This window comes from Eupeodes corollae, chromosome 1, assembly GCF_945859685.1.
Source record: "Eupeodes corollae chromosome 1, idEupCoro1.1, whole genome shotgun sequence".
Taxonomy (NCBI): domain Eukaryota; kingdom Metazoa; phylum Arthropoda; class Insecta; order Diptera; family Syrphidae; genus Eupeodes; species Eupeodes corollae.
The window spans coordinates 128,572,216-128,716,394 of record NC_079147.1 but is presented as its reverse complement, the minus strand read 5'-3'; the positions used below and the strand labels follow the sequence as shown (position 1 = coordinate 128,716,394).

The window sequence follows — 144,179 nt, the reverse complement described above, 5'->3', positions numbered from 1 at the left end:
ATAGTTACCAAAAAAAAGGTTGTCAGGTTGCCGGGGTTTTACAGCAATTAGTTTAACACTTCTTTCAGTAAACTTAATTTTTACTTTTATCAAATAAAGTAAAAGTCTATTCACCAAATCAGTACTTATGGCAACTCTTGAGGTTTTTTTTCATATTTTATTCACGGCTCAGGCTTATCAATTGCATGACCAAAAAAACACAAAAATCACTTTACACATGAATTGAATAAGGAATTTTAAATACAAAACAAATAATTTGATGCTAAAATAATCATCAAACCTTGTGTACTTGATTCACTTAAAATTTTGTATAAAATATTAAGAATACAATTTTTTTTTCGTTTTTGTTAAAGTACAAAATGAAAAAAATAAATAAGCATTAATTGTTAAAAACATACAACTTCAACAATCGATTTCACAATAATAAAAATAACTGAGAGCAAAAATATGATTTGTCCCATTAATCAATAATCATCTAATTTTGCCTTTTGGCCTTAAAAGGTCCAACCTCGTACGTAAGTCACGTTTAACCATTTGGTAAGCCGGTGACAAACCTGTTGTAGTATTTAGAGAAATTGCTACTGAATTCTCTCCACCCTCTAAGATTTTCTTGGCTGCCAACTTGAATGACTTCACTGCATTGTCGGCCAAACCGATGCTTTGCAGATGGCAGTGGTGGTGATGTTATTTGATTCTCTTGATGAAAGCTTAAATGCGGTCCCATTATCTGTCACCAAAGTTTGTGGCAACCAAAATCGTTCAAAAGTTTTATAAAACTTCTCAGTTGTCGATTTCGCTACGACAACATATCGGCAGCCTTATTGTCTTTACCCTTGATGTGTTCAAATTGTAGTTGATGCTCCAGATAAGTCGCCCATTGACAACAATTTTTCCCAGTCACCAAGATATCATCAACGATTGTGGTGACATTTTCAAAGTCTTAAAAAAGCCTTTTGCTGTCATCGTCCAGCTCTATCTGTTAATAAGCTTCACCTCCGGATAATTTATGCAGCAGATCTTGATGCTGGGCAGTGGTTATGTATCTACCTCAAGATATTTGTTGATTGTTGACTTATAATCGCCACGTAAAATGTGTTACCCATTTATTGTACTTTACTGCATCATTACGCTTTGAGATGTCAGACGAATAATTTCCTTCTCGTCGTTTTCTTTGAGAGCATACGGGAAATTTCTTGTTTCACAAACACTGGTGTTACTGTTTCATTTTCCATTTTCAGATTTATTTTTTCGTATTCACCCATTTTGAAAAGTCTTTTCCTAATATTGCACTTCTTCTCGACTCCGTTACGCACACACCTCCAGTTGTTTGTGCCTCGATTAATATTCACATACACATTTCATTTTGCCATATACTTTAATTTCTTTCCCGCCGTAGCCATTTACGTTTAAGTTTGATGCCATTACACATTTCGGAATTGTTCTGACTGAACAGCCCGTGTTAAGCTCCATATTAATTTAACAACCATCAATTTTTACTTGCAGAGTTTTTAGTGGATATCTATTTGAGTTAGATGCGATGTTTTTTGTTAAATCGTCATCGTCATTCTTTTGTGGCCCTTCATCATCACTTCTGTATGTGCTTAATCTGTTAATTTCGTGAATATTTGTTTTTGCACATAACTTTCAGATGCCCACGAACTTTACATGTATCACATACATAGCCTTTGTAGTAGCACTGCTCACCGTTGTGTCCAACTCTAGCACATCGATAACATATATCATTCTTGCGAGCTTTTTTATCGTACGGTTGCCTTTATTTTTCCCCGCTGCAGCTGCACCTGAATAGGTATGACCGTATGACGTATGACTTGGTGGTTCGACTTTGACTATTGTAGAATATTTGTTAAATTATTTTTATCTTCAGCAAAACTTAATGTGTTGATGTTTTGTCAGTATTCTTAAGAGCTTGAAGGTTCCATGGTGCAGAAATGCCATTTTCTTTGCTTATCTTCTTCTCCTGCACTGAGAAAATACTGTTTAAGTTTACTTCCCAGTCCACTGTTTCTTGATTGAATTGCTCAAAACTTTTACCAACAGAGATGGTCTGCACAATAGTCATGACAGAATAGAATATTTATATCGTCACCAACGCTTTACCTTTAAATAAGTGGGCCATTCCAATTCTAATTAATTTCTTAATTTTTTTTTTAATGTAATTGGTTGAATGTCGAACCAAATAAGAGTCGCCAATATACACTTACATACACAATTTATCGCCCACCCAGTTTTTTAGAATTATGGTCGGTTTTGTTCAATAATACGATTTTTTCATAGAATATATCATAAGCAATGTTTAGATAGTAAATGAAAACATTTTTAAGTTTATGAAACATCGATTTAATTATTTTTATCACTATAATCATTTTTATTTCATTTTTGATCAAATTAACAATATATTTTTCCTTAATTAATAAAATTTTTAATTCCTATTTGGTAACATTTTAATAACTAGTATTTCCACCCCGAGCTTTTTGAATACCGACTTCTTCCAGGTATTCAGTGACCGATCTTTCGACATGACAAAGGGCGCGAATACGATTACATGTTCTTGGAGAACTTCTCTACGTCTGGGCATTTACAGCTCCTCTATCGAAGATCACGAGCTCAGAGCAAGCCTCGTAACGTATAATTCCCTATACCATAACTGACCATCCCTGATACCCCACTGTTGCGGCTATGGCACATGCAGCAAACGACCATCTGGTCCCCGTAGGACAATTCTGCTCCCGTCTGAGAACGGTAAATTCTTCCACTGATCAACGGTCCAGTTAGCATATTTTGGAGCAAAGCGAAGTCTAACTCTTCGATATTGTGGGAGCAATTGCGGGGCTCGGGCTGGACAAAACGATCCTAAATCTCTTTTTGCCTGTCTTCGTCTATTTGTTTTTTATCTTACCTACTCTTACGTTTCGCATTTTGAGGAGCCAGTACGAGCTTGAGAAGCTGTGCTAAAGCGATCTCGCACCAAATTGCTTACAATGAAGCAGTCATCTCGAGCGGATGTGCATCGATGTCTGCTGGACGGTAGTTCGGGGTACACCAAGTGTTCGCGCAATCCAGCGTTGGCTATACACACCATTCGCAAAAGTAACAGCCCTCGCTACCTTAGTCGGTTCTAACAGCATTTTTTTGTGGGTTCGAATAATACATTTTACTCCTTGCAATATCCCCCAATAAAAAGTTGAGAAATAAGAACCACATTACTTCGATCTTCGAGAAAGCCAAAATGAAACTGGACAAAACAAAATGAATACAAAAGAACTGCCAATGTCTGTTAAACAGCTCACCGAGAGAAGAATCGCACATTGGTTGGGGACAAAAAGAACATCTTTCTACTAAATATATGGCTCAATTATTGCTGTAGTCTTATACTTGTTCAATTAAAATACAAATTTAACTGACTTAAAACTGATGGAGATGATGACCAACTATAAAACAGATTTGCAATTTTGACCACACTATACAACTATATTTAAGTATAGGTCTTACAATTGAAAAAAAGAAGTTTAAATGCTTATTAAAATTTAACTTGGAATCAAGAAAAGCATCTAAATCAGAAAACATAGGGACTTTACTCAAATGACATGTATCAAACGTATGTACATATGTATAATTAAAACAAAATGAAACTTTTTTGTGAAAAAAAATAATTGTTTTACAATTGTCAACATTCAAAACAAGACGATTTTTATTTCACCATTCCCTTAATATGCTGAGAATATGGAAAGATCACTTCTCCAAATTATATAGCAATGACGAACCGAATTCCGCTGTAAAGGAGATAGAACCACTCGACCTCGGCGACGCAGATCAACAATTCCGCCTTCCCGACCTTGACGAAGTGAAGATAGCTATATCTTAACTTAAGTCAAGTGTTCAAAGCACCAGGCGATGACTTAGTACGGAGCATGCACCAACTCATCTGCAAAATATGGTCGGAAGAAAGCATGCCCGATGAGTGGAATCTCAGCATAGTGTGCCCGATACATAAGAAAGGAGACCCTCTAAACTGCGCCAACTACAGAGGCATCAGTTTCCTTAACATTGCGTATAAGATCCTCTCTGCCGTATTATGTGAACGTCTGAAGCCATTCGCCAACAACCTGATTGGTACTTATCAGTGTGGCTTCAGACCAGGAAAGTCCACTATCGACCAAATATTCACACTACGGCAGATCTTGGAAAAAACCCAGGAGCTTCAAATCGATACCCACCATCTCTTTATCGATTTTAAAGCCGCGTATGACAGCATCTCTAGGGAAGAGCTCTACCGAGCAATGTCTAGTTTTATATAACGACGAACTGTACAGCGACACTGACCTAGTTAGCAGAATTAAAGTCCAACGGCTTAGATGGCTAGGTCATGCAGAGCGGATGGACATCAACGCTCCAACCCGGAAGGTCTTCGAATCCAATCCCGAGGGACGGCGCAGTAGAGGAAGACCGCGACTCAGGTGGCTCACCCAGGTGGGAGAGGACCTCAACCAACTTGGCGTGCGAAACTGGAGACAGCTAACTAGGGACCGAGCTGGCTGGCGACGCATGTTGGTTGAGACCCAGGTCCGCCCCGGACTGTTGCGCCACCTTAAGTAAGTAATTAAGTTCCCTTAATATTAACAAGTCTTCTTGATTTTAAACTAAAGCTTAATTAGCATAAATAAGGACGAACGAATTTCGTATGATTGAAACAAAGTCATTTATAAATAAAATCAATTGGACCTAAAATGTCTTCCCCATTATTATATTCCACTATAAATTATATTTTTCAAATATGATGTGATCCAATTTAAGATGGTGTTATTAAAACTTTGATTGTTTAGCATCAAAATGAGTGTATTGTGAAACAAATGCTTTTAGTTAAGCCATTGTTCATTTACCGATTTTAGTAAATCGGTAAATGAACAATCGAATTTTCCAAAACATCTAAACAAAATGAAGTGAAGTTGAATAATTAAATTATGGTGGTACATTGGAGTTACTACAAGACCTTTTAAACAATTTTTTTTTTGTTAAAATAGCTGACGAGTATATTTTAAAAAACGTTACACCTATCGTTCATATTGCAATACAAAAATTTGATTCCAGTCATCATCCAGTCCATAAAAAAATAAAAAAATCTGTAAAATTACAATTACTACAATTAAATGCAATTTGTTAATAGGGGTATGATACAGATAAGATTTGTTTAAGTAAAGCGAAATATCTAATGAGGGTGATATTGATTTTCATCTATTAGTGTAACAGCTGAGGCTAACAGTTACAAGTTTCAACGGTAACAGTATGGGAGAAGAATACTAGATCAAGTGCTCGATCTAAACGACTTTTTACAGCGTTTAATTGGCTCAATCCACATGATGCCATACCATCAAACGTGGAAGTTATCGTCATCAATTTTAACCAATTTAGGTATGGTAGGTTAAAGTCACGTACGATAAAAATTTCATCTTCTGGTTACAAAAGAATAGAGTCATTTTCTATGCAGTCATTAAATTTTTCGTAAGCGTCGTTATTAGAACTTGGAGGTATTTAAGCCGGTATAATATATAAATCTCCAGACTCCAGTTTTATCTTCATGCATATAACTTCAATATAGGTGGAATTCCACCTCTTACAGTTCTGGAGTTATCAATGTAGTAACGATTGCGTCTAATGATTTGCTAGTAGGTATCAAAAAGCTCAGTCATGAATAGATCTGATCAGCCAAGTTCCTGGCAATATAATGACGTTGTGAGGAAGATTGTTTTCAATTTTGTAGACTATCAGCGCTATTCTGCTATTCACGTGGATCATGATTGCTTTTGCATTTTGCTATCCATCGGGTAAAATACATTATCCCAAACCAATTTGACATTCACGTAATCAGCTGTTTATGTGACAATCTGGAGAATGTTAGATAAATTGTTTTGATTCATAAAAAATTAAGCTTAAATAATGCGCCCAAACAGAAATAATTGTTTAATTTTTAGAAATGGACAGTATTGGTCTTTTTATTCAATTGTAAGAAGAGAAATAATAGAATCCTCCACCGAGTTTCGGAGAAATGTTAGAAAGTTAAAAAAAAAGAATATGAAGCTGCCCGATGAAACGTAAGTTCAATTATTTTCATTTTGAAATAGATAATAAACCAATTATTTTACAACCGTAGGTTAACCGAAAAATTGTTAATAATCTTTTAACAAGTTTGTACACCAATTTGAATTTACCCATGAAAAAACACATATATATTCATTTTAATGTTAAAACGTTACAGAGCGATCGGTATATAATTCTGTATTCAATCATAGCTAGCTCGGAGCGCGCTCTATGAGTTCTAAATAAAATGCCCGAGCTAATGGAGTAAAAAGCTGAGAGTCGCTGACTTAACTTTTTTGTTTCATGTGGTATGAAACACTGTTCAATTCACATGTGTGTTTCTTAAATAAATCGGAAAGCTCTTACCAAACTCTGCTCAGAGCGTACTCGGAGTGCTCAGGCTGTGATCAGTGCTTTGCTCTGAGTTTATAGAAAAGAGGGGGAGGGTACGATAACTCAGGCGACAGAGTTTAATGACGGATTTGTATAGAACAGTTAAAAACAAGCATTCTTTACTATTAATTTTTCAAAACTTTCAGATGATTTACTTTTGTTTTTTTTTAGAATTCATGCTCTTTTTTGTTTTTGATCAAAAGCTGAAAACTAGATGATTTTATGTCTTCTAGTTCTTTAAAAAATTGAAAATTACCAAAAAAAAATATTTTAATTAAATTACTTTTCCCTTGCTTAAGTATTTTCGTAGTCTTATTTTGATAGTTATAATAAAATATGGATTAAAATATACCTAGGGTAAATTAATTTTTCTTAAATCCAGCTTATTTAAATGCAAAACAAACTTTGCATGCACTACATCTTGCACCTACTGCACAGTGCACCGCCCCCCCTAAACTTGCACCCACCCAAATCCTTGTGTTCCCAAGCGAGTGGTTGCAGGGGGGCGACATGCCCCCCCTAACACATGCTATTGTTGCATACACTCAAACTTGCACCTTCCATTATAACTATCAAAATAAGACCACTCAAGCAAAAAAAAATAATTAAACTAAAACACTTTTTTTTGGTAATTATCAATCTTCTCAAAAATTAGAAGACAAAATCATCTAGTTTTCAGTTTTTGATCAAAAACAAATAATTTCAGTAAGTTCTAAAACAAAAACAGTAGTAGATAATCTTGAAGTAATGAATAATTACACTTTAAACCTTTTTTTACTCAAATTTTGAGTTTAAAATTAATTTTTTTTTAAAAACTAGACATAGTTATGAAAAAATGTATTACACTTAATTGTAAATATTACCCTTATTTATTAACTATTTTTTTTCATTTTAAATAATATTTTTTTTTAAATTGTCACTCCCTCCTAAACAGGGGGAGAAAAAACCCCTCCCCACCAGTAGTAAAAAATGCTTGTATTTAACTGTTCTACACAAATCTGTTAAAATGTCTTGTCGCCTGAGTTATCGTACTCTTGCCGAAAAGAGGATATAGGATTTGATTTGCCTGCAAGCTTGGGTAGATCAAAGGTTTCTTTTCCATTAAATATAAAATAATTTTTATGTTCTATTAAAATAACAACAATCTTATATTTGGTTCAACATTCCTTGAAGGGCGCACGAGTTTTAACACGCGGATACTTGGTAGATTCATGACTAAAAGTAATAAATATCACAATTTTAATGCAAAGAAACTTTTTTAAGTGACGCCTAACTAATTTTTTTGGAGATTTTTTATTTTTTTAAAAGATTTTTTGAAAATTCATAACTATTTTAAAAATTTAAGATATATGTACATATTGTAGGTGTTTTTTACATAATAAAAAAAAAGTATTTTCTAGGATTAAAATGAAAAAGAATCCTTGCATATACCCAGACAATAGTGTGCCAAGCAAGCGAGTTGGATATTTCTGTGGTTTTACGTCGACATAATGCATTGAAAAACTATTTGTATGCGCGTAAATTAGTAAAATAAAACTAGTAATGATAATATTAGGGACGACTTTCAATTACCACAGCACAAGTACCCTTCTCATTTTTTTACATTTAACCCTCAATAGAACAGGTTAAAATATTAAGACGAGGGAAGACTGTTGTCATACCAGAAAAATGTTTCATTGTTCGGATTTAACCCTACATTTTTTTTATACACTACACTAATAAAACCGATTGTTGTTTTAATAATGGATAGTTCTTTAGAAAAACATTTTCCTTGAATTCAATGAATTTTACTAGCATTTTATGAATACTTCGTAAAACAAGTGTGGCATTACTGAAACAAGAAAAGCGGAGACATGTCAAAATGAGCAATTATTTTTCAATAAAAGTAAACGTTTGTTTCCCCTAAATTGCTATAATTATTATATCTTTCCACATATCTATCAAATAAAAGAAAATCGTGTGTAAAAATTCGTGCTGCGGTAAAGGAAAGTTGAGCCATATTTGAATCTCACCGCAATACTAAACCAAGTTGTACAGGTGCCTGAGCTTTTGCAATTGTCATCGTAATTCCATAGTCCTGTAATAACTTCTCATTTGCCATAGGATCTGTTCCGTAGTAAAACAAAATTTGATCAGATGGATTGACTTTTAAAATTCCTTAAGGACAAAGAAACAAATATAATTATCAAGAGATCAATAATTACTTATGGGCAATATTGATACCTCCTATCATTCTTTTCAGCTCTGTTACAGAAGTATTTTCTTTGGCATCAGTGAATATAGTTGTTTTGTTCCTTCTGATCATAAGAAAAACATCCTGTAAATTATTATATAAGATTATACAATCTTATATATTTTCTCTTTTTTTATTTACCATAATTAACGAAGGATCTTACTTCACTCAAATCATTAATTACTTTACAAAACTTAAAACACCAATTATGAACAATTACTTTATGGGCCAGAGATTTTTAAATTTATTAATAGTAGAGATAGAAAATGTTGGTTGTCAATTTTTTAGATACGACCTAGCTTATGTCAGAGAGAAATAAACTAAAAAACTAGTCTTTTCTCTCTGGCTTATGTAGTAGAAAATTATTCTCTATGGCTAAGCGAGCCCATACTACCTAGAGGCCAGAATGAAAGTGTGGCAAAAAAATAAAACGTATGAAATTGTTGTGATTTGTCAAATATGACAATTCCACAATTTCAGTTTTAAGAAAAGCGTTAGCGTTTTTTAAAGTAAGTTTTTGTAAATAATTTTATTTTATTTTGTTACAAATGCATCTCAATCAAAGAATTATAGACTTATTACGTTTTAAATCTCGCATCCAGAAGATTACAATGAGACTTTTCCACTGAGAGTTAAAGTGGCTACGTTCATAAAATTAAGATGCTTACCTTTTATGGCCGAATCACAAACACGCTTCAGCTGTTGAGCTGTCAGACAAAGCAAATGTTCAGTTAATTGAACTAGACCTTCCGTTTGGAGACACATTACGTTCTTTTCCTTACGATTGTCAAACGAAACATGAGGTCGAAGCTCATTATGATATCATGCATTGAATTCCTTTGGCTGAACTCGTAAACGTCAGGCGAAGCCGAAGCTGAAGCGTGTTTGTGTTTCAGCCATTATGATCTACAATAATCGCACGTGGTTAAATGTAGAGGAGTACATAGTTAATTCATTAAACTATGATTTCAAGATAATCCCGACCAAGGAAATCATAAAGTCTCTCATTAGCAATGCAATTGCATTATCTACCTGGAAAAGTGCTTAAAGGCATCACAGAAAACTATGTTTTGTTTATTAATTTAATGAACAAAAAACAAACATTGAACCAAACAAATCGGCAAGAACAAAAAAAAATGTATTCAGAGTTCGTAGACAAAGAGCCATCAAACAAAACGAACCTATCGCAGTTTTTTGTGTTTATGAAGAATCTAAGAAAACAATTGAAAGAGAACCAAAAGAAAAACTTGGAAACGAATGGAACAGCGATAGATTAAAAGGAGCAATGAAAAACAAAATATTGTAGATTGCTATTTTAAATGTGTAAATTTTTATAGTGTACCAAAAATTGAAAGTGATTAATTGAAGTTGATGGTAGAGCATTTCGGAAAATTATGGAAATTGGAAAAGTCCGAAGAAAGAAAGAAGTTCTGGTTCGAATACATCGTCATTCTCAATTCTCATATCGTCAGTCAATAGGAGCTACTCCAGTGAACCGTACGCTCACAACTGTTAAAATAGATAATAACGTTAAGATGTAAAAAAGAGTGAGCATATTTTAAGAGTTCTCTAAACTAAAGATATTCTTTCAGTGGAAACTGTTGAAAAACCATCATTAATTTTAATTGACTTCAAAAAACCTCACCTAGCAAATTCATCAGACAAACCACTTCAATTAATAAAACTCATATTTCGACATCACAGACAATCAATCAATTTTAAAAGATTGTTTTGTTTTAAAGTCAAACACAGTGACGTCTTTCCATGTCAAAACAGCGTTTTCATTAAGAAGTTTTTGATTCGTCCTATAATTTAAGGATTCTTCTTCATCCATTCGTTCATTTGTAGTAATACCAAATTGTTTGAGCCCTAGGAGCATATTAGAATACAGCAGGAAACACTAAACCGTTCAACTGTGGATTTTTTCTATATTCGTCCAAATCATATTGCTACTGTTAATGATTTTTGCAGTTTAACTTCGGTTAAGAAGTAAGTAATGGCTGAAACACATACACGCTTCAGCTTCGGCTTCGTCTGCGTTACGTTAGGCCCGCTTCGAGGTTGCTTTGAATGACATTTCTTTTATTTGTTGACATTTTTTTACAGCTGATGAGCTGTCAGACAAAGCAAATGTTCAGATAATTGAACTAGAGCTTCCGTTTGGAGTCACATTACGTTACATTACGTTCTTTTCCTTACGATTGTCAAACGAAACGTGAGGTCGAAGCTCCATTGTGATAGCATGCATTGAATTCCCATGGCTGAACTCGTAAACGTCAGGCGAAGCGGAAGCTGAAGCGTGTATGTGATTCAGCCATTATGTTTATGTTTAGTTTTATGTTTAGTTTATTATTATTCAATATATGCAGTTAATGATGCTGCTCGGTGCTCAATATATGTAGTCAAATTTTTTGATATACACTCACCGATGTCTCCTTCCGCTGTGGCCACTGCTTCCGGTATCGACGAAATTTACCAATGCATGCACATGCAATCACTTGTTGGTCTTACATTTACTTTGGGAGTATTCTACAGTACTCGATACAAAAAAAATCTTCGAGTTTAAACCTTAAGGCAACTTTTCATGTTTAAATCTACTTTAATTTAATTAGCAATTATTTAACCAATTATTAAAAAAAAAATTAAAAAAAGCAATAAAAAGAAATCAAAAATAAGAAAGAAAAACAAAATATAGATTAATTGGATTGTCTTTGCATGCGACTCGAACCCTGGTCGCTGAATTGAGGGGAAAAGGTCTTAGCCCCTTAACTACCGCAGTCCCTTTAATTGGGGTTATGATTTGCTAACTTAAGTTCTACCAGAGCTGCCTCGTGAATACTTTAGAAGGTCAAATGCGAATTTTTCTCTATTGAGCCAACGACGTCGTCGATTCACGCATTCACGTATGTATAATTTTAGAACTTATAATTTTTAGATGTCTTCTGCAAAACGGTGTTTGATATATAAATATGGTACATATACTACATATACATATACTTGTAATCTTACCCCAACGACTGAGAATCTTTCAGCCGGTGTTATGCAAACGCCAGCAGACTATTCCCTAATGCTTGTTATACTGGTTTCTTAACAATTGTGTTTTGTTTTCTTTGTTTTTGAAACTTTCTTAAAATAGTGTGTTATTTGGCGATCCTTTTATGATCTTTAAATATTAAGCACTATGTTGCCGTGACTTTGCTCTTGCTGTTTAACAATCGAAAAGAATTATCTTATTTCCCTTGACTGCACGTTAACTTGTCAATGGATGAAAGGTCTCCTCTCAGAGAAGAAAAGTCTTGGTTTCCTTCCTTTGGGACATAATATGGCCTTTCTTACCGTCACACATAGCTGGCGCTTTTGGTCCTCTCAAACGAACGAGTCCAGTACTTTCATTTGCAACAAAAATATCTCGTACGTACTTACTTAGTACTAAAATTTAGATCGTAAGTAGGAACATACGGCCATTCCAAATCCTTGCATTCCCCATTTACCCCATTCCTTGAAAGGGAAGAAAGATCAAAACCTACAATAGCATATGCCGTCCTTCTCATACCCAATTACTTGTAAAAAAAACAAAAACTAAAGTACACAATGCCTTTCAATTTCATTCCGACGTTCGCCGTGAATGTCGTGTAGCGAAATTTCTTTAAAAAAATTTGAATTCGGTAACAGGGCTTTGCATTTTTCAGACAAACATTGAATAGAATATGCAAATGAACCCACGTATTTTCGTGTCGATCGCGAAATTAGGCAATTTAGTGATGTGAAAGTGAATAGTGAAATCAAAAGCAAATTGCTGGATACGAATATGCCAAGCCAAATTGTGCTTTGAATTGCATATTTATGTGTAAATGCTAACGGTGCTAACCCATAGCGTAGTGTTGTCCCTTGTCTCCACCCAGTGATTGAAGTGATTTGTTTTGAAATTAACGTTCCTACATTCTTTCCAACGCTACTTACAGCTATTCTGCAATCGCTTTCAATATCGGGATGCAAAAAAAATGTAAACAAAATAAAAATATAGTGTTTTCGATTGATACCGTTTGACAAGTTTCAATGTCGTTACTATTAATGTGAATTTATAATACACCGTCGGTAAGTCGCGCTATTTTCATGTTTATAAAATATAAACAACACACAAAAAAAACTTATTTCCTTAATCGCGCACCGATTTTGCTTTACATCGTAATATTTAAAATAAAATTTTTATGTCGTTTTCTAAGCTTTGCGGTGGTGTACATGATTTTTCGTTGAATCGCATGTTTTGATTAAATATTTAAAAAAGATTTTTCCTTATTGACCGCAAAAATCGTTATAAAAAGACAAAATTTGTTGTTGTTTTTAAAATTTTAATACTTTTTATTCAATACGAATGCATTTTGGTTCTCAACTGCGGAACCATCATCAGCGGACGACAATTAAACAAAAACGCATATTTTGATTTAGATTTAAACATCTATGCCGCAACTACAATCAAATTAATGCTAACCAGAAACAATGTGGGGCGTGAACGCCTTTACTAGCCGGGCAGTTGTCAGTCAGATTTTATGTTCTTATTTTTTTATTTTAAATGGAAAACATTAGATCGATACTTTGTGATTTTTTTTTCTTTTATGTTTGTTTTCAGGAAAATCATTGGCGCATGTCTTTCGCATGGAAAATGCCCAAGGGCTTATCTGAACGCGACTCAAGCTCATACATGCAATTGCCAATCAATTTTGCGTTAATGCCACGAACAAAATTACTTTGGGCAAAGTTTCGATGAAATACCTCTTGGTCTTCTTTGTAAGTCACTTGTTTTGATCTAGAATTATACGAGTTCTTGGACTTAACGTGTGTCCTAAACAAAGTATCTGACAACTTCTGTCTAACTAGGACTGTTTTCGGTACGCTAGGCAAAACGAGCATTTCCGGGTCTCCTAGAGCATTCAGGTTTCGAAGTATTTTATAGGTACTTCCGTGACTAACCATGTTTTGAGCGAATAAAGCATAATACGGCTGAAATCGTGCATGTCCGAAATCGTGCATGTGAAATATTTCCGATTCTAGGAACTGAACGACCCTAGCCGAGGTTGCTTTCGGCATTGCTTTCAAAAAATCAAATTTGGTGTAGTGATCGACTACAATAAAGACGAATAAATTTCCTCGTTTCGTTCGAGGATACGGACCAAGAAAATCAATATAAAGTCGTTGTATTGGTCTTTCGGTTTAGTTGGTCGCATGATGGGTGGGTGCAAAATTGAATTTGGTGCTTTGACCATTTTGCAGATTTCACATATACTTACATACGTTTTAATGTCTTTCGCCATTTTCGGCCAATAATACTTGTCTCTGATACGCGCATTAGTTTTCGCAAAGCCACTATGGCAACTTAGTTTGTGTTATGAGCGAGTTTAATGCATTCGTCAATGAGTGTATCGGGCAACCAGAGACGCCACAGTGAATCCTCTTCATTTATATCACCCGTTCTACACCGTATACGCTTGTAGATGAATTTCCCTGAAACCACTAGATCTGGGAGCGAATGTTGATTTTCAAGGATGTTTTTTCTCAACTGGTCATATTGTTGCGAATCAAATTCAACTGACTCGAGGTCGATTTCACCACAGGTCCATTTCAAAGAATCCTCATCCAACCCATTAACTTCTACCGTAACTTTCGCCGAAACCTCTTAGAACTCCATGCGAGACAAGCAATCAGGCACTATGTTGAGGGCTCCTTTCCGATGTTCGATGAAAAAATTATACGGTTGAAGTTCCAGACTCCATCTGGCTAGTCTTCCTGATAAGTCCTTCATGGACATCAACCATTTAAGACTTGAAAGGTCCGTAATTACCGTAAAATGTAATCCATTAACATGGGGCCTGAATTTTCTTATACTTAGCACTGCTGCAAGGCATTCCTGTTCAGTCACGGTATAGTTCTTCTGGGCCTTGTTCAGCTTTTTTGACATGAACGCAATCGGCCTCTCGTTATCGTTTTGATCCAACTGAAACAAAACTCCTCCGACTCCATCAGAAGACGATTCGCATTTAGTAAAAAATGGTTTTTCAAAATCTGGTTCCGACAACACTGGATGCGTACTTAGAGCGACTTTTAGCTTTTTAAAACTTTCTAGAGCTTCTTGAGTCAACTCAAACTTGTGATTAGCTTTTTTTTTAAGGCAATCGGTTAGTGGCGTGGTCAAATCGGCATAAGCTCGGATAAACCTCCGATACCAGCCGGTTAGACCTAAAAATCTCCTGACTTGCTTTACGGTGTTTGGAATTGGGAAGTTGACCATTGTTTCGATTTTATCGGGATTTGTTTTAAGGATGCCTTGACCGACTATAAAACCAAGAAACTTGATCTCACTCATGCAAAACTTACTCTTTTGAATATTTATGGTAAGGTTCGCTTGTCGAAGACAAGCAGCAACCTCTTTCAGAACGCGTTAATGCATGTCAAAGTCGGAATTGCATATTAATAAATCGTCCAGGTAAACAAACACATTGTCACGAAGACGACTCGGAATTACTTGGTCTATTACCCTGCACATAGTTACTTAAACCAAATGGCATTACTTTAAATTGGTAAAGCGGTCTTCCCGGTACCGCGAAAGCCGTTTTTTCTCGAGATTTAGGGTCCAATGGGATTTGCCAATATGCATCCTTGAGGTCTATTTTCGTGATAAAGTGTGTGTCCCTGATGCGACTTAGCAATCCTTCGACGTGTGGTAAAGGATACGCGTCCTTCAGACGAACCTTACCAGGTTTTTGCACCAAAACTACTGGGCAACTCCAAGGTGAGTTGCTTACTTCGATTACATCCAGGTCTAACATTCTGTCTAATTCCTTGTAGACTTCCTGTTGCCGAACCGGAGATAACGGGTAATGATTATTAATTGGACAGGTATTTCCCGTGTCGATTGTATGGCAAGCTAAATTAGTTTTTCCTAATCCTAGGTTAACGAAATTTGGGAAAAGAGTTTTAACCTTTTCCAATTGAAAACTTTTCTCTTGAGTGAGCTGAACGAATTTTGCGTCTTCCTTGACATCTTCTTCCTCATCATTCACTTGACCATCATGTTGCAACTCACTTAACTGAAGCATAAGATTAAATTCTTTCCAAAAATGTATTCCCAGGTAAAGATTTTGGGATAAATTAGGAATAAGGTAAAATGTAATTAACTTAGTGATACCGTTGTACTGAGTGGCTAGTTTGCAATAACCTACTATGTCATGTGCATTTCCACAAGCTGTTCGGACGAAATTCTTATAAGGGTACACTGTTGCTCCAATTTTCTCAACAAACTCTTTGCAATTGTTTCCTAAGACTGATATGAATGCACCGCTATCCATTAGTCCAAAAACTGCAATGTCATTTAAAAAAACGTTTGCATACATTCGACCATCAGTTTTTGAAGAGATCATGGTTTCAACAATCAACTTTCTTATATCTCTTCTATTGCGAAATCTTTGACGACATTTTAAAACACGATTATTGACTGGTTTATTACCCGTACCGAAAATTTGTTCTCGAACTTTATAATAATTCAACTTACGATCATGGAGCGATTTAAGTTTGAATATTTCAACAGGATGGTTTTCTTCTAGATTTGTACTGGTAGAAGTTTGTCTCTCCAGGATTTTAATTGGAGCGACATTATGTTCAGCCTCTTCGAAGCTGTAAGGTTTTGATGTTGAATCTATTTCTGTGGGTGATCGAGATTGTTCCTGTAGGAACGAATTCCCCTGCTCTTCCCTTCGTCCCTCATTTGGTTTTCCGAATGTCTGCCACATTCAATCGAGGTCACCCCTTTTGCACCGCACATGAAGCAAAATAGTTTTCTTTCTCGTGAAGGGCAAAAATGGTAGGCATGGCCTTTAAGATCCCAGTTCCAGCACACATAGTTTGCTGTCGAAAAAGGTTTGCGACCTGAAAAAGCTGCGATCTCTTCACCTTGCTGATTGAATTCTGATGACTCACTTTCAACTGATAACTCATGAACGTTTCTTTGAACTGGAGCTCGCTTGATTTAAAATCTTTCGGCTTGTCTGGCTTTGATTCGCAACGCTTCAAGACTTTTAATTTCAGCTGCCAATAACATTTCACCTAATTTGTCCTTTACGTTGTTACGGATGACATCAACAAGTTTCCTATCGTCAAATGGTTCTTTGAGACGGTCGTTAAGACTTAATATTGAAACATATAATTCATCGAATGTCTCCTTAACCCCTTGTTTGCGTGTTAGTAATTTCATACATACCTCTATATCGGTTTCAACTCGACCAAATTCTTTGACCATTGCCGCTTTTAGGTCTGCGAATTTTGCTCGAGGATTTTTCTTTAAAAATGACTAATACCACTTATTCGGTCTACCAGTCAACAAAATATGGAAGATTTGTTTCATTTCCTCATCGCTATATGAGGATGAATCTTGCATCATGTCGATTTTGAAAAGAAAGTCAGGCACAATGTCACTACCATCATAGCTAATATGCCACCTATCTAATCTACAAGTCCCCGATGTACTTAAATTTGACGTATGGCTCGTTCTATATCTGCTGAATGTGAATGTCCGTCTTTCGGTTCGTTTGAATTCACAGGTGTGTCCGCAGTTGTTGTTTGTTGATCTCCTGACAAGTCAACCATTGGAGGACAAGAGTCCGGATCAATAAAAACATCATCATCACAAGTGTTGTCATGTTGTTGGTTTTGACTTGGAAAAGAAATATTATCAGAAGGTAAATTTTAAGAACTTGCCTGTCTTCACGTGCAAAATGTACGGGAACTGTTGGTGAAGCTGATGTCAAATGTTCACAACGTGTACTCACAAGTGTGTACCAGTGAGCAATGTCAAAAGTTCACTTTCTCCACTGGCGAACGTTCACTTCACGAGGAAGTATGTACTAGGCTTAATAGTGATAAAACGTTGCTAAATAAGTTGTTTTTTAATATTTAAGAGAAAACAAAATTTTACTTACGTTCTTCAGCCTGCGCTTTGAGTTTGAAAGTACGTTAATTTCGGAAAAAATCAATTATTTTAAAAATGTTAAAATATTTATTTTAGAAGTTGTTTTATTTTTTACCAGCTTAGATAACCAAGTATTTATAATAAAAATGTACATACAAATTAAATATGTACTTTAAACACTTTTTTGTATGTTAGAAGTTAATTAAAATTAACATTAAAGTCACGTTTGCTTTCAAATTTCCGCATGAATTTTCTGGACGCTATTTTTGCTTGAACTAGACCCTGTCTAGATTTGTCATCACATGCAGACATCGCAGCTTCGGTAACAATTTTGACAGAACGTTCGACTGCTTGGGTGTGACAAGGCAGCCTCAAAAACGTTAAGTTGCTTTCACCCCTTGAATTTATAATTTTCAAAATTTCATCATTAGGATCATCTTTTAAAACTGGGGATTCATAAATTTTCTGCTGCCAATCTATCATATCAGTGTATGATGAAGCATACAAATTAATTTTTGGGACTTCAAAAACTCGTGGCACGTTTCTTTTAAGAGTCGAACTTCTAGCTTTGAGAATTCTTCTGGCAGCAAGCTCCCGAACGTGTAGTGTACTATCTGTTGACATTGATAATAAAAGGTTTTCAGGGTGTGCAAAGTATGCATTTCGCTGGATTACTGGATCTATAACTTGCTTGAGTTCAGGAGAAAGATATCGAGACTCCTCAATAAGTTTCCAAAAATGTCTTGAACCGTCCTTGCAAGTTGAATGCATCTTTATCTGAAACCATACTGGTGCATAAACCTTTACAACAAACTCAGCCAAATGAATTAAATTTTGCGATGGATTTGCTGTAGATACGTAAAGACGTAGTATTCTGTTCGCTTTCGTAAGCCATCGGGCATGAGACATTTTTCCAGGCGCTTTATTTGCTAAGTCAGATGGAAAATTTCCGATGATCACTGCAGTTGTAATTTCATACAGGTACTTCTGATCTGTACTTAAATCCTTTGCTGACAAATCTGCCAGCGTACTGGGAATGGAATTATATTTTATAGTACATAGCTTTTCGCAACCCTCTAGCTTTTTTCCAATTTCACCCGTGTACGAAGAAGGTCCTGTAGTTGCACCATCAAGCTTTATGAATAGATGTCTGAGTGGAAGTTCATTTAAATGAAACAAACACACTATCCATTGCAAAGGACGCCCTATCCTTTCTTCCATTATTCTAATAACACCATTTAATTTGCCTGTATTTGTAGCTGTGCCATCACAGCCAACAGCTAGTAAGTCATCAAGTGAGATATTTTTGTCTTGAAGCAGTGAAAAAATGGATGCTTCTATACCTTTTGCAGTACCCTGCTGTGGTGTCGTGTATCCTAAAAATATAGATTCCGGCTCCTTTATGATAGAAATATGTTCCTCTGTCTAAACTTGTTTGTATCTTTTGTTACCCTTTTTAACGACACCAAGAGTTCTGTCTTTTCTCCCATCGAAATACAAAGCAGGGACATTTGAACATAAAGCTTTGGATGTTAATTCGGTCCGTACTTTGTTTCTTTCTCGGCGTATTTTAGATTTATCAATCACCTCTACATCGGACTTAAGATCATGAAGTGCGGCAGAAACGATGGCGGCTGCTGCCCTATCAGAAACTCCATACCGATCACATGTCTTGGATAACAGAGGTAGGTTTTGAATAGTGGTCTTTTTGGTCTTTGATTTTGACTTTGAGGGTTTATTTGTATTTATCTCTCCATTTTCGTTTGACGTAGATCTTATGGAAAGGTTGTCACTATCAGAATCACACGATGAAGATAAATTGTTTAATTGCTCCTTTCTTTGTTCTTTCTGTTGCTCTTTTTGTATTATTGAAGTCGAACGGCTAATTGATCTTTCTATTTTTTTTGCAATTTGGCAGAAGCTACACGATTGACACCACCTATCCTCATTTTTCTCTCAGATCTTTGATCTAATAAAAAGGTTTGATCTTCTTTATGCACTTTTGTTCTTTTGCACAGATACATTTAGAAATGTCTTTGCATTTGCATGAGCAAATGTCAAACAAAACTGTGCTTTGTTTCAAAAAAATCTGCTTCTTTTCGTCAGAACATCTTTTTAAAGATTTATTTAAGTTTTTGCACTTTGCATGGTATGATCTCAATAACTGAATTATTTGTGCATTGGTAACTATTGGCAGAGATGCTTTTTTCCAGATATTTTCTATCTTCTGAGAAACTATTTTCGCTACATCATAAAAGGACGGTTCTTTCTTTGTGTTTCTATCTAACCTAAGATGAAATCTGGTCCATTCGTAAAACTTCATAACATCTGCGTAAGTTGGTAAAATATTTTCTTTAAGTTCCTCCATTGCTCCAAAAATTGGACATTTATAACAACGCCTTGTTCTTTCCATTTCGAAATGATGCTAACTTTAAAAGAACTTACTCTGTTTTTCCAATCCTGTTTGTCTACGATAGAATATTATTATTATTTTGTATTATTATTGATATTATCACACAAACTTTCACCGTTTCGGTCACAATCACATGAATAAAAATAACTATTTGACGCTTTCAAATAAGTTAAAGAAATGAAGTTACTTACGCAGCCTACTTTGATTGTAAAAAAAAAATTTAATTTGAAAATTTAAAAATTTGAATGTGGGATTTTAATGTTTTCTATGGTAATTTTCATTGTCGATGCGCAGGCTAAAGATTAATTCGGATTTCAAAAATATTTTATTTGGTCATTATAAAGCCCATTTGGCCACGTTTTATTACTATTAGAATTCCAAATCAGCGAAATTAAAAAAATGACCCACCTTTATGGCGGATTTCAAAAATATTTTATTTGGTCATTATAAAGCCCATTTGGCCACGTTTTATTACTATTAGAATTCCAAATCAGCGAAATTAAAAAAATGACCCACCCTAAGTGCAGATCCCTTGATCTGTTTTTATTTCGTACATCCTTCTTCCAAGATTTTTTTTTACTCTGCCTGTGACCCACTTTTTTCCTTTAAGATACTGTCGAAGATATACGGATTGACCCGTACGAAACTTCGGTTGATTTGGCTCAATAGATCTTTTCTGTTCAGGAGAGTAAAGTTCGATGTGGACGACCGTGAAGTTTTTCTGCTGGAGATATTCCCATTTCGTCCGGTGTGGTTCGAAAAGTGGATAAGAATGTGGCGAGTGCATCATCGCCCGTCGTATCTCCAGTCATGATTTTCTCCTTTCGGCCAACTCTTTGGACTCGGGGTTGAATGGAGCTGAGGTCATGTGCCGAATTGAATAATCTTGACAGAACTGCTGAAACTCTTTAGAGGTAAATTGTGTGCCATTGTCGGACACGATGACTTTTGGTAAACCCTCTAAAGCGAATATGGAACGTAAAGCGTGAATGGTTGAATGGGAAGTTGTTGACGACATTCGAATGACAAATGGAAATTTCGAATTCGAATCTACCACAATTAACCACATAGACTTTTGAAAAGGGCCAGCAAAATCTATGTGAATGCGTTCCCAAACGTTCTCTGATGTCGTCCAACTGGAATACTCCTTTGGTGAGCGGTTTGCATTCGATTGACAAGCAATGCATTTTGCTACTGTTGACTCAATGATGTCATCAACCTTGGGCCACCAACAGTATCGGCGGGCCATTTGTTTCATCCGAGTTACCCCCAATGACCTTGATGTAGAAGTGTTAGTACTTTAGGTTGCAGTGCAGAAGGTATAACCACCCTTGGACTTTGGCTCTGAAAGAGAAGAATGTTAGCAGAAACACTTAGACAAAGCCTTCGACGAAAATAAGGAAGTAAACTATTTTTAGTAGCAGGCAAACGTGCTGGCCAAGCCTGTTGTATGTATTCGATGACTTTGCGAATATCGGGATCATTTTTTGAAAATTTTGCGATGACATATGAATTGATTGGAAAATCTTCCAAGGCTGAAATACTGTCATCCACTTGATGGCACGATTCTTCCGATTTATCAAATTCCTCGTCAGAGCCTGCAAGCTTTGTTGTTGGACGATAGCGAATTGTGTAGGTGTACCCCATTAGAAAAATTGCCCAGCCTTGTAGCCTTTGTATAGTCATATGCGGCAATTTTTTACTAGGGCTGAAAATAGTGACTAACGGCTGGTGATCCGTTATGAGCTCAAATTGACGACCATATAAATATTGTAGAAATTTAGTCACGCCGAATATTATCGATAGAGCCTCCTTTTCGATCTGGCTATAACCTTTTTGAGAGGCATCCAATGTTTTTGAGGCAAACGCGATTGGTTTCTCTGAATCATCCGGGTAAATGTGTGAAATGACTGCCCCAATGCCATGCGAAGAAGCATCGGTAGCCAATGTGATAGGTGGATCATCTTGAAAATGTGTTAATCGTGACACATTTGAAATTTTTTCTTTAAAAACGTTGAAAGAATTTTGTTGCTCCTTTCCCCATTTAAAATCTTCGTCTTAAGCTCTTAGCTTGTTGAGCGGTGCAGCTATTTGGGCAAAATTATCTATGAATTTGTTGTAATAGTTTATCTTACCAATAAAAGCTTCCAGGTCCTTTAGATCTTTTGGCTCAGGCAAATTGATGATAGCTTTGATTCGGGTTTCCGATGGACGAATGCCTGTTGCATCAATTATATGACCAAGGTATTCCACCTCAGTCTTCGCAAACTGACATTTTGCTAGTCGACATCGCAAACCATGATTTTCTAATCGTTCCAGAAAAATCTTGAGGTTATTTAGATGCTCTTCGTTTGTACGCCCGGACACGATAACATCGTCTAGTTACGAGACGTAGAAATCCAAATTGGCAGTTAGTTGGTCCATATATCGCTGAAAGATACCAGTTGAGCTGGAAGTACCAAAAGGTAACCTTTGATACTCAAACAATCCGAATTCGGTACTAATTACACAGACTTTCTTCGATTCTTCTTTCAGAGGTATCTGGAGATAGGCATCGGACAAATTGATTTTCGTGAAGTATCGCCCTCCTTGCAATTTCTGAAAAAGTTCTTCTATGCGTGGTACTGGATGGCGATCTATTTCTAAGTGTGGGTTGATCGTGATCTTGAAATCTCCACATATGCGTAAGGTTCCAATTGGCTTTTTTACCACAACAATGGGTGCGGCCCATTGGCTTGATTCGATGGGACGTAGAATGTCCAACTTTCGCAAACGTTCTAGCTCCTGCTGGACAGCTTTTTTTTGAGCAAACGGCACAGGACGGTATTTAAAGTATTTAGGTTGGCAATTGGATTTCATTGTTAGATGTGCTTCATAAAACTTACTGCAACCTAATTCCGATTTAAACACAGATTCATGTTGTTTGCAGAGTGACATTTCAAAATCCGTCAAAAGCTGGTCTTTAGAATCAGATCCAATTTGCAAAACTGAATCGGAATTTGCACCTTGAATATGTAAACCAAATTTTTGAAACCAATCCATACCTATTATGTTTGCGTCTTGTTTGTTATTGCAAATTAAAAGTGGTAAAGTTTTTGTTTTTGTATTCCACTGTACACTTACGTTAAGAACACCTTTAAATGGCAGAGAAATATTTCCATAAGCTTTAAGTGATCGTCACGAAGGCTTACAATGTGGGCTGGCAAGTCTGTAATATCCATCAAGACCAATGAGTGAGCAGGTGGCACCGGTGTCTAGCTGAAAAGTCAAAGGGCACTGATTAATATGAAGCGAGACGAATATTTTGTTTTTATTGACATCAGTCTCGAATTGTGCAGAGGAAACAATTTCAACTCCACCGTCATGCCTTACGTTTTGGTCTTCTATTTCGTTGATAGAGTGTGCAGATTCTATCTGCTTTTGTTGTTGGTTACTCTGATTTGATCGACTACCGTGACGTCGATTGGCACCCGTGCTTCGTGAACGTAGCTTGCGGTTTGTTGACTGATAAGAATGATAACGTGTTTTAGCTTTTGATGAGTGGGGAGCTTCTGACTGTTTTGCAGATAAACAAACACTACGTATGTGACCACGTCGTTGACAAAAATCGCAAATTGAATCAATGTGCTTGCACTGATCTCTGGGATGTTGAGCGAAACAATTTGGGCACGATTTTCTAACGCTAAAATTATTATCATGAGACTTACTTGTGGATTTATTATTATAATTATTGGAGCCTTTAATGAGATTAACTTCTGCAGTCGTTGATAGATTGGAAGTACTGCTTCCTTTTAGAATATTTGTAGCTTGTTGTGTTGATTCATGAGCTGTGGTGAGTTCCTCTATTTCTTCCAATGATGGGTTCTTCTTCTGCGGAGCAGCAATACGAACAGCGTCGTGAGGTTTATAAAAGACGATCATGTCTCTTATCATGTTATCGGCATATGAAGTGTTGCAATTATCTTTAGTACAGACAAAAGCGCAATCTCTTGCAAGACCTCTTAAATCTACAATCCATTCTGCATATGTTTGACCAGGGAGCATTTTTTGTTTCAAAAATTTATATCTCGAAGCAAGCACGTGCAGTTTGGATTCAAAATGTTTAGTTAGTTTCGCAGAAAGGTCTTCTGTTCCTACCAACTTCCTGAGCAAGTCGTTGGTTTGGGTCCCACATGTTGATAAAAAGTGTGCCTTTTTTAAGTTGTCATCTTCCAAAGAATTTGCCGTAAAGTTCTGTTGGAGTTGAAAAAGATAACTTTCCCAAGATTCTTTTTCGTGGTCAAATGCATGGAACTCGGGTATTGTGAGTTTACTACTGGATGGGCAATTATTCATCAAACGCTCTAATGAAGCAATTTGTTCCATCCACTGTTTTTGAGTGTCCATTTTAAAATCCTCGTCACCACTTGATATAATTTTAGAAGAGTTTTATATGCTTAAGAAATTCAGGAACTTTATTAAATTCAACGACTTAAACTATAATAGGAAGATTGACAATTTTAGTTTTCTTATATCTCCATTTCGCGCCAAGAATATATGACAAGTATTATACCAATGAAATGATATTTACATATTTTGACTTATTGTCATTACTTGAATTTTCATGTGCAATTATATAATGTTAATTACAGGGTGTAACAGTAATACACCTCCGTATTTCAAAAAAGTCCTTAGAAATAATGTAGCCGCAATCATTGACTGTTTCGAGGTTTTTACTGAAACCCCAGGTAAATTTAAGCAAGCTTTTAAGCGTACATAATATAATTTACTTAAAACCAAAATAATTTTAATATTTAATTTCTTCATTTTCATTATTTTAACATAATTTTATTTTGTTTGTAATGAATTTTTAAACATAGACGATTCACTGGCTCAATCAGAAGTTTTTTCGTCTAACAAGCATCATTGCTATAATTGCTATATCCCCAGCTGGTGCAATATTTTTTTGTGTCCAAAGGATATGGTGGTAGATGCAGCGATAAAACCGTGGTTGAGAAACCTTAGAGACCAAATGGATGCTGATGACCTTGAGAGGACAAGAAACCTCGCCAATATAAGGGTTCATGTTGAAAGAGTGACTGGTCTTTTCTGATTTCAACAAATCGTCAGCCAATAACAGTACGTGCGTTTTGTTCGCATTTCATATATAGTAAAGTGAGAAATTCCCAACAAAACGATCCGCAGTGGCCAGATTTTTGTATTTAAAAATTGGTACAACTGAAAGAAGATCTGTCAAAATAATAATAAAAAAAAAACACACAAATAAGAAGAAAGTTTTGTGAAAATCAAAAGTCAAAATTAACTTAACAAGAAAAACTAACTAAAACTAATAAAATGGATAATTTTCAAGAAGAAATGGTAAGAAAACATCTGGAAATTTATATTCTATAAAAAAAATTAATTTAACAATTGCAGCTTTTGCGTGAATTGATCGAGTCCAGTGCCAGCGGGAATGAGTCTGAAGAAGAAATGGTAAGAAAACATCTGAAAATTGAGATTCTATAAAATAAAGTTCATTTAACAATTGCAGCTTTTGCGTGAATTGATCGAGTTCAGTGCCAGCGGGAATGAGTTCATACTAGGAATGTTTTTTGAAGAGCATACTAGTCTCGAAGACTCAACAGAAGACAAAAAACATGCCACTGTAGATTCCTTTATAATGACCATTGAGTCTTTCAGTGAAGAAGATTTCAAATCCCACTTCAGATTGCGGCGTTCAACAATAGAGCGTCTGATAAGTAAGCTTTGCTATTCTTTATTCCATTGAGATTTAACTAAATCATTATTTTTTTTCAGCATCTTATTCTGAGCATTATTTGTCTCTTCACGCAGTAAATAGAGGAGGACGCATTAAAATAGGGTGCAGAAAAGAAGTGTTTATGTACATTTGGTACATCAGCAACACTGTGACCTTTCGACAATTAGCAAACCTTTTCGGTGTAACAAAGTCCTCCTCATGGGTTGTAGTGAATCGAGTTTGCAAGTGGCTGGTATCCAAAGGACAGGACTTCATAAAATGGCCTCAAGGAAATGCTCTTACCGAAAACTGCAGAAAATTTGAAGAAAAAAAAAGAATACCTGGTGTTCTGGGTGCAATAGACTGCACCCACATAACAATCGTAGCTCCAAAGATCGACAAAGTGTGCTACTACAACCGCAAGCATAAGTTTACAATTATCTTGCAAGCTGTCGTCGATGCAGATAAAAAATTCATTGACATCAGTTGTGGTGAGCCAGGATCTCTACACGATAGTAGAGTTCTCAGGCGTTCTCAGTTATTCAAAAAGGCTTTGAGCCACACCAACCAACTATTTCCGGCAAATTCTTTTATTTTGGGTGATTCAGCGTATGCCGCTTCAAACTGGCTAGTGCCACCATACAAAGACAATGGCAGATTAACAGAACAACAAAGAACGTTTAATTATGTTCATTCTGCTACAAGAATTGTTGTAGAACATGCCTTCGGCTTGTTGAAAGGAAGGTTTAGACGACTTCTTAAGTTCACTGAATAACGAGATATTCGTTCGGTAACAAATCTCGTTGTCAGTGCATGCATTCTGCACAATTTATGTATCGCGATGGGCGACACATACAACGACGAAGGAATTAGCCAAGAAGAAGAAACCGACACAATAGATGCAGCTGAATCAACCTCGAACCCAACAACAAATCGTCGTCAAATATTGTTCGAATACTTACGTGAACATAACATCATCTAAATAAATAAAAACATATACACATAACATTTTACTTATTTTTTTTTTTATTCAAAATTTCTTTCAACAATTCCAATTTGAGCTTTCTTGATTCTTGTTTTTGTTTTTCTACTTCCATGTATTCTGCCCACTTTCTGTTCTTGTCCTCTCTGTCCTTTTGCTTTTCTTCGATTTTCATTTTGAAATACAAAGATCGAGAAATCTTTCGCCTTTTGGATGCAGCGGCAGTGGAGGTCGATGGAACATCGTCAGTGGCAGTGGTCTCTAGCATGTCATCATAGTTTGCATCTGATGGTTGGGTAGTATGCAATTGCATGTCATCAGAGTTTTCATCTGATGGTTGGGTAGTATTGTCCTCTGAAGTTTCACTTGAGTTCTAAAAGATTTAAACAAATATGCATAAATATGTATATGGACAAAGTTAACAAAAACCAAAAGATAACTTACTCCAATTGCGGCTGCTCCATACGTGACGTTGTGGACGTTTGTCACAATGGGCTTGCTTCCAAAAAGCTCGTCCATTTTTTCCATAAACGGAGCAACACATGGTGCTGCTCCAGTGCGGTTGTTGTTATCTATGGCATATTTATACGCACGCACTAGTGTTTGGATTTTTACCTCTAAATGAGTCCTGAAGCAGAAAGTAATTTTATGTATGTAGGTAGGTATAGGTACTCCAAATACTTACAGCATAGCCAGCGGATAGCATGTCTTCTAAAAGATGTTTATATCCAGTTTTTTTTTTGCGGCTATGCTGGAACTCATCAGCTCTGGCAGCATAAAAATCCAGAAGGGCTTCTGTGGACTCCTTCGTCCAGTTCTTTTTGTTTCTAAAGAATATTTAATTATTTAATCATGTAGTTTATAAGCTAAAATTAGTTTTTTATTTACCTTTTTCCTGTTTTCTTTGTGTTTTCCATTTCACACTTGACTTGGCGGTCGATTTCAAAGTTTTAACCAAACAAATTTGACATAAAATACAAACTTCAAGAAGGGGGTTTGTTCGTAGACTACTACATTAACATGTGGTGTTGAAGCGAGCTTGAAGATCCCCTCAATTCTTTATATACCTGAATCGAGTTGAAATGAGCTTAATTTGAATCGATTCCCGTCGGAGTTCGGATTCGAGTCAAAATTTGTGGAAAAAAACCTGTGTGGAGGAGTTGGTTTTACAGATAATGCGTTATGGTCCGTTTATTTGCATGTTTGTGTACAAAAAATATAGTTTTGTTTTAATCAAATTAAAAAAAAGTGAAATTTTTGCACATGGAGTAGGTAGCATATTCTTATATGGTGCTGAAATATTCAGTTTTTCATTGTTTAACACGAATCAAATTATCTCACTTGCACTTCTTAAGAAACATCGAAACACCATTTGCATTTTAGAAAGTGTTGTCAAACTTAATCATTTTTAAATCTTCTTGTGCGGTGGAAACATCAAAAAGATTTATCTAATCTAAACTGAGATAAACCTTTGGTGGAAACATAGCAAAACTTAATTATCTTTTCTGAGAATGACGACGAGGTATACTCTTGAAACCTTGCAAAGCAATGTAAAATACAACAACAAATAAACAACATGTAAGTTTTTTTTTTAAATTAGACAAATTGTATAAAATAATAAATACAATTTTTGTTCATAATGTTAAATAAATATCTTTTCTTTTGTTTTCTCTTGCAAAATAAGCCCAGTTAGTCCATTTTCACTAACAAAACTAAATAATATCAACAGTAATAGATTGATTTTTTCCCCAATGGAAAACACACATGATTCCAACTATGCACAACTACTCTTCCAACACAGCCATCGAGATACAAATGCAATATCAATCGTACCAACATTTAAAAACGAAATCACATAAGATCCATTCGAGACTCGTATAAATGTCAAAAACCTATCCATAGTGAGATTCTACACGAACTTTTATCGGTGTTATTCTCACTATGGATATTGTTTTTGTTATTCGTGTAAAATCCTACTTCACTATGGATAGATTTCCCAACAAAACACTTGTAGTGTCATCGAAAATAAACAGCGATGAAACGTACTTTGACTACATTGTAAAAATATGTTGTGCTTTGACTTCTTTAAGTCCATCCATAATTAATATAAAACAAACAAATGAATTGAAAAGTAATTTGTTTGTATTTAATATAAATTCAAAAACTTGAACACAAAAAAGTATTAATCCAAACAAATTCATATTCATTTAAATAAATTAAAATGTAATTAATTAAAAAGGCAACACAACAAAATAAGATAGAAAAAAATCTTCATATAAAATAAACATAAACTTATCAACTTAAAATTCACAGCTTTTTTATCACATAAATATAGGTACGTATATATATATGTATATGTATAAAACTAGAGGTAGGTACATTTATCATATTTTTAGCAAATTTGTCCTGTTGGAATAATAGCGTGCTAAAAGTTCACGCAATTCCATTCCTGACAACAGTACTCGCACACAGGAATGGTTGCGAGTTGTAAGTCACTTGGCCCTGGTTCACAACGGACTGTTGCGCCACCCAATTTATTTATTTAAAAGTTCACGCACTACAATATTATTAAAATATAAGTCTATGGAATTTATATATTATAACCAAATGAAACTCACTTTCTTTAATTATGATAAAATTTATTAATTAACCTAAACTTACAAAAATATTGTTGCACGAGGCGTAAGCAGAGCAATAAAGAGTAAGATTATCGCTGAGCCACCTCTGTTTATATCATTCGTACTTTTTCATAAAAGGAAATAAAAGAAAAATTGTAAAACTTAGCGAAATTTATGACTTGACAAAATGTGTAATGTACAAGTACATTTAGAACCGAATAGACACAAGTCTGTTTTTAAGACTTCACTATCAAAAAACAATTTATCAGAAGAAACTTCAACTATCACCTTAAAAAAAGGGGAATAAATACAAAAAATGCAGTAATCAGTAATATTGGCGCTGTTTTGAAATCCTCCATTCACCGTTCTCTTTAATGATGAGGCAGCTAGATGAGAATATAAAAGTTGCAACATTACCGTCTTTGAGGCAGAAGGGACACTTGACTTCAACAGGCATTTCTCCACAGCAGTCGCATCTCCAAATACCATCGGGGGAACAAGCATAGTAGGATTTTTCCTTGTCAATTATGAACCCAGATGTTTCAATCGTGAGTTGAGTTTTCTGCTCTTCTTCCTCAAACAAAATAAAGTTCACAGCTTCAGATTCATGGCGACAACCATATTTAACGGCTGCTGAACGAATCTCGTCTTGAAAATAGCAGACAGCGTTGCCGATGTGGCACAATCGTGCCATTTTGACACGGAAATTTTCTCGTGGCACGGTGACACGAAAAGTTTAAATATGGCACGTTTTAATATGTAAATATTTTTACATAAATTTAAGCTCATAGTGTAAACGCAGTGACAATATTCATTAAAACAACAGTTTATCAAGAACCATATACTTGATTTTTTAGAAACTTATAATATTCCCATATCAAACTTAATTGGTAAAAAAAGATTAGTTCAATATTTGCTCAAGCAGTTGCACTTCACATTCGTTGCAAATATGTATTTCAAATGCGTGCTCTACAATACATGAATTAGCCAAAGATGTACCTATATAGTTTTTTAAAAACAGTCCTAAACGGCAAAGTAAAATGGCAGTTTTTCAAGAATATTTCACTATTAAACAAAACAAAATTCCAAAAATGATTTCAACACTCTGGCTTGCATTTGTGGCATTAAATGTTTGTTAAAAAATTGGATGGTTTTTTCTCAAAGAAGAAAACAGTGAAAAGTCAAAAAGACTCCTTGACCTCTAAACGATAACAGAATAAAATCATATTTCAAGTTTTTGGATTACGTTCTACCTTCTACAGACAAATTTATTGTCATTTCAAAGCGAAGCCCCAAAAATAAATTTATTAATTTCATAAATAACTATTTTTCACCAAATTTTCCTAAAAACAAAATTTTTTAAAGAAGATTATGTTAATTCTTCAAATGCAATAATGGGATTTAAATGCACAGAAAAGGTTCGAAATTTAGAGACTAACGAAAAATTTAATGTTTTAAAAGATTGTCAAATATTCTATAAAAAAACTTTCACAAGAATTTGAAAGAAAACTTAATTTATTGTTAATGTTATAAATGCGTTTAAAAAATAATTCAAACATAAAAAGTATTTTGCCAGACTTCAATATTTTGATATCAGAATTTTCTCATCTATTATAGTGCGAGAAATATGTTATAAGAAAAATTTTTGGGCTAGCTTGTTTCTTGAAGATTCAAAGACGTAAGGCTTAAGTTGTATAAATTAAAAAATAAAATTGATGAAGCAATGTTTATTTATATTTCCAAATTTATGTTTGACTCACGGAAGTGCATCAGCAAAACGAGTGTTTTTAAGGCTAAATAATATTAAAACAAATTGTCATACAAAACAATTAATGCTATAATGTCATATAATGAAATTATTAGGCCTAATAATTGTCAAAATTTTAACCTTCAGCTAATTTATTTATTTAGCTTATTATAACAAAGCTTTATTACGTCTTAATATTTTAATATTATTTATACCTAAATAATTTTTAATAATAATACCTACTCATGCACGAATAGAGGAAGTGATTTTTTTTTAATAGTAATAGTATTCAATTTATATTTATTTTTAAAGAACAACTTGAGTTTTATTTTCGTATGGCACGAAAATTTCAAAGATGACACGTTTTTTGAAAAAACGTGGCGCGAAAATTTATTTTTTGGCGGCAACGCTGAGCAGACCCTCTTCAAAAGACTCATCGACACATTTTTTAAATTTGTCCTAGCAGCCTGCTTAAATACGGATGCCGTTATTCGTCCGAGTCACATTTTGTGCCAATAGTGACATTTGGACTGCTGTTTGCCAATGGAAGCAGCGAAGTTGACTTGTTTCGTTGTTATTCTGAAAACAAGCATCTCTGAAATTTTTTCAATTTCCGTTTTGTCTAATCCCTCATATTCAATTTTGAAGACGTTGGCCATGTACATTGGAATCAATTCTCGTTCTTCTACACTCAGACACAAGTCTTGCTCTGGAACTAGCGCTTCAAAACTGCTCATTGCTGAAACCTCACATCCCTAGTCCCTCAAAAATTTCAAAAACTCTACCACTTGGGCACAAGAAGCAGTTTGAACTTGTCTTTTGCCCTTCTGTGCAGACTGACTAATTTTGTTCCATTTAATCTTTTCACATGGCACCTGGATTTTGAGCTTACATGAAGGAACTTTCCAATAAGTTTTCATATCAGTGACCGATATCTATATATATATATATAGGTATATATATATCAATTCAATAATAACAAAAAAATTTACATTGGCTAGAAAAGTTTATTTGTTTTTCAATATGTTCGTGTTCATATATTTTTTATGAGATTGTGTAGTCTTGTGTTGTTCAATAATTAATTTTCTTTAAGTACAAATTTAAAATTTAATTACTAGATTATCCTCTTCGAATTTTCTTGCTATAGACATCAAAGCAAACAAAGTTCCGCCAATGTGAGTACAGCACTCACCAAGGCCGGCAACACAAGTGCAATGTGCAGTTTTGATGAAGCTATCTTTGTCCACTGCAATCCAAAGACGCAACGCTGAAAGGTTCAGTGATTGGGTATGAAGCACCTAAACAATTTCAGTTAGTAGGAGGCATATATAACATACAGTACAAAAAAACCTTTGACAAAATGAAGAATAATTCACTGTGTTGGCATCTTCCATGGATTGAACCCATCCACTTTGGTAAAGCTTACCAGCACTAAGGTCCTTATTGGACTCGAGTTTTCCTCCTGTTACCGTGTTCCTTCCTTGTAGAAGATAATTAATTATCTTAACGTAGTATACGTTTTTCGGCAGACACTGCTCCGTGCACCTGAGGAGGCAAGGATCTTTGGCCGCAATCGCGGCGATCTTACTTACATACTCCTTCCTTCTTCATTAATCCAATCCTTTGGCGTAGTTTCAAATCTTCATTTTTTGAGAAAAAAATACTGTATTAAATATTATTTATTACAAAATATTAAAAACTTACTTTGAAATTGCAGTCAAAAGGTATAGAGTCCCATATGAAACGACATGTGTCATAAATCAATGTAAAACAAATTTTCAAATATCTTCCATTCAATAGAACATCTACATAACTACAGGGTGCGGCAAAAAAACCTCCCGTATTTTTATAGACGTTTATAGATTCAAGATTCAAATATTTTATTTATAAAAAATTTGTTCTTACAATATAAGTTTCAACGGCATAAATAAAATAAAATTATAATAAGACAATGGTGTTGCCGTCTGTCTGGTAAGTTGATTGAAATGCAAAACATGTTTTTCGAATATAAAAATAAAATAAAAAGGAAGTCTATTTTCATAAAAACTTGATTATCTTTTTTTTTAAATAAAAGGTTTTATAAAGAACTGAAAAGCAGTCTAGATATAGTCGCTATTTTGAGTTGAGTTGATCTGTCAAACACGTCATAAGCAAAAATTGAAGCTCTTGAAGAAAAACAGAAAGAACCTTGATAATAAATACTAGTTTTGATACAATTTGATAAATAACCAACTTATTCTGAAAAAAAACTGCAGTCCGTTTTAAATTAACTCGGAAAATGTATAAACAATCACAAATTTTATAACCTCGTTTGTTGTAAACTCTTTCATTAACCAATCTAAGAAAAGATCTTTATCAGAAATCTCACCAAAATTGCTTAAAACAAATTCAATACAGCAGAAATGACATCAATATCTTTTGCCGAAATAGAAAAATCACTCTCAAGAATAATATATTACAAAATCCGTGACTTGATAAGAAAAAGTGATCTATTTTCTGATGTAGGTACATAACCTCAAAGAATCAAACGAAATGCTTCATCAAGAATTCGAAAAACTTAAATCCAAAAATGAAGAACTCGAGAAGAAAATAGACTTGTTAGAAAAAAGATCAAGAGAAAATCTTATATACTCAATTCCAAAGGCTTAAGCCAATGACATCCAAAAATCTGTTATCGAAATTGACAAAACACTTCAAGGAGAAGAAAGAATTGAGATAGAAGATTTTACCGCACTACCATCCAAAGGCGAGCAGCATCTTGTTTTAGTAGAAACGAAAAGTAAACAACCATCAAATAAATTACTTAAAAACTCAAATAAACTTAATGGAGTATATGTTAATCCTGACTACACAAAAAATGAAAAGGAGACATAAACTTTTAGAAATTAGGAAGGCGTTCAGAAGTTCCGGTCATCAACACTTAGTTCAAAGTAATTGAAATATAGTTGCCGTCTGTCACGCAAGTACAAAATTAAAGAATAATAAAAAACAAAATATTGAAAAATTAGAAAGTAGAAACTATAGTATTTTATCGTATAATATTCTGGTTTAGTAAACAAATTATTTAATTTAGATTTTTTAATTTTGTAAAAGAACATGTTATCTTTTTTCTATTCGAAACTTGGCATAGTATTTTATTTAAAAGAATTAATACAATTTTTCTGTTAAATTGTTTATTTATTTGTCATTGTCTTTTAAAATATGGGAGATCTTTTTGCAAGACCCATCTTTTTGCCGGAACCTGTATAATATAAAGAAAGATCGTCAAGGATCGAATTTTTTTCACCGTAATAAAAGATTCAATCCCGCCATATGAGCATAGTATACCCCGGCTTTAAAACCGGACAATGTAAATTTATTTATATTGTAACCTTTGAAAATATAAAATAAAATAAAAAAAAAATTGAATCATCATTGTATGATGATGATATGAATTTATCCACCACACATTTGCATACATTAGGTAATTAAAAATATCAATATATAACGAAATTGATGCATACAAAAAAGTGTTTTGTTGAAATAAGAGGGCAATTGAATAACAGCACCAGAAAGAAAAAAAAATAAACGAGAGAATCCACTCCAACGAATTCTCTCTTTTTGCCTACAAGCTTTAATTGGCACACCAACTTGCATATGTATTAACTCTATATGCAAACAATGTGGGGACAAATCCTTTTGCAAAGAGATATGCATACTCACCACCTTTGCAAAATGGCAGATGTAGTCAGCTGAAAATAGATTGTGAATTACCAGCTATTTGGTACTCTCATTGTGTTTGTGTTCGTTTGGGAGGAATATCATTCGAATATGAAGTGAAATTAATTACGCATGTTAGGTGGCAGAACAATTTAGAAACAATTCTAAAAGACGCATTTAGAGATATATTATTTAGCTATTTGAAGCCGGTTTTAATCATTAAGTAATATAGTAAGTAATAGTAAGTGCAACAGTCCAATGAGAATTAGGACCTAGAACTATACAACTCTGAAAGCACTACTACCATAGATAATACATTTATACAGATGTCTCATCCCTGCAGGAAAAAATGAAAAAATTTTGTCTCTTCACAGACAAGAAGCTTTTAAAAATAAAGGCGTGAAAGCTTTTTTTGCCTTGCATATTTTTTTCTTTTTAGAAACTTTTCTTTTGTCATTTTATTTGCGAATGAATACAAAAACAAAACAAAGTTTGGTCCGGTGCAAACAAAAGTAAACACCCCTATTTTTTACAAGGAAGCATATGCAAGTTGGAGTAGGTTTAAACATTTTTAAATTTATTATCTATGCTACTACTATTATTTTTTATCATTATCTGCTAATGTGTTTAATTTACGCTCAAACTCATAGAGGAAATATATTATCTAGAATCCCGACCGGTACCCGTCCTACCTGAAACACCATCAAATTTTATTCGAGGTGAACTCTCTTAAATTTTAGGTAAACTCTCTCAAATTCGCTATCGGTGAATACATGTGAGTGGAGAAAAAAAAGCAAAATGGGGGATTGGGCTAAAAAGAAACTTGTGGAATTTTTGTGACCTGTCAAAAATGACAATCAATTTTTGCAAAACAAAACAATGGGTTTCGGATTTTAAGAGTAAGTTTTTGTTAATTGTTTTGATTTTTAATATAATTTTATATTTTTCAGACCAAAATTCTTTATAATGAAGAGGGTATAAGCAAGTTCACTTCATTGAATAAGAAGTAAGTCAAATTGCAGTGAAAGAGGTGCAACAATAATCGATTTATTTTATAGTCAGTCTTTTCATTTTAGATAGTGCCAATAATATACGCTCATGCAGGAAGCAATTTCCCTAAGAAATCTGGAAGATCAAGCACACAAAGCGCTGATTTGCAGGTTTTTTTGTATATTATATTTCTCTTAACAAAATAATATTAAAGTTTTTAACGACAGATACCCATTGTGTTTGTATATACTTCTCAACGGCCATAGCTGCCGCAGGCGTTGACGGTGGAGGTGTCACAATCTCTACCAATAGTCAAACGCATTCAATGCAACAAAACCATCAGCAACAACACCACCAAGTCAATGATGCAAGTGGAAGTTTTGCCATTCAATAGTCGACCGCTAACGCCTTTCTCCCAGCAGCTGAGTGTTGGTGTTGAAACGAAATAACAGCAGCAACTGGCAACTCAGAATATTCATCAGCTGCCAAGAAGTAAAATGCGAGTCGCTCAAAAAAAACGACGATGTGTGTGTAGGAATCAAAACATTCATATCGTGGTCAACTCGCTTAATCTTCATCTTCTAGGTGTAAAGAGTACTACCAGTCGGAAGTTCTACAAGAAAAGCAGTAAACATGAATACAATCGAAGGAAGACTCCAAAATCAACGTGACTATTTAGCGGAATTCGACGAAGGAGTTCAAGTTTAACGAAAGGAACTAAAGTAAATAACAAAAAAATAGAATTGGAAATTCGTATTCTATATTTTTTCTCTTTTTTTTTTATTGATTTACCACTTGGAGAAAGTCCAATAAAGTAACAATCAAATTGAACTTCACACCAGAAGAAGGACTGAAACCAGGCGATGATGTTACCCTTAGTTTCTTGATGAAATATACTTTTGTGAATACGTACAAACGCCCAAAAAGAAAAAAAACGTCAAAAACACGCATTATCATCAAAAGTTTTTGTAAACGTTGGTCAAATTGAAGCCTAGATTTATTTCTATGTATATCTAGAAAATAATCTTGTTTTCCAAACAACTTGTTTTTTTATTTTGAGCTATAGTATAATTTTGTATATATTGCATATTCTACTGTTTCTTTGATGACTAGGATTATTTTTATTCAAAATTATTTATGATTTACTTTACTTTAATAATAAAGAAATTTGTTTTGAATTCAAAGATGTTGGTGCTTTTTGCTTCAGGGGTTGAATTCGGTTGAATCAAGTGAATTTTGAAGAATATACAAATGGTTATGTACAAATCGATCGGATTAGCCAATATAAAACATCCCATTTTCGGTTGTTTGGGGGCAGTACAACTCGAACCTTGAACAAAATGGGACCTACATAACTAAAATGTTCGTTGGAATTTTTACCCGCGCATTTAAACGATATAAATTTTAATGTGGTAATACTCTAAACAAATTGTTTTTATTCATATACTGAACCTTGCCAACGAAAAGGAGACATACATTTTGAACTGATCGATTCCAAATTGATATGTATGCTTTATTGAAGCCACACTATAATATTTAACTTACTCCTTAGCCCGAAGTTAAGCTATTATGCTATTATGTACATATTTCTTCTTAGCTACGTGTTCTCAAAATAAGAAATACCCATTTTGAACATTATTTTTTCCAATATATTACAAGTTATAATCTTAAGACTACAAATTGGTAACAGCAAATAGTAAACATTTGTAAACGGAATATTAAAGGAAAATATTGTAGATCTGGAATACCATTACATTTTTTTTTAAACAACTTTATGAATTTAGAGAGCCACGAAAAGCCTTATATGTATATGAGTACCTTCTATTTAAAAAAAATAATATCTCGAAAAACTAAATTGATGAAGTTATTCCTGGAGTTGGGTTTGAATTAAATTGAATAAGTTGACGGCATTTAAGTTAATTTCGAAGACCTTAAGATAGTTCCTATTTTATTATTTATAAAAATATTCTTACCATCTACTTCCCTTAAGCTTCACTTCATCGTACTTTTGATTATAGTGAATTAACGATTAAATGAACGATTGCCAACATCATGACAGATGGGGACACATGACGTGCTTGTGCTATTGCTTTCAAATGCTTCAATTGATCCAGCAATCCCTTAACTTCATAGCCACATTTTCGACATGTTTATTCTTCTCAACGAATAAAACATTTCAGACCGGTTTCATCACGAAGATTTTCAGTCTTCTGCAATATCTATCCCTTCGCTTTAATCGGTTCTTCTCATTCCTACAGTTGGGTTAAAAATTGAGGACATAAGAACCTATCAGAATAGAGCGATTTGATTGCTTAGAACAACATCTTGTCATCAAGTGTAATTTCAACTAAAAAAACAACAATATTCATATAATTTGAGTTTTAAATGAATGGGACGAACGCACTTATCTTGAATTTGTACCTCTTCGTGGCTGATGATTTTTCGTTCCTGAATAGATATGTTGGTGTTTTTGGCTTCCTTCTGGGAATTCCACTTCTTCTGTTGCAACATTCTCTATGGTTTCTTATTTATCTGAGGATTAAATTAAGTACAAATTCATTATATATTTTTATTTGAATAAATTGATATTTTCCATTTTAATTGTCTTACCTTCATTTGTATTACTGGGAATGAATTTTGTTTTGTTTACAATTTGTTGAGTTGTCAAAATTCTCACCTCGTTGTTAATCTGTCAAAACTGGGCTTAATTCAAATTGGTCCACGTTTGCATTGCAGTCCTATGGTGCGTCTATACTTTCTGTATGGTTTTTTTTGTTTTCAGATAAACTTTTTATAAAAATTATAGAATTTGTTTGCCAAACTCATACAAATATTATTTTTAGCACAGTTTTCACTGAAAAGAAGTTTCAAAATTCATTTTTCTTAAAATATTGCATTATTTTTTCAATTTTTGAATTCAACGGATCTCTTTTTTGAAGGGCTGAGTTCACCTAATATTTTTTTCCCCGCAGTCGAGAAATATGGGCACAAATTCCATAACAACTACATTCATAATGGCTTGGTCCCATAAGAAATGCACGGGACAACTAACACATGCTTATCCTTATGGACAAAATCCTTTCAATTTAGCTTGTAGGCCGAAAGAGAGCAAACTTATTAAGTCGGGACTCTAGATAATATATTTCCTCTATGCTCAAACCGTTGAAAAATGCAAACAAAACTCAGATTTGTTTTAATTTTCAGAGTTTATCGACTTAATTTGTCGTTGCAAGAGTTGCAGGAACATTGAAAACGAGAGTTACGGAATGGATAATGAAAATAAAATAAAAATTTAAAATAATTAGGTTCAGGAAAAAGTTTTTACAAATCGGTTAAAGTGTTTGAACTTTTTATATACTTTGAATCACCTACCTGTTATAGATTTCTTCACCCAATTTTATCTCTTCCTTTCATTTATGATTGACCGAAAGCTCCAGGCAAAGTTAAATTTAACGTTAAAAGCCTAGAGCTCAATGTTTATCAATATCCTAAAATAAATAGATTTTCATCGGTTGCCATTGACGAAATGTCTATAAGATCTCATATAGACTAACAATAGACGAACCGATAGATTACGGTAAAGGGAAGCATCGTTCCCAGTTTCTCGCTACAAACCTATCGTATACTACTTTGTACAATCTTCTTGCAAACGTGATATGCTAAAAAAAGTTGGCAGAGCAAGCAATATCTACACTGTAAGAAAGTGGTCTGGTTCCAGTTCACTTTGTTTGTGATCAAGGCTCCTTCCCTCCGTATTTTAAAGTTAATGACCAAAAACGTTTTGCTTTCTTTGATCCCCCACATGTTTTAAAAAGTCCAAGTTACTGTCTTTTTTTATTCGATTAGCCCCCAAACTAACCAACAGGTACATTGAGCCTAACAGTTTTTACAAAATGAAAGTATGTGGTACTACAAAAGTTTTGAGCTACACAGTATATGCTATATGCAGCTCTTTTGCCAACTCCGCAACTGAAACCAAAACAGTTAATAATACAGCCGAGTTCGTCTTAATTTTTGATAAACTTTTTGACTTATTCAACACTTTAAAAGTAAGACAGCCTCAAAATATGAAGAAAGGATTTCAACAAAGCCAGGAGCAGGAAGAGTATTTAGGTCGGCTCATGTTTTTTTTTTTACATCAATTCGAGTTAAAAACTATGAAGGTATAGACATAACAAATAAGTTAAATTTTATTTACAGTTGGCTATTAAATATATCTTCACTTTTTTCTTTATGGCACCATTTTAAACAGTTTGACTTTAAGTACATTTTAACTAGACACCTTAATATGGATCGCCTTGAACTGTTATTTGGAAAGATAAGAAGTTCATTGGGCAATAACAGCAAGCCCAGAGCATCAAAATTCCAAAGCGCATTCCAAATGCTATGGGGAATACAATACATTTAAATTGTAAGGGCTGACAACTATGAGCTGATCGAAGTGGAAAAAATAACAGCTTTAGAAAATCATACTTTGGTTCAAAATGTTTCATAGCTTCCGGGACGGTCAACAGCTATTCCCTTTTTCAACGAAATCACTGCACTGAAAATTGATATATCTAGCTTTCTAAAACCGGACAGTTTCCACTATGTCTGTGGATGGCTGTATCGAAAATTTTACCAGAATCATAATTGCAACTTAGATCTTCCTACCGTATCAACAAACAATAACCCTACTTCACTTTTCACAATTGTTAAACAGTACGACAAATGGAATTTAGTTTCACCACCTCATTAATTTATAAATTACATTGAAATGCTAAAAAAAATATTTAAACCTTTGTTTCCTAAGCACTGCCACCAAAAAGGCTTAGTAAATATCCTTTTAATGAGTTGAATAAAGTGAAACACTTTCAATGTTGTGAAAATCTGGACGAGTTTTTCCTTCTACGATGTTTCCTTAGAATCCGTGCTTACTTTTTACTAAAGTTATAAAGAGCTAGAAGATAAAAGTTTTAGGAATAAAACACTGACAGTATCCCATTTTTGAGTTATCTACTTACATATCCAACATACATATATATTCACGTTGCTCGATTTTTCGCTAATTTTAATTTTACGTCAAAGCTTTTTCTGTGATATTATTGTTTGTCTTTTGTGATATTAATATTTTTTATATTTATTGTTCGTCTTTTGTGATATTATTTTTTTTATTTTTAGCATATGGTGTGCAATAGGACTACTGGGGAAACCGATCACCATTTAAGAAAAAAATTGGTTAACACGCATTTATGTTACCACAATACCAGAACAAATTGGTTTTAAAGGTGGTGTGGAAAAGCATGAAAACCTCACGTATGTATGTAAGTCTTGTTTTAAATAAAAAAAAAAAATTGTAAAAATTTGTTTGACTAGGCTCATCTAACTAGAACTGGTGATTTTTATCAATACAATTTGTGTGACTTGTGATTTAATAAAAATTACAGCTAGAACAACAGTGTGAAGTGAATACCCATACATGTGCTTCCCGCGTGAAAAAATTAAAAATAAAATTACAGAGAAAAGTAAACTTAACAAAGTAAAAAAAACACTATTGTGAAAAACTTAATTCAAAAAATTATTTTTTCTGATAAAAAAAAAGAAAGAAATTAAAATTTTGAGTGAAAATCAAAACATGACAACCCTTCGGAGGGAGATGCGGTGATAGACCTCGAGAAAAGTATAAAACACTATGAAAAAGAAATTTTACACTTAAAAAAAGGAAAATTAAAAATAATACACAAACAATAAATGATAAAAACAATGATTTTAGTGATAGCTAAAATAGTTTCGGAATTTTGTCGAGCGAAGTGCTTCTTAACCCAGAGTCGATCCAAATTGACGATCATGACCCTGAAAATAATTTGCAAACAACATCACGCGAAATAATTGATAAAATGAAAATAAAAAATCAGAATAAACGAAAACAAGCTGCAGAGATATGGAACAATGGAACTGGAACAAACAAAGCAACATCATACAGTGAAGCAAAAAAAAAAACAATCGACAATAAAAGAAAAAAAAAACCACCACCTATTAAAATATTTAAGGAAGATAGCAAGACTATCTTAAAATTGTTAAATGTAGAGATAGGAACAAATTATTTTGGGGCAACTTTCCATTACCGCAGCACGAATTTCCTTCTGATTTTTTTGTACAGTTAGGTAGGGGTCTCAATAGAAAATGTTTTAAATATTAGGTCGAGAAAACAACTTAAAGTCATAAAAAAAAAATTTTTCTTTTTCGGACTTAACCCTACTTTATGTGCATTGCATTTTTTGGGCCTAAAATAAGTTTTTTTTAATTGATAGCACGGAGTACTAACAGCTCGGTATGTATGCAACCCCCCTGCTTGGGCTCACTATAGGATTTGGGGTGGGTGCGAGTTTGGGTACTTTTTCATTTGAGCACTAAAATAAAAGAAATTACCAAGAAAAAAAAAACAAGTATGGCAACACTGAACAAAAAACAGGGAAGAAATGTCAATATCAACCATTTTTGTGTCTTTTGTATGTAAAAAAGTGAACTTTAAAAATTAATTAAAAATAGAAATAAGTGTTTCCTCGCTCTAAAATTGCTATGGTTATTATTTATTTGCACATATCTATCGGATAAAAAAAACGTGAGTCAAAATTCGTGCTGCGGTAATAGAAAGTTGAGCCAATATTTTAAGTTAAAAAATGTAAGTAATGATAAAATAACTCTTACATTAAATAATAAAAATGATTGCAACAAGGTTAAGGAATTATTTAATGAAGAAGGAACAGAATATTTTTCTTATACTAATAGTGATGACAGAATTCATTAATTTTTGTTAAAAGGACTTAGTGTCAGCTATGAACCAGAGGATGTATTAGATAAGCTCAAGGCTCTTAATGTAGAAGGTCTCAACTTTGTTGGTGCTTCCTGGTATGTAACTGTGAAATCCAAGCGGGAAAATAATATCCTACCCATTATAACGGTACAGTTATCTGCAGATAGTGTTAGCAACAACTTGAACGGTATTGCAATTTATTTCGAAAAGATCCGAAAGAGTAGTATACTCCAATGTCTACGTTGCCGAAGATTTGGTCACGTTTCCCCTCACTGTAAGATAGTATACAGGTGCGTTAAATGTCCAGACATTCACTTATCAGGTGAGTGCAAGGTACTAAAAGAAGCCCCAAAAGATGAAATTTTCTGCATTTTATGTGGAAAATATGGTCACCCTGCATCTTGGCGAGGATGTGATAGCTATAAAAAAAATTTCAGAGCCGGCTCAAGCGAAAAAAAGGTGACACAACAGCGTGTTACTCAAAAATTGGCTATTATTAATAATCATGTTATAGGAGGCATTTCTTTTGCATCTGTGCCTGGAAATGGTGTCGTTTCTAATCACAAATAGAACACAACCAATGAGGCTTCATTTGATAGTCTGCAAAGATAGATGCCTTTCTCAATATTTGTATTATTTGTAAAATAATTGCTCTTAACGTCAATTCTATAATCTCCTTAAGTAGGCGCAGTGATCTACTGCGTTTTACTGAGTAGAATAGGCCTGACGTTTTGTTTTTGAGCGAAACTAAACTAAACAAACGACATAATCTACAATTCGATAAATATGAAATTATTCGCAATGATAGGAAAGATTCAACACAGGGAGGTGGTACAGCAATTCTTGTACGAAAACCACTTTCTTTTAAGATTATTGAACACAGTGATATTAAAAACTTTGTTTGTCTGGAGACAACGGTTATCTCTTTGCTATTAAGGGATAATAATTGTCTATATTTGATATCGGCATATGCTCCCTCAGCTTCTGCAAATGAATTTTATACTGAGCTCGAGAAATTATTCGAAAAACTAAGGTTAGATAATTTATCCAACTATTATATTTTAGCGGGAGATCTTAACGCAAAACATCACGATTGGACCTCAAAGAAAACGCAAGATGTATCCTATAACGACGTTTTATTATTGAAAATCAGATTGAATTCAAAATTAATTTATATAGCCCGGTGACACCAAGTTACCCTTCTGGAAAATCGTACCTAGATCTTTGTATCGCCGGCGCACGATTGCAAATTGAAACGGTTAACGATAACAAAATGTCTGTATTACCATATGATAGTGATCATATGGCTATAGTGATACCACCAACATTTATTGGAGACTCATCGCTTAGCTTTGCAACAAGACACGTAGTGCTTAAATTAATTTTTAGACAAACTGATTGGTGTTGATTTCAACGTTGCGCCACCAGAAAGTATAGGAATTTCTCTTCGTCGTCGAACATTCCTAGTAATTGAAATATCTCTAAAGAGGAGTGCGATTCATATATAAGGAGCCTTAAGCAGGTGGTTTTGGAAGCCATAGAGTCAACAGTTCCAAAAATTAAAGAAAAAAACAATTTTCAAGATTAATCAAATTCGACGCAAATTTCAAGATAGTTCCCAGTACTTATAGCTTATAAGACTAAAATCTCTCTTGAGAAACGTGAAGACGTTGTTGAGTCAGCAGTTTCGGAATAGAGTCAACGATTACTGAAAGCAAAGGGCTGAAAATATAATTAAAGCGGATTCAATAACCATGTTCCCAAAAATAAACCAATTGTACAAGCTTCGTAACGTTGTCAAAATTCCGAAGCTGAAAATCCCAATGTCTTTTCAACTGCTTATATCACAAACTCATATTAATAGAGAACACTGCCCCATCACTAACAATCACTTTATTATTGATAATGGAATAGATAAGTTGAATCTTATTGGTTCCCATTTTGAAGCGATTCATTCTAGAGAGCTTCTAAGCAACAGAGATGAGGAAGTAAATAATGGATTATTAAGGTTTAGCAATTCGAATATACCACCTCCTTCAATGACCACATAAATACTCAATTAAAAAGGGGGCCAGAGCTGCATTTATGTCTCTCAAAAGCATCTTCTATTCCAACCGTTTGAGATCTGATGTGAAGATCATCTGTTATCAAGCATTTATTCGTCCAATTCTGACGTACGCGAGCCCAGAATGGTGGAATATTAGTCCGTCACACGAGGAAAAATATCGTATATTTGAAATAAAATATCTCAGAGCATGTTTACTGATGTACAGAAGCGAACACTCAGATTTTCGGCATTATGTCTCCAACAAAATACTCCTAGATAAATCCGGTATATCGAGAATTGATTACTTCATCTTCGACCTAGTGAGAAATCACTTTTTAAGATAAGTTAATGCTACGGATAATGGGCTCGTCTTCGGATAGTTTAATCCCAATCATCAGTATTTTAGAAATACTTTGGTAAGTGGATACATACCTCCGGAAGGGTTTCTATATCTAGATGCACATGGCTACCTATCGAATTCGACAAAACGTGCCTATAATATACCATCTTTTTAGAAGAGTGACTGACAAAAGAATATTAATGAACCTGACAATTTGGCAAAGGATAGCAGAGATCTAAGATACTGCGTAAGCATACCTGAAAAAGATACTAGTTTTTTTTTTTAAATTAATTTTTATTTATTCAATTTTAAACCTATCTTAAAGCTAGACAAAAATTCATAGAACTAGCCTAGTTATCCATAACTTACAACTAACTTAATGGTCCCATACGGACACTCTAAGTTAAACTATAACATCAATATTGAAGAATGCCTTTCGGCCTTAAGATCTATTTTACTTAAATCTAAATTTTATTTGTTTTGTTTTTATTAGAAAATTTTGAAAAAAACTAATATCAATAACCTTTTTTATTTTTACTTACAAACTACTTAAAATAAGGTCCACAGCAGCAAATCTAACTATCTAACATTTTTGTTTTTCATATTTCGTTGTCTTTTTTTTTTTTTTTTTTTTCGTGCCACCATGCCTATTCTACTTAAAACTAAACCCTAAAACTATAAACAAGTATGTAAGCCGGCCAAGGCTTAAAACCCCATCCCGACTACCCACTATCAAGTGCCGATTGAAGCCACCAAAACTGGTTTTCCTGCTTCACCCTATCAGTTCGGTCCCGTTCGGACACAGCCCTACTGAACCGAGTAAGCTCCGCTCCGCCTTGTGCCATGACGTCCCGACTGTACGGGAGTCGCCTATCCACGGTTCTTCGTCTGACTGCTAAAAAACAGCGGTTTAAAAAAAAAAAAAAAAAAAGGTACTAGTAGTACTGAACGTCTTGATAGAGACAAATATTGGTGGCTCGACTGGGTTGTAGGTAATACTTTGGCTAAGCGGGACTGGATTTAGTTCGCGGTTTTCACTTCACTGATTAATTATGATAAATCAATGAGGTGACTGTTGCGGAGTGAGTCCTGTACTGCATCAAGTTAAGTCTCCACATTTTCCTTACTGATAAAAAAAAATATCTTTTCTTTATAATAAATCATTATATAAAAACAAAAACTGTTATCGTAGATATGATTAAAAATAATACCTTACTTACGTGATCATTTACTAAAATTAAAATGTTTATGTTTAGTTTGTTTTAAGTTTAATCAAGATAAGTACCTAATTGTAATTGTTTTGAGTGGATAATAAACAAATTAAAAAAAAACAGCTCGAACAACAAGTGTGGGTAAATATTTTTGTATGAAGATCTTAATTTTGTTTTGGTTATTGTCTTGTATCAATTTCAATATCAATATTGAAGAGAAGCAAAAAAGCATCTCTTTTTTAATCCTTAAAACATGAATATTTCTATTCTACTAAATATACAGATATAGATACTTACTTACTTAAGGTGGTGCTACAGTCCGGGGTGGACCTGGGCCTCAAGCAACAAGCGTCTCCAGCCAGCTGTCTCCAGTTTTGCACGCCAAGTTGGTTGAGGTCCTCTCCCACCTGCGTGCGCCACCTGAGTCGCGGTCTTCCTCTACTGTGCCGTCCCTCGGGATTGGATTCGAAGACCTTCCGGGCTGGAGCGTTGATGTCCATCCGCTCTACATGACCTAGCCATCTAAGCCGTTGCACTTTAATTCTGCTAACTAGGTCAGTGTCTCCTCCATTCTCCATCTATGCGTACGGGACCAAAAATCACCCGAAGAATTTTTCTCTCGAAGCATCCTAAGAAGCTCTCATCTTTCCTTGACAGGGTCCAGGCCTCAGCGCCGTTAATGAGAACCGGGATAATGAGTGTCTTATAGATGGTGATTTTACATGCTCGAGAGAGGACTTTACTTCTCAATTGCCTTCTAAGTCCAAGGAAGCAGCGATTTGCAAGAGTTATTCTTCATTTGATTTCAGCGCTGGTGTCGTTGTCTGCATTAATAGCGGTGCCTAGGTAGACAAAGTACTTAACTACCTCAAAGTTATAGCTGTCCATGGTGACATTTTGACAGCATATACTTGGTCTTGCCCTCATTGACCACTAAACCCATCTTCTTCGCTTCCGTCGCGATGCTCAAAAACGCTGTACTGACATCACGCTTTGATCTTCCAATTATGTCAATATCATCTGCGTATCCGACTAATTGGATGGATCTTTGGAAGATTGTGCCTCTAGTGTTGACGGTTGAGTTTTGCACAATTCTTTCCATAACGATGTTGAAGAAGTCGCATGACAGTGCATCGCCTTGTCTAAAACATTTTTTGACATCAAATGCATCGGTAAGATCTTTTCCGACCTTGATAGAGCAGCGTGCATTCTTCATCGTCATTCTGCACAAACGGATAAGTTTGACAGGGATGCCAAAACTAGACATTGCTCGGTAGAGCTCTTCCCTATAGATGCTGCCATACGCGGCTTTAAAATCGTTTAAGAGATGGTGGGTATCGATTTGAAGCTCCTGGGTTTTTTCCAAGATCTGCCGTAGTGTGAATATTTGGTCGATAGTTTACTTTCCTGGTCTGAAGCCACACTGATAAGGACGTCTGTAGTTGGCGCAGTTTAGAGGGTCTCCTTTCTTGTGTATCGGGCACACTATGCTGAGATTCCACTCATCGGGCATGCTTTCTTCCGACCATATTTTGCAGATGAGTTGGTATATGCTCCGTACCAAGTCATCGCCTGCTGCTTTGAATAGTTCGGCAGCGATGCCGTCAGCTCCAGCAGCTTTGTTTGACTTAAGTTTAGATATAGCTATCTTCACTTCGTCAAGGTAGGGTAGGCGGAATTGTAGGTCTGCGTCGCCGACTTTGAGTGGTTCTAGCTCCCTTACAGCGGAATTCGGTTCGTCATCGCCGTTATATAATTTGGAGAAGTGATCTTTCCATATTCTCAGCATCGACTACGGTTCTACTACGATGTTCCCCTGATCGTCTTTACAGGCTTCGGTTCGTGGCTGGTACCCTTGGGAGGTTTTTTTTACCTTTTGATAAAATTTACGAACCTCATTCCTGTTGTGACATCCCTCTATCTCCTCGATTGCGCGCTTCTCATGCTCTTTTTTTTCCATCTAAGAAGCCGGTGTTCCTCTCTCCTCTTCTGCTCGTAGAGTTTGCGAGCAGTTCTAGTCCTTTTGTGCAGCGGCGTTTTGTATGCCTCTTGTTTCGCTGCATGCGCTTGCCGGCATTCGTCTTCAAACCAGGGGTTTCGTTGTGGTGGCCGTGTGAAACCTAGCACTTCAGAGGCGGCATCTCTGATGGCTGCAAGGCAATATTGCCACTAGTTTTCAATGCTTAATGCAGGAAGCATAGGACTCCTCAAGAGGCTACAACGAGGTAGTGGTCCGAGTCAATGTTGGCCTCTCGGAATGTTTAGATATCCTGGATACTGGAGAAGTGTCGTGAGTCGATCGCAATGTGGTCAATCTGGTTGACGGTTGATTGATCAGGAGATTTCCATGTCCCCTTGTGGATATTAAGATGCGTGAACTGCGTACTAGCTACCAGAACGTCTCGCCCCGCAGCAAAATCGACTAGCCTGAATCCGTTGTCGGAGGTGGTGTCGTGCAGGCTGTATCTCCCGATTATACCACCAAAGATGTCTTCTCTTCCTAGCTTGGCATTAAAATCTCCTAAGACAATTTTAATGTCATAACCAGGGCACTACTCATTGTTTTGTCCAAGAGCTCGAAGAATATGTCTTTGGTGTCTTCATCTTTTTCCTCTGTTGGGGCATGCGCGCATATTAGGCTTATGTTGGCGAATTTAGCCTTGATGCGGATTGTCGTGATGCGCTCGCTCACACTGTTGAAACTCAAGACTTTTTGCCTGAGCCTAGTTCCAACAACAAATCCACACCCAAATAGACGCTGTCTTTGTTCTCGGTAGCAGTCGCCGTAGTAGATATCGCAGTCTTTTAGTTTGCGTCTGCCCGGTCCATCCCATCGCACTTCTTGGATGGCTGTAATATCTGCCTTGCAGCAGTTTAGAGCTTCCGTTAATTGTTCGGATGCACGTGGTCTGTTAAGGGACCTAACATTCCACGTACATATCCGAAGTTCGTTATCCTTATTTCGTTTGCGTGGGTTGTCAACAGTGAATCCGTCCGTATTCGAGGCTTGTTGGTGCTTCGAAACTTATGGTATTTTTACGTGGCCAGGAAGTCACCCCGATGACACAACCCTCAACCTGGAGGGCCAGATCCTTAGTATAACTCCAAGGAAGGGGAGCCGGATAAACCGCTCCTTACTGGCCTGGGCTCCGAATATGTCGAAGAAGCCCTATAAGGTGTTCACTAAGTAGTTCAACCTTACTGGAACTTTAGACGCCACCGTTGATTCTATCTCGAGAATTCGTCCGCTGCCGCCTGGATAAGGAGAGGTGCCTTAGTGGAAACACCTCTCCCCCCTCTCTCGTTTGCTGCCCCCAACAACTTTCCACTGGGGTTGGGACCCAATCACCAGTTGAGGTACTAGGCACCCGATGTTCACCTTGGGGAGGTGAGAGTAGGAGTTGATAGTCAGAGGTGGGTTTTGAGAAAAACCTGTGGACGCTTGTGTCCTCTTGAATGCACATGTCTACCATTGAACATATAGGTACATTATTTGTTATTTGTCGACAGTGTTTCAATGTAGCCTACCTCACAGGTTTTACATTTACTCCTACTTGTCAACCTATAAAAAAACATTTTACATTATTACCAACCTTAACACCGCGAATTGTACTTATTTAATTAGAATTAATACTAGAATTATAAATGAATTAAAAAAATTAATGACTGTTATGAACATGGTGCCAAAACCAAATTAATTTTTCAATACAAATTATAAAAAAATTACCATTAATTTTTCAATAAAAATGATTTAATACAATGGTTCAAGTAGCAACGTTTAGATAGATACGCTCAATTGGATGGCGAATCCATAGACGAACTCGTGTCAAGACTTCGTTTACAAGCGCAGAAGTGTGCTTTTGAAGGGCTCAACGACAGCCTTCTCAAAGACCAACTCATACTAGGTATCAAAAGCGACGGTTTTCGCAAAAAACTGTTGTCCCAAGACATAGATCTCGAAAGAGCAATCCAACTATGTCAGGCTATAGAAATGGCTTAAAAACAATGTGCCAAAATCGTCAATTAAGGCGATAAGAAAGGGTAACATCAACAAAAGCAACAAATTTGACTGCCGGAATTGTAGTAAAAACCATGAAATCCGCAAATGTTCCGCCTACAATCATGTTTGCAGAAAGTACAATAAGAAATATTATTTTGAAAATTTTTGCAGAGGCAAAACAGTGAAAAACTACCACAAAAGTAGTGACATATTGTTCAAGGAAATTAATATCTTGGTGCAGTTTCCGAAACCGACAACTTTACTGAAAAACTATTCATAGAAGGTAAGCCATACATGATAAAACTAGACACCGGTGCCCAGGGTAACATGCTGCCCAAACGTGTAATTGAAACCACCAATTTTAACCTCAAGCCGAGTAATGTAAAGCACCTCGTATCGTTCAGTAATCACCCATTGCAGGTACTTGGCGAAGCACTAATACCGTGCTCAATAGTAGGCAAACTATGCAGTCGTAGCCGAAGACATCAAACATCTCGGAGCCAATGCTTGCGAAAAACTAAGACTTGTCACCAGATTCAACCAAGTTCAAACAGATGACAGTATTTTTAAAGGTCTAGGTTGTCTTAAAGACTACCAATACGATATTGAGCTTGTAGAAAATCCTTCATTCGTAATTACACCTCCAAGACGAATGCCATATAAAATTAGTGACGATGCATCGATGTTAAAGAGGGACTCGATAGAATAGTCAAATTAGGAGTCATCGAGCCCACACTATGGTCGTGGTTCGAAAAAACAACCAAATTAGAATTTGCATAGGTCAAACATTCATCAACAAAATTATATTGCGGCGTCATCATCCTATGCAAACAATAGAAGAAATATCAGATAAAATCAACGGTTCCAAACTATTCACCTTGCTAGACTGCAAACGTGGATTCTGGGAAATCCAAATCTCAGATAGAACCAAGAAAATACTAACGTTTTCAACACATTGGATCAGATATGCTTGCAAAAGATTACCTTTAGGTATATCTGCCGCCCTGAAATAAAGGGTGATTTTTTTGAGGTTAGGATTTTCATGCATTAGTATTTGACAGATCACGCGGGATTTCAGACATGGTGTCAAAGAGAAAGATGCTCAGTATGCTTTGACATTTCATCATGAATAGACTTACTAACGAGCAACGCTTGCAAATCATTGAATTTTATTACCAAAATCAGTGTTCGGTTCGAAATGTGTTTCGCGCTTTACGTCCGATTTATGGTCTACATAATCGACCAAGTGAGCAAACAATTAATGCGATTTGGAGTGAGGAGCAACCAGAAGCCATTCAAGAACTGCCCATGCATCCCGAAAAATGCACTGTTTGTTGTGGTTTGTACGCTGGTGGAATCATTGGACCGTATTTTTTCAAAGATGCTGTTGGACGCAACGTTACGGTGAATGGCGATCGCTATCGTTCAATGCTAACAAACTTTTTGTTGCCAAAAATGGAAGAACTGAACTTGGTTGACATGTGGTTTCAACAAGATGGCGCTACATGCCACACAGCTCGCGATTCTATGGCCATTTTGAGGGAAAACTTCGGAGAACAATTCATCTCAAGGAATGGACCGGTAAGTTGGCCACCAAGATCATGCGATTTGACGCCTTAAGACTATTTTTTGTGGGGCTAATTCAAGTCTAAAGTCTACACAAATAAGCCAGCAACTATTCCAGCTTTGGAAGACAACATTTCCGAAGAAATTCGGGCTATTCCGGCCGAAATGCTCGAAAAAGTTACCCAAAATTGGACTTTCCGAATGGACCACCTAAGACGCAGCCGGTCAACATTTAAATGAAATTATCTTCAAAAAGTAAATGTCATGGACCAATCTAACGTTTCAAATAAAGAATCGAAGAGATTTTGCAAATTTTATGCGTTTTTTTTTAAAAAGTTCTCAAGCTCTTAAAAAATCACCGTTTATTTCAAAGCATTATATAGTCCCTTTTATCACATTTACCTAATGTTAAAATTTTAATGTTGATATGTATATTAATTTATTTTAGATCTAGGGAAGACCTACGAAAAACCACAACCGACGTTATCAAAATCAAATTCACTTATCTGAGTAAGTTCATCCCAAATTTTTCTTCATTAACTACTTAATAACGGCCGCTACTAAAAAAATTGACTCCATGGGAATGGAACGATGTCCATGAGCAAGCTTACAGAAAACTTAATTCTACTATTTGTAACAATCCAGTATTAAAACTATATGACCCCAATGATGACGTAAAGCTACAAGCTGATGCTTGCTGTACCGCTTTAGGAGCAGTTCTCCTGTGTGTGTGAATATTTGGTCGATAGTTTACTTTCCTGGTCTGAAGCCACACTGATAAGGACGTCTGTAGTTGGCGCAGTTTAGAGGGTCTCCTTTCTTGTGTATCGGGCACACTATGCTGAGATTCCACTCATCGGGCATGCTTTCTTCCGACCATATTTTGCAGATGAGTTGGTATATGCTCCGTACCAAGTCATCGCCTGCTGCTTTGAATAGTTCGGCAGCGATGCCGTCAGCTCCAGCAGCTTTGTTTGACTTAAGTTTAGATATAGCTATCTTCACTTCGTCAAGGTAGGGTAGGCGGAATTGTAGGTCTGCGTCGCCGACTTTGAGTGGTTCTAGCTCCCTTACAGCGGAATTCGGTTCGTCATCGCCGTTATATAATTTGGAGAAGTGATCTTTCCATATTCTCAGCATCGACTACGGTTCTACTACGATGTTCCCCTGATCGTCTTTACAGGCTTCGGTTCGTGGCTGGTACCCTTGGGAGGTTTTTTTTACCTTTTGATAAAATTTACGAACCTCATTCCTGTTGTGACATCCCTCTATCTCCTCGATTGCGCGCTTCTCATGCTCTTTTTTTTCCATCTAAGAAGCCGGTGTTCCTCTCTCCTCTTCTGCTCGTAGAGTTTGCGAGCAGTTCTAGTCCTTTTGTGCAGCGGCGTTTTGTATGCCTCTTGTTTCGCTGCATGCGCTTGCCGGCATTCGTCTTCAAACCAGGGGTTTCGTTGTGGTGGCCGTGTGAAACCTAGCACTTCAGAGGCGGCATCTCTGATGGCTGCAAGGCAATATTGCCACTAGTTTTCAATGCTTAATGCAGGAAGCATAGGACTCCTCAAGAGGCTACAACGAGGTAGTGGTCCGAGTCAATGTTGGCCTCTCGGAATGTTTAGATATCCTGGATACTGGAGAAGTGTCGTGAGTCGATCGCAATGTGGTCAATCTGGTTGACGGTTGATTGATCAGGAGATTTCCATGTCCCCTTGTGGATATTAAGATGCGTGAACTGCGTACTAGCTACCAGAACGTCTCGCCCCGCAGCAAAATCGACTAGCCTGAATCCGTTGTCGGAGGTGGTGTCGTGCAGGCTGTATCTCCCGATTATACCACCAAAGATGTCTTCTCTTCCTAGCTTGGCATTAAAATCTCCTAAGACAATTTTAATGTCATAACCAGGGCACTACTCATTGTTTTGTCCAAGAGCTCGAAGAATATGTCTTTGGTGTCTTCATCTTTTTCCTCTGTTGGGGCATGCGCGCATATTAGGCTTATGTTGGCGAATTTAGCCTTGATGCGGATTGTCGTGATGCGCTCGCTCACACTGTTGAAACTCAAGACTTTTTGCCTGAGCCTAGTTCCAACAACAAATCCACACCCAAATAGACGCTGTCTTTGTTCTCGGTAGCAGTCGCCGTAGTAGATATCGCAGTCTTTTAGTTTGCGTCTGCCCGGTCCATCCCATCGCACTTCTTGGATGGCTGTAATATCTGCCTTGCAGCAGTTTAGAGCTTCCGTTAATTGTTCGGATGCACGTGGTCTGTTAAGGGACCTAACATTCCACGTACATATCCGAAGTTCGTTATCCTTATTTCGTTTGCGTGGGTTGTCAACAGTGAATCCGTCCGTATTCGAGGCTTGTTGGTGCTTCGAAACTTATGGTATTTTTACGTGGCCAGGAAGTCACCCCGATGACACAACCCTCAACCTGGAGGGCCAGATCCTTAGTATAACTCCAAGGAAGGGGAGCCGGATAAACCGCTCCTTACTGGCCTGGGCTCCGAATATGTCGAAGAAGCCCTATAAGGTGTTCACTAAGTAGTTCAACCTTACTGGAACTTTAGACGCCACCGTTGATTCTATCTCGAGAATTCGTCCGCTGCCGCCTGGATAAGGAGAGGTGCCTTAGTGGAAACACCTCTCCCCCCTCTCTCGTTTGCTGCCCCCAACAACTTTCCACTGGGGTTGGGACCCAATCACCAGTTGAGGTACTAGGCACCCGATGTTCACCTTGGGGAGGTGAGAGTAGGAGTTGATAGTCAGAGGTGGGTTTTGAGAAAAACCTGTGGACGCTTGTGTCCTCTTGAATGCACATGTCTACCATTGAACATATAGGTACATTATTTGTTATTTGTCGACAGTGTTTCAATGTAGCCTACCTCACAGGTTTTACATTTACTCCTACTTGTCAACCTATAAAAAAACATTTTACATTATTACCAACCTTAACACCGCGAATTGTACTTATTTAATTAGAATTAATACTAGAATTATAAATGAATTAAAAAAATTAATGACTGTTATGAACATGGTGCCAAAACCAAATTAATTTTTCAATACAAATTATAAAAAAATTACCATTAATTTTTCAATAAAAATGATTTAATACAATGGTTCAAGTAGCAACGTTTAGATAGATACGCTCAATTGGATGGCGAATCCATAGACGAACTCGTGTCAAGACTTCGTTTACAAGCGCAGAAGTGTGCTTTTGAAGGGCTCAACGACAGCCTTCTCAAAGACCAACTCATACTAGGTATCAAAAGCGACGGTTTTCGCAAAAAACTGTTGTCCCAAGACATAGATCTCGAAAGAGCAATCCAACTATGTCAGGCTATAGAAATGGCTTAAAAACAATGTGCCAAAATCGTCAATTAAGGCGATAAGAAAGGGTAACATCAACAAAAGCAACAAATTTGACTGCCGGAATTGTAGTAAAAACCATGAAATCCGCAAATGTTCCGCCTACAATCATGTTTGCAGAAAGTACAATAAGAAATATTATTTTGAAAATTTTTGCAGAGGCAAAACAGTGAAAAACTACCACAAAAGTAGTGACATATTGTTCAAGGAAATTAATATCTTGGTGCAGTTTCCGAAACCGACAACTTTACTGAAAAACTATTCATAGAAGGTAAGCCATACATGATAAAACTAGACACCGGTGCCCAGGGTAACATGCTGCCCAAACGTGTAATTGAAACCACCAATTTTAACCTCAAGCCGAGTAATGTAAAGCACCTCGTATCGTTCAGTAATCACCCATTGCAGGTACTTGGCGAAGCACTAATACCGTGCTCAATAGTAGGCAAACTATGCAGTCGTAGCCGAAGACATCAAACATCTCGGAGCCAATGCTTGCGAAAAACTAAGACTTGTCACCAGATTCAACCAAGTTCAAACAGATGACAGTATTTTTAAAGGTCTAGGTTGTCTTAAAGACTACCAATACGATATTGAGCTTGTAGAAAATCCTTCATTCGTAATTACACCTCCAAGACGAATGCCATATAAAATTAGTGACGATGCATCGATGTTAAAGAGGGACTCGATAGAATAGTCAAATTAGGAGTCATCGAGCCCACACTATGGTCGTGGTTCGAAAAAACAACCAAATTAGAATTTGCATAGGTCAAACATTCATCAACAAAATTATATTGCGGCGTCATCATCCTATGCAAACAATAGAAGAAATATCAGATAAAATCAACGGTTCCAAACTATTCACCTTGCTAGACTGCAAACGTGGATTCTGGGAAATCCAAATCTCAGATAGAACCAAGAAAATACTAACGTTTTCAACACATTGGATCAGATATGCTTGCAAAAGATTACCTTTAGGTATATCTGCCGCCCTGAAATAAAGGGTGATTTTTTTGAGGTTAGGATTTTCATGCATTAGTATTTGACAGATCACGCGGGATTTCAGACATGGTGTCAAAGAGAAAGATGCTCAGTATGCTTTGACATTTCATCATGAATAGACTTACTAACGAGCAACGCTTGCAAATCATTGAATTTTATTACCAAAATCAGTGTTCGGTTCGAAATGTGTTTCGCGCTTTACGTCCGATTTATGGTCTACATAATCGACCAAGTGAGCAAACAATTAATGCGATTTGGAGTGAGGAGCAACCAGAAGCCATTCAAGAACTGCCCATGCATCCCGAAAAATGCACTGTTTGTTGTGGTTTGTACGCTGGTGGAATCATTGGACCGTATTTTTTCAAAGATGCTGTTGGACGCAACGTTACGGTGAATGGCGATCGCTATCGTTCAATGCTAACAAACTTTTTGTTGCCAAAAATGGAAGAACTGAACTTGGTTGACATGTGGTTTCAACAAGATGGCGCTACATGCCACACAGCTCGCGATTCTATGGCCATTTTGAGGGAAAACTTCGGAGAACAATTCATCTCAAGGAATGGACCGGTAAGTTGGCCACCAAGATCATGCGATTTGACGCCTTAAGACTATTTTTTGTGGGGCTAATTCAAGTCTAAAGTCTACACAAATAAGCCAGCAACTATTCCAGCTTTGGAAGACAACATTTCCGAAGAAATTCGGGCTATTCCGGCCGAAATGCTCGAAAAAGTTACTCAAAATTGGACTTTCCGAATGGACCACCTAAGACGCAGCCGGTCAACATTTAAATGAAATTATCTTCAAAAAGTAAATGTCATGGACCAATCTAACGTTTCAAATAAAGAATCGAAGAGATTTTGCAAATTTTATGCGTTTTTTTTTTTTAAAAGTTCTCAAGCTCTTAAAAAATCACCGTTTATTTCAAAGCATTATATAGTCCCTTTTATCACATTTACCTAATGTTAAAATTTTAATGTTGATATGTATATTAATTTATTTTAGATCTAGGGAAGACCTACGAAAAACCACAACCGACGTTATCAAAATCAAATTCACTTATCTGAGTAAGTTCATCCCAAATTTTTCTTCATTAACTACTTAATAACGGCCGCTACTAAAAAAATTGACTCCATGGGAATGGAACGATGTCCATGAGCAAGCTTACAGAAAACTTAATTCTACTATTTGTAACAATCCAGTCTTAAAACTATATGACCCCAATGATGACGTAAAGCTACAAGCTGATGCTTGCTGTACCGCTTTAGGAGCAGTTCTCCTGCAAAAGGAACAACAAATCGCGTTTGCATCAAAGGCCCTCACAGATTGCCAGACATTTTTTTTTGTTTATAATAAACATACACTCAAGGAAATATAACTTACCTTATTATGCAGAAGCAAAGTGTGAGCACTAGGAAGAGGAGAGACGGTTTAAAAGGAGATGTCGATGCACATTGGTTTTGAATTCCTGAATATTGCAATGACTAGAAAAGACAGAGTCTGGTAAGGCATTATACATTCGCGTAGTACGGCGTAAGAACGAATCTCTGTATTTGACAGTACGGCTGAAGTTAGTCTCGACGGTATACTGATGAGCATTCCTAGAACCGCGAGTATTACGGTTAAACTGTTTGAGGGGAGGAATGCAACTGACTATTTCACTAGAGCATAAGCCGTTAAAATAACGGTAAAAAATGGTCAGAGAAGAGACCATACGTTGATATACAAGCGAAGTAAATGAACTTATGATGATATTATCATCTATCAATTAAAATGCTCTACATTCAATACTATACAAGAGGCTTAAGTAAGTTGCAGGAGCACCAGCCCAGAAATGGGAGTTATACTTAAGCTTTGGACGTATGTAAGATAACAGCCAGATCAGAAAAGATGACATATTTCTTGCATCGCTTAAGGAAACCCAAACACCTTGCGGAATTTTTGGCGACATCGCGTATGTGATCATTCCACAAGAGGTGGTTGATGATACACATACCGAAAATATCGAGGTGTTCAGTCAAATTGATGCAAGTGCCATCCATGGATAATGACAAAGGGGGCTTATATCGCTTTAACGATACAAGACAGCATTGCGTTTTCGAAGCATTAAATTCCACGAGGTCTTTTAATCCCCATTGAACAATGCTGTTTAGGTCGGAATTTCCTGAGCTTATCATATTATGTCGTTGTCCGAAGAAGAGAAATCTGAATTTGAAAACGAATAAGAAAAGCTAAGAGTACTATAGTCAGCGACACAATATATTGGATTAGATGTTGCAGACAGGAGATCATTAACAAAAATAAGAAAGAGTGTTGGAAATAAAACAGAGCCCTGGGGTACACCAGCATATATTATATAGTTTTGAGACTTGAATTCATCCAATACTACTTGTATTGAACGATCCGAAAGGTATTTACTTATCCAATGAAGCAGGGATTCATAAAAACCGAAAGCACGCATTTTCGATAAGAGAGCCTGATGCCAAACTCTATCAAATGCTTTTGAAATATCATGTGCCATAATCTTACTTTCTTCAAAACGATGTAAAGAATTGCTCCACTGTTCGGTGAGATAAACCATCACCAGTGGACCTATTGCTACGAAAGCCGTATTGCTGGTCATTAAAAAGCTTTCGATCTTCAAGATGACCTTGGGAAGAAGGGACGCAAGTGCAATCGTCGGTAAATAGACGGTGAGGAAGATTCGCCTTTTTTGGGAATAGGCTGAACAAATGCGGGTTTTCATCCACCCGGAACGAGACCTGAGGAGTAGGACAGATGAAAAAGGTTAGAAGAGGAAGAATTAATCATACTTTTTACAAATGACCAAACTGCTTTACTGCTGTAATTTTTGGTCATGTAAAAATTTGGTCCGTCGAATATGGGCGTTGCAGACCTTCCTGGCTTGCTTGAACTTATTCCGGTTTTCCTCAGTTGAATTTGCTTTAAAGCAACGGAAACTTACTTTCTTGACCCTAATAACCTCTTTACAGCTCGCATCGAACCATACGTTTTCGTTAGGTCTGATGCTTTTAACCCTATTCGAGATAAAATTTCTCATTCCCAGGAGACACAAACTTGTGATCATATCAGCGCTGGAGCCAACTTCATTATCGAGGAAGCATAGTGACCAGTTAAAGATCCTAAAATAATTATTGAGACCGTCCCAGTTGGTTTTCTCGTTTTGCAAACGATTCTCTTAGGAGCTCTTTCTTCAACTGGAGAGTTTTGTCACGAAAAATTTGATGATATGACTCAATGGTCAGATGTGCCTAGAGTTGATAGAACACAAATAGTGTGCTTGCCAGGGTCAGAGGTAAGAAACAAGTCAAGAGTGTTTTCTGCTCGACCTACCACGTCCGATATTCGAGTGGGCTCGTTGACCAGCTGAGTTTGGTGGTTCAACTCAGCGTAGATCTCAGCACACACTCCTTCTGGTGTTGTCTGGCCTGAATGTTGAAGCCATGAAGAATTGTGTACATTGAAATCGCATTAACAACGATTTCAGTGCGAGGATAGGACGAAACAATTCTTTGGATGGAATCAGACAAATCATCAATCTCACGAGAAGTTGACACTCTGTCTAGATTGGGGCTTTCATAAAGGAAGCAATAGTGAATGATTTGTTTATTTTAAGTTATACCCTTGAATAAAGAATTCAGTGGGATCGGAATTCTCACCCATTTGGATTTTACTAAGTGCCAATACAACTGGCCTGTTTAAAGTAGTGTGGGAGTACACAGAAAAAAAATTCGCTCTAAGCTTCAGAATAATAGTGTAACTGCTGTAAAACAACAATTTCTTGTTCATAAGTGGCCATATTATCTCAGTTTTCTTTATCATCTTAGAGTTAGTCCAACAAGGATGCTCAAATGTCTACATACATTATTTAGGAACGCAGCCAAGAGAAATAAAAAGATGTAGAATACCAGAACAAAAGCATGTTTAAAACCAATTGATACCTAGCATACCAAAATGGAATTCTAGCACACCTCATACTCATACCTGTTCGAAACACAGACATTCTCTAGAAATTTCAACATATCATCCATCCCCATACCCATAAAGGATATATATTATCTAGAGTCCCGACCGGTACCCGTCCTACCTGAAGCACCCTCAAATTTTATTCGAGGTGAACTCTCTCAAATTCCGTATCGGTGAATACATGTGATTAGTGGAAAAAAGGCAAAATGTTAGATTGAAATCTTGTCAAAAATGACAATTCCACAATTTCGATTTCAAAAACAAAACATTCAATTTGGGATTCTACAAGTCAATTTTTGAAAATTATTTTGTTTTGTCTAAACATTTAACAGAATTTATTTCTTTTCAGATCAAAAACCTTAACGATTAAGAGCTACAAGTGCATTTAATTGAAAAAAAAATAGACCAGGAACCAGAAGAAAACAATGAGACTTACTCTACTCGGAGCACAAGTAGGTACATTTTAAAAAAGAATCTCGTAAACAAAAGAATATTTATGTTGTTTGTTTCAATTATTGATTGATCCAAAAATATACTTAACTGCCAACTCAAGAAGATGTACATAACAATAAAAACTTTTAGCATCTCCTTAAAGTTTTCATTTCGGGTGTTGCCGATTACAAACCATGATACAGAAAGCAATTTCTCTAAAGAAATTTAGGAGGTTTGCTCAAAATAAGGGCTGGTTTCATAGAGTGCAACAGCACATGAGGTTCAGTTGTGTAAGTACAAATCGAAACAATCATATCGTGATTAACTTGCTTAGTCTTCAGCTTCTAGATCTAAATCGATGCTTGTAACGCCAAATATCTCACTAAAGAAGGCAAGGACACTGCTGACCGAGTCATCGGCAACTGCGGCCACTTAAGCCGACGCAAACCACGTAGATTATGAAATGAATGTTGACATTGAAGCAACTTGCTGGGAGAACACCTCCTTAATGACGGGACTCAAAAATCATTGGTAAGTCTTTTGAATAATGAAAATCTAATTATTTTCGTATGCACGTTTTAGAATTTTCTTATATAGACAGAAAAAATATAAGCCGAATTCCTAAATACACAATGCTTATTGAATCACCAAAAGAATTAACTGGAATCACATAGAAGACCATTGACACATGAACCATTCAAATGATGTTTTAAAAATTTCCCGTCACCTTCACCCGCCGAAAATTTCTAAAAATAATACAAGCGGAAATTGTGCATTCATGACATTGTCCGATTGGGATTTTGGAATTTGCCTCGCAAAAGAATGTCACAAACAACTTGCCACAATTTTTTAATCAACGAATCAAATTACCAGCGAGAGTTTTATAATTATAAACCAATCAGCTTGCTACAATTTAATTGTGCGTCCATTGACCAGAAGGTTTATGATGGCAAGACTGCTTCCAAGTAAGCTTCACATAAATCAATGAAATACTACATAATTGATGTTTTTTTTCAGCAATAAATCGATGCCGTATTGCAACAAATCCTGAAGTGAAGATAAATATAGTCATGCTAATCTCATCCGTTAAAGTTAATGATCAAGGTTCGCGGCGCAGCTAGTTTTCAAATAAATTTGTAACTTTTTTTCAAAATTTTATATAATTTAGTATAATTTAATGTTGTTTTAAATTCAACGCTAATAATGTATTTTCACTTAAAAAAACAATATCTGGATGTTAAAATGTAAATAAAAAAGATATTAAATGTACTTTTTTCAAAGAAAAATACTTCTTTCTGGTTTTCCAAAATTTGATCTGCTCAGGTCAATTAGTGGATTATACCTTTTTTATTTTTCGTTTCGTTTTTAGCAAATAATAATAAGAAAACAAATAAGCTGTTTAACAAAATTAAAAACTTAGTATTTTTAATCCTATTACTATGTTTTAGTCACCTTCGTAGGTATTGAGGATTAAGATATCCTGACTTCGAACCACACCTTCAAAATTTTCTATTACATCAGGTTTTTAAAACCAGTAATGCATAGTACCCGTGGCATGATGGTTTGTGCGTTGGACTGTCATGCAAGGGGTCTTGGGTTCAATCCCTGCCTGTGCCACCTTAATTTAAAAAAATTAATTTCGCGGGTACTGCCTCTTGCGAGGAATTGACAAATCCTTCAAGAGTAATTCTTGTCATGAAAAAGTGCTTTCTCAAACTAGCCGTTCGGATTCGGCATAAAATTGTAGGTCCCCTCCATTCCTGACAACATTACTCGCACACAGGAATGGTTGAGAGTTGTAAGTCACTAGGCCCTGGTTCACAACGGACTGTTGCGCCACCCCATTTGATTTGAATGCATAAAGCAATTGCAAGATGATTTTGCGTACATATGTTTGCTTTTAGCTCCAGTTCAAATCATTTTTTTATTTCACTTAGTTTTCGTAATTTCTTATTAGTTATGAAAGCCTCATGTCTTCATTTTACCTGAAGTTTTGAAAAAAAAACTAGATTGTAATTCTTTTGTGGTTATAAATAATAAATACTTCGTTTAATTTTTGATGCTGATTACGAATACCAACTCCAATTTTATTTTATTTTATAATATATTACAAGAACTTATATGTATTACAAGAACTTGATGTTATAATCTTTTAAGACTGCAAATTCTTTATAGGAAATAGTACAAAATTGTAAAGGATGTAAATAATGAAGGAAGATATTATAAAATTTGAAAAAAAAACTATTTCATGAAATTCATAGCTTCGAAAAGCCTTTTATGTACGTACATATATAATTCCTTCTGAATTACAAACAAAATAATATCTCAAGAGCATGATTTGATAGAGTAATTCTGGATTCGGGTTTGAATTGAATTGAAGATGTTGACGGCATCGAAAGCAATAAATCATGAATGAAGGAAGGTTTTTCAATTGAATTCCAGAGACCTACATACAATTTAAATTAGAAAAAGCAAAAATTTACATAGTTCATATTTTATTATTTATAAACACATCCTCCCCAACTACAACTGTCTTGAAAAACTGACTTTAGATGAAATAAACTATTGTTCACATCATGAGGAAGCAATTGCATACACTGCAATCTTTCGCCAATCTGGATGAAAGAAGTGCTTTGCATTGCACAGATGGTGACACATGACGTGTATGTGCTACTGCTATCAAACGCTGCAATTAATTCAACTTGTATTTGTTGAAGTTGGCTTGGCTATGAATGACCACCAAGTAAAGAGATTCCTTAACTTCATAGCATCTCTCGACTTGTATATCCATCTCGACAAATGGAGCATATCAGATATATTGCATAGCGAAGCTTAACAGTCTTCTGCGACATTGATCCCTTCGCTGTAATCGGCCTTTCTCGTTCTTATAGGGTTAAAAATGAGGATATGATCCATCAAAATATAGCGTTTTGATTGTCAGGAACAAAGTCTTGTTGAGAAGTGTAATTTTAACTAAAAAACAAAACAATATTCATATAATTAGTTTAATTTTAATGTGAACACATTTACCTTCAATTTGTTTCTCTTCACTCCAGAATATATATGTCGGCGTTCCTGACTTCCTACTCGGGGGATCCCACTTTTCGTGTTGCAACATTATCCTTGGTTTCTTCCTTCTGAGAATTAAATTAAATTAATTAAATCCAGTATATGTTTTTATTTCAATAAATTAATATTTTAGTTTTACCTTCATTTGCATTACTGATACTGAATTTCGTTTTCTTTACATTTCCGTACAATTGCCAAAATACTCACCTCGCTGTTAATCCGTCAAAACTTTACCTTAATCAAGTTGGGCCACGTTCGCATTGCAGTTCTAGGGTGCACCTATACTTTCAGCACGATTTTTTCTGTTTTTAACGAATTTTTTCATAAAAGCCATAAAATTTGTGTGCCAAAATCATCAAATATTATTTTTAGCACAGTTTTTACTAAAAAGAAGTTGTAAAATTAATTTTTCTTAAAATATTGCATTAATTTTTGAATTCAACGGATTTCTTTTTTGAATGAATATAATCTGGATTTGCCAATAAGAAATGCACGGGAGAACTAACACATGCTTATGCTAACGGGCAAAATTCTCTCAATTTAGTTTGTAGGCCGAAGGAGAGCAAACCCATTAAAGGCCCAACTATAATAGGCATAAGCAAACATAAGCTTATATCAAAAACCTAACGAAAATTCACTTAAGTTTTTGAGATTACTGCGGATAGCCATAATGCAATTTTGCTCACGTATCTACATGTCAGATTTTACTTCTGCGGCGAGCGACTGAGATCGCTCTTGCTTAAGTTTGCATAAGTTTACGAAACTGAGAAAAATTAATCCTATGGGACAAACATTTTTATTTCATCTCCACGCCGTTTATGGCGCTGCCTGTATCAAAATGCTTGGTAGGAAATCAAGAATGAGGAGAAAATTACTAAAGAAAAAATGAGAAAAGTAAATTTGTTTAGGTTTCATAAGCATTAATATGTGCGAGGGAGATAGCCAAAATACAAATTTCAAACCAAAAAGGAATAATATTTATCTACATTTTTTTTTTGCTTTCACGTGTGAATGTAGAGGAGGTGTGCATATGTATTCATATGATTGTAGCTACGTATACTTTCACGTTGTAGGTATTTTGAATTTAAAAATTGTCGATAGATTTTAAATTTTCAATTTTTGTAAAAAATGAAATATTGCCATATTTGGCATAAACAAATTCATATGTTTGTAGCTATGTATACAATAACGTTGTAAGTATTTTAAAATTAATAATTCTCATTTCATTTTAAATTTTAAATTTTTTTTTGGAAAATGTTATGTTGCCATATTTGGCATATGATGCATTGAAGAAATATATTCAGTTATTTTGTTGTTGTTATTCTTGCGTATTATTAGTTATTTGTACGCATCAAGTATAAACACAATCAAAAATTAAAATTTATTCAAAACTAGGTCGATTTTTGTTTTTTAACAGCTAAATAGGGTGTACAGAATTGAATTTTAAATTTTTATAGAAAAACATACAAATAAATAAATACAATATAATATAAAACTAATTTGAAAAATTAACCTTAGAGGTATCAATGCCTTAATTGGAAAGATATAAGCCTAATATATAAGGTATCGTGATTTTGACAGAATGCTAGTGTTTCTTGTGTGGAGATATCATTATGATAGCACTTATTGCTTCTATGGAACTCTTCGATTCATATAGTCCAGAATATTTTACTTTTTTCGGTTTTAATCTTTTAAGGTCTTTTCTTGTAAAAGATACAAACATACTTGTTAGTGCATTGTATGCCGAGTTTGCACCTTGTTTCAAGAGTTTTTTTCATCGGGCATTTTAATTAGCATGTCTAGGAATTTAGCAACAAAAACTTCTCAAAAATTGATATCTTATCAGTACAAATAGCCCATTTGACTCTAGTATATGAGATCTTACTAAAGAATTCGTAGATAGTTTGAGGTTTAACTGCAAGTACTGACGAAATCAAAATTATTACCGAAAAGCTAATCAAGAAAAAAAATCCTTTTGAAAACAAAAAAATCCCTTTTAAAGTGAAGGGAGATTTTGTACCTGTTATCTTTTTGGCAACACTGATTTAAACAGCTGACGCACGTTTTTTTGTTTTGTTTCACTGTCAAACATCTTCAGTTTGGTCTATAATTGCACCATGAATCGTCTTACAAAGGAACAAGCGAATGGACCCCTTGAGGAGCCATCAAGTTCAACATCTGAAATAATCTTCAAAAATTAAATTATATGGACCGTACTATCCATTCAAATAAAGATTTCATGTATTTTTTCGAATTGTATGTGTTTGTTTATAACTTTCATATAACTTTTAAAAATTCACCCTTTATAAATATAAAATAAATAAATACCCTTTATAATATATATATATTTCTTATAGTACTATTATGAAGAGGAACGAACGAAGCGACATCTGAGAGGCGTGGAGATGAATTAATTTGATCCCTTTTTTTCATACCCCTCAATAGTTGTGGAGAGTTGAGAATGATGGAAAATTTAACAATAATCAACGATAATTAAAGAATAAAAAATAGAGAAGAACATAATGTGTGTATGCATATAATACTTCAAGGGGAATGATTTTACGGTTTTGCTTTGGCTAGAAACAGAAAATATGTAAACAAAAATAGAAACAAAGCAAAAAAATATTAGAAGAGTACTTTTTGCGGTTGGTAGTACAAAAGTTAGTACTTTGAAATTAATTACCAAATGCTTAAATAATTCTTACAACAGGTACATGGTAGTATTTTAAAGAGAATATAAAATATGATAATAATAAATAATTAATAAAAGGTATATACATTTTTAATCTTATTAGGATATTGATTTGTGAAGGGATTATAATAATAATCCAAGGCTGAAGAATGAAAAGAAACGCTTTTAGCTTTTTATTAAAATTTTCTTTTTTGGAATATAAGATAATAGAGGAAATTCTAGAATATTCTAAATGCGAGAAGCGACAAAAAGTAAATGAACTAAATTAAAATGTAAGAAAACAAAAAAATGTGTTCCAATAAAAGAGACAAAAGTTTATTATCAAATAATAGATACAAAACTGAATCTTAAGTGTGATTTGCATTTCATAATTTCAACAATTAATGCGCTGTATTTTCTGACGTTGAGTGTTAATTTAAGTACTAGGATTTGTAGTAACCTTTGGTAAAATATTGACGTAATAATATGCGTCAAGACCATGAGTTGTGATATCTTTCGTCTTAAAGAGGTTTAACTATTCCAGAAATATTTAAATATTTTTGATACAAAGTGACTTTATTTGAAGAGGTTTATATTTATATTTTTTATATTTAATCTAAAAAATATATTTAAAAAAGCATTAAAATTTAATTTTATGATATCAATTTGTTGTTCATAAGTTTCCTACATACAATTTCGAAAAAAATCTATAATTTCCTATGAAATATGTGAGGGATACATTAAAAATTACTCAAAACTATACTTTCTTGAAGACTTTTCATTCCTTATTTGCCACAAGTTGCAATATTCGTGGTGCGAGGTACTGTAAAAGGCATAAAGAGTTACGAAGGTAGTTAGTAAAATGAAAAAAATATTTTCAATACTAACCGCAGGAAGGCACTCCTGTCTATTTCTATACTGTTTTTTAATCATGTTTTGTAAGTTACATACTTGTTCTTAACTTTTGAATTTGAATTTCTAACTGTGCGAAGCTCTTCTGTTGCATAATTGTGTGCGTTGTTTTCTTTATTAAAACTAATATTTGCCATTTAATAATAATAATTCTCATATTATATTACAATTAATATTATTAGTGTTTATTTTTTTTTAATTTTTTGAGCTATATTTAAAAGTACTGCCGTTTGTGCTGTGCAAAAAAAACCCTTTTTAAGCAGTGAGTGAGGATTTATATTGTAGGTAGTTATTATTTACTAATAATTAAAAGTTATTTTAGTATACTTGGTTTTTATATTCAAGTAAATTTTAATTGAGTGAGGATTTAAATTGTAGGTAGTTATTATTTACTAATAATTAAAAGTTATTTTAGTGTACTTGATTTTTGTATTCAAGTAAATTTTAATTTTTTCGGTGTCATTTTGGATACCTATTAAGTAGATTTTCTGCACATATTTTTTTTCTTATCAATAGGGTGTTCCTTATAATTATCTTTATTTCTAATTTTTTTTTCTTAATCTAATTTTGGACTTAAGTTTTATATAACTTTCAAATTGAAATGAATTTAATATTTTATCTTTTATAAACCAAAAATTTAGTGAAATATAATTTCTTAGCAATTTTTGTTTTATACATTATAAGATTTTTACAAAAAAGATTATTCTTTTAACTATTATAAAATTGATTTTTATTTAATAATATATATAAAATATATACATTTTATTGCTTATATACTGCTTTTATTTACAGATATTTTTCGCTTATTAATAATTGATTGCTTTGTAGTACATATTATTTTGCTTCAATGGTTGTCTGTTGCTACTTTAACTGCTCTCAGCAGAAAAGTGTGGGTATATCCTTTTTTAAGTTAATAGTCTTCAGACTATAATTTCTGAGAGACTTTTCAAGAATGGATGTTTTGGAAAAACTGGCGGAAACCTGTACACAACAAATCATGAAAGGAAGAGATAGGATTCCAACAACAAACTGTTCAACGGAACATCAAGAAACAATAACAAAATTTGTGCTGATCGGACTGATCATTTTGGACCTTAGAAGACAAAAAAAAAAACTAAAGGAAACAGTAAAAAAAGAAGAGAAATATGTTTAAGTTTAATTTTTAAGTTTTGAAATGTAAAATCAAAAATAATGTGATATGTAATAAAATAAAATAAAAATAATTAGAACAAAATGCATTGTAATTTTTAAATTAAATATTTATTTCTTATCTTTTTTAGGTGTTCCGGAATATTTGTACGATTATATGTTACATTTATTTTTAATTTTAATCTAGATGTTCCAGTTTATACTTATATAGTTATCTTAATAAATTTAGCATTTTTTTTAAATATTTGTTTTGAAAACATTGCACGGCTTAAATATTAAGTAGTTTAGATTAGCAGTAGAACGAGGAATAGGCCTATTGGGGACACCTCGAAAAAAAAGCGTCTAGTATTCTACCCCATTAGGTGATGTGGAAAAGAATACGAAATACTCTTTTTTTTTTAATTATAGGTACTATTTTTTAACAGATTTTTTTAAAATAGGTAAGTATAGTGAAATGTTCTATGTAGTACATATAAATTTTTCATTGCATGAAGTTTTTATACAAAAATTAAAAATTCAATTCAGTACATCCTGTTAAGCCGTTAAAAAAAAAAAAATCAAAAAACGGCCTAGTTTTGAATATACATATAAATGTGTGTAATTTTGATTGTGTTTATACTTGATACGTACAAATAACAAATAATTCTCAATAATAACAACAACAAAACAATTAAATATATTTAAAATCTTCAATACAACATATGCCAAATATGGCAACATTTCATTTTACACAAAAATTGAAAATTTAAAATCAAACGAGAATTTTTAAATTCAAAATACCTACAACGTTATTGTATACATAGCTACATACATACATATGTATTTGTATATGCCAAATATGGCAACATTTAATTTTTAACAAAAATTGAAAATCTAGCAAATATTATTCCTTCTTGGTTTGAAATTTGTATTTTGTGCATTTCTCTCGAACATATTAATGCTTATGAAACTAAAATAAATTTACTTTTCTCATTCTTTCTTTAGTAATTTTCTCCTCATTCTTAACTCTCCACCAAGCATTTTGATACAGGCAGCGCCATAAACGGCGTGGAGATGAAATAAAAATGTTCGTTCCATAGGAGTACTATAAGAAATATACATATATACAATGAACGGAGCTAGACTCCATTATGTTCACTCGTATTGAGATTCTTTGTATTCGCAGGTTATGTCCTAACTATAATAGGCATAAGCTAGCATATGGGCGCATAAGTAAACGTGCGAATACAAAGAATCTCAATACGAGTGAACATAATGGAGTCTAGCTCCGTTTCGTTCAATTTTTCTCAGTTTCGTTAACTTAAGGAAACTTAAGCAAGAGCGATCCCAGTCGCTCGCCGCATAAGTAAAATCTGACATGTAGATATGTGAGCAAAATTGCATTATGGCTATGTAGTAATTTCGCAAACTTAAGTGAATTTTCGTTGTGTTTTTGACATAAGCTTATGTTTGCTTATGCCTATTATAGTTGGGCCTTAAGTCAGGACTCTAGATAATATATTTTCTCTATGCCAGCGACTGGGATCGCTCTTGCTTAAGTTAACGAAACTCGTAATGAGATTCTTTGTATTCGCACGTTTGCTTATGCGCGCATATGCTAGCTTGTGCTTTAAATAGTTGGGCCTAAAGACGTCGTCGACGTGAACTCTTTGCATTTATGTATCTATGTACATATATCTATTTTCTTTATTTTAGTATTGGTTTCAGATTTCTATATTTTCTGTTTTGGGGTCGACCGTTGATTTTGTTTTCAATGCCAAGCAGTTTCGGATTGTTTTTTTTTATGAAATTAAATATTTAGTTTGGCTTAACTTTCCATTACCGAAGCACGAAATTTGACTCGCGGTTTTTTTTATTTGATTGATATGTGCAAATAAATAATCACTATAGCAATTTTAGAGCGAGACAACATTTTTTTATTTTAAATTAATTTTCAAGGATCACATTTTACATACAAAACACGTACAAATGGTTACGATATGGACTACGATCTTTACAATTAATATTTACATTTTTAGTATTTTTATTTCATTAAACTAAGATAGGATTTTCTTTCTTTACTGTTTGAAATGTTCATTGAATTTTCAAGACGTTTGTTGTGTTCTTTCTTTTCAAACTGCGTTCTCCACAGATTAGATCTTTAAACCATTCTGGGCTATAGAACTTGTTATGCATATTATTTTTATACCCTGTTATGGATGTCATGCATATTATTATTATTCCCAGACGCAAAGTCATCATAAAAATATTTATAATTAGTTTACTTGAATTTCCATGAAATATTTTATGTATTTGTCAGCACAATCTAGCTATATATAGAGGTGTAAAACAAACAAAGGTGGCTTATTAGAACTCAGAACGTTAAAGTATTATTGTCGTCGATCATTCAAGTTAATAAATAAATATATTCAAAATAAAGAAACAAATTTTTCACTTTCAATTAAATTTGTCGTTCAAGTAAAGAAAAGGGAAGTTTCTTGTTTCTAGTGTGATAGTGTTAACTACACACATCATTTAAAATATTCATCAAAGAAGATAAAAAGAAAACGTCGGACGGAAACACCAGGGGGAGTACCCAACCTAATTGAAACCTCGCCTGAAGATACATTCCTTTGAATTTGTCTGAACCTCTAAGTCAGGCATAACACTTAATTTGGTGGCAGCGGTGGGATACATAAAGGAATAATTAAATTATCATCGATGGATATTCTCAACATATTTTTATTATCATTGTGAGTAACTAATCTCTTTGTAAAGCAATTGTTTCATATTCTATATAAGTGTAAAGTGAAATATAATACATGTTTTCCAAATTCCGAGAATAGTTTAACACATTGAGTCATAAAGATTATTCTGATAGTGAAGATAGTCAAGATAAGTCAAGATAGAGACATAGGAAGTGATAGTGAAAGAAACGTAGGAAGAAATACAGAGGTTAGCAAATATAAAGATAATTTAAATAGTGTTGAAAATAGTGACAGTGAAGATTTGATTGAAACGATGGTTGAAGTTCGACTTAACGTACTGATTTCTTTTATCCCCACTTTTACTGGAACAAGTGAAGAAGTGTTTAATTTTATTGATGCATGTAACGACGCCATCGAATTGGCATCCGATGCACAAAAAGATATACTTTTTAAATATATCCAAACAAAAATTCGTGGCAATGCAACATCTATTCTTATGAATAGAGAAATTTCAGATTGGGATTCCTTAAAGAAAGAATTAACCCAAGTTTTTAGAGAACCTCATAGTGCGCTCCAATTACATAGAGAATTAATTTCAATTAAACAGAATAGAGAAGAATCAGTAGTACATTATCTGCAGCGGGTCGAAACCTTGCAGAGGCGTCTATTACAAACCAAATTATCAGATGTAAAAAGCGAGCATAAAGCAGGGCAACTAGAATATATCCAAAATGAAACCTTAACGGTCTTTATCAATGGATTGCGTGAGAGGTTATCAACGTATGTGATAACTCAGCGCCCTAAGAATCTTTCAGAAGCAAGCAAATATGCTTGTGAAGAAGAACAAAGAATTAATTTGTTCAGAACAAATACCCAGAAAGATTATACTTCAAAAAATTAAGCCAGAGTTAATTATCAAGAAAGAAATTGTTATAATTGCGGCAAGCCGGGGCATATTGCTAAATATTGCAGGCAACCAAAAAAATATCAAAACTCAAATAACAAACGATTCGATGAAACTAAAGAAAGTCCAAGTACCTCGTCCTCTGGCAATAGAGATTTTAAGCAGAAAAATTTTCAGTAAGCTGTATGGTCGATGAGGCATCCGTGCAGCTTAGGTCCTTGGATAGCTTTGAAAGTCCTTATGTATTAGTTGAAATCAATGGTGAACAAAAGAAGTTAATAATAGATACAGGTGCTGAGGTGTCTCTCTTCAAAGCTTATTGTGTTTATGAAGAAGATATAGATAAGCAAAATACAATTAAGTTCAGTGGAATAGGCGGTAAAACGCATGAAACCTTAGGGAAAACAGAAGTAGAGGTCAAATTTCTTCCTTTTAATGGAAAATCAAAACCTAAAAACATAAAGTTCCAAGTAATAGAAAATAATATATTAGGAAAGTACGATGGCTTAATTGGAAACCATTTCCTTCGAGAGGGTGGCTTTTCAATTAACTATGTAAACAATACTATCAGTGGAAAATTCGGGGAAATACCGTTAAGATATCTCAGTGAAGAAGATGTTATAAAAGGAAGGTCAGAAGTCTTTAGGACTGTTAAAGTTGATGGTAATTTAAAAAGGGTATCATAGTTCCAAATTGTGTCACTTTAAATGAAAATGGACAGTGTTTGGTCTCCATTGTAAATACTACAGATAAACTATGCTGTCTTAAAAATGTAAGAATTATTGGAGAAAATTTAAGCGAATTTGAATTTCGTGAAAATAGATCTGAGATAGTATCGGGAAATATTAGAACCGACCATTTAAATAAAGAGGAAAAAAGAAGCTTAATAGAAATAGTAAAAAAGTTTAGTGACATTTTCAGTATTGAAGATGAAAAATTGTCAATGACCTCTGCAGTAAAGCACAGGATACGTACAAATCCAGGGGCAGAACCTATATTTACTAAAAGTTATAGATACCCAAAAGTTCACGAAGAAGAAGTACGCGAACAAGTTCAAAAGTTAAAAAAAGATGGAATCATCCGTGACAGCAGTTCTCCTTGGAGTTCGCCGTTGTGGATAGTTCCGAAGAAAACCGATGCAAGCAATAAAAAGAAATGGAGAATGGTAATCGATTTCCGTAAATTAAACGATTTGACTGTTGCGGACAATTATCCATTGCCAAATATAACAGAGATACTCGATCAGTTAGGAAAAGCTAAATACTTTTCCACCTTGGACTTAACGTCCGGCTTCCACCAGATTCCAATGGAAGAAGTGGATATAGAGAAAACGGCCTTTAGCACTCCATACGGTCATTTTGAATATACAAGAATGCCGTTTGGACTGAAGAACGCTCCAGCCTGTTTCCAGAGATTAATGAATACAGTTCTGGCAGGACTCCAAGGCATAAAATGCTTCGTCTACTTAGACGATATTGTCGTATATGGACAAAACTTGGAGGAGCATAATAATAAATTAATTGAAGTTCTTGAGCAATTAAGAAAAGCTAATTTAAAACTTCAACCCGACAAATGTGAATTTCTGAGAAAAGAAGTCAATTATTTAGGGCACGTCATTACTGATACCAGATCCGAAGAAAATTCAGAGTATCGTTGAGATGCAGGCACCGGTAAATATTAAAGGTATAAAATCCTTCCTAGGGATGATAGGGTATTATAGAAAATTCATAAGGGACTTTAGTCGATTTGCCGAACCAATGACTAGACTACTTAAAAAGGATGTTGAATTCATTTGGGGTCAAGAGCAACAAAACAGTTTTCAAAAATTAAAAGAATTAATAACAAAGTATCCGATATTACAATATCCGGACTTCAGTAAACCTTTTATTATTACGACTGATGCTTCCAATCGAGGTATTGGAGCCAAGAATTCAATGGAAAAGACTTGCCAATCCATTTCGCCAGCAGGACTTTAAATAAGTCTGAAACCAGTTACAGCACTACTGAAAAAGAGTGCCTAGCTATAGTTTGGGCAACCAAACAATTTCGTCCATATATTTATGGGACAAAATTCGTCATCATGACAGATCACAGACCATTGACTTGGTTATTTCAAGTAAAGGATCCAGGCAGTAGGTTAGTGCGATGGCGTCTCAAGCTCGAAGAGTTTGACTACACTATCGTCTATAAAAAAGGTAAAGAAAACGTGGTAGCAGACGAATTGAGTAGAAATGTTCGAATAACTGAACAAGAAAAAGAAAAAACATGGCAAGATCTATTAAGTCTCTTAGAGGAAGAAAATATAGAAGTAAATAAAGAAAACGAAAAAAATCCAAATAATATAGAACTAAATGTAGATGAAGAAAACTCAGGAGAAAATAACGAAAATATTTTAGTAGATGATCCGACCACAGAAAGTGAAAAATTTTGTGAGGTAGAAGCAGGACAAACAACAGATAAAGAGGAGGTAAATGACCCAAACAGAAGACAAGAAATACTGCAGGAGTATCATAACGGTTTATTAGGAGGTCATACAGGTCAAAAAGCAACATATGCTAAAATGAGTGGGAAATTCAAGTGGAAAGGAATGCAAAAACACGTAGAGGAATTTATCAGAAATTGCCCTCAATGTCAAACTGAAAAAGTAAATAGAGCACCGACAAGAAACCCTATGAAAGTTATAACATCAGCCGACAGAGCGCTAGAAAAAATCATGATTGACATGATAGGTCCAATGAAGGAAACAGAAGAAGGTTATAGGTTTGAACTAACAATCCAAGATGACTTGTCTAAATTCATTAAATTCATTCCACTGAAATCCAAAGAAATGAAAACTGTGGCGAATACTTTATTGGAACAATGAGTAATGAATTATGGAATGCCAAAGATTATTTTATCAGATAATGGCGCCGAATTCTGCAACTCATTATTTAAAGAATTGTGTGAAATTTTGAATATGAAACACATTACAACGAGTGTCGCTTATCCACAGGCCAATGGAAGTGTAGAAAGAGCCCATTGTAGATTATTGGAATATCTAAAATCTACTGAGAAAGAATTAGAAAATTCCGCAGATTGGCATACTCGAATGCCTTATGCAGGATTTTGGTACAATAATACTAAACATGCTACAACTGGATATACACCGTATGAAATAGTATTTGGTTTTGAAGCAAATAAACCAAGTGGAGTTGACCCATATAACGAAAAGTCGATGTTTGATTATATCGATGAATTAAAAGCTAAATTGTATCAAACACAAGAAAACGTTAAAGCAAATACTAAAAGATGTAGACAGAAATCTAAAATTAGATATGACAAGAAAATAGGAAGACACATTAATTATAAAGTAGGTGAACAAGTTTTGATAAGGAATGATAGGAGAGGGAAATTTGAAAGCCAATACAGGGGACCCTTTACTATACTGGAAGTATACGATGATTATTTGATAATCAAACTACAAAATAAAAAACAGAAAGTCAATAAAGCTAATTTGAAACCTTATTTTCCAGGATATCGTTCGTGAGTCGAATCAAGCCGGAGAATATCAAAATAAGAAGCTTGCAGAATCACACTGGGTTATATTTTAATCATGTAGGAGATGGAAAGGAAATTTTGAAAAACGTATCATTAGTAATGAATTTAGATTTAGCACCATTAGAAGAATCAACTGTAACTATTAAAAATATGTTAAATTCCATAGACAACCTTTGTATAGAAACTAAGACAGGGTGTAAGGAATTCCAACAGTCAGCGAGACGGGAGGTACTAAAATTAGATCATAGAATCAGAATAATTTCAGGAATAATAGGAAATCCAAAACGGCAAAGACGAGGGTTAGCAAATGTTATAGGTACAGGTCTTAAAGTTCTCTTTGGAACCATGGACAATGAAGACGCTGAATATTATCAGAAGGTAATTCAAAGTATCTCTAAGAATGAGGATAGAATTAAAAATGGAATGGAAGAAAATATTAAAGTCTTAAGTCACCTTAATAGACAGGTGTTAGATAATATAAAAAACAGTAATGTAACAATAAACAAAATCAATGAAGCTATCAACGAAATCAATAAAGCTAATTTAAAAGAAACTAGTCTTAATAGAACAATTATTCTCAATTCATATTTTGATGAAATAGTGAGCAAAATTAACCATAAATTAATCCAGCTAGAAATAGAAGTAGAAAAGATCATTGACAGTTTATTATTCATTCAAGCAGGAATTATTCATCCAAGAATTATTGAACCAATAGATCTACTCAATGAGTTGCGCGAATTAAAGAACCAGGAAATTTTAGCTATAGAACCTAATACGGAAAATTATTCGGAAATATTAAAAATTATCGAAATAACGGCCTTTAGTAGAAATCAAAAGATCGTAATAATTATAAAAATTCCTATAGTATCAAAAGAAAATTATGACATATATGAAACGATTGCTATGCCCAAAATTGTAGAAAACGGAATTGTAATTTTAGGCTTAAGTAATAAATTTCTTATCATAAATAAAAACAGAGAAGAATATACTTTAATAAAAGATTTAACCAATTGCAAAAATATAAATGAAAAATATATTTGTAAACCTTTATTGCTAAAAAGCACTATTAGTGATGTAAATTGTGAAGTAAATATTTTTATGAGAAAAAGAGCAGATAATTGTAATGCTAAAGTTGTAAATTCTAAAGTTGAAATTTTTTATAAACTTAAATAAAATACTTATTTGTATACAATCACTGAAGAAACTAAATATAATTGTAAATGTAAAAATGAAACAGAACGTGGGAATTTAGTAGGGTCTGGAATAATAACAATTAATAGGAGTGGCGTATTAGAAACGTACGATACAACAATTAAAACATTAGATATTGATGCAGAACTACCATTAAATGACAAACACTCATATGGGGATCTCGAAGATTGTTGCATAAATATCAAGCTGCGAGAAGTAACAATATATCAAGAACCAATGTCGAAAATAACAGCAAATGATATTCATGAGTTACAGGATCTCTCATCAGAAATTCAAAATCAAAGGAGCTTTTGGGCAAAAACATTTGAAGCAATACCAGAGCGATCACAAGGAGTTCTGATGTCTATATCTGGAGTGATAATAATCTTATTAATTGGTTATACTATGTGGAAATGTGGATCGGGTGGAAGGACCACTATATCGTTATTTAATAGATGTTTTAACAAAAGGCATCGAACCAACCCAGAAATGACAGTAACAGTCCGAGATGACAGCCACATGAGTACATCAGCAGAGGCCCTGGAGCTAAGAACACCTAAAACCAATCTCAGGATAAAGTATCCTTAGATGTGTCTAAAAGGGGGACGTGTTATGGATGTCATGCATATTATTATTATTCCCAGACGCAAAGTCATCATAAAAATATTTATAATTAGGTTACTTGAATTTCCATGAAATATTTTATGTATTTGTCAGCACAATCTAGCTATATATAGAGGTGTAAAACAAACAAAGGTGGCTTATTAGAACTCAGAACGTTAAAGTATTATTGTCGTCGATCATTCAAGTTAATAAATAAATATATTCAAAATAAAGAAACAAATTTTTCACTTTCAATTAAATTTGTCGTTCAAGTAAAGAAAAGGGAAGTTTCTTGTTTCTAGTGTGATAGTGTTAACTACACACATCATTTAAAATATTCATCAAAGAAGATAAAAAGAAAACGTCGGACGGAAACACCAGGGGGAGTACCCAACCTAATAGAAACCTGGCCTGAAGATACATTCCTTTGAATTTGTCTGAACCTCTAAGTCAGGCATAACAAACTCTGTTTCTGTAATGGCTAAAGATACTTTATTAATTCTTATGTTGATAATTTGAGGATTTTTTCTGTATGTACATACATATATGTTTTCGAAAAAATGTACATATTTGAAGCTTGAAAATTTCAAAACACTCATTGGAAGGTGGAAATAATTTACCGAAGTCTGATTCTGAATTTAGGTCTTTATGATGAATAAGAAATACAGAATTTTCAGTTAGTGATTTATCTGTTTTAATTAATGTTTTAGTGCAATTATGGCATGGTTCTTTCATCAATTTGAATAGTTTATAAGAACAGTATCCTGAAAAATAACGAATGGACATGTTTTTTTTTGCAGTTGTTGAGCTAGATGGCTGAATCAAGACAACTTATCATGTCAAAGTGCGGATTAAAGTTTGCGGCTGTATCGGCTCTTCGTTTGTATTATTTACAACAACAAAGCAAAATGTAGATTGAGTGAAATAATTTTGGCAAATAATTAATAATTTTGGCAATAATTGATTGAATTTCAAATACATTAGAATCTATTTTGTTCGCGTTGCGTCAAATAGTGTAATAATTTTTTTGAAAACATTTAATGTTGATTTGGCCTTTCTTTTATCGTTTTTTGAAAAAGCAGAAGCTTCACGCATTGCAAAAATTCCCAATGAACACTGTTTGAAAAAACTTGAGTGGCCAAGCTTAAAGAAATTTTTGAAAATTTGTGGGGTCCACGTGTGCTTAGCTGATTTTTGGACATGCTCTTACAAGGTTCTGTGAGTCAATAGCGTATAGTTCCCTCACAAGTCACAACACAACGTCCCAGCTAAAAACAGCTCCATTAAGAAGCTACAAATATGAAGATATAAGGTTTCTTCGGATAAATTCCACTAGATGAGGTGCATCAAAACATTCGTGAACAAACAAATGTTTGTCGTTTTTTTTACCGCTTTTGTAAACAGGCTTGGACTTGATGAAGTCTTCCAAGTCTTCCAAGTCTTCTGCATCTAAGCATCTTACCTCTTGCTTCAATTCCAGAGCGAGACAAAGACTCACAACATAGTTCAAAACATATTTAAAATTGAAGCAAGTCCCCTAATCATACAGAAATAGTTTACCTTCAATAGACATTTCTTCAAAAGTAAGTACTACATTTCTACTGAATTCAGGTAATTGATCAAATTTGTCTTTATTTTTGATAAAACTTCTTCGTGATAACCTGTAGACAGGAAGAAGTAGGATGAGGAAGATACAAATCACTAGTTTCCCTCATAAAGTTATAAGAACAGCATTAAAAAAAAGTTTTTAAAAATCTTGCATTTTTGCTTATCAAAGGCAATGAATCCATTAAATTTGAATTGTTTTTGTGTTTTTTGCTTTATTTATTTTATTTGAGAAACTTCCTACTTTAATTTTTCTTTTGAAGCTTTTTTAATTGCTTTGTTTTCTCACGATCCTCAATTTGTGTTCAAAGAATATATTTTTTTTGAATGCTTTAATTGCAAAATTTTCTTTTTATAGTCTTGTTCATTTTTTTCTGTGGAATTCTCAACACTCACTGCAGTAGAAGTATTTCCATCCAAAATGATTAAAACTGAAGTAAGGTTCAAGTTTTTCAGATGAAATATTAGGTTTCAAATACGTTTTTGAGTCCAAAGAATTAAAAGAATTACTGCCAAGATATTAGCTAGTAATAGACTCTTTTTAAGATATTTTTTTAATATACAATTTTTTCTAAATGAATCTCACAAACATAGAGATTATTTGGAAGATCATCTTCTAATTTACAAGCATCCTTAAAAAGATCATTGTTTCCGGATCATGTGCGTCTTAGCACTACAGGAAGAAATACTGCATTTAGCACGGTACCCGTACCGTGTTCATGTTCATGTCTTAGAAAATACAAATACTAAGCTTGTTTAGTACTTATCTGAAAAAAAATAAAAATGTATGTAACATACGCTGGCAAGCAAGCAAAAATTTCAAAATTCATATTATTTGTAGGCTGAAAAAAAACAAACCAAAACCTGCTTTGCACTGAAATCAAAATCAACAATCATCTCCAAAGCTGAAAATACTGAAATCTGAAACTAAAAGAAAGAAAATAGATATAGTAGATACATATATAAATGCAAAGAGTTCTAGTCGACTGCAACTATGACGACGAGGACGACGTTTTAGGTTGTGGTTGGATGGTATGTTGAAATTTCGGGGGTATGTCAGTGTTTCAAACAGGTATGAGAATGAGGTGTGCTAGATTTCCTTTTCCATTTTGTATCCGGGTTTTAGCTTGTCGAATTTTTTCTTTAGATGAATAGTGATTTTCACACTATTTTACTTGTATGATCATACCGAATTCAAGAAATAGAATGACTAGCGTCATTTACAAATAAAAAGAGAACTAAAGTCGATGATGACCATATTCTGTATATTTCTCTTTTGCACATATTTAAAATTCCTGCCGCGTATTAAGATAAATACTGTAAAACTCTGGACAGATCCAAACAAAATATACTTTTGAGTACAATAATAGTTAGCTGGTCACCTCAGATGCTTTTGGAAGGTTATGTTTGTGTTTGAGGTATACACGACTTGATATATAAGACATCGAAAGTCCACTAACTTAAAACAACAATTTTAATGTTAACACTTGGTCTCCTGAACTTACCCTTTAACTTAATAATTCTTAAAAATCTAGTTTATTATTGTAAGCTGGGCTAGGTTTTGATCTATAGGTAAGGGTATCTTGATATGTCACTCTAAATAAGCCCAATAAATGGGGTTTTGCCCCAAACCAAAATGAATGTCTCTTATTATCGTGTTCGTTGTTTGTCATTTGACCTGCAAGCTCAAATTTAAACGCTTACACAATGCTAGATGATTTTCAGATTAAGCTATATTTTTCTTGTTTTAATAAAATTATATTACAGTTTATGAAAGATTGCTTGATGCAAGAACTAAATTAGCCCATTAAAATCTTACAAGAAATCGCAAAGTATGTAGTTCAAAACCCTTCACCATTTTAGTATTCTATTTAGCTGGTTTATATCTTTAACCAACCAAAGAGTGCAGATCGAAAGTTGCTTACTGTTCCAATATGATCATCAGTTAGAGGCTCATTTTCTCCAATACTGTTGTTAATTGATGAATTCGTTATTGAATTTTTATAACTGCTTTTGATAACACCTCCAATAAGCATGTTGACGCCAGATTGCTTCAAATATCCTTTATTTTGTTCAGTATCCATTTTAGTTTTTGTATCTCTTTTCCTTACGAGTTTTTCATTTGAATCAAAAATAAATTTTAGCCTTTTTTCCCTATCGGTTCGGATTGGAAAGGTTATAAGAGGATCTGAGTGTTTGTTTTGAATAAGTTTTTTTGTGAATTCAGCTGTTTTATCTGTTTGAATATATTCATTACTTGTGAAATTCAGTTTAGACTTCGGTGGAGTTTTTAAGTGAAAAATTTGTTTAGTTTTTGGATCCTGGTTTTTTTTTTTGGGGCTGGTATTAACATGAGTCAGCGATACTCTATTTTTAAATGTGAGCGAATCTTGTTGATTTAAATGACTGTTCTGGGTAAGTATATTCCCTTTGCTTAAGCTTAACGATTTTTGACTTTCTTTTGTTGAATGGAGTGTTTTTGAATCAAAAAGTGGTATTCTACTTGGTTTTACTCTATTAGTTACCTGGCTGTTTTTTTTACACGCGTTATAAATTTTCTGGTCATGAGCCAGAATTCCACCAATGTTTTTATCTCTGTTGATGGCTTCAACATTCTCATAGAATAAATGTTCAAAATTATTTAAGTATTCCACTGAGCAGTTATTATCGTAATCATGTTTATAGTCAGATATATTTTCAATTTGTTGCATTAAATGCTTGGATGCATTTTTTTTTATAACGGATGGTATGGTTTTTCGATCATTGTGCTCCGGATATGATCTTCTTGCCTGCAAAGAATATACAGACGTGATATTATATAAACCTGATAAACAATAAGTAATAATTCTTAAATATTTTAATTCTGACAGTAACATAGCAAACTAAAACTTAACAAAAACCTAGTTATCAAACCTCAATATTTAGGTTATTCTATGAGCAGTTGTTACTAGTCGGAAACAGAGCAGTTAGTTCGAGACTAAGCCAAACAATAGATGAAAGGAGCAAATCTAAGGATACCGATTAAAATGTAAGCTCTTCAATATTAAAAGTAGATCTTTAAAGTCGCATGATCTTATTATTTCTGGTACTTTCAGTTTATTCTCCATAGATACGTTTATGGCTCAAAATCACCAAGGTTGCAAATTTCAAAATTGGTTTTATGACAAAAAAATTGCAAGCTAAAATGATAACTTTTAGCTTATACTGTTTTGAAATTTGTATATTAACAGGGCAGCGCACAGAATTCTATAAATATTTTTTATTATTTTTCTAGGTTTGATAAAATCAACAAGAACAAAACGAAGCATATAATTTAAGCTTTGATTTATAACATGGGTGTATTATATGTCTATATTAAATTAGCAATAATGAAAACAATGCATACACAATCTTCTACAAGGAAAATACGTCAAATCATGTCCGGGAACGTTCCCGGAATGACCGTTCACGAAATGACGATTTTAAATAAGAGCGCCCTTTGACTATACGGCGGCCATCTTAAATGCGATCTAACTTTGTCAATAGGAACATATTAAAGATTTCGAGTCGTAAAAAAGATTTTCATCAATTATTAAATATATTGATGTACGCTCTACGAATAATAAATAGAAAGGTGCTTAACATTTAGATATAAGTTATTTCACGCAAAATACTCTGACAGACGGCTTTGTTATTGTTCTTTTCTCGACTGACGTTTGACACCGAATGGCTGGATTTATTTAAAATTATTTTTGACCGATTATCAATATGTTGACTGAAATGACTTGTGCAACATTGGACAAACTATTTTTGCATTTTTATAGTTAAAAATATATAATCTTTTAGTATCGTTCGTTCGAAATTATTTTCTATGCGTGTATATTGATTTCATTTAAAATTCACCTTATTAATTTTTTGTTTCAATTAAGTCAAGATTTAAGGCATTAAATTGCTAGCAAAGCCAATTCTGCACCTTTGAGCCTTATGTACCACAACTACTGTCAAAATTGTATTTGATGAAGTATATTATTATTATCATAATTATCATTATTATTGTTATTATAATAATTATAATTATTAAATAAAAAAATAAATTAGCTGGCGCAACAGTCCATGAAGAACCAGGGCCTAGTGACTTACAACTCTCAACCATTCCTGTGTGCGGGAAATGTTGTCAGGGATGGAAGGGACCTACACTTTATATACCGAATCAGAACGGTTAATTTTGGAAAGCTCTTTTCATGACAAGAATTACTCTTGGAGGATTTGTCAATTGCTCGCAAGAGGCAGTACATGTGAAAACTTTTTTAAATTAAGGTGGCATAGGCAGGGATTGAACCCAAGACCCCTTGCACGATAGTCCAATGCAGTAACCATCACGCTACGGGTATGAGCGGGTTGAGGATTTGACCCTGTGTGTCCTTTGTGGAAACCAAGGGCACCCGGCTAACTATAGGGGTTGCCCTAAGGTCCAACAAATAAAACAAAAACAGGCCAGAGTTGGAGGAATACGTTGCAAAGCACTCTTACAATTACAGTAAGATGCGCTGGACTCGTTTCACCAACGCCCTAGCGAGACAACTTCGTTCGAGTGACATAGCCCCACCAAACAACAGAAACCTGACAAATACAGAAATTGACCAACATTTACAACAGATGGACGAAATAATAAAACAAACGATGGAACGGACAATACAAAAAGTACAAAGAACGGAACCAAATGGACGCTTACAGAAACGCGACTATTGACGAACTACGTAAGCACAAGAGTGGCTTACTGACAAGACTCAAAAACTTGTACAGACGACTTACAGACCCACACGACTTGAAGGTAAGAACACTGAAGTGATCAATAAAAAATGTCAATCTGTTGATTAAGGAGAACTACAGGTTATCAATTAATAAGTACTGGGACCGCAAGATCCGGTCAGTTAATTCCAATGACCCCAGTATATTCAATAAAATCAACAAGATATTCAGTAAAAAGAACGATAATGACCATCCGTGTCTGAAACTCCAAAGAACTGAAGAGAACAGAGACGTACTCAGGACAGCGCAAATAGATCCAGAAGAAGCCATCTTTGACGATGACTTTTACATAATTGAAGATCCGAAGAAAAAAGTGGAGGCGGTGGGAGCTGCTTTCCAGCAAGTGTACAAGGTGAATGTTAGCATTCGCCCCAACCACGACCTGGAAAACAGAGCCCTACTTAATCACTTTTACCTTCGAAATGATATGGCACAATGCCGATCTGAGAACCGCGGTTTCATGCGTCAAATCTTCGGTCGATAAGTCTTCGTCAGCATCAGTAAAGTTTTCTAAAAAATCATTAATAGCGCTCTGACTAAGTGGGCTGCGGACAACAAAATGACACAATTCATGCTGCGTCTAAGCTCGTTTCTGATATCTAATTGAATAAATCAAAACAACAATGCACAGGTGCTGTTATGGTTGATTTGGAAAAAGCCTTTGACACCGTATGGTTAGAGGGTCTTTACCTAAAACTGAGCAGGATTGGCATAAGCAAGCCATTGTTGTATATACTTTATGATATGCTTATCGGTTGAAAGTTTGTTGTCAAAAGTGACAATTTAACTTCTACCACAACATTCTCAATTAAAATTGGTTTCCAAAAGGGAGCGGTGAATTCACCTTCTTCAGCATTTGCATCAGCGATCTGATGGGTAGTCTTACAAAGACAATTGCGTACGCCGACAATCTAATTGCGTACAGAACGGCCCGAAAGTTTGAGGTTATTAGAATTCTCTTGCAGCTTGATTTCGACAAGATTCAGCGATATTGCGACTACTGAAAGCTGAAAACAAATGTCCAGAAGTTGGAGACAATTCTGTTCCGGACTCCGTTGGCTGGGGCCACGAGGAATACGTGCAAGAATTGGTGCAAGATGGTCATCGTTGATCTATACGAGCAGCCATTAGCGAGCAAAAGTGTAGTGAAGTACCGCGGTATTTGGTTAGAGCAGTATTTATGTTTCGACAGACATAAATACTGCTCTGACCAGGGCCAGAGGAACCTTCGCTCTGACGAAACGGTTCAACGTTGCCTTAACAATCGAATCTTCTTATGTGCATTACTGTTACAACGGGGTCCTATACAACGGGGCTCGAATCAACAGATTTGGCAATTTCGTAATAAAACTCGTTCGGGGTCACATTGCACTCGTTCGGGGTCACATTCCGGTGCATTCTATCGGAACGACGAACATTTTGAAAGTGCACGCTTGAGCGTCTTCATTCCACCAGAGGCATTCCTCTTTCTAGATAGATGATGTCATACGACGAACCGTGGATAGAGCTCCTTCAGTTCAGTGTCCGAACGGGGCCAAACTGATAGGGTGAAGCAGGAGAGCCAGTTGTGGTGGAAATTCAATCGGCACTTGATAGTGGGTAGTCGGCACTTGATAGTGGGTAGATTGAATTAATAAAAATGAATTAAAAAAAGAAAAAAAAAACATTGCGGCGGTGTGCTAGGGATGTAAATGTTTCGATTATAGTTCTATCGCCTATCATTTTTAAAGCCCTTGTTTTAATTCTATCCCAGAGATTTAAACTTGATTTAGGGGCACATGCGAATTATTTTGAAGCTTTGGACGGATGAAGGTATGTAGAGGGTTCGCCACCTGGGCCATAATTTGTTTGCTTTTTTTGTAGGAATTCCCTTCAATTCAAAACTAATTGTCTTGCGTAAAAGGATATGACCCCCATTATATTTTGAATTATTATTTTTTTTATATGAAAACAATATTTGCATTTAACTTCCTTAAACTTTGTTGCTAAAAGTACTACTTTTAACACTGAGAACTGGATTAAGAACATAATATGAATAGGAAATTCAGTATAATTCATAAACTTTTGACCAACTGGCGATCCAGGGGGGGTCATATGAGCCATAAAGCTTATACAGTTAAATCTTATAAGTAAAGATTTCATCTATAGATTTATTAGTAATATAACGACATTCACCAAAAAGTGGTTTGATGTCCAAAACAACTAACATTTTTGTATTCACTCAATTTAGAATTTGAAAAAAGCTTTAGTAATGCTTTTAATTATTTTCATAAAAATTGTTTCTTAAGAAGAAACCTGAAATAAGAGATCATCAAATTTATATTAAGTTGCCTTTAAAATCCTTAAACTAGACTTCAATTTTATTATTATACATTTTTGACACACATAAATAGTGAGAATTGAAGTGATTTTTACTGGCGACATATAGGAACTATAAGGCAAGTTTTGCTTCAGTAAACAATTTTGAACTACGGTAGGCAAGTCGAAAAAAGTGGGTACCCCGATTCTATCAGTCTGTTTGTCTTTCCTGGCTCCTAGAGTCCAAGAGTTGATTTATATCAAGGTTTTCAGCTGATTAGCGTAAGGCGTTTTTTCATTTTATTAATTCGAAAAATAACAGCAGTCCCCATACAAATTTGTTTGTTAAAACATGTGATTTTTCTTAAACTATCTCTAAATTTTGTGTTCTTAATTTGGTTTTTTCTATAAGAAAAACATATTTTGGTATTGCTCCCGAAGGATACCCCTCAAAAACCTTTATTTTGTTTCTAAGTCTCATCAAGTACAGTTGATGAGTCACAGCTAATAGAAAATCCGAGAACTTCAATGAAAGTTCCAATCAAAATAAAATCGCTTAATCATGAAAATATTATAAAATTTGAGATCATAACTAAAGTACTAAGTTGATGAGAATACGAAATATAAATTTGTAGGAATCATAGTAAAACATACTTTGAGAATTATGACAGCGAAAAGAGAGAAATTAAAAGTATATACGAATATGAAGAAATTCAAACTCTAGAATGTTGCAACTCAACGCAAATGAGCCAATTATTAGATAAGAATTTAAAATATGAAGAAACACAGAAATTAAAAAAATTTATTGATGAAAATAAATATGTTTTTTATGAAGAAGGTGATAAACTTACTTCAACAACACAAACTATGCATAGCATTAGGACTGAGCATGATATTTAGTAAAATATATATATATACTAAAATCCACGAAAGACAAATTGAACGGCAAGTTAATGATTTATTACAACAAGTTGTAATACGGAAAAGTGTTTCCCCTTATAATGCACCTATTTGGGTAGTCCCAAATAAAATAGATAATTCAGGTGAACAAAAATGGCGAATGGTAGTCGATTATAGAAAATTAAATGAAAAAACAATCGAATTTAACCACCCTATACCCAATATCGATAAAATATTAGATAAATGAGGACGAGCTCAATATTTTTCAACACTTGACCTTGCAAAAGGTTTACATCAAATAAAAATGAATCCCCTTGATTAAAAAAAACAGCTTTTTCAACTCCTTACGGACATTTTGAATGCTTGTTGATGGAAATGACCTTTTCAAAGTGATGCAAATATTAATGACGGGCTTTAGGTCAATGAAAAAACAATTATTTATGTTGTCACGACGTTTCGTTCATGTCTATGAACATCATCAGGTGTGGCAATTAATCTATATTTTGCATTAATAAATTAGTTACAATTTTATAACATTAAAAAACAATGAAAACTTGCACTTGTTACATGAATATTGCACTTAAGAATAGAATCATTTAATTCACAACTATTTTTACAAAAATTAAAAGTTAGACATAACTACACAAAGTTCAACTGACAAGTAACAGGCATAGAAAAATTAGTTTTAAAAGATCATATTGTTAGAAGATTGTATTTCTCGTACTCTCTAATAAGTGTTTGTATTGAGGGCTTATCTCTTCCATGTCAGTTTTTTGGTTCATGGTGTTGTTGGCGTTGATGATATGCAGCGGTTTCAAAAACCAATTTCATCAGGAAGGATCATTAACTTTAACTCAAAACACCCAAAACAAACTATCATAAATACGGCTAACAATCTTATAAGAAGAGTTCTCTCTATAAGTGACATTGACTACCACGTTAATAATAAAAACACGATCAACAACATTTTACTGAACAACGGATACCCTTCTGGAAGCGCTGTCATGATAATCATGATGTCTTGATAACCTGTATTTCTCCTTATTCGACAGATTGAGATTTTTATTGACGACTTCAGAGTTCTAACCTCCAAGTCGTGTGGGTCTGTAAGTCGTCTGTACAAGTTTTTGAGTCTTGTCAGTAAGCCACTCTTGTGCTTACGTAGTGCGTCAATAGTCGCATTTCTTTAAGCGTCCATTTGGTCTCATTCTTTGTACTTTGGTATTGTTTGTTCTATCGTTCGTTTTGTTGTTTCGTCCATCAGTTGTAAATGTTGGTCAATTTCTGTATTAGTCAGGTTTCTGTTGTTTGGTGGGGCTATGTCACTCGAACGAAGTTCTCTCACTAAAGCGTTGCTGAAACGAGGCCAACGCATATTACTGTAATTGTAAGAGTGCGTTTTAACGCATTCCTCCAACTCCACGCGTTCGTTCGGAATCTGTATTACGGCAGCCAGTTCGCAGTGGAAATCAAACCCACGACCTTTCAATCTGTCTTCGGACGCCACCTCCACTGGGATATCGATTATTAGTTTTTATGGTGACAAACTGCCAACTTTACTTTTTATTTATAACTTGCACTAATTTAACTTTGAAATAAAATATAAAATACACTTCTTTACACTTTGAAGTCAAAGAACGACTGACACCGCCACAATGTTTTATGCCTTTCGTTGTTTTATCGATTTCTTACAAACAATGTTCTGCCGAATTAGCCAGTTGCATTCCACCCCTTAAACGATTTAGCTGTAATACTCGCACTTCCTCAATTTCGCACGTACTGTCAAATATGGATTCTTTCTTAAATCACACATCTATAATGTGGAATGCTTTGGCCAACTTTGTTTTTCCCTCCCATTTTGATGTTTAGAACTTTAAGACCAATGTGTACCGGTATCTTCTCTTAAATCCTTCCTTATTTTCCTAATGCTCGCACTGTGTTTAAATATAAACATATAAAGAGTACTAATAAAAAGTAATTGTTGTCTTTTTACATTAAAAAGATACCAGCGCAATAGAATGGCCAACTCATTTGGTTGAAGCTATACAAAAGAAACCTATGTAAAATTGCCAACTACTAAATAAGATTAATTGGGTTTTTTGATTGACTTGTCGTTGATTATATTTTTTTGTTATATCCATTTATTGTTGACCTTAACTTCGCTGAGTAAAGGAAAGTGACCAGTCAATGGAATATTTTATTATTTGCATGCGGTGCGGTTCTAATATGTCATCCAAATTTTAGATCAGTTTATTTTTTAGATTTTATAACCAAATAACAAATCCCATCTGTGAAAATAATTTCTAATACAACTAACAAAAATAATAAATACAAAAAAATTATTAAATTAAATTTCCTTCTACCTTTATTTAGAAGAAATAAATAAAACAAACATTACCTGATTTTCAACTGTTAGTGTGAGAAGGTGTCTTTGGAGTTCTATGGGATTTTTTTCGAGTAATATTGCTGCAACTTTATCAGAATCTATTTCTCTAGCCTTAAAAAGACATTTTGGAGAACTTAATACTCCATCAAGTTTTCCCAAATGTTGGTTGTCGCTTTTACCACTGTTATAAACAAACTCCTCGTTATATAATATTGTCCCTTTTTTCTTTGCAATAACTAAATTTTCAGAATTATTATTTACTTCTGAAAATATATTCCCGCAAGTTGAAGATTGCAACCTTCTGCCATTTTCACTTGGGATATTTTGACGTATTTTTTTTGATCTTGTTTGATCAGTTCCTTTGCCATAGTTTTTATTTAACAAATGTAAGCATTGATGTTTTACATGTATTTCAGGTTGACACCTAATATCATCAACTGGTTTTGGCCTTACATCCTTGCGGCTGTAAAGATTATTTAGAAAGACAAATTAGAAAAACAAAAACCGTTTGCAATTACCTAGTAATATCACAATTGCGTTGAAAAAATTCAAAATTGAGTTCTTTGTTCCGATTGAGAGCTGCTTTCAGTTCTTCTTCGAGGTTCTTTTTCTCCGATGATAATAACGCTAATTTTGTTTCCATCTTTGAAATTTTAATTCGATTTTTTATAACTTCAGACTCCAGTTCTGCAACATTTAAAAGTATCATATCCCGTTCTATGTTAAGCCTTAGCAAATTTTGTTTAAAGGGATGATTTTTATTAAAACGCAGAATTTTTGGATGCAAAATATTTGAAGTTCTAAAGTTTGGACTACACCCTAACGTGGTATGCCTTTCATTTTTATCACACTCAAAGTTAGACATAGAAGGACATTTTTTTCGAAATTTTAAAGTTTTTCTAAAAATTACGTCCAGTAGATTTAACAATTCATCATCTGAATCACAAAACAGACGATTAGATGCATTTACTACCTGAAAATAAAAAATGGTTTAAACAAAGATATTCTCGTTCAAATCTCCAATTACCTGCAAGCCGGTAGAAGATGTAAAAGTGCTACAGCCCTCCTTAGATGAAGTTGTCTCTGTTGAAAATCCAGAATCCTGCACAGTGGATCCACTTCCTTCACCACTCTTTGGTTCTTTTTTACAACAATTAGAATTACTCCGACTACGAGAAAAGAATGATGGTACTGCTTCGTCTATTACTTCTACTGGATATATAAATAGGTTTTTCTGTGCGTTTATAGATGTACCCGTTTTTTTTCGTATCTTCTTTTTTTTAAATTGATTCCTGTCAAACAAAAATTTTATATTTACTTACTAAATAATTTAAACAAAATTACTAAAAATCCTCAAAACCATATAAAAATTACACTTAAAACATAAATTTGTATTCAACTTCCCAAAAAATAATGGTCAACCAAACTAACCCACTAACAATATGTTAAGATTTTATACGACTTATGTATGTTTTACAATATATCTAAAGGATATGCTTAACAAAAACTATCACGTTGTTGCAGTAAATTTCACAGCAACAAAAACTTTCCTTCGTCGTTGTTTTCCCCTTTTTTTTTGTAGTAGCTGCAAAATATTGGCAAAGTTGAGTCAACCATGATTTCAAAAAAATGTTGCAGTGCAATTCCTTTTCTTTTTTAAATATTTAACGTACATAATAAACCTAATTTTAAATAACTTACATTTTAACTGTAAAATGGGTTTGAGATTATATACTAAGATTAAGTATATAAATAATTGTATTCAATTCAGGTTTAGAATTCCGCAAGATAAAAAAGTAGGAACAAATCTAATTAAAGGTCCTTCATTTTCTCGAAAGGAAATTACGTTGGGATGCCTTAACGTTTCTTTGAGTTTTGGAAATACGTACATCCAGCAAATTGTCAGAACCGTGCTTGTGTTGCTTGTAATGTTGTAAAGAAAAAACAATGGTTGCTTTCTTCGTAGGCGTTAAGCTTTCAAGCTCTAATCTCTTGACCTGCGATTGGTTGAGTTGAATGTATGTGTGAATGACTATAATGGACGGGGAAGCAATTGTAGTTGAAAAAATCGCTTAGAAGGGAAGAGATGGAAAATCTAGAGGGAAATAGAATTTTTTTCGCGTAGAAAAAAAAACAGGAGGAAATCTCAATAAGAAATCAGGATTTGAGATGTAATAGGACAGACGATAAGAGAAATGAGAGTTAACCAAACAAGGTAAGTTGCTCGTGTTTGCATTTAAATAGGAATATATATGCATAATCCTGAAGTAAATATATAGGGTAGTGAAATTTTAAAGGCCGATGTTGAATGCGAGCCACACGTAAACGTCAAGTTTTATCCTGCATTTCATTTGACATTCTTAGATTTAAGGTAAACTAGCTACCAAATCTTGACAGCGTTAAAGTGGGATATTCCACCAAACTTCTACTATGTTTATGAACAACTCATTTAAGTTTTTGGAAGTTTTTACTCCCAAACTTCTCTCAACGTCAGCCCAAAAATTTTCGATCGGATTCTGATCATTGTTTTGTGGTGGCCAGCTTTAGACATTGATGTTTTGTTCCTCAAACCAACAGTTTAGTAAACGTGAAGTGTGTTTTGGATCATTATCCTGTTGAAAAATGTATGTAACTGGAAAATGATCAAAAGCATATGGCTCCATACCATTTTCTGATGATCCATTCGGCCATCGATACGCACTATAGGACCAACGCCATACTACCAAAAGGCTTCCCAAATTATCACATTTCCACCATCATGCTTAATCGTTTTGATAGTCTTCTTAGGATCGATTTATTTGTTGACATATATGCATATAGTTTTTGCCATCAGATCAAAACAGGTTTTATTTTGATTCATCGCTCCAGAATACTTTTATTCCAAAACGCTAATGGTTTTTGTCAATGTTAATTAGCAAATGCTAATTAATGTTTTATTTTTGAAACGTGTGGTTCTTTGCGAGCAATATAACCCCGCAATCTGTTTTTATTGTCCTAGACGCTAATCCTGAGCTTAAGTGGCATGCAACAGCTGAATCAATCTCCTTGCTGGTCGCAAAACGTTTGGCCTTACTAAGTCTACAAATAACTCTGTCCTCTATGGCAGTTGTTTTTCTTGCATGGTTAGATTTACCGTTAAATAATATCAACTGTTCAATATTTGCTCATTGTTTCCAATTATTTTTCCAAGCTTAGATGTAAGCGGGTTTAATTAACAAATTAACAGGTTTATGCAACCTGCAAACCAAAAGCATGCTCCCACAATGATGAGAAAAGTACATTCGTACTTTTTTCATTGTTTCTAATTATTTTTTCATCACTGTATATACATATGCTGTAGCTATGTATGCTTCAAAGTGTTAGGTATTTTGCTTAATAAAAATCGTATTTTATTTTAAAATTTTCATTGTGAAAACTGAAAATCTAAAGCAACGTTTTCAAATTTAATTTTCAATAGTTTGCAATGTTTATAGCTGCATTGAAGATTTTAAATTTATTTTATAATATAATTTGATACATTTGTTTGTTTTTATTTTTGAAATTATGTGTAGAGTTAAGTAGGTAGCGGGTAGTTAGGTTTGTATGTACTTGAGTAGTTATACAGGTAGGAGTCAGTGGTGATTCCTGTTCATAATTTCAAGGTTAGCTACTTTCTTCTAGAAGTTAAAGATAAGTTTTCTATAATAATTATTCATTTTATTAAAATTTTCTGCAGTCCGCCCTAAGCTTACATCGATAAATGCAGCAAATGTTTCAATGTTTGTTTTTTATTAAATTAATAACAACAGATAATTGGGACTTTAAATGAATGTCAGACAGAGCGATTATCTCTGGGTGTCTGATTCTATCAGAAATGTGATCGCCTAAAACGCCAGTTTGGAATTAATCATTTTGTAGCCATTGAAAAACTCTAAAAACTGTTGCCGTTTCAAGGTTTTGTAATAAAATTGGATCATATTATTTCAGTTAATTGAGTAGTTTAATATAATTGTCCGGGCTTAAAGATAAACTCGATTAATTGTGGACTCTAAACGACAACTCAAGAAAGCATGTTATATTTAATAGATATTTTAACACCGCACGATTTTTCTTCAATTGAATGTTATGTTGCAAATTTAAAACTTCGTTTTTCTAGTCTGACCAAAGGTAGTTACTTAAATTACATATTGCAATTCGGAGGTACTTAGCTTCTATTTCCTCTGAAGTGTGGTTAGAGTGTTATTATTGTTCACATCCAAAAAACTAGATGCGAAAGATATACCGGAAAAAAACAAACAAGGCCAACAAAACAATTTCTTGTTATTCTCGCTACCAAATAGCTATTGGTAATACTGGATATTGATTTTCGCTTAAAGTTCGAGTATACTCTCTGTTTCTATACTTATGTGTTGATTTTAAATCTTTAAAAATGGATTCTCTAATAATTTTTCAAATATGGTCTTTGCTTAAGAGTTATTGTAAAACCCATTTTAATTCCTACCAAAATAAAAGTTCCTATTGTAAGACCAAGATCATGAAAATAAAGTATCTATTTTTAAACAAACAAAGAATACTCTATTTACAACGACTTATCTCATAGCCTTAAACCTTATTCTAAGCTGGTCATAGAATAATGCAATTCCATTACTTTGAAGTCATATTGAATATTTTATTGATTACAGTTTGAAAATTTTACTTTATACAACTTTTATTTTTTAGCTGGAAAAGAATTAGATGCAATGCAGATGCATAAGTCGTTTTGTTGTCTTATTTTGTTGTTTTTTCGCTCTGGTAGTTTTTAATTTAAAGTCTTATAGTTCTCAGTTTTTTTAGAATTAATAAGCATGACTAATTCTGAATGAAAAATGTATGGACTTTATAAACATTTTTAAAATTAGACTTCAAACTGATTTTTTGATAAATATTTTTTTTTTGAAAGCTATGAATTAATTTAATTTTTATTTTTTTTATTTTCTTTTTCACACACCGGCATCAAAAAATCAGTATTATCGCTCAAAGCTGCACTAACCGACGAACATGCAATGTTCATTATGTTCTTGTAGAGCAGGGTCAAGCTTAGTCATATAAGCATTTCCATATAAATAATTAACCTTGCACCGTAGTACCCACCCGTAGGATGATGGTTTATGCTTTTGGATGTCATGCCAGAGGTTTTGGGTTCCATCCCTGCCTGTGCCATCACGGGTACTGCCTCTTGCGAGGAATTGACATATTCTCCAAGAGTAATTCTTGTCATGAAAAGTGCTTTCTCAAATTAGCCGTTCTGATTCGGCTTAAAACTGTAGGTCCCCTCCATCCCTGACAACTGTGTTTGCACACAGGAATGGTTGAAAGTCACTATGCCCTAGTTCTCAACGGACTGTTGCGCCACCCTATTCATTTATTTAAATAACCACACAGTTGTCTACTTTTAAAAAAGAATATGGTGTAAATAGTTCCCGTGTTCGACGATCATGTTCGATTCGTCAGTATTGTTCTTTCTTTCATAGTCCATACGTAGTATAAAGAGAGAAGACATCAAACCCTTGGTCGCGCCTAGTTTTAGTTAATGGTTCGAAACTAATAAACAAAAATTGTATGTGTATTCCCTTTTTAAAGAATACCACAACTAATGAAAACTCCATTTTTATTTATTTAAAATTAAAGCTTCGGATCCCTTCCCGTTGGTCGGGGGAAATCTTAGTCTATACAAAGATCAAAATGACTGAACTTAACTGGTGAACGGAACGAGAGTGAGTGAACTTGACTGACTTATTGCTCAGATGAAACCGTTTTTATATTATTTAAATGTTAAGTCAGCAAATCTAAGTTTTACTGACGATCATACTTCTTTTTTCTTATTTCTGACGCAAGAAACATAAAATTTACTTTGGGATGAACTCACCCAAATTGTTTATGCTTAAATGTGCTAATATGAACTTTGAAGTGTATCTTGGGTTAGCATTACAGTTTTTTATAGTTATAATGTTATGGTAGGGTGTTCTAGGAATGTAACCCCTCCTCTGAAGTTTTGAGTTATATTCTTTAAGGTTGCTTAACCAAATAAACGGTTTGTGATCTGTTTCTATCTTAAATTTGCGTCCGTAAAGATATGGTCGAAAATATTTTACTGACCATACAATACTTAATTATTCTTTTTAAATGGTGCTATAACTACGCTCATGTTGATTGAGGGTTCGAGATGCATAGCATAGTGGTTTGATTTTGAAAGAACTGATCCGATCGCATAATTTGATGCGTCGGTTGTTGGAACGAATTCTTTGTTATAATCAGGATATTTTAAAACTGGGTGGCTAGAAATGAGTAGTTTTAATTCTTCAAAAGCTGTTATATATTTCGGGTATTAAATATTTATTCTTGTACCTTTCTTCAAGTATTTTGTCATAGACAATGCTACTTTTGAATAATCTTTGATACATTTTCTATAATAGCCCTTAAGTCCCAAAAATGATTTTATTTGTTTAGCTGTGCATGGAATAGGTATTTTATCAATAGCTTTTATTTTGTCTGGATATCGTTTTATACCATTTATGGTTGTAACATCTGCCAAGTATTCTGATGGAAACCTTTCGCCAAATCTAATGTGGTTGGGATCTTCCCAGATTGCTTAATATATCATCAATGTTCGGAATAGGAAACTTGTCTCGTACGGTTATTTCGTTAATTTTTCTATAATCTAAGACACGACCCAGATAGGAGCATTATATCGTGTACTACTTTCTTTTATTATACCTTGATCTAGCATTTCATTTATTTGCTTTTCTACTTCTTCTTTATGCACTCCTGGATATCTACTTCTTATTTATGCACTCCTGGATATCTATTTCTTTTTGTGCCACCATGCCTATTCTACTTAAAATTAAACCCTAAAACTATAAAACAAGTATGTAAGCCAGCCAAGGCTTAAAACCCCATCCCGACTACCAAACATCAAGTGCCGATTGATTGAAGCCACCAGAACTGGTTCTCCTGCTTCACCCTACCAGTCCGGACACAGTCCTACTGAACCGAATGAGCTCTGCTCCGCCTTGTGACATGAACTTACAGGAGTCGCCTATCCACCGTTCTTCGTCTGACGTGGTGGATTAGCGGAACTGCCAATTTATCGTGGACCAGAGCGCATCTATCTAAAAAGAGGAATGCCTCTGGTGGAATGAAGCTGCTCAAGCGTGCACTTTCAAAATACTCGTCGTTCGGATAGAACGCCCCGAAAATTAAATTATTGGTCGAAGACATAGCTCTTGCAACGTAACCTCTAACGAGTTTTATCACGAAATTGTCAATTTTGTTGATTTAACCTCATTGGAATAGTAATGCACATAAGAAGAAGGGCAACGTTGAACCACACAGGACAACCATAAACGATCATTGACCGTATGAGGGCCATGTAGCAAATTATCTTCACTCTTGGATCAAACCGACTGCTAAAAAAAAGCCGTTTCTTCAGAGCGAGGGCTACTCTGGCCCTGGTCAGAGCAGCATTTATATATCTTTCGAAATATAAATACTGATCTAAGATACTTCACTACACTTTTGCTCGCTAATCGCTGCCCGTGAAGATCAACGATTATCTAGCGCGGTGATCTTGCACGTATCCCACGGGGCCGTAGCCAACGAGGTCCGGAACAGAATTGTCTCCGACTTCTCGACATTTATTTGCAGTTTCAAGTCGTCGCAATATTACTGAATATGTCGAAATCATGCTGCAACCTAAATCTTTCGGGCCGTTCTGTACGCAGTAAGATCGTCGGCGTACGCAATTGCCTTTGTAAGACTACCTATCAGATCACTGGTGTAAATGCTGAAGAGAATCGGCGAATTTACCCCTTCCTATTGAAGACCATTTTTAATTGAGAATGTTGTGGTAGAAGTTACATTGCCACTTGTGAAAACAAACTTTCTACCGTTAAGCATATCATAAGGTATGTACAACAATGGCTTGCTTATGCCAAGGCTGCTTAGTTTTAGGTAAAGACCCTCTAACCCTACGGTGTCAAAGGCCTTTTCCAAACAAACCAGAACAGCACCTGTGCATTGTTGTTTTGATTTATTTCATTGGATATCAGAAACGAGTTTAGACGCAGCATGAATTGTGTCATGACCAGCCTTGTACCCGAACTGTTTATCCGGAATTATTTTGTTGTCGGCAGCCAACTTAGTCAGAGCACTATTAATGATTTTTTCGAAAACTTTGCTGATGCTCGGAAGAAGACTTATCGACCGAAGATTTGACAGGTTGGAGTTGTCCTTTCCCTTTTTCGGTAGAGGATGAACCACAGCGGTCTTCCAATGCACTGGATAATATGGATTACTCAGTGCATTATTAAAGAGCGTGGTGTAAATTTCAATACCATCGACACCTGCTGACTTCCTCTTTTTTATTGAGTTGAAGATGATCTGAAGCTCCCCTTTCGTCACTAAAAAGGGACTTGGTCTTGTTTCCTCGGCGATTATGGCGTTTGCCAAGGAATCATCATAGAACCGAATGAAACCGCGGTTCTCAGATCGCCGTTGTGTAATATCATTTCGAAGGTAAAAGTGATTAAGTAGGGCTCTGTTTTCCAGGTCAAGGTTGCCAATGGTAAAATTAACTTTGTACACTTGCTGGAAGGCAGTTCCCACCGCCTCCTTTTTTTCATTCGGATCTTCAATGATGTAAAAGTAATCGTCAAAAATGGTTTCTGTTGGATCTATTTTGACTGTCCTGAGTACGGCCCTGTTCTCTTCAGTTCTTTGGAGTTTCAGACACGGAAGGTCGTTATCATTCTTTTTCTAGAATACCTTGTTGATTTTAGGGAACATACTAGGGTCACTGGAAATAACTGACCAGATCTTGCGGTCCCAGTACTTGTTAATTGATAACCTGTAGTTCTCCTTAATCAACAGATTGACATTTTTATTGACAACTTCAGTGTCCTAACCTCCAAGTCGTGTGGGTCTCTAAGTCGTCTGTACAAGTTTTTGAGTCTTGTAAGGAATCCACTCTTGTGCCTACGTAGTGCGTCAATAGTCGCGTTTCTGTAAACGTTCATTTTGTCCCCTTCTTTCTTCGGACGCCACCTCCACTGGGCTATCGATTGTTAATTTTGATGATGGCAAACTGCCAACTTCGGAAGTCAAAGAATAACTGAGTCAATCTAATACGAAAATGAAATATAACTCTTGCATTAAAATAAAATTATAAATAAAAAACATTCAAAAACTTGTTTGCATTGACAAAAAAAAACTGTACAGAAAATTTTAATATCTATACAATTGTAAATTAATAGTGGTGCATATTTATTTTCTGAATAATTGTCCATATTTATTTACTAATTATATCTACAACTTACACGGCTTTTGAATTAATATTTTGCTGTTAACATGGTAAAAAATTACATTCGATGTTTACGTAAAACATAATGAATTGTATACATTGTTTACAAAATTTATGAATTTTGAAGATTTGGCGTTGCCGTCAGATCTTTTAGCAAATCAAAATAAATAAATTTTAGGTATAAATAATAAACAAAAATTAAAAATTAAAATTAAACAAATTCGGTTATAATTAACATCCTATATGTATAAATGGTTTTCAAAAAGGAACAGAGTGCTTTCCATTCAAAATTGTTTAACACTTCTACCGTTTCTTGCAGCGTCGGAGTTTTTTTTTGTCAAAGGTTGCATTTCTGTAGGCAGAGAAAACGGGACATATACGCATGAAGTGGAAGCAATTTTCTTTTACTTTCCAATCACATAGCGTGCAAAACTGATTAAAACTGCCGTTGTATGTTGATCCGTTTAAGCTAAGGACTTCACATCTTGTTTTAAATATAAATAATATTTGACTGTAATTCAGTGAATCATTAAAGTAGTTTGATTATAATTTTTACAATTATTCTTGTTTTTGTTTCTACTGTTTTTGATGTGTATGCATATCCAAACCCTAATTCTTATAAAGAAATTTGTTTAAAAATTGGATTACAATGAAGTTAAATTATCTATATATGTAACTATTATTACCGATATTTTAAAATATTTTTATTTTTAGAATACCCTGTACCTTTTATAAGAATACGTATTGTTTTACTATCAACCGCAAAAATTATTTACTGATGCAGTACTTTTTTGCTGGTTGTTTACATTTTTTTTATTCCTAAGAAAAGCAAAACCGTAAAATAATTTCTCTTAAAGTAGAATATGCTCATTTTGTATTCTTTAACTGTTGTTGATTATCGTTTAATTTTTCCTCATTCTCAACTCTCCCCTACAAGCGAGGTGTTTAAAGAAAAGTTATTGAGACCATGTTGTTTTAATTTTTTTTACGACGTAGAGCTATCTTCAATCTTTAATTTCTGTATCGCTGTTGACAACTGTTATAAATCCATCTTAAGCTTCAGATTTAGAAGGCTGCCAAAATTTTGTACTTACACCCTATGATTGCCGTTGTTAGAAACGATGGTATGAGAAGGAAGGCGCCAAGATTACGTATGTCTCTGTTGCTGAAATGAAATAAATAAAGAAGAAATATTACAATCCTTAAAATTGTGAGGTATTCTTTTTATAATATCTGTATGTGAATGTATTAAAGAACTAATTTTACAATGTTATTTGTTTAATTGTAGCTTACTTCAAGTATTTGTTAAAATATTCCTTTTCTCAAGATTATTTTTACCTTAGATACTAGAAATTATTTTGTCAGTCATCATTAAGCATAGTAATAGTTAATTCACGAATCTATCCGTTATAAATCTTTTCAAGCTGTTGTAAACAAAGGCAAATAAATATTTTAAAAAATGATTTGACAATTATGAATAGAGCTTTAAATATATTACTCCTAAATCAGTACATACTTTACTGTTAAAAGAGAAAACGTGGAAATTCTATGGTAATACATTTTTAAAACTTTAAATTTTTTACCACTATGCAAGACAAACTAGCGATTCTACAATATTATTATTAAAAAAAAAAATATGAAAAAATTTCCAGCCAACCTGGTAATGTTTCCACTACTCGATTCTATCATTTTGTTGTTAAAGTACACAGACCTACTTTCTGCAGAAAACAAATAGAACATATGCCCACTGTGCATTGATGTTGCGCTCTGGGGTTTCTATTAAAACATACATGCAAATGATCTTCAACCCAGCTTTATGCTTATTTTGTTTCTTTTCTCTTTTAATGAACAATTTTGGATTTCCTAAAATTGAAATTATAATTATTTATAAAACTATTGCACATGCATTGGATACAGTAAGCAATTGGTAACTTCTCAACTACAAAGCGTATAAATTGAATAATAACGGCCCAATAACGTCCAAAGGAATTTGACATAACAAATCACAAGAAATCAAAAATAACTAAAAAAGTCAAAGAACTTCAATTATTATCTGTCAGTTATCTATATTCAAAAAAAATGTCAAGTTATGGTGCAAAACATTTTCTAAGTCCAACAAATTTTCCACGTCAAGAAATTTTCTAAGTTACGGTAATGTTCTCAGTCTAAAAAATCTTTATTCGATTTCCAGCGTGTTTTACCTAAAATTGATTTTCACGGCTACTACCTTTTACCAGACATTCACAAATCCTCCAAGGGTATCCCCTGTCATAGAAAAACACCGCTCATCCCAGCCGTTCGAATTCGATAACAAACTCTGATCCCTTCCATTTCACATACTCAGGATTGATTGGAGTAGTTGGGAACTAGACTAATTGGTTATGCGCTGCTTCGCCACCAAATTTAATTACTTATTTTTAAAAAAAAATTTCTATTTTAAATTATTTTCATTTTCAATAAATTTCATAAGCAACTAATCTACTAGTCGTACGCTGCACTTTCATACTAGCAAAACGTTAAAACAATTGAACTTTTTTCTTTTTTGATATTTTTGTAATTTTAAAATATAAATCTCGGTTTTAAAAATTAAAGGACTACTGTATTGAACTTTAATTAATTTATAGGAAGATTCTTACATCTTTAATGTCTTTTGATACAATTTATCTTGAAAATTCCTGCAGTAAGTCGTTTAGTGCAAGTTTATCTCAATACTGTTTTGAGAGCTACCAACAACAGTTTTACTAATTTTAAAATTTAAATTAAAATTTTTAATTTTTTTAAAAAACTAGAATAAAAATACAAATGAATAAATTCAATAGACACTTTTGCAATTTAGAACTTTAGTTACTTAATTTTAAGAAAGAATTCTTTTATCCAAACAAAAGATAAAGTAAACGAAGCAGTAAGGTACTACACGTGCTATGTTCGCACTTTTATACTTTCATATTCAATATATAATATTCCCTAAAAATCATTAAAAGTCGTCACAATTTCATTTAAATATTTTATTTATTATCGTCTAGATAGATAATTTAAATGAAAAATATTGGAGCACTTGAGGGCAACCATGATAAACTACAGGAGTACCTTGCCGTTATTTTGCAGAAGCAACAAACGAAGGCATATGAACCGTAGAAGCCACGAAATTCTCTTATAAAATATTTAAATATTTTAAAACAAAAAACTGGAACGTGTAGACAAAATACCAGGAGGAAATTTTTCTAGTTTAGTTTCTAGTTTAGTTTTTTTAGTTTAGTTTATTCATCAAACAAAGTTACAATAGGTACTTTAGTGGTTACTAGATAATATAATACATACAATTTAAAATTTTAAACATTACCACCAGCAAAGTTATTTAGAATTAACAATAAATTTGATTTAAATAAATATCTACTAACATTGAAATCAATCATGTTGCAAACAGTATTTGTTTCTCTTAAACACCTGGATATTGGTTCATTGGAAGCATACACAGTTCTATGACATGGAACATTAAAAAATGGTTGGTTTCGAAGAAATCTCGCAGGAACATTAATCCCAATTAGAGCTAAAATTTGTGAACAATCAATATGATTTGCTACTATGTCACGAATGAACATAACATCTGTAGACTTTCTACTAATGTTAAGAGACAAAATACCGAGTAGTTTACACCTCTTTTCATAGGTAGGAAAATCTATGTCCCATTGAAGTCTTTTCACTACATTTCTCGTAAATCGTTTTTGGATCTTTTCGATTCTAAATGAATAAAGAAAATATGAAGGATTCCAGATAACACTGCAGTATTCAAGATTAGACCTTACAAACGCAAAATATAAACATTTTAAGGTGTGTGGATCGGAAAACTCCTTTGAGTTTCGCAATATGAAACCTAACATTGAACTGCCTTTAGCAACTAAAAAATCTATATGCTTTACAAAGTCAAGTTTTTTATCAAAAATCACACCAAGATCTTTTTTAAAGGTTATAACGGACAATGGCATATGATTGATTTTTTAGACAAAATTAATTGGACGATGGTTTCGAGAAAACGTTAGGCTTTGGCATTTGGAAATGTTCAAATGTAAACAGTTAGCTAAACACCAGTCCGATAAAACATTAAGATCTTATTGCAGAACAAAATACAATCAAGTTCAGATTTTATACAACGAAATACCTTAAGATCATCTGTGTACATCAAGCACTTTTAATTTAAAAACATATAAGGAATGTCGTTTATAAACAACAAAAAAAGAAGAGGACCAATATGGCTTCCTTGCGGGACACCCGACGTAACATATACCGATGCAGAAATAATGTTATTTATACGAACGTAATAAATAGGATCCCTTAAGTATGAATTTAGCCATTTTAAAAAGTTTGAGTGAAAACCTATTTTATTTATCTTCATAAGTAAAGCATCATGATTGACTCTGTCAAAAGCTTTAGAAAAGTCAGTATAGACAACATCATACTGATAACCTTTCTCAATTGCATTTAACACTAAATTACTAAAAATAGTGAGGTTAGTTGCAGTGGATCTACCAGCTACAAAACCATGTTGGTATGGTGAAATCATTGCTTTAAGAGAAGGAGTTAATTTGTCATAGACTGACTTTTCAAAAAATTTGGGAATCGTACCAATTTTACAAATTGAACGATAGTTTGAAACATCTTACCTACCACCTGATTAGTAAATAGGTGTGATTATTAAACGTTTCCAAGCATTTAGAAACTCGCCATTTGCAAGTGAACGATTAAAAATAATGTTTAAAGAACAGCCAATGCATTCGCACACATTCGTAAAATGATTGGTGAAATTCCGTCAATATCACGTCGCTTATCACTCTTAAGCTTAGACAACGCTAACTCAATCTCAGAAGTGGAAAAACTTAAACTGCCTATATTATCAGGAATATTTGAAGAGTTTATGCTTGTAGCATTAGGTAAATTAGGACAACTATCTAAATAAACCGACTGAGAATGTTTAGCAAACAAGTTACATACAACAGAGATGTCAGATAATGTAATGCCGTCATGGCACATACAGTTGGGAATGCCATTTGATTGTTTTTTATTATTCATAAACCTCCAAAAACTTTTGCCATTTGTTTTTAAATCACACTTAACGCAAAAGAGGTATTGATTGTAAAGAAATTTATTTAAAGTATCGAATTCTTTTTGTAAAATTCGATATTGTTTATATAATTCACGATCATTATTAGACTTGCGAAATTGCTTGTAAACCTTATTTTATATGTTATAAAAATGTATGATTATTTTATTGAGCCACACAGGTTTCTGGTTATTGATTTTCTTAATTTTGGGTTTATATACATAAGTCAGTATCATCCAAAAAATCATATATTGCATTCAAATAAGCTTCAGCAAAATTGTAATTAAAATTTAAGTCTGAAGTCTCAGGTGAGAAAAAATTCTAAATGTAAGCTGAGTGCAAAATGATGTATTCTATTGTTGCAAAGAGGAACAATAGAGTCATTTATGCCTACGCACAATTCAGCATCAACTAAAGCCAAATCAAGTATATTATTACAAGAATTCTGAAAATGATTGATTTGCCTCAGGGCAAATTGTGCGAAGGTATCTACAACTTCACAATCATATGTTTTTGTTTTTTTTTTTTTTTATTTTTTTTTTGACTTTATTTCAATAATGAACTCAATCACAAGAACGGCTCAGCTTTGGGGTAGCTATGAGCACATTTAAGGTATACTTATATCATAATAACGTACCTAATTAAAGTTGAAATGCGATTCACTTTCATGAAAAAAGCATTCCGTTTTTTGAGTAAATAGATTGAAATTACACCATTCGCAAACGTAATCACTTTAAATATTACAAATTTTCAAATAACTTTAATTTTATTTTGATCTATGACTTTTTATGAAAATAGATGGTTATTAAAAAATTATTTTTATCGTTTGATGTGATGATTTGTGATAAAAACACAATGTTTAAAAATTATTTCCCATCAGTAAATGTCAATTCAAGAGTTCAAGTTCTGCTCAAATGAATAAATCCCTATATAGGAGCACTTGTTTACATACTTAAAATTATTGTTATTTTCATTTGTATCTTCAATTGCGAAGTTTTGAATTTTCTTAGTTTATATATTCTTTATTTAAGTAATTATTAAATTTGTAATTTATAAAATTAATAATAATATTCTTTGTTTAAATCTTAAGAGAAGTTCTTACAGAGATACCAATTGCATCTTTCAGGCACCAACTGACATTACTGCAAATCATATGATATAACAACGTTGATAACAATAGTATTAATAATAATAATAATAATAATAATAATAATAATAATAATAATTATAATAATAAAAATAATAATAATAATAATAATAATAATAATAATAATAATAATAATAATAATAATAATAATAATAATAATAATAATAATAATAATAATAATATATAAGGTAGTACCCGTGGCATGATGGTTAGTGCGTTGGACCGTTAATCTACCACGCCAGACGAAGAACCGTGGATAGGCGACTCCCATGCAATCGGGACGTAATGGCACAAGGCGGAGCAGAGCTCCTTCGGTTCAGTAGGGCTGTGTCCGAACGGAGAACCAGTTTTGGTGGCTTTAATCGGCACTTGATATTGGGTAGTCGGAATGGGGTTTTAAGCCTTGGCCGGCTAACAAACTTGTTTTATAGTTTTAGGGTTTAGTTTTAAGAATAATAGGCATGGTGGCACAAAAAAAAATACAAAAAAAATTTAATATAATAATTTAAAAAAAAAACTAAAAAAAAAACATGGAATATAAAAAAATAAAGCTAAAAAAACATACAAAAAAGACAATAAAATATAAAAACAAATAACGTTAGATTTTCTGCTGTGGGTGTTCTAGTTTTAAGTAGTTTATAGGTAGAATAGGTAGTTTAAGTTAGTTTTAAGTTTTATATTAGGGACCTTATTTAAGTAGTTTTTAAGTAAAAATAAAAAGGATATTGATATTAGTTTTTTTAAATTTCCTAATTAATACAAAAATAAATAAAAATGAATTGAAGTTAAAATAGATCTTAGAGCCGAAAGGCATTAGTAGTTAGTGTTATACTTTAACTTAGAGTGACCATTAAGTTAGTTGTAAGTTATGGATAATTAGGTTAGTTTTATGAATTTTTGTCTAGCTTTAAGATAGGTTTAAGAATGAATTAATAAAAATGAATTTAAAAAAAGGCGTGTTGGACTACCATGCAAGGGGTCTTGGGTTCAATCCCTGCCTGTGCCACCTTAATTTAAAAAAAAAATAATTTTCGCGGGTACTGCCTCTTGCGAGGAATTGACAATTCCTTCAAGAGTAATTCTTGTCATGCTTTCTCAATTTAGCCGTTCGGATTCAGCCTAAAATTGTAGGTCCCTTCCTGACAACAGTACGCACACAGGAATGGTTGCGAATTGTAAGTCACTAGACCCTGGTTCACAACGCACTGTTGCGCCACCCAATTTAATTTTAATAATAATATTAATAATTATTATGATAACAATAATAATAATAGTAAAAATATTCATAAAATAATTTGTACCTTATTGTAATGAATGCAATTTTTTCCTTTAGTTGCAGTGTTAAAGTCTTGAAGTCCCCAAGATGTATTCTAACTCTTGTACTTTATGTAAGCCCAGCTCCTAACAATAATATATGCCAATACTAGGTATAGTAGATACTTTGCATAAATTACTTAAAAGGCAGATAGAAAAGTGGGATTAAACAAGAAATGAGATTAAAAGTCTATCTATCCAAGTTTTGTAGTCTAGGTTATTATTAAAATGCATTAAAAAGTAATTCTTTATTTAACAGACGCAACGCGATAGTAAGCCTTTGCTTTTTATGTTAACACTGCATACAATAACTAAGAAAACTCGGCAAAGAAACACAATCTTGAGATAGGCATATACATATATGTGTGTATGGACAAACATATTTTATGAAATTTAATTAAAAAATTAAAATATGCAGATACATACAATTACCTAGTTTAATTTATAATGGACTCAAAATATAACTTACCTTATTTTTTTTAAATAAAAACACAAGTATTTAAATATATAATAAATATTTCAAGCACCGCGGCACAATTAAAAACCAATACGCGCTGGCAACACATTGCAGACTGAATTGAGAACTGCACCGAGACTGCAACTTATAAGTCCGTTAAAAGACACTATGTCTGTGAGTTATTACACTCAGACGTTTTTATAAAGACGCAAATAAGTACGAAAGAGAAAGTAGGTGAAATAGAAATACTTTTAAAAGTCTCAACCCGCAGAGTTCTGGGTTCAGGATTCTTGGATGGTTTTTTACGTTTCTCTTTCTAGCCTTTCTCTGTATCTTGGCGTTGCTTTATTGTTTCTAATGTTTCCGAGTAAACAAGAAATACACCGCCGGACAAATTCAAGTGGAGCAAAGTCATTATAACCCAAGTAAATGAAGGAATGATTGAAAGAGTCAACCCTGGTAGTTTTAGCTTTGGAATGTTTCACCCGTTGAAACAAAGTGATAGCCAACTTTTCTGTCTCTCAAAACTGTATTTTTTTGAATGTCGTTTTCAATTAACTACGAAAGCAGGTTAAAAGTTTCTTCATTTATCCTTACATAATTTAAAAAAGATGGTTTATTATTTGATTTTAGTTTGTTTGTCAAGAAAATGATGGATTCTCTCCAGATTTCAATCCAATTCCCGTCTTTCTTTTGCTTGGAAATTTTCAAAGCATCCTCACAAAGGTCTAACACATTTAACAACATTGAAAATTTGTGCTTAAATCTAACAATTTTAAAATTATAACAATTGGTAGGCATGCAAAGTTTATTTCTATTATGAGCAATTCATTACTAAATAAAAATATACATGCATTTCTTGATATTTTTAAAATAAAAAGTATTTTGAATAGCTAACACGAATTTGTAACGGAACCAATAATTGGGTCGTAACTGCGAACAGAATTTTTTTCAATTCAAAATTTCTAACTGACAAAAAATATTTTATGTAGGTCGCTTTCAAAATAGTTCCTTTTTTCAAATCATTTAAGTTTCCAATTAAGTTTCAAATCCGGCATTTTGTTCTTTTTATGATTTAAATAAAGATAAATTGTTTTTGATAATATGATTTTAGATTGGAGGAAGAAGCGTTTTTGATCAAGCATTTTTTTAAAGAAATACAAGCTGCGTCTTGTTATCACCAACAACCCAAATAGTTTATAATGCGCCCAAAATTGAACGATGTAGAAACCAGACATACATTTTTCATACAGCTAAACGCATTTTTCTCCTGGTATGTGTTTACTTTTCAAAAATTGTCTGCCTCTTTTCTGGAAATAATTTTCATAAAAATGAATAAATTTCTTTGAGTTGGAAATAAAAAAAAACAGGAAACAGAAGAAAATATTTGTCGAAATTCACGGATAGGATATACCTTACATGTTTTTGACGTTTCTCTTTCTGCTTCTTCGTTGTTTTTCGAATTCGCTTTATTTCTTTTCTGTTCTTCGTTAATATATGTAATTAAACCTCAAATCTACTTAATATGACGAGTGTAAATGAAATTAAGTAAACAGATGCTCGACTATTATGGACACTGAATCCAATGTCTCTGGTTCCATGTTTGTATTTTTGTTATTTTTTTACTTAACAACACACCGAAACATTAAATAAACAACGAAAGTTGGAATGAAAGATAAAGTGTCAGAATAATGCACAATGTTCGTAACATGATTAACTTCATTCCATTTTATACGTGATAGTTTAAATCCTAATTTAATGCACGTGAAATCACATTTCAGTTCTCAAGCATATAGGTACAGATTTAATTGAATTAAAGTAAAATTTACATTATACAACAAAAATCATTATAGCATGGCGATTGCCGTCTGGCAGATTGACAACAAAACACAATGAATGTAAAAAGCCCTCGATATAATTACTTTTCATTATTAAAAACGGGATTTATAATTTTTTAACAACAAAAAGTGCATGATAGATCAAAAACAATTTTTAAAAATTGAATAGAAACACAACCAGAAATCTGCGTTTATTATAGCAGTTCTATATCTAAGCGCAGTTTTGCAAAATTCGTAAAGTTTGACAATATTCATTTTATTCAATAAACGTATCACTTGATTTACCTGAGAATGAGGTATTTTCCCAAGAAGTAGACAGTATCCTCTCTTTCTAATGGTTGCACATATTGCCCTCTAGGGGTAAGTCAGGTCTGTGTGAAATGTAATTTAAATCTATTGTTGGTCTGTACAAGGAATTAGACGTTTCAGTAATATATTCAGCTCTACATTTCTCATCAACCTTTAAAATGACTTCAATCAATATGTTTTTAGAGGTTCACAAATCCTCGATGGGTAAATTAAAATCAATTTGACATTCCTCAGCAAGATCTTGCAACTATCGATTCCAACTAATTTGATCTTGTATCTTTTGTATAACCACGTAAAACATGTTTTTCGAACTTTTTTTACACTCTGCGAAACCAGGGTTCTATTCTTATATTTCCTTTGTTTTGTCTAAGTCCTTCTTGTCCATTCTAAGTGAGAAAACTCCTCGATTTGCAGTGATTGGAGTTGCAAGTCTAGAGATCGTCGATAGTCCTGAACCTTACGGCTCATGTACACTAAAATCGAATTATCGGTCAATTTGGACGGCCGTCTCGGATTTTCGATTGCATACACTGCTTCCGACCGCGGACGATCTCGGTGTGGATTCTGAATTTGTGAAGCTTGGATGTAAAAATAATAATTTTTTTAATGGAAGATTTCAAAGAAATATTTATTTTTGAAATTCAGACCGTCAAAGTATAAGACGTCGTCGCTGTGCATGGGTTAATGAAAGATTTGTGCAACAAAGATTTGAAATTACTACATATCAAACGTTTTAATCTGAAGATATTCTTGATCGAAGTTACAATAAACTTTCTAAGTCTTTGAGAAGTAAAACGTTGCTTTTGAGTTATGGGCTATGATTTTTCTTAGAGTTTTGTATGTTGTAACTTGGGTATCTGAGGTCGAGATTCTGTTTAAGTTCCCGGCTGCCATGACGGGGGAGAAACAGGCTGTGATACAGCTGACTGAGGTTCTAAAATATCTGAAACCGGTTGCGCTTCCGTATCATCTTAATGGCTGGGACTTCTTATTTCATTTGTTTTGATAAAAGTAAAAGTAAATCGTAGATATCCCAACAAGGCTTTTTGTTTTCGCAGCACCTTATCTTTAAGCTCCATTGCACTTGGTGTATTTTTTTGGAATTGGTCCCTTAAAATACTCCATTTTCTAACTTCGACCCATAGTTGTTTAGCAATGTCTCTGTTGTTATAAGTGTTTGAAAATGTATGGAAAGGAGGTGGCCTATTGTCACTACAACTAATTAATTTTTCATGGTGTGAATTGATACGACAACTGTCGAAAAATCCAAACACATTAAAATTACGTCGGTTTGTCAATTACTACCAGGCGTCATAGGACGACCACCTAAATCATTCATCACTCCTGCATGAGTTTCAATTTTCGCATTCAAATCTCCAATTAACATCTCAAGAATACAATGCCCATAAATATTACAATTCGTTTTTAAATATAAATAAATAAGGTGGAGCAACAGTCCATGCAGAACCAGGGCCTAGTTACTTACAACTCTCAACAATTCCTGTGTGCGAGTAATGTTGTCAGAGATGGAAGGGACCTACAGTTTATATGCCGAATCCGAGCAGCTAATTTAAGAAAGCACTTTTCATTACAAAAAAAACTGTTGGAGGATTTGTAAATTCCTCGCAAGAGGCAGTACCTGTAAAAAGACTTTAGATGGCATAGGCAGGGATTGAACCCATGACCCCTTGTATGACAGTCCAACGCACTTTTTTTTTAATTCATTTTTATTAATACAATCTTAAACCTATCTTAAAGCTAGACAAACATTCATTAAACTTGCCTAATTAACCATAACTTACTGGTCCCATACGGACACTCTAAGTTAAAATATAACACTTACGAGTAATATTAATGCCTTTCGGCCCTAAGATCTATTTTATTGTAATTCATTTTATTTATTTTTGTTTATAAGAAAATTAAAATAAAACTAATATCAATATCTTTTTTTATTTTTACTTAAAAACTACTTAAAATTAGGTCCTTAAATAAAACTTAAAACTGACTTAAACTACCTCTTCTATTTATAAACTACTTAAAACTAGAACAACCACAGCAGCAAATCTAATTATCTAACGTTTTTTGTTTTTTATATTTAGTTTTTGTTTTTTATTCTATTTTAAATTTTATTTTATTTTTTATTGTGCCAACATGCCAATTCTACTTAAAATTAAACCCTAAAACTATAAAACAAAGTATGTAAGCCGACCAAGGCTTAAAACCCAATCCTGACTAACCACTATCAAGTGCCGATTAAAGCCACCAAAACTGGTTCTCCTGCTTCACCCTATCAGTTCGGTAACGTGCCGATTGTACAGGAGTCGCCTATCCATAGTTCGTCGTCTGTCGTGGTAGATTAACGGAACTGCCAATCTATCCTGCATGAGAACGCATCTATCTAAAAAGAGGAATGCCTCTGGTGGAATAAAACCGCTCAAGCGTGCACTTTCAAAATACTCTTCGTTCGGATAGAACGCCCCGAAAATTAAATTGTGACCTCGAACGAGTTTTATCACGAAATTGTCAATTCTGTTGATTCGAGCCCCGTTCTATAGGACCTCGTTGGAATAGTAATGCACGTAAGAAGACTCGGCTGTTCGATATAAGCCCGTACAGCGTCGTAAACACTGCCGCTCGAACACCCGAAACTTCTACATCTGGTAAGGAGTGACGCTGAACCACACCGGACAACCATAAATGATCATCTTCCGTATGAGGGTCATGTAGTAAATTACCTTCACTCTGGAGTCAAGCCGACTGCTGTAAAACAACCGTTTCGTCAGAGCGGGGGCTACTCTGGCCCTGGTCAGAGCAGCATTTATATGTCTGTCGAAATATAAATACTGCGCCAATTCTTGCACGTATCCCTCGTGGCCGTAGCCAACGGAGTCCGGAACAGAATTGTCTCCGACTTCTGGACATTTATTTTCAGTTTCTAGTCGTCGCGATATCGCTGAATCTTGTCGAGATCACTCCGCAAGAGAATTCTAAAAACCTCAAATGCTGAAGAAAACGGCGATTTCACCGCTCTCTGTTGAAAACCATTTTTAATTGAGAATGTTGTGGTAGAAGTTACATTGTCACTTTTGACAACAAACTTTCTACCTTAAGCATATCATAAAGTATATACAACAATATCTTTCTTATGCCAAGCCTGTTCAGTTTTAGGTAAAGACCATCTAACCATACGGTGTCAAAGGCCTTTTCCGAATCAACCAGACATGCATTGTTTTTTGATTTATTTAATTGGATATCAGAAACGAGTTTAGACGCAGCATGAATTGTGTCATGACCCGCCTTGAACCCGAACTTTATATCCGGAATTATTTTGTTGTCCGAAGCCCACTTAGTCAGAGCCCTATTGACAATCTTTTCGAAAATTTTTCTAATGGTCTGAAGATGACTTATCGACCGAAGATTTGACTGGTTGGAGTTGTCCTTTTCTTTTTTCGGAAGAGTATGAACCACAGCGGTCCTCCAATGCACTGGATAATATTCATTATTCCGCAGTTCTCAGATCGCGATTGTGTCATTTCATTTCGAAGGTAGAAGTGATTACATCCGTTTTCCAGGTCGTGGTTGGGTGAATGCTAACATTCACCTTTTACACATGCTGGAAAGCAGCAGCCAGCGCCTCCACTTTTTCCTTCGGATCTTCAATTATAAAAAAGTCATCGTCAAGATGGCTTCCTCTGGATCTATTTGCGCTGTCCTGAGTACGTCCCTGTTCTCTTCAGTTCTTTGGAGTTTCAGACACGGAAGGTCGTTATCATTCTTTTTCTTGAATATCTTGTTGATTTTAGGGAACATACTAGGGCACCGGAATTAACTGACCAGATCTTGCGGTCAAAGTACTTGTTAATTGATAACCTGTAGTTCTCTTTAATCAACAGATTGACATTTTTATTGACGACTTCAGTGTCGTAATTTATAAGTGTGTGGGTCTGTAAGTCGTCTGTACAAGTTGTTGAGTCTTGTAAGGAATCCACTCTTGTGCCTACGTAGTGCGTCAATAGTCGCGTTTCTGTAATCGTCCATTTCGTCCCTTTCTTTCTTCGGACGCCACCTCCACTGGGCTATAGATTGTTAATTTTGATGGTGGCAAACTGCCAACTTTACTTTGTATTTATTACTTGCACTATTTTAAATTTGAAATAAATATAAAATAAATTTCTTCACACTTTGGAAGTCAAAGAACTGTTAAGATATATACATATATAGGTAGTTCCCTATTTGTATATATATCCTTCTTTATAAAAACACTTGTTATATTAATTTTTATAGTTTTAATATCGAACAATATTGAAGTTCGATATTTTTCAGTTTTGATATTATTCGATCCTATATTCTTGAACAATAAATATCTTGTTTAATTTATGTTGAATTAAATTAATTCTTATTTATAAATTGGACTTCCTGGAATAGCCGTTCTAACAAGAACGACTGTCCAACTCCCTAACCATCACGCTACGTTTAATACTATTATATTATTAAAAACTTAATTTAGTCAACTACACATATGCTTTTTTGCAAAAAAAAAAACATCATGAATCTACAGAAAACCAATGTATTTTTGACATTTTTATACCAATTGCCAGTTTTTTTTTATAAAAAAAAGAGTCTGCAAAAAATACTACAAACAATTAGTAAAAACTGATGTTCTATTCGAAAATCTCGAGAATAAATGAATGCTTGACTTCAAAATTATTTTATTTTATTCAAAATTTTGTAACACAAGAAGATTTTCTTGGAAAAATCGAATCCATATTTATCAAAAAAAGAAATTACAATGGAACTTATTTTATCATACGTAAAAGATAGTTATTAACATTTTGTTAACTATTCTAGAAAAATTAAATTGAAATCATTTTTTACAAAACACTAACACTTATAAAAACAATAAAAAAAAACTGTCAAGAAATGGTTTTCTATCGAAAAAAAGAAAGATATTGACCAAACATTTTTATCTAACAAAACCCATATGAACATTTATGTCATACATAGGTAGAATTTCAGTAACTACTCGTAAAAGCACTTTGGTTGGTGGATTTGAATTGGGGTCAAGACTATTTCTATATTCTGTTAATTTGTTTAATTTATCATTTTAAAGAACTCAAAAATTATAAATAATTAAAGTCTAAGTAGATGGGTTTTAAAAAGCACCCTTTACCCACTTAACCATTTCCATTTTTTTAAATACCTACATCGACTGTATTTTTCCTCCAAATATTCAAAAAAAGGCAACGATTCGTTTATTAAAACATTGATTTGAGACGTTGATTTTAATTTTTCGGATTTTAGATCTAAATTTAAATGAATACTATTTTCCTAAAAAAAATTGTATTCGTTAACCGATCGTTGAAGGAGTTCTTCGAATGAACGTGGAGGACCATTTGAATTTAAGCATCGCATTATTTCTGAGAGTGTCGAGTTGAATATTTTCACTTTCTTTCTATGGAACAGGACTTAATTATTTTTGCTTTTGCGAATTTAGAGAGTTTATCAAGTGCTGTAAGCACAAGTATTTTTTCTGTAAAGAAAATGTTTATGTGTAAAGTATGATGTGGGGCAGGTTCGATTTCCTGGTTATTTGGGTGCTGATCATATTTATCAGCTTTGCATCATTTCAATAATTTAAACTCAAATTTAAATCTTTCTTATTTCGTTACCTCAATCAAAACTGGCGCAGTCGGTGGGAAAGCTATTAAAAATATTATTTATCCGTGAAACGAATCGCAGCATACGATTTAAAAAATAAATTTGAACGAAAATCAAAGTGAAATTAGAATTAGTGAAAGTGAATTTAAGAATTCATATCTGAACGCAGAAGAGAGTTCATACACATTACATTGTGGACAAAATTACTTAAGCTAAGACTAGACGACGTGTAAAATCTACATAATTATGTATCCGTCACGTCACAGAAAACTTCAATATATAACCTACATATATTGCAAGTTGTACATTTTTCTTTAAACACATATTGTGCTTATTACTCGAAGTGTTTATTGTCTAAAAAGAATAACATAAAAATATGTTCTCGTGACGATTGCATATAAATAATGCTACATATTATTACACACAATTTGTTCCATATATTTATGTTGATTACATTTTATGTAAAACTTATGTAGCTTTATTATGTGTATCTACAATTCAAATTTAAAATGTCACTTTTTGATGTGTGTTTAAAAAAAAATGTCTAGGAAAAAGTGGGCTGCTGTTTTGTTTTTGGCCACTCATTTAATTGAAGATTATGCATTGAAATAAAAAAGTAAAGAATTGGGTTCGACTTCGAGAAAAAGAAGGGTTTTGTGCAAAATTATTGGTGGAACTACGCAGTTGAGGTTGAGGTGAAGCTTGTAGCTCATCTAAAATCGAAGGATCGGTGACTGAGGGTGGCTGTAGTAAAAAAAAATGTTACACAAACATAATGTGTTATGAACAAAAGATCTACTTACAAATTCCATAGATGCCACAGATGCAGTTGATTGGTGCACTTTATTGACCTCCAAAAACAGCAATTGCTTCATGTACTTCCAATTCACCGTCTGTGAATCGGTTGCAACTTGTCCAAATTTTTTTTTCTCGCAATTTTGCGAAGTTAGTTTTAATGGTAGTCCGGAGGGCTAACCATTTCGTTTTTATTTCATTAACGTCGACTCCTTCAATGTTTAGTCGTCTAGAAAGGACATACAACACCGACGTCTTGGTCAAAATGTAACCATCGACAGACGTAACTTTGAGGTAGTCAAGAACTTCGTCTACCTAGGCTCCGCTGTAAACACAGGAAACAACACCAGCGCTGAGATCAAACGCAGAATAACTCTTGCTAACCGCTGTTTCTTTGGACTAAGAAAGCAATTGAGTGGTAAAGTCCTCTCTCGAGGGACCAAAGTGTTGCTATATAAGACCATTATCATCCCCGTCCTGCTATACAGTGCAAAAGCATGAACTATGACAAAAGCGGATGAAAGCACCTTGGGTCGCTTTGAGAGAAAAGTTCTTCGTGTGATCTACGATCCCGTGTTCACCGAAGGGGAGTGGAGAAGAAGATGGAACGACGAGCTGTACGGGCTGTACAGCGACGTAGACTTAGCCAGTAGGCTAAAAGTCCAACGACTAAGATGACTAGGTCACGTAGAGCGTATGGAAAACAATGCTCCAGCACGGAAAGGATTCGAATCCACACCCACAGGACAGCGCAGTAGAGGACGACCGCGGATCAGGTGGCGCACACAAGTGGAAGGTGACCTCAACCAACTTGGAGCGCAAAACTGGAGACATCTAGAAGGCTAGATAGAGAAGTTTGTTGGGTGAGGCCCATAACCTCAGCACCTAGAAGACTTTCTTATGAAGATCGGTGTATTGTCAGGGATATGATTAGCGACCTTCTGAAAATAAACAAATCCCCTATGCATTTCCAATTATTCTAGTTTCAAAAAAATGTGTCGAGAAACGAATGTGTCTTGACTATCGACTTCTGAATAAAATCATGGTAAGGGATAGTTATCTATTACCTCTTAAATGATGACAGTCTAGAGAGATTGGAAGGCAAGGCATATTTTACAAGTTTGGATGTAAAAAATGATTTTCACCAAGAAAAAGTCTCACAAAATTCAATTAAATATATAGCATTTGTAACCCCAGATGGACAATTTAAATATTTGCAAATGCCTTTTGGTTTAAAAAATGCACCTGCAATGTTTCAACGATTCATTAATAATATTTTACGTCCATTTACTAATGAAGGGACTCTTGTTGTGTATATGGATGATATAACAAAAGCTACCAAAACTATTTCGGAACATTTAGATGTACTTCAAAGAATATTACGACCTGAACTTAAATTCAAAAAGTGCCAATTCGGCTATAATGAAATAGGGTGTTCGTCCCAATAATAGACATATTGAAAATATAAAGCATCTTCCCATTCCGAAAATTTTAAATCAAGTCCAAAAATGTTTGGGTTTATTTTCATATTTCCGCCGGTTTGTCCCGTCGTTTTCACATATCGCTATGCCATTACGAAATCTTTTTATATCATACCAAACTTGGCATGAGTTTTTGGCGTAGCTTCCAGTTGTTACCCCAAACAAGTGAATTAAAAGTAGATTTTGACAAAGAAGAAGATTTTAAAGATGACACTGAATTATTGAAACCTTCATCTGAAGAGTCTTTTCACTTAGAAAGTATTAAAAGACAGTTTCCAAACTTTGTTGTCCTTGGACTAGGAAATACTCGCAGCCGTGCTAAGCGTGCTAAAATTTCGGTCTTTTGTTGACGGCTTACCTTTTTAAACCATTACGGACCATTCCAGCCCTAAATGGCTCATGTCAATGAAGGAACTATCAGGCAGACTAGCCAGATGGAGCCTAGAACTTCAAGGGTACAACTTCTCGATTAAACATCGAAAAGGATCCTTAAACGTAGTGACAGATTGCCTATCGAGGCGACAGGTGATACTGTTGTAGATAATGCGATTTGTGGAGGTTCTTCGATGATATGCGATGATATCGATTCAAATTCGGCTCAGTTTGACTCGGAACAATATACCCACTTGAGAGGGAACATTGCCTAAAACCAAGCTAATCTACCAGACCTTGACATTTTCGAGAAATATATTTACCGAACAGTGAGATTCAGAACCGCAAGTGTAGACGAAGAAGATTCTGTTTGGCGCTTATGGCTTCCCGATAATCTTACTCAAAAGTGTATCGAAATGTGTCATAATACCAAACTAAGTTGCCATAGTGGTTTTGATAAAACTTATGCTCGCGTACGATCCAAATATTATTGCCCAAAAATGATTAAAGATATTAAGATTTACGTGAAAAACTGCGAAATTTGTAAAATGTGAAACGAAATTCTTCGCCCACCGATTGTCAACCAAAGAAAAACGGAAAGGCCCATGCAACGACTCTATGTTGATTTCCTTGGCCCGTATCCGCGCACTAAGTGAGGTAACATTTACGTTTCATTGTGGTGGACCATTTCGCAAAGTTCATGTTTTTCAAAGAATTACAAAAAACTATGTCAAACCGTGTGATTCAATATCTTGAATGGATAACTATGGCATAAAGCATGTGCGAATGGCAGTGTATTCGCCTCAAGCCAACATTTCGGAGCGGGTCAATCGAAGTTTTCTTAGCAAGTTGAGAATTTTAATTTCAAAGCAGCAAAATGACTGGGACCTTAATTTGCCCAGTATAGCATGTGCATTGCGATCCGACATGCATGACTCGCTAAATTGTCAACCCTTTTTCGCCATGTTTGGACAAAACACGATAAATCACGGTTCAATTTATGCTTTACTAAGAAAACTAAACGCATTGCACGATCCCGAAATGTTGGTCCAACCACGCGCACTTAATTTGACACTCGCAAGACAGACACTGTCGGAGAATTTGGAAAGATCATACATTAAGTCAAGAAATCAGTAGAATAAGATATCTAAAAATGTCACTTACCGTGAAGGTCAAGAGGTATTCCATAGGAACTTCACCCAGAGGAATTTCGTTCAAGGAATTAATGCCAAGTTGCTCCCAACATTCCTAAAATCCCGAGTGAGAAAAGTAGTTGGAAATTGCATGTATGAACTGGAATCCAGATCTGGCAAACCTCTTGGTTTTTTCCATGCCAAAGACATTCGTCAATAACCGGACAACTGAAACGAAAAGAAAAAAACAGAACAGAAAGTATCGTTTCAAAAAAATAAATACAATTTTTTTAACTTATCTGACGTCACCCTTTTGCTTTGATAAGTGGGTTCGCGCCCCACGTTTAACCCAGCAGCTGGCACACAACAAAGCTCGAACATTTTACAAAAAATTAACCCGAACCGACTTAAAAATTAATCTTTAAAATACAAAAATTTTTACACGATTTTTATTATTAGGAAATCACGAAGAAAAATCGAATTTTAAAACCCCGTCGGCAAAACGACACGCATCACGATTAACAATAACATTTTTTTTGCCACGAATACCAACATATGTTTTAGGTGACCGACATCTGTTTTTGGGTTTAAGCATGTTATGTTTCGTTTAGTGTAGCGGATTTTTATCGGGCATCTCACTCGCGACTAATATGTTGTCCTCGTCGCACTGTATTAAAAACAATCGACATTCACTTTGTTCCTGTCTATACGTGTTGTGCCCACAACGTTGTGACGAGAGTTTGTGGACAAAAGAGGAGCTGAGTAGAGGGACGGGATGCTTATGACAGAAATTGAATTTTCTGCTTGTGCCTGTCTATACGTGTTGTGCTCACAACACCATGTGTCTACATGTGTTGTGACTACTCATGACCCCTCTTCCATTTGTGTTCGAGATTTTGAGCGGTTGATATACTACCGACATACATAGGATTTTGTCTGCTTTTTACAAGATATAGAATTATATAGATTTAAATGGATACAAATAATAAAATTATTTGTTTAACTGCAATATGCCCAGCGGTAAATGTTTTATTTCTGCTAAATGAAGAAGAGAAAAAAAAAGAAAAACACACGACCGACGACGAGCACTCAACTGTTTACTGCATTTGGTTACTTTTTTTCGCAAGTTATATCAACTACCAGCTGATAATAAGTTTTCTTTTTAGCCAGTAAAAGTTATTGCTGTCACTTAAATCACAAATTGAGTGAGTGTCAGGTTTGCCGTAATGCCGAATGTTGCGAAGGTGGAGAAACTCACCTCTTTGGCATGAAACAATTCGGATGCGATCGGTGTCATGACATTTATGAATCCGATTTGCACCCGAAAACGTTTGCAACAAGTGCGTAAATCACACTCACTAATGTTCACACGCACATAAAAAGATTAATAGCGTTTTATAACATGAATGCGGAAGCTTCGGTGTCATGACATTAAATCAACAAGATATTCAGAAAAAAAAACGATAATGGCCTTCAGTGTCTGAAACTCCAAAGAACTAAAGAGAACAGGGACGTACTCAGGACAGTGCAAATAGATCCAGAAGACGCCATCTTTGACGATGGATTTTACGTAATTGAAGATCCGAAGGAAAAAGTGGAGGCGGTGGGAGCTTTCCAGCAATTGTACCAGGTCAATGTTACCATTCGCCCCAACCACGACCTGGAAATCAGAGCCCTACTTAATAACTTTTACTTTCGAATTGATATCACACAATGGCGATCTGAGAACCGCGGTTTCATTCGGTTCAATGACGATTCCCTGGCAAATGACATAATCGCAGCAAACGGGACCAAGTCGCTTGTTAGTGACGACGGTTGAGCTTTAGCTCATCTTCAATTCAATACAAAATAAAAAGTCAGCAGGTGTCGATGGTATATCCAACGTTGTACTACGACATTTTCCGTTGGTAAATATGGTACACTTATATCGAACAGCCGAAACTTCTTTCGTGCATTACTATTCCAACGAGGTCCTATACAACGGGGATCGAATCAACAGAATTGACAATTTCGTGATAAAACTCGTTCGAGGTCACATTGCAAGAGCTATTACTTCTACCAACAATTTAATTTTCGGGTTATTCTATCCTAACGTCGTGTATTTTGAAAGTGCACGCTTGAGCGGTTTTAGTCCAACAGAAGCATTCCACTTTTTAGATAGATGCGGTATGATACAGTTTAGATTGGCAGTTCCGCTAATCTACCACGTCAGACGAAGAACCGTGGATAAGCGACTCCTGTACAATCGGGACGTCATGGCACAAGGCGGAGCAAAGCTCCTTCGGTTCAGTTGGACTGTGTCCGAGCGGGAACGAACTTTTTTTTTATAATAAGCGCACACTCAAAGGGATAACTACCCTTATTATGTAGGCACAGTGTGAGCACTAGGAAAAGGAGAGAGGGGTTGAAAGGAGGTGTCGGTGCACATTGGTTTTGAATTCCTGAATATTGTAATAGCTGGGGAAGACAGAGTGTGGCAAGGCATTCCACATTCGCATAGTACGGCTAAAGAACGAATCTCTGTAATTGACAGTACGACCTAAGTTGTGCTGGAGGGTATATTGATGAGCATTCATAGAGGAGCGATTAGTACGGTTCAACTGTTTAAGGGGAGGAATGCAGCTGGCTATTTCTCTAGAGCATAAACCATTAAAATAACGGTAAAAGAGGGTGAGACAAGAAACATTTCGAAGATGTTCAAGTGACGTAAATGATCTTATAATAATATCACCAATGAAACAAGGTTACCCCTGTGTTCTGCGTCTCCGTTGTGTCTGTACTCGTCCTTTTTTCTTTTAATTTTTTGTGTGTCGTGTCGTTGAGCATTTTTTGTCCACCAAACTTTACATACAGTTAAAAAATATAGTTTATTAGAGAAACAAAAACAAAAAAATTTACCAAAACAAAAAATAATTTCACATTGCAATAACATTCTTAAGAACAAAAAAAAAAACAAAAGTGCAATCTCAACAACAACAAAAAAACACCAATAATAAAAAAAACAAATGATAAGCCACAGCACATCACAGTGAGTACCATCCCATCCTTACTTTCCCCTTCTTCCACAGTTGCACAGCCTAGTTTATGTTATGTTTAAGTTTTCATTACAATTGAAATTAATGCATATGCTAGTTTGTGCTTCAGCAGATTATTTTAATTAAATTTACTGTTTTGCATAACAGGGTTGGATCGGTCTCGCCACTGCTAAGGCATAACACTAGCAGTGCAGGCTATGGATAATTATTCTGTGTTTCAATTCAGTGAATTGTATTTACAATTTTATGTTTTGGTTTTAATATTATTTTAATATTCGTGGGATAAGGGTGAATTTTTTGTTGGCATACCGCCATACTGTTTCATACAGGACAGCTGTTTTGGCCCTAAGTGAAATCCAAGTAGGTGAGGATTCTGATCCTGCTGAATTTTTTATTCATGGGTATAGCTTGGGCCTTTATTCTTTTCCCATCATGGCCTCGCCATAAACATTAGGAATGATGTTGCTTATCAGCTCTTACCACAATATGGTACTTGACCAATTCCTTTTTTAATTATTTATGGGTTAAATTCTCCGTTAATAAGCAAATCATTCACTACTGCTTCCTTTATCGAAGCCCTAATTTAGATAGAGTATCAACTTCTCGTGAATTTGATGCTTTGTCTGATTCCATCCAAAGAATTGTTTCGTCCTATCCTCGCACTGAAATCGTTGTTAATGCGATTTCAATGTACACAATTCTTCATGGCTTCAACATTCAGGCCAGACAACACCCGATGGAGTGTGTGCAGAAACCTTCGCTGAGTTGAACCACCTAACTCAGCTGGTCAACTAGCCCGTCCGATTATCGGACGTTGAAGGTCGAGCAGAAAACACTCTTGACTTGTTTCTTACCTCTGACCCTGATAAGTACACTGTTAGTGTTCTATCTACTCTAGGCACATCTGATCATTGTGTTTTGTGTTATATCAGCAAATTTCTCGTGTCAAAACTGTTCAGTTAAAGAAAAAGCTCCTAAGAGAACCGTTTGGCAATACGAGAAAGCCAACTTACTTCACGATCATTAACTGGTCACTTCCTCGATAGTGACGTTGCCAGCATTGATATGATAACAAGTTTAATTCTCCTGGGAATGAGAACTTTTATACCGAACAGGGTTAACAGTTTCAGACTCAAGGAAAACGCATGGTTTGATGCGAGCTGTAAAAATGTTAGTAGGGTCAAAGAGGTAAGTTTCCGTTGCTATAAAGCCAACCGTACTGAGGAAAAAGACCAAACAAGCCAGGAAGGCCTGCTACACCCATATTCGACGGAAAATTTTTACATGACCAAAAATCACGGCAAAAAATAATGCAATGTCCCAAAGGCAGTAAAAAAACATGAGAAATTCTTCCTCTTCATTGGTTCCTACGCTCGTTGTCAATGACACTCCTTTTATTAGCTCTTTAGAGAAAGCTAATCTCTTTGCTAGGCAGTTCGCCGCCAATTCTACGCTGCCAGTGAGTGTTATGACTCCTTAGAGATCTAAACACATAAATCCGCTGGTCCGGATGGTATCCCCGCTATTGTTCTGAAGAGGTGTTCTTCAACGGTGGCAAAACTACTGCGTAAGCTTTTTCATCTGTCCTACTCCTTAGGTTTCGTTCCGAGAGGATGGAAAACTGCATTTATGCAGCCCATCCCCAAAAAAGGTGAATCTTCCTCACCCTCTAATTACCGACCGATTGCACTTACCTCCTTTCTTTCCAAGGTCATGGAAACGCTGATTAATTATCAGCTCAAGAAAAATCTTGAAGAACAAAAGCTTTTTAATGATCGGCAGTACGGCTTCGAATCAATAGGTCCACTGGTGATCTCATGGTTCATCTCACCGAACAGTGAAATCTTTACATCGCTTTGGAGAAAGTAAGATTATTGCACTTGATATTTCAAAAGCATTTGATAGGGTTTGGCATCAGACTCCCTTATCGAAAATGCGTGTTTTCGGTTTGCATGAATCCCTGCTTCATTGGATTCATTAGTAATTACCTTTCGGATCGTTCAATACAAGTAGTATTTTTGCAATAAACAAGCTCTGTTCTATTTCCAACACTCTTTCTCATTTTTATTAATGATCTCCTGTCTGCAACATCGAATTCAATACATTGTTTCGCTGACGATAGTACTTTTAGATTTTCATATTCGTTTTCAGACTCACATCCCTCTTCTTCGGATGTGGAACTGCAACGATAAAATTTGATAAGCTCATTAAATTCCGACCTTAACAGCATTGTTCAATGGGGATTAAAAAACCGCGTGGGATTTAATGCTTCGAAAACGCAATGCTGTCTTGTATCGTTAAAGCGATAGCACTTGCATCAATGAGACTGAACACCTCGATATTCTCGGTATGTGTGTCACCAATCACCTCTAGTGGAATAATCACATACACGATGTCGCCAAAAATGTCGCAAGGTGTTTGGGTTTCCTTAGGCGATGCAAAAAATATGTCATCCCTTTTGATCTGGCTGTTATCTACTTATGCTCATCAGTATACCCTCGAGCCCAATTTCGTCCGTACTGTCAAACACAGAGATTCATTCTTTAGCCGTACTACGCGAAAGTGGAATGCCTTACCACACTCTGTCTTTCCTAGTCATTGCAATATTCAGGAATTCAAAACCAATGTGCACCGACATCTCCTTTTAAACCCTCTCTCCTCTTCCTAGTGCTCACCCTGCGCCTCTGCATAATAAGGGTATGAATATTCCCTTGAGTGTGTGTTTATTATAAAAAAAAAAACAAAGAAAATGTGGAATCGTTGTCGTGGCCACCTTATTCTCCTGACCTCAAAATTGTTGAAAATATCACGCGTAAGGTTTATGAAGGTAGGCAGTATGAGACCTAATTTTTGCAATAAACGAAGCCTTGAAGACGATTCCCTTAAATTATTAAAAAAAATGTGATTCACCTAAAAATAGAATTTATGATGTAAATTATAACAAAACGTGGTGGTTATACAAAATGTATTTAAAAAAATTTCAATTAAACGATTTTATTAAAGGTGTCTAATCATGTAAAGAAGAAAAACTGCACTTTTAATTACAGCATAGGCAAGAAAAAGAAAAATTTCCATTGACTCTTACTCACCTACAAATTGTTTGTTTTTTTTCTTGTTGAAAACATAATAGTCTTTCTAATAAATGCAATTGTTTGATAATAGAAGGACGCAATAAGAAACAAAAAATGGATGAAGAGCACTGAACCTAAAAGCTTTAATGTAATGAAACAACTATCTTACTTTTTTGATAGAACTGCTGCACCCATGGACATCATTTTTGATTTTAAGTCTGGAAATTTTTCAATAACTACGTTTCGAAATTCTATAAGTGCATCAACATCAATCTGCAAATCCTGAAGTGACTTAGTTCCAGTTTCATTTTTGAAAAAATCAAACTTTGATGAAGATGATGTATCAATTAGATGTAATGATTGACGATTTGATTCTTTGGTAATACACTTTTTATGATCACTATGTGTGTTTTTTTTCTTCCAACCGCAGATCATTTCCTATTAAAGAAAAGAGTGATATTAATATTATTAATACTTTATATTCTTATTTCTTTTAAATTATTATTATTATTTATTACAATATAAATAAATGTACATTATAATTTAATCAATTACTGCACTTGCCACCAGGGACTTACGGCTGGAAGTTTTAAAAATAAATTAGAAAATAAAAATACTTATTGGGACTACTACGACTAGCAGAACGTCGTAGAAGTCCCAACCCCCGACGGGTTTTAGTTCATTCTAGTTTAATTAAATGTTAGATTCTACTTTAAGTAAAATTAAAGTTTAATAGACATTTTTTATGTGTCCATTTAAATTGTCGCCAGAAGGTCAGTTATTTTTTTTGTAAAACAGTACATAAATCGTTAACTTTAACGCATTCTGTTGGTAGGTTTCTTGTGGTTAAAATACGACTGAATTGGCATAAATGGCACCTTGGACTGATTTCCTTTTTAAGAAAATAGCTAAGTGTAGTTTGTGTGTGGCCATGGCGAAGACGGAGGAAACATTTGTTCATCTTGACTATCGTTTTCGTAGGATGAATACTAATCCTATCATGCAATCTTTTATTATTATTTTATCCAGTAGGTGTTAATAGCATTCAGATGATCTTTTATCGTTGTATCAACAGCTAAAATGTCAAATTGTTCCGAGGCTCTTTTTGCTGCACAGTCAGCAAGATCATTCCCTTTGATTCTAGAGTTTTCTTGAACCCAGAATAATACCGTTTTCTCTTTGTTCGGAATTTTGGTGAAGGTTGAAGTAAAGTTTCGGATTTTGTTGATGGAGTGGGAGGACATTATATATATTAGCGGTACTATTGGCTCTGCAAAAATAGACATAACATCTATTTAAATTATTTCGAAAAATAATATTCAATCTAAAGTAATCAATATTTCCATGGACAACATGACCATCTACAAGTGCAGATAAATCTGCTGGTAAAAGACAAGACGCCCGTTTTGACATTTAGTGCATGTGGATATTTAAAAATACTAAACATTTAGCAATATTGTCGAAATTTTCTTATCGGCGATAATCTTGTGGCTGAGTCTACTGTACACACTATTTCTTGCCACTTTTAATAAAATCCTTTCTATCATTTAAATTAAATATATTGTATGGTATTTTAGGGAAAGATTTTCAGAGCAACACGAATATGTGTATGTACATACATAAAGAACAATTTTTTTAAACAGACATCGTAAACGAAATCCAATAACAAACGAAAACTCAATTTTCATTTCAAAAAACGTGAGAATATCAAAACCAACTCCTTAAATAAATGTCTGCTCCAATGAAAACTGAATTAAATTTATTTGTTATATTTTTGATTTGATAACAAAATCAAATTCATCGATCAAGCAATGTGGATAAAACTTCTATAGTGTGAACCCGTATTTTCAACGGTGCTTAAATAGGCAATACGCCACTATTTATTCAAGTGATCGGTGGACCAAAGGATTTGACTACGCCGAGTCTGCAAACCAAACAGGCAGCTATCAGCCAGTTCGAGCAAAGCCTCAATAAGCTCAAGGAGAAAATAGAGCTACTCCTCAGTGCACTAAAGCTTAAACAAGAGGCGCGCCGACAGGACAGTGACAGGCCCAATGGCTGAGGGCCCATCGACTTCGGCTAAGGTCAAACCGCAGCAAAAACAACAGCTACAACCAAGGCAGCAGGAGCAGCAGAAACAGCAGCAGTAGAAACAGCAGCAGAAGCAGAAGCAGCAGCAACACCAGAAACAACCACAGCCCAAGAAGGAGAAGGTGCCACCAATTAGGACCTACCGGGTTGACCTGCAGGACTTCAAACAGGTATGTCAGTCGGCCACTAATGGCAATTTTGTTATAAATATTCTGAATGAAAAAGAAAAGCGGTATTCGGTACAGTGCTTCTCACTGGCCGAATACAATTTACTTAAAGGCGTGCTCAAAAAGGCCACCGCTGAGTTCTTCAGCTACACGCCTAAGAGCGAAAAATTCAAAACGGTCCTTCTGAATGGCATAAGTTCCTGCAAGGAACTGGAGGTGCTCTTAGCTGAGCTCCGTCAAAAAGCCACGGACGATCTCGATTTTATCGGGGTCAAGCCTTTCACTACGGTGAAGTCCAGGCGAGGGGGTTATAGGCTGCCAATGTTCCTGGTAACATTATCGCCTCAAAGCAGTCTTAATAGTTTCAAGAAAATCAAATCCTTCGATTATCAAGCTGCACGCTGGGACACATTAAAAAGGCACGACGACATTCTACAATGTACGAAGCGCCAGAGGTTTGGCCATGCCAAAGCCAACTGCAATAATATATAATTTGACCCAGCTCAATTCTGTCCTTTGTGGAAACCAAGGGCACCCTGCTAACTATAGGGGTTGCCCAAAGGTCCAACAAATAAAACAAAAACAGGTCAGACAAAAAGCCGAAAGAAGTCAAAAAGTTCGTCAGGCTCCAACACAAAAATTCGTGGATCCCAAATTCTCTTACGACCAAATTGTGTCAGGGAATGGGAACACGAGACACGCTCCACCAACGGTTGCCCCCAAGGCCCCTGTGCCTAAGGCACTAGAGGTGCAGCCTGACATTGTAGCCTTGTTGTTGAGCATTCAAGGGCAACTAACAGGACTGACTAAGTGGGCTGCAGACAACAAAATAACTCCGGATAAACAGTTCGGGTTCAAGGCTAGTCATGACACAATTCATGCTGCGTCTAAACTCATTTCTGATATCCAATGGAATAAATCAAAACAACAATGTACAGGTGCTGTTCTGGTTGATTTGGAATAGGCCTTTGATACCGTTAGAGGGTCTTTATCTAAAACTAAGCAGGCTTGACATAAGAAAGCCATTGTTGTATATACTTTATGATATGCTTAACGGTAGAAAGTTTGTTGTCAAAAGTGGCAGTTTCACTTCTACCACAACATTCTCAATTAAAAATGGTCTTCAATAGAGAGCGGTGAATTCGCCGATTCTCTTAAGGGCATGCCTCATGCAACAAAATTGATTGGTGCTTTGCGCTTAGCTTTGTAGCATTCACATTTTTCAAATACTTAAACGAAATAAACGGGTTTTGATTGAAAATATATTGGGCTAAATATTTATAAAGGAATACAAAATTTAAAAAAAATGTTTGTTCTTTAACAGCAGCAGAATCACTAAAAAATCATTAAATTCAGGTAGTTACTTGCGAAAAGCAATTGGGCAGTGTGTTAAATACAATTTTTTATTTTTTTATATTTTTTTCCAAAAAACAATAAATTTTTATAAATAGCACCGATTTTTTTTTCAATTTATTTATTTATTCCAAGAAAAATTATAGAAAACTATGACAAATAGGGCAAATTTGCACTGTGTAATAGGTGCAATGTTTGATAAAACTTCCAAAGTATAAAAACCAGCTAAGTCAATTCAACTTTTTTCAAATTCTAAAGATATGTGCAGATATTTGGTTTTAATTTTTTTAAAATAGTTATAGTTACTTTTTTAGACAAAAAATCCAAAATGCATTCTTTTTTTTCCGATTTTTTTTTTTGCGAATTCATGGGGCGAACTGATTTTTTTTTAGTTTTAACTTTTTAAAAAAAAAGGACCATATATTACTCATACTTGCGACTTTGAAAAAAAAAATATTTGTCGCAACATAATTAAAAATGCATTTCAATATAACAACATTTGTGGTGCAATTCCAAAATATTTTTTTTTTTGACATTTTGTTTATTCTATTTAAAAAAGTAAAAAGTTCTTGCGTCCACTATTTATTTAATTTAATTTTAATAAAAGAGGTCTATTTTGCATTTTTAACAACAAATTTCTTTGTAAACGCACACAATGAAGTTTCCAGTTCCCAAGAATGCCACTGCAATATCAGCGCTTAGGAAGAGAATTCTTTGCAAAAGAATTTCGCCAGCCCATTCTCTCTCAGATTTTTTTTTTGTTGTTGTTGGTATCCATGATACATTTAGTTTTTATTTTTTGTTTTGCTTGCGGTGTCCAATAACAGAAAATATAAAAAAAAACTTTTCTTAGAAATATTTTTTATTTCTAGTATGTGGTATGATGTAAGGTCAGGCAGAATTTGATTTTGGTTCAACTTTCGGCAAGTTTTGTGGCTGCACATTGTAGTGTAGGTATAAAAAAGGGTAAATAGGTATTGTAAGTATCGTGAATTCGCTGTCATATATTTTGTTTTCTTGATTTTTTTTTGCGTACTATCACTCCTCGGTATTGATTTTTTTTTGTGATTTTGTTCATGTTCATCTGCTTTCCTTAGATAAAGGAAAAGGCAGAAGTCAAATAAAAAAGGAAGGTAGCTATGTAGATTTGTATGTCCTTTTTTTCAACGCGTATGTAATACACCTAGCTACTTGATGGAATTTCGCTGTCACTTTGCATGGTGGGATCGTTATTTAATTGAATATTGTGTAATACATCTGTATGTACGTTAAAATAACCACTTGCCACGGAAAAATTCTCAAAAAAGAGGCTGGGATGCGACCCACACTGATAACTTCCCATACCGTCGGTCGATTTGTCTTGCTTAAAAGTTTGTTTACATCGTATCTCGTATCAATTCTTACCAAATTTGCTTACTATTTTTTGTAGATTTTATTTTTTATGAAAAAACCGACTGTTGGATTTTTATATAAAAATTACTGATTATCGAAAACAATATTTTCTGTGAAATAAAATAAGTTTCAAGCCAATATTTTTAATTTTTGAAAAGCTATTTGAGTCGAAAGTAAATTTTTACCAAGTTTTAGTATTATTATTTTTTTTTAGAGTTTTATTGTTTGTAAAAAAAACTGTCAATTCGATTTTTTTCAAAATTTTATCGAATGTTGAAAATAATATTCCTTATAAGATAAAATTAGTTTGAAGCCAATATTTCAAATTTTTGAAAAGATATTTGAGTCGAAAGTAAATTTTTACCAACTTTTATTAAATTTTTTTTAGGTTTTTAATTTTTTGTACAAAAACTGTCAATTCGATTTTTTTCAAAATTTTACTAAATGTTGACAACAATATTTTTTGAAAGATAAAAGTAGATTAAAGCCAATATCTCAAAGTTTTGAAAAGATATTTGAGTCGAAAATCAATTTTTACCAACTTTTTTTCAGAATGTTGAATACAATATTTCTTATAAGATAAAATAAGTTTGAAACCTAAATTTAAAGTTTTTGAAAAGTTATTTTTCATTTTTTTTTTATTTATAAAAAAACCGTTAAATGGATATTTTTCAACAAATATACTTCTCTGATATCACGTTACAATATATTGTATGAAATTTAATTCATTTCTCTAGCGTTTTTGTTTCATGAGATATTTAGAGTTAAGCAAAATGTTCACCTTTTTTTCAAACTGCTATGGTAAAAAAACCACCCACGTAATTTCCTTGAGAGCGCTTTCTGCATCTTTCTTCCTTATTATCTGTATAACAACATTTATTTGAAATCGATATCTAGTTCTTGAGCTATGGACGACGAAAAAAACGTAGCGAAAGTACGGACGTACGAACGTATGTACATACGTACATACGTACACACGCACGCACATACATCTTTCTAAAAACCTTTTATTTCGATTCCAGGGACCTTAAAACGTCGAGAAATGTCAAAATTTTCAATTTGACAAATCGGACCCATTACAATAACTTCCTATGGGAAGTTAAAAAATATTAAAACAAAATAGGTACATATTTTCAATAATTAGAAAATGTCGTCCAACAAAAGAAATTCAAGAAAAAAACATCTACATCAAAGTCAAGGACCTCACCTTCGCTATGAATAGATCGCTAGAAATTGTTCATCCACCTATACTCATAAGAGGAAAGAGGAAACCACAATAGTGGGCCTCAGACTCGCCCAATAGAGACTCTTTAACCGAGCCAAAGCCACAAGACTAGCCTCGCACTAAGATTCTTACTAAGAATTTATAAGAAGGCACTAAGAAAATCTAAGCGATCTTCCTGGCGATCCTTTAGTGGCACGATAGAAGAAACTTCTCAGGCCCGCAGGCTAGGGAAAATTTGTCATTTAATCCAGCAATACCAAGCTCACTGAAAAATGCAAATGGCTTCTGGACAAATTCAAGTGAAAAATCGTTGAATTTGCTACTGGATACTAATTTTACTGGTAGTTCTGAGTTCATTATGGTTGCTTTCCTTGACATCACTTTAACAACGTGGACACATCTGCACTAACATCTCTAAATGGATAGAGTTCGCTTAGGGAGTTTATTCATTTAATGCTGACTAGCAGAATAATCAACTTAAAACTGGGAAATTCTTCTGTCAGACAATTCGTTAGTAGAGGGACACCACAAGGTGGTGTTCTATCCCCTCTCGTCTGGAACCTAGTGGTGAATGAAATCCTTACTATTCTGGAGGCGGAGGGCTTCAGGAAAGCATCTTAACACCTTAAAAGAACTCTTACAAAATGCCTTAGACAGACTAATACTTTGGGCTGCAATGGTACAGTACAACCCATTCTACCACGTTTGGGAAATGCTGGCATCCTATCGCTCTAGAATAAAAACGCAAGAATTACCTGGGAGAATTCTTTTATAACGATTTAAATCATATTAGCATTATCAACCTCTCATGTTTCGTAAGGGACTCAAACTGGTTTCATTGAGTTTAGAAGAAAGCCTAAAGATTCATGTGGTATCACAATAGGCTATTAAACTGGCCATTAACTGGTCCTGTTTCATCACGGACAGCCACTTTAACCTAACATAAGGCATTCAATTAAAGATTGATATTACATTATTGTTTTGACTATTAGGGTTCCGATCAATTTCAGCGTCACTACAGAGGCATATCACTATTATTTTATATATTTATTATATATTATTTTATATATTTATTATATATTATTTTATATATTTATTATATATAATTTATATATTTATTATATATTATTTTATATATTTTATCGCATAATTAATAATCTTATATGTCTATTTTTCTGGATTTTTCTCTATTTTGTTATTTTCTTTTTTGTTCTATTACAATGGCTATTAATTTTAGAGCTGATTATTGCAATATTCCTGGATTAACAGCTGCATAAATCAACTCTGTTTCTAACAGCCCAGCTGTTTTGGCTTTGAGTGAAATCTAAGTAGGTGAGGATTTCAATCCTGCTGAATTTTGTTTTCATGGGTATATCTTCGTGCTATTTGTATATGCAACGATATACATTAGCAATAGTGTTGCTCATCAGCTCTTGCCAAAATATGGAAGTTTCACCAACCTTTTCTTCAATTTAATGTAATTTCAAATAAAAGCGTCATCTTAATTTTAAAAGAAATTATTCCGTTTGAACAATTTTGACGCGTTTAGATATCAAAATATGAACGCACAACAACGACAGCGCAGCAGCAACAACAACAAATAGCAATGCAGCAACAGCAGAAACAAAAGCAACAGCAACAACAGACAACAGACAACACAATAACTAGGTAATTAAAGCCTTAATTTAAAATCCGCTTCAGTATATTGAAAGAATTCAATGCTTCGATGGACGTAAACTAGATTTGCCAATTTGTATTGCAAATGTGAATAATATTATACCTACATACAGTTATATGAATCTCGAAGAAACGCACAATATCGGGGTGACGTATCTCGGTATAAAGCTTTTATAATTATATACACAAATTTGTACAAGATGGGCAACAACAGGACATACACAGAAACATTGAAATGGCATTAAAAACTTTCATTGCCAAAGCATATGAGAATAGTAATAAACGATGAAAATACACATAACAAACAATACGATACAAAAAACAACAAAGTAACCAAAATAAAGCACACAATTCATTCAGACAAGGAAATAAATGGCAACCCAAATCATATATACAAAATGGACAGTATAACAATTATAATTAAAATCATACACCTAGACCCAGATGATTGGATTTTAGTAATGAGGAAAAAAAAAATTAGAATTTTTTCTTCATAACAATAAGGATCTCTTGTATAAGTAAGGAGACAAACTTAGTTTCACTACACAAACAATTGATAGAATATAGATACCCAAAAAGACACGAAAAAGAAATAAACAGGCAAATATCATAAATGCTTAAAGCCTAGTACGCTGCTGATGCGAAACGAAATTTCCCATACAAAAATGACATGACGAAATCATAAACGAAAAATTTCGCTGTGCTTTTCGTTTTTCAGTACGCTGCTGAACAACGAAATGTGTCATTTTAGTGGATAGCTGTACTAGATTTTTTAGTACAATTCTCCACTCTTTTCGTTCTCAATTTAATTGCCCGGTATATTAATTGCTTGCGAAATTTTGACGTTTAATTTATTTATTGGAAAAAATTGTTTACAAATCAAAATTGAAAATTGTTTACTCGTGACTTTCGGTGTTTTTGTTTTCCACAGCTGACAGAACTCTACACAAATATTTTTCCGTTGTGGTTTTCGTTTTAATTTCGCTCTACATTTGGAGACCACCGAAAAATTTCGTTTCGCATCAGCAGCGTACTAGGCTTAAAGATGAAAGTATTAGAAAAAGTATTTCACCTTATCCATCTCCTATTTGAGAAAAGGAAGATAATTCTGATTAGAAAAAAATTTGAATCGTAATAGATTATAAGAAGATCAAGAAAAAACAATTGAGTTTAAACATCCGATTTCTAATATAGATGAATTACTTGATAAGCTAGGAAGATGTCAATATTTGTCTAATTAAGAATTAGCCAAAGTGTTACATTAAATCAAAAACTATGCAAGTGATATAGAGAAAACAGAATTCTCAACACCTTCAGGACATTATGAATTCTTACGTATGCCATTTGGGCTAAAAAATTCCACATTCCAGTGCATGATGAATGGAGTGTTTTTAAAAATATATAAATAAAACGTTGTTTTGTCATATAATTCATTTCTAGAGACTATTTTGATGGAAATAAATAACTTATTGTAAGTGTGTAAGGATCAACAAACAATTTTGTTTTATTTATTAAAATTAATTCTTTAAAATTATATACATATCGCTAATTATGACTATGCTATAAAAAAAAAAACAATATCAATCTCTTTATGGAACAAAGTGAAAAATACTTTTGGTGATCCCATCTTTCGGCAATACAAACAAACTGGATGGTTTGCCCACTCGAGAACACGCCACGAATAATTGTCCGTGTGAAAAACATGAAGTGCTCAAATGTAAAACGCAGACAGTTATCGTTTGGCCATGAGACTTATCGATAGTCATTGTAAATGCCAATCTTATTGGAAATTGATGGCGCACAGAGAGGTATATGGATGCAAAACATGGCCAAAATGCATTTTTTTTTCTCAATTGGCAACCCTGATTTGTTATTTTCTGAAAAGCTTAGTAGTAAGTGCATGCAAAATCGAAACCTTTCAAGCTTTATCTAGTCACCAAGTGCAACGGGATCATTAAAAAGTCAACAATTGTTTAAACTGTCTGCTGAAGTTAGGAAAAAACGTGGATATAGAGGATTAGAAAAATCGATATACTTTTGTTTTTTTTTTTGTTTTTTCATTAAAAACGCTATGGATAATCGTAGATCAGGTATTTATTTAGTTGTTAGATATTTATTGATGTAATATTTGTGAAAATAAGGTATATCTTCGGTTTACGTGAATTGTGAGTAAATGTGTCGATCTTTTTAGTTTAAAAAGAATTTTGTTATGTTTCTAAGTGTTTCTATGTAATGAAATTTGTTTTGTTATGTGAAGTTATGTATATAAAAGTCTGTAATAAAAGAATCAGCCGCCAAAAAGAGCCATTTTATTAAATATTGTGTATTGTTTGTTGATAATTAAAATTTTTAAATTTTTTTGTTTGGTGTTAATTTGCTTTAAATTCGTAAATAGGATCATCTGGATTGAGGTTTCGAAGTGAGTTATATATTGGATTATATGCAACAAGAAATTTTGAGTCATTATAGTTAAAAAATAGTTGAAGCAAAAAAAAGTTATCTGTTATAAAACACCAGTTTAAAGAAAAATGGTTAGCTGTCCGAAAAACAAAATCATTGTTTGAGAAAAAAAATGCTGAGTGGCTTAATGGAATGGTATCGTTACCTATTGCAGGTAGGTCAATAACAAAATATATTTAAGTGATTTATAGGTACATATACAATTTTGTGCTAGCATAGGTCTCAGTCGAGGTGGTCCTCAGAAATCTTTTGGCGATTCAAGTAATAGGAGCAAAAGACGCAGAACGGAAGACCTGAGATCAAATAACGTAGAAGAGCTGACTAAAGCAACACAAATAAAGTTTCGCGAGACAGGGAATGTCAATGCTTCAAAAATCGTTAAGGACCTAATTAAAAGTCCTAGAAGAGCAAAGCAATACGTTGCGGCCAAAAATAATAACACTGCAAACCAACCATATCAATTATCACCCTAACGTGCTCTTTCTATGTTTACGGAAGCAGGACTTACTAAATCCCATTATGAAATCGTTAGAGAAACTAACAAACCATTTTTGTTTTGCTACTGTGCTTTAAAAGGTTAAAAAAGAATGCTACCCTGAAATTCACTCCATAACCGAGACATGTGCTGAAGTGAAAGTATAAAACATCTTGGGAATGCTGTAGAGCTTTTAAGTGAGGAAGATAAAAAATCATTAATTTTGATAAGTAAATGGGGTTGTGATGGGTCTCAACAGTCAATATAAAATGAAATTTGAAAACCAAGCTGACTCTGATGCCAATATTTTTCAAAGCTCTGTTGTTCCACTACAGTTGCTTTATGGTCTTGAAAAGAAAATTCTTTGACAAAATCCAACCCCATCGTCACCTTGCTATTGGTGACCAATAAGAATTCGATTCATCAAAGAAACACACGATGTTATCAACGAAGAAATAGACTACGTGAAATCACAAATTTCTGCGCTTTCCGCTACAGAAGTTGATGATATGTTTATAAAACATAACTTGTTATTCACCATGGTAGATGGTAAGGTTTGCAATGCCACAACGCATACCAAATCTTCGGCCAGGTGCTATATTTGTGAAGCCCTTTTACATGAGTTTAATGACTTAAAAAAGAAAAGACCCTGCATGAAAGAAAATTTTGACTTCGGTCTTTCCTTGCTCCATCCTCGTATACGGTTTTTTGAGACCATATTACATGTAGCTTACAGATTGCCTGTGAAAAAAAGGAATGTTAGACTTACGAGTGACGAAAAACAATTAGTAGAAAGAAGAAAGAAAGAAATTCAGTTCAGGCAACAACTCGGACACGTAGTGAATATCCCAAAATCGAATTTTGGCAATACAAATGATGGAAATACCAGCAGAAGATTTTTTGATTCATATGAAATATCAGCAGCTATAACGGGAATAGATAAACATTTATTGTATCGTCTTAAAATTGTTTTAGATATATTGTGCTCCGGATTTAAAATCAATACTGAAGCGTTTGAAAAGTATTGTCAAGAAACGGACGATACTTATATAAGTTTTACCCAATGTCTCCTACAATGCATAAGGTGCTAATTCATGGATCCGAGGTAATTAAAAAAGCTATTCTTCCAAAAGAACAGCTTTCAGAGGAAGCAACAGAAGCACGAAACAAACATATTCGCTTATACCGTATAAGCTATTCATGAAAGTTTTCTCGTGTTAATTGCAATATGGATGTTTTTAATAGGCTTCATCTAACATCTGATCCAATAATAACCGGCATGAGATATAATACAAATAAAAGGAAACCCTTATTAACTGGTGTTATTAATTTTCTATCGGAAAATAACATTTCTTTTGACAATATTGACGAAAATAGTACTGAAGAGTAAATAAAAACTTTGTTTCATTATTCAAACATTTCTTTTTTTAGTTATTATTAATGTTAAAATTGAATAATAAGAACTATTTAAGCGATAGAGAAAAAAATATGTTTGGCCAAGTTTAAGACCTATCTGTGGGTATAATAGGCATTCGCGGTAATAGTATAATGGCTTCGATAAGATTTTTCATACATTTTTAAATTACTAATCGCGTACCGTAGGACAACCGTGGTTCGTTAAAATTACGAAGCAACATTTTCGGATGTCCAACTTTCAGTTCTAAATTATGCGGTGGCTTGCTTGTTCAGTGAGAGGATCTTGTAAATCAATAATCTTGCAGAAGTCGACCGGTTTAGGAATCCAGTTTCATCTGCAGTAACGAATGTTTGTTTGCCATAGAGTATTCATCCCAGATTATAATTTTACACTGTTTCAGCACTGTGGCCATGGATAATTGTTTTTTTATGTTGCACACCGCGTCTGGGTTATTTTAAATATGCTGAATGAGCGTTTCTGCCTTCATCCAATAAAGTTGCAGCATTGCTATCGTAAGATCGTTGCACCGTGTACGATGTTGATGCAATTAAACAATAACATTATGTAGCGCATGTACAGCTGTGTTCAAAATAATAGGAGTGATTTTACAAAATTTGCTCAATTGTTTTTTTTACCATGTGTATACTGTATACTTCTCTACCGGTAAATATAACGGGACATTAAAGATGATAAAACAATGAACTGGTTTGGAATCCATAACCGTTTACATTTGTAAACAGAGATCAAATGATCTTTACTCTCAATCAGGCTATTCAAAATAATAGGAGTGTGAGTTATATTGTACGTAAAAAAAAAAATCAAAAACTTAAAAAAAATAAACAGTAAGTAACTAAATTAAAATATTAAATAGTTGGAATATCGAATATCTAAACAAGTTTGGTTATTTAGTGGGCCGAGAAAAACACTGCACCGACGAAAAACGGGAAATCATAAAAAAGTTGCGAAGTGAAGGAAAAACTTATAAGGATATAAAGTTGATGTTGGGGTGCTCTGACCAAATTATCGCAAATGCTGTAAAATATAAAAAAAGTCGAAAACCGGGGACGGAAACGAGAAACGAGTGAAAATGACGATCGACGTATTATTCGCTACAGCCGAAAGGTAACAATGAGAACGCGATTGTTAGAACACAATCTTTCCGCTCGCAGTCCACGAAAAGTGCCGATGCTTACAAAAAAACATGTAGCCGCTCGTTTGAAATTTGCAAGAAGACATGCTAATTGGCCTGCAGAGAAATGGCGAAACATTTTGTGGACTGACGAGACCAAAATTGTTTTATTCGGTGGAACTGGCTATAGGCAATACGTCCGACGTCCAGAAAATTCCGGGTTTAAGCCTCGGTGCACCATTAAAACGGTAAAACATGGAGGTGCTAAAGTGATGACATGGGGCAGTTTCTTATATGCTGGTGTTGGCCCCATACATCAAATCATTGGCACGATGGACCAGCGAGTTTATGTGGATATAATGTCCAGTGTGATGCTGCCTTATGCGAGTTAAAATATGCCGGTTAAATGGGTATTTCAACAAGACAACGACCCGAAACACACCAGTAAGTCTGCCAAGGAATGGTTTCGGGTCAATGGGGTTGAGGTCATGGACTGGCCAGCTCAGTCGCCTGACCTAAATCCCATAGAAACTTTATGGTCAGATGTGAAAAAGGGTGTTTCTCGACGAAGACCCTTGAATTTGAGGCAGTTGTGGGACGCAGTCGAGGAAACATGGAACCAAATTCCAATTGAGCGTTGTCAGGCTCTTGTGAACTCTATGCCACGCAGATGTGCAGCAATTATAAAAAACAAAGGATTTGCCACAAAATACTGACAAAAAAATCTTAATATTGAATATTTTTTTTTAGTTTTTTATACTTTATTTTGTTTACTCCTATTATTTTGAACAATTCCTTTTGGCTTTGTTTTGATAAAATTCATGTTTTCACTACCTTATTTGTTTTAAACAAATTAGTCTTTAAGCATAATAATAAAAGACTGGATTACCTATTTTGTACAAAAGAAAAAATAAATTTAAATAAATTATACAACTTTTGAGTCACGATTTAATCTAAAAAGAACAGGCACTCCTATTTTTTTGAACACAACTGTATATGCAAAATTTCATTTAAATTTTATAAGCCGTTTCGGAATATGACAACTTACACTGTGACAGAAGAATTTGATATATTAGATTTGTGTTGTCTATCTAGACGACATTTTATTTTTTTCTACTTCCCTTAAAGAACACTTACAAAACCTTCCATTAATTTTCAAAAAATTAAGACATTTGAATTTAAAAATTTAAATTGACAAATGTAACTTTTTGAAGAAGGAAATTCAATTTTAAGCGCACCATTTGATTCAGTAAAAAAATAGATATTCCGAAGACTACTAAGCAAATTAAAAGGTTTTTAAGACTTACGGGATATTAAAGACGATTTATAAAGAACTATGCGAAAATCGCTCTACCCTGATCAAACCTTTAAAAAAAATTCTAAAATTAATGCAAATGAATGTTAGCTGAGCAAGCTTACATTTTTTATTGAAAGATACTGCAGTAAGTGTATATTCGCAGTAAATAATTATTGAGTTAGGAGACGAAATTAAAATGAAAACGATGAGAGGAAAATCTCGATTGAGTATAGGAATCGATTTAGTAAACAAAAATTATTTTGAAGAAATAATGAAAACATATATAGCACATAAGTGCACTACAATTTTTACAACAATGAATGAATCACAATATAATGTTCTTTAGCAAAAATACGGTACAAGAATAAAATTGTATGAATGTTTAAGTAGAAACAGAAGAAAAAGCAGTAAAATAAATACGGCTGCATCGTGAACATGAAAATAGTCATTCAAAAATGTTAAAAATCATCTAATTACGGAAATAAATAATTTATGTAACATTTGTAGGATGTACATATATGATAAGACACACAATGAAAGAAAAGTTTTATACGAAAACTCAAGAACAAAAACACTACAAGAGAGTTGAAGACACAAGAAGTCTTTTTAATTTAAAAGGGAACATATTGAATGTTATATTTGGAACAATGGATGAAGAGGATAGATTGGCTATAGAAGAAAAATTAAGAGTACTCAATGACATATCTCAAAAATTAATTAAAAATAATAACAAACAAGTTAAAACAAATCTACAATTAAAGACAAGCACGGGTGGAATAATTTAAAGTACTCTAAAGTGTTCCACCCGCTGATGGAGAAACATCACCAACGTGTTGTGTAGATTTAGAATATAATTAAACTTAAGTTGTAACATTAAAATTTTAATAATAAATAAGAACTAAATAACTCATGTTTATTTATTTATTCTCATAAATCTAAAATACAACTTCGAGACAAGTAAACCTAATCATGTTTTTTATTCAACATTTAGAAAATAGAATCACACAAATATATCGTATAATAGAAAAAAATCAGAAAAACATTTTAAAAGGCAGATTGTGCATATTAACTACCAATATTCTAACAATTCAAGAAATAAAATAATACGATGTAAATTTTGATAAACTCAAACAAATAAAGGTTGGCAGCAGTTTATACCGAAAGTGGTATAAACCAAACTATTTTTATATTACAAATTCCGCAAAATATAATTCCCTTTCATAAAGCTCATATTCTACCAATGTCTAATACTTAAAAGGAGGACATAAATTTAAAACCTACAAACCTTTTGAAATACTTTGACGAATGTAAAGTTGAATATAAACATTTAAAAGAATGTGAATTATGTATCTATGTATACAAATTATAAGCAAAAATATAATGTATGAAATTAAAAATGGAATAGTAGTAATAAAAAATGCTAATGTAGCATTTGGTAATTGCGACGAAAGAAATTAGGTGAAGGATCAAGATAACGTTATAATAAAATTTGAAAATTACGAATTATAAAAATTTTATAAAAATGATGTACATTTACATCACTTAAGAATTTTTGATGTCACCCAAGAATTAAATAATATATAACAATGATTTAAATATTCACACAAATTTGAATTATAACGATGTCGTAATTACTTTACTAATTCTAACAACTTTGTCAATTATATCATTTTAAAAAAAGATATTAATAGTTTCATCAGGAGGCGAAAAGCTAAGGGTGGAGGGAGTATGTTAAAATTCACATCCAAAATAAATATTAACACGCAAAGTGAAATAATGCTTTGCGACACCCGGTCACCAACACTTCCCAAGCATTTGGTTTGGCATCATGCAGACATAACATGATGAATATAAACAATTAACTGATAAAGCATTAGGAATGATGAAATTTTTTATTTATATATTATTTTCAGTTCTCAGTTTAGGATAAGTTGCCTATGAAAAAGGACTACCATTAAATTGAAAAAAAAAAAAAAAAAAAAAATGGGGTGGCGCAACAGACCTACAATTTTAGGCCGAATCCGAACGGCTAGTTTGAGATAGCACTTTTTCATGACAAGAATTACTCATGAAGGTTTTGTCAATTCCTCGCAAGAGGCAGTACCCGCGAAAATTATTTTTTTTTAAATTAAGGTGGCACAGGCAGGGATTGAACCCAAGACCCCTTGCATGACAGTCCAACGCACTAACCATCATGCCAAGGGTACTACAAAACAAAATTAAACGAGTAAAAAATCTGGCATGAGAGGTGCTTTCTCAAATAAGCCGTTCGGATTCGGCTTTAAACTATAGGTCCTCTCCATCCCTGACAATAGTACTTGAACACAAGAATGGTTGAGAGTTGCTCATTTTTTTGATGCTCACTGTTAACGAAAAACTTAAATTTGTATTCTTTACAAAAAATTCCTGTTTTGCTGTTTAAAAATACATTGGAATTTTTTTAATTGGTCTGCTGAATTAATTCTGTCAGTGTAAATTATAATAGCAAAGAAAAAAGAATTGACTTGACTTTGAGAACTGGGTCAAAAGAACCCTGAAAGCCCACCGCTTTCTGTTTGCCGTGCGTTGCGTTCTGACCGTCCCTGGCAGCGTTCTGTTTAACCATGCCTTTACAAGTGAAATCTATAGATACATTTATAAGAGGAGTTTGATAACCGAATCTTTTAAGCATTTCACACTGCACTGTATTTGTGGAATACAAGGCGTGAATGTTTCTTTTTAAATGTTTAATTAAGAAAGCTATGCATTTAGATATAATAAATCACAGCTTATATATGAATTGAAGCTATACTCACGGTGGAAATAATTATTGGCAAGGAATTGCTTCTCCTTAATACATCCGGTTCTGTACTCGAATCACTTCCTTTGTCATTTAAATATTGCTCCTTAAATGTGACATTAGTTAAATTGGAATTTGATTGAAGTCCTAATAACAAGTCTCTTTTTTTATCCATATTTTGTTTTGTTTTGAACGAAGTAAATCAATTTATGTTTTACATATAAATAATTCGTAGGTTTCTGTGGAAGTTATTTGCAGGTCACAGAAAGTTTATTTTGAAAAACATTAACACTTTAAAGAACACAGTAGCAGCTCCTCCTCTCAGGTTTCCAAAAAGTAAAAGTACGAGGTGAATAATCTAAGCCAGTGTTTGGGATTAATTTCGTTTTACATAGAGTTTAATATCTTTGAAAGCAAGTAGATAAAGATGGTAAGGTTTCCCAAATGACTTTCAAAATTAAATTATTATAAATATTACTTAATGTGCTATTATTTTATATTATTACTACTATTTGTATCAATTTAATATTACTATGGAATTTGCATGTTATCTAAGTTGTGTGATTTGCTTGTTATAGTTAGAAACGAAAATGCCAAAGATATTAAATTATGAAGATAATCAACAACCACTGCCATTCTAGCAACCCAAAAGCTAATATGTCCAATACACTACACATTTCTGCATGAAAAAACACTGTATTTGCATTCATACTGAAAGTGTGGAGTGGTGAATGTGATGTTGGGTTATTTGTATATTTTGTTCATGCTAGCATGAGGATTGTGTAATTTATGTTCTGCATTTACGAACAAAAGTTAACTGAAATGTCGGCGTTGAACACACAACTAAATACGGCATGTTATTTTATGTTCAATATGGAATTTTGCGTCTTACTTTTTTCCACACACGTCGAACGAATCATATATGTTATGATTTATGAACTATGACAAGTGAAGATGAGTGACGCGGACGATGCAATTGCGTTTTTTATAATTTATAAACTCTGTTTTGAAAAGAATATATGTTACGTCAGCAAGCAACACACATATATGCGGGATGCTACTTCTCCAAATGAACGGCTTTCTGCTATTTTGGGTTAAATTAAACTCTTTTTATGTGACAGATTATAGGTTTAGGAACCTACGGAAGAGATAGCCAAAGGGGTATTTTTTTCTGGCAACCAGAACCATGCCCAATTAGTCTCTTGCACCTTGTGCTTAACTTAGAGACTCTTATATAGTGACTCTTATATAGCTTTGGAATATCTAAGAGTGTTCCTAATGGAATCATCCACGTCAGCTTTATACAAGATCCATGGTTAAATGGCTTTAAAATGCGATTCCTTATAAATAGCCAATATGACCTTATCTATAAAATCTCAAACCAAAGTCATCCTAGAACTTTTATTTTAACTAAAAAATACTTAAAGTTTTTTTTATAACATCTTAAAGAAACATATGAAGCTGAACAAATGAATTTTGATTTAGATCTTGATATAAGTTTCTTTCAAAATTTTCTAATAAATACAAAAATAAATAAAATTAAAATTGAAGTAAAATAGATGTTAGGGCCGAAAGGCATTCGTTTTAACTGTTATAGTTTAACTTAGAGTGTCCGTACGGGACCATTAAGTTAGTTGTTAATTAGGCTAGTCTTATGAATTTTTGTCTAGCTTTAAGATAGGTTTAAGAATGAATTAATAAAAACGTATTTAAAAAAAAAAGTGGCGTCCGGAAGCAGATCCAAGCGTAGTGGGTTCTATTCTCAGCTGGAGTTAACACAAAATTTAATAGTTTTTTTTTTCACAACAGAGAAATTGTTGATTTTATAAGTTGGGAACAAAAAGTAATAGAGAAGGAGAAAAAAGCAGGGGTATCGAAAAATACCTCTGCCAAGCTATCAGGTGATGTTACGGTGGCGGCAACGGTACCGAAAACATCAATAACATCTGGTCAGGCATCAGACCATGGCAGAGCGGCAGCCACAATCAAAAAAAAGGAAGCTGAAGAAGCATAGCCAAAACAAAAGGCCAACTCCGCTAAGCGGCGGGATATGCGGAAGGAAATGGAGAGTGGTAAAGGAGGAATTTCCACCAAAACGAGTTTTCAGACTACGCCGAGTCGGAGAAAACTGAATATGTGTCCGAAGATGGAGAGGGGCTCTTCAGGATTTAATCCTATCGGAGCCAGAGCCAGTCCTGCCGACAACGAAGGCTTTGGAGGTAGTGGCGGACCTCCAAGATGAAACTGAACTGGTGCAGGCCCTGCAAACCAAACAGGCCACCATCAGCCAGTTCGAGGAAAGATTCAATTAGCTCAAGGAGGAAATAGAGCTCTTCTTCAGTGCACTTAAGCTTAAACAAGAGACAGGAAGAGCCAGCTCAAAAGAAACTGAAACAA

At 34.1% G+C, this 144,179-nt stretch overlaps 6 protein-coding genes, 2 long non-coding RNA genes and 1 pseudogene across 17 annotated transcripts in view; 4 read left to right on the top strand and 5 right to left on the bottom strand.

Moving 5' to 3' along the window:
- Positions 1-9,015, bottom strand: part of LOC129941303 (elongin-B) — a 23,216-nt gene extending 14,201 nt beyond the window's left edge. Inside the window, exons 1-3 of the mRNA XM_056049903.1 lie at positions 8,861-9,015; positions 8,710-8,803; positions 8,499-8,643 (exon numbers count right to left, since the gene is read on the bottom strand). Coding sequence (XP_055905878.1) covers positions 8,499-8,643; positions 8,710-8,803; positions 8,861-8,863 — 242 coding nt within the window. The 5' untranslated portion in view covers positions 8,864-9,015. The remainder of the gene's footprint in view (positions 1-8,498; positions 8,644-8,709; positions 8,804-8,860) is intronic.
- Positions 9,016-20,896: 11,881 nt separating this feature from the next.
- On the bottom strand, positions 20,897-21,337 carry LOC129944590 (uncharacterized protein K02A2.6-like). Its single transcript, XM_056054130.1, has one exon. It carries the CDS (start codon positions 21,335-21,337, stop codon positions 20,897-20,899), a length of 441 nt encoding a protein of 146 aa, XP_055910105.1.
- A 3,868-nt stretch (positions 21,338-25,205) lies between these two features.
- LOC129942769 (uncharacterized) lies at positions 25,206-25,855 on the top strand. Its single transcript, XM_056051832.1, has 3 exons — positions 25,206-25,446; positions 25,504-25,560; positions 25,619-25,855. Exons 1-3 carry the CDS (start codon positions 25,423-25,425, stop codon positions 25,853-25,855), a joined length of 318 nt encoding a protein of 105 aa, XP_055907807.1. The 5' UTR covers positions 25,206-25,422.
- A 37-nt stretch (positions 25,856-25,892) lies between these two features.
- Positions 25,893-26,838, top strand: LOC129944573 (uncharacterized; annotated as a pseudogene).
- LOC129941280 (uncharacterized) lies at positions 26,836-27,414 on the bottom strand. Its single transcript, XM_056049872.1, has 2 exons — positions 27,252-27,414; positions 26,836-27,180 (listed from the first exon to the last, which is right to left on the bottom strand). Exons 1-2 carry the CDS (start codon positions 27,333-27,335, stop codon positions 26,836-26,838), a joined length of 429 nt encoding a protein of 142 aa, XP_055905847.1. The 5' UTR covers positions 27,336-27,414.
- A 2,336-nt stretch (positions 27,415-29,750) lies between these two features.
- Positions 29,751-32,881, bottom strand: LOC129944565 (uncharacterized). Its single transcript, XM_056054096.1, has 5 exons — positions 32,523-32,881; positions 32,288-32,470; positions 31,958-32,107; positions 31,592-31,663; positions 29,751-29,999 (listed from the first exon to the last, which is right to left on the bottom strand). The coding sequence occupies exons 1-5, from the start codon at positions 32,577-32,579 to the stop codon at positions 29,751-29,753; spliced, it is 711 nt and encodes a 236-aa protein (XP_055910071.1). The 5' UTR covers positions 32,580-32,881.
- A 2,096-nt stretch (positions 32,882-34,977) lies between these two features.
- Positions 34,978-37,700, top strand: LOC129940516 (uncharacterized). Of its 5 annotated transcripts, none has more exons than XR_008780693.1 (6): positions 34,978-35,770; positions 35,822-35,877; positions 35,930-36,031; positions 36,089-36,388; positions 36,447-36,583; positions 36,663-37,700. It is a non-coding gene; the product is annotated as an uncharacterized LOC129940516 (long non-coding RNA). The 5 variants fall into 5 exon arrangements; XR_008780696.1 differs by having other exon boundaries at positions 36,089-36,392; XR_008780695.1 differs by having other exon boundaries at positions 35,948-36,031; positions 36,089-36,583.
- A 22,580-nt stretch (positions 37,701-60,280) lies between these two features.
- On the top strand, positions 60,281-61,558 carry LOC129941110 (uncharacterized). Of its 6 annotated transcripts, none has more exons than XR_008780814.1 (4): positions 60,281-60,455; positions 60,517-60,619; positions 60,724-60,889; positions 60,941-61,558. It is a non-coding gene; the product is annotated as an uncharacterized LOC129941110 (long non-coding RNA). The 6 variants fall into 6 exon arrangements; XR_008780815.1 differs by having other exon boundaries at positions 60,517-60,623; XR_008780812.1 differs by having other exon boundaries at positions 60,517-60,889.
- A 19,084-nt stretch (positions 61,559-80,642) lies between these two features.
- On the bottom strand, positions 80,643-142,369 carry LOC129953692 (uncharacterized). Its single transcript, XM_056067028.1, has 6 exons — positions 141,799-142,369; positions 124,490-124,758; positions 90,327-90,591; positions 89,818-90,272; positions 89,312-89,762; positions 80,643-81,716 (listed from the first exon to the last, which is right to left on the bottom strand). The coding sequence occupies exons 1-6, from the start codon at positions 141,955-141,957 to the stop codon at positions 80,808-80,810; spliced, it is 2,508 nt and encodes an 835-aa protein (XP_055923003.1). The 5' UTR covers positions 141,958-142,369; the 3' UTR covers positions 80,643-80,807.
- Between the last annotated feature and the right edge of the window lie 1,810 nt (positions 142,370-144,179).

Bases quoted from the DNA above. Each gene is read 5' to 3' on its own strand.
- LOC129941280 (XM_056049872.1), bottom strand. From the start codon at position 27,335: ATGGAAAAAATGGACGAGCTTTTTGGAAGCAAGCCCATTGTGACAAAC. The intron at 27,181-27,251 runs GTAAGTTATCTT...TAAATCTTTTAG, and splicing joins ATGGAGCAGCCGCAATTGGA to AACTCAAGTGAAACTTCAGA.
- LOC129953692 (XM_056067028.1), bottom strand. From the start codon at position 141,957: ATGGATAAAAAAAGAGACTTGTTATTAGGACTTCAATCAAATTCCAAT. The intron at 90,592-124,489 runs GTAAGATAGTTG...TTTGTTTGACAG, and splicing joins GCAGCAGTTCTATCAAAAAA to GAATCAATTTAAAAAAAAGA. The intron at 81,717-89,311 runs GTAATGTTTGTT...TATTCTTTGCAG, and splicing joins CACTAACAGTTGAAAATCAG to GCAAGAAGATCATATCCGGA.
- LOC129942769 (XM_056051832.1), top strand. From the start codon at position 25,423: ATGGATAATTTTCAAGAAGAAATG. The intron at 25,447-25,503 runs GTAAGAAAACAT...TAACAATTGCAG, and splicing joins ATAATTTTCAAGAAGAAATG to CTTTTGCGTGAATTGATCGA. The intron at 25,561-25,618 runs GTAAGAAAACAT...TAACAATTGCAG, and splicing joins ATGAGTCTGAAGAAGAAATG to CTTTTGCGTGAATTGATCGA.
- LOC129944565 (XM_056054096.1), bottom strand. From the start codon at position 32,579: ATGGGTTCAATCCATGGAAGATGCCAACACAGTGAATTATTCTTCATT. The intron at 32,108-32,287 runs GTAATTAAATTT...ATATATATATAG, and splicing joins AATTCGAAGAGGATAATCTA to ATATCGGTCACTGATATGAA. The intron at 30,000-31,591 runs GTCTGCTCAGCG...ATTTTGTTTGAG, and splicing joins CGATGAGTCTTTTGAAGAGG to GAAGAAGAGCAGAAAACTCA.
- LOC129944590 (XM_056054130.1), bottom strand. From the start codon at position 21,337: ATGGCCCGCCGATACTGTTGGTGGCCCAAGGTTGATGACATCATTGAG.